Source organism: Xenopus laevis, chromosome 2L (genome assembly GCF_017654675.1).
Source record: "Xenopus laevis strain J_2021 chromosome 2L, Xenopus_laevis_v10.1, whole genome shotgun sequence".
NCBI classification, from domain to species: Eukaryota; Metazoa; Chordata; class Amphibia; order Anura; family Pipidae; genus Xenopus; species Xenopus laevis.
The window spans coordinates 152,841,952-152,977,711 of NC_054373.1; the positions used below are offsets into that span (position 1 = coordinate 152,841,952).

Here is a 135,760-nt window from a genome sequence, read left to right on the forward strand (position 1 = left end):
CTAAGGAGAAAAAGCAGGATTTCCATTTTTTCTTTGTCATAGGTACACTGAGCACAAGTATTCATTTCCACATTATGCATCTGTTCAAATCAGAAAAGGCCTTGGCATTTCAGATTTCAAAGCTGTTATCATGTTGGGATTAACCAATATCATGCCAGGACAATCCAACACTACGGAGACTCATCCATACATCATATCACTGTGTCTGGTGGGGGAATAACCCAGATGAGTTAAAGGAGTCGCAAGAAGATAAATGCTTTCCCCAGTGGAGAATTTAGGTTGAACTCTGCTTGTGAGAGACCGGGGAATCAATTGAAACTGAAGGAATAGTTTATCTTGCAAAACACTTTTAAGAGATTTAACTGTTGGATATTTTGCACTTGCTTTTTGGCTACATGCTCAAATACATTTTATTGTGGGTACTTCTAAAAACTGTGCGTGTGTGCAGAGATGGGTGGGTCAGAATGAGCACAAAATTATGTGTAGATGTCATTTACGACCACAAGTGCCGTTTTAGTCTCGATAATTTGGCTGCAGTTGTTGTGTGAAAAAATTCCATTCAGTGGGTACTTTTGTCAAAGGTCTCTCCTTGCACTTACACTAGGTTGCACTGTACTGTCCATTCTGTCTTCTGTTCTGAACATAGCGCAGTGTGCCTACTGATGCAGGTGACCCCTGGAGCTCTAAGGGCTCTTAAACACGTCCGTTTTCTCCTGCGCTCCCTTGAGTTGTGCTTTCTTCCGTTCAGCCGCAGGGGATCACAAGAGTAGACACACTCAATTATTGTGAAGGGGGCTGTACTCAAGTCCGACCCAAGTCCAATTGGTGTAACTTATGCCGCTCTCCGTCAAAATTATGTGTGCGCACAATGCTTTAGGCACAGTTGAGCTGCACTTATTAATGCAGGCCGCTGAGTAGACACACTCAATTATTGTGAAGGGGGCTGTACTCACACAGACGCATGTATGCGCCGAACACAGGTGAAATGCAACATGCTGCGTCCCAGCCTGCGTTTGCCACTTACTTGCATCTGTGTAAGTACAACTCTTGCGCTCCCCTGCGGCTGAACGGAAGAAAGCGCAACTCAGGGGAGCGGAGGAGAAAACAGCTGTGTGTAAGAACCCTAAAGGTGGAGGTAGCTTTATTTCAGCGGCCTGCATCAAAATGTGCAGCTCAACTATGCCTAAAGCATTGTGCGCACACATAATTTTGATGGAGAACGGCATAAGTGACACCAATCGGACTTGGGTCGTCAAAGAACCCTTTTATGAACAATTAAATTTGTTGTGTGCACAGGACTCAAAATTTGTATGTGCGTGCATAGTTTAGAGGGAACATTGCTCACTGTCATAGGATGGGAAGTATATGGCTTAAAAACTCCTGTTCACTGTTTTTATTATAGCCTGAAATAAAGCTTTGACTTTTTAAACTACAGCTGGCAGGACATCCTCCCTAAACTTTTTCACTGTCATTCACCCTTGTATATATTTAACTTTCTAGCCATGTAAGACTGGAATTCTGGGGGAAAATACTCTTTTGTGGGAAAAAATGGTGATTTGCATCCAAAATATGGCAATTTGCAAAAAGGACACTGTTGTGATAGATATATATATATATATATATATATATATATATATATATATATATGTGAGTCAATAGGTGTACTAGGTGTACTTATTAGAACAGGATGGATACGTTGTGTGCTCAGCACAATTATACAAACGGTTGTGACTACAAATAACTATGATAAATATTATCAATATGCACACAACCTTGTATTTGCTATAGCCCACCTACACAGATCTTTCTGTAAAAAAGATAAAGCCAAATAGGGTTGTTTTGATTCCAATAAGGAATAATGATATGTTAGTTGGGATGATTACAAGGTACTGTTTTATCATTAAGAGAAAAAGGAAATTAAAATTTTGAATTATTTGATTAAAATGGAGTTCATGGGAGAAGACATTCCAGTAATGCATGCTTCCTGGTTAATGGATCCTATACCTTTGGAAAGTTTAAATCACTTTCCAAATATGATGTTTGGACTGCTCTATTGTCCCAGTTAGTGCAGTATAGACCTGCCTACCTGCATTGCTTATTTGGTGTCACCTTCCTGTTATGAATACGGACACCTTTTTTGCTTGAATATATATAAACATGCAACACATTTTTGGGCTATACAGACCAATGGGGTTAATCATCAGCTACTATACTAGAGCATGGGTTACACTGGACTCTTACACTTAAGGCAGGGACTTCGCAAAAGGGAAGTATTGAAGGTGCAGTGTAGTGCAGCTACAACTCCCACAGGCTACTGTGCTTTAAACAATAAAGAAATGGGTGCCAGGAGGTTCTTGCAGTTAAACAGAACAAATTTTTATTTTTTATACTACATGCTATTCTTGCCTGATGGGAGAGCTACCTCCTTGTTATCCCTCCTAGTTAGAGCCAAGCTGCTCTTGCTACTTAACCTACCTATCTTACTCTCCTAGAGAGTACTATTACAGGTAGTATCCTATCTCTAGCTGGCCTCATTCACGGGGTACCTGCTCCCCAACTTTACTCTGTAGAGCAGGGGTCCCCAAACTTTTTTTTTACCCGTGAGCCACATTCAAATGTAAAAAGAGTTGGGGAGCAACACAAGCATGAAAAAGTCCATAAGGGTGCCAAATAAGGGCTGTGATTGGCTATTTGGTAGCCCCTATGTGGACTGGCAGCCTACAGGAGGTGCTACTTGGCACTATACTTAGTTTTTATGCAAGTAAATCTCACTTCCAAGACTGGAATTCAAAAATAAGCACCTGCTTTGAAGACACTGAGAGCAACGTCCAAGGGGATGGAGAGCAAAATGTTGCTCACGAGCTACTGGTTGGGGATCACTGCTCTAGAGGTATTGGTCCCTCTAGGTCACGTGGCTTAACTGGGCCTTGTTCTACCCAGGCTCCCTGGCAACATCCAGCTGGATCAGCAACCAGAAGCCAAAGAGAAAGCTCCACCCCTTCTCACTCACTATACCAAAGTGTGACTGAAAGTGGTCACAACCCTTCTTGGCCAATAATACAACTATGCAAATTACTACTAGCTACATGGTCATCCGCCTAGCAACTAGGGAGATCAGGAAGTGTAGGGATTTAAAGCCATTTGGGCACATTAACCCTATGGGTCCCTACATATATATATTGCTTTCATTTACATCTTCTTCTGTGATTCAAACCACATACCCTTGAAACTGCTATTCTGATTCCCAAAATGCTCTGCTCTATTTGTGCAACTGTCTAACATGCATTGCTCTGTTACCTGCTTCTTGTGCTCACAGCATTTGTGCTACAAACCATGTAGCAAGTAACCAAAAAAGATGAAGGAAGCCTTAAAGCAGAACTTTGCTGCATTTAAATGTATTAAGTTGTGCCACTACATGTTTCAGGGCCACAAGCCCTTTCTCAAGTGTAGCCCGAAAAACATGTAGTGGCACAACTTAATAAAGTTAATAAAGCCTAAGATTGATCAGCCAAAATTGGAACACTGGATATTTCTGATTTCTGCTACAAACCATGAAGTTTTTTTGCATCAAAGTTTTGTTATTATGTTCCCTTTCTGTCAGAACACCTAAAAATGACATCTCTTTCCATTGTTTCTGTCACTTTCATCAGCTTGTGCCTGGGAAGGTATTACATTGGGAATTCAATGAACAGCACAGCAAGCATATAAATGCCATAAATAATGTGATAGGAAAAAGATTTCTTTATATTTTCAGGCTCTGGAATAAAATAATTCGGATGTTTTTTCAGACTATACGAAGACAAGCTCGGTGCTGAGAGGTATCTCATTTTAAGTCAAGTTATTGCTGTATATTTATTTAAAGGGATACTGTCATGGAAAAACATGTTTTTTCCAAAACACATCAGTTAATAGTGCTGCTCCAGCAGAATTCTGCACTGAAATCCATTTCTAAAAAGAGCAAACAGGTTTTTTTTATATTCATTTTTAAAATCTGACATGGGACTAGACATTTTGTCAATTTCCCAGCTGCCTCAAGTCATGTGACTTGTGTCTGCACTTTAGGATGGAATTACGTTCTGGCAGTCTGTTATTTCTCCTACTTAATGTAACTGAATGTGTCTCAGTGGGACTTGGCTTTTACTATTGAGTGCTGTTCTTAGATCTTCCAGGGAGCTGTTATCTTGTCTTAGGGAGCTGCTATCTTGTTACCTTACTATTGTTCTGTTGTTTGGCTGCTGGTGGGGGAGAAAGGGAGGGGGCAATATTACTCCAACTTGCAGTACAGCAGTAAAGAGTGATTGAAGTTTATCAGAGCACAAGTCACATGACTGGAGGCAGCTGGGAAATTGACAATATGTCTAGCCCCATGTCAGATTTCAAAATTGAATATAACAAAATCTGTTTGCTCTTTTAAAAAATGGATTCAGTGCCGAATTCTGCTGGAGCAGCACTATTAACTGATGCGTTTTCAAAAAAACATGTTTTCCCATGACAGTATCCCTTTAAAGTTCACCTGCCTTGGATTGGTAGGTAAGCACATTTCTGGGTTGATCTTTGATCTATGCCATCTACATTTATTGTCTGGCAACTGCAGTCACCCACAGATATAATAGACACAGACAAACTACATTACATAGTCTGAATGTTTGTTATTAGTACATGTGTGTGTATAAAGATTACCAGGGGATTTGATTACACAGGTATGGGACCTGTTATGCATAATGCTTAGGCCAAGGGATTTTCCAGATAAGGGATCATTCTGTAATTTGGATCTCTTTAGAAAAGAATCATTTAAACAATAAATAAATCCAATTGAATAGATTTGCCTCCATAAAGGATTAACTATGTCTTTATTGGGACAAAGTAGAAAGCACTATAACAGAGAAAAAGGAAATTGTTTTTAAAATCCTGAATAATTTGATTAAAATGGAGTCTGCTGGAGATGGCCTTCCTGTAATTCAGAGTTTTCTGGATAATGGGTTTCCAAATGTTAGATCCCATACCTCTACTGCATATGAGAGCAGTTTGTTTGAAAATTAATAATATTCATATTAAAAGGGTAAGTATTACTGTTACTTTACAAGGTATCGTCCCAGATCAGGAGATGATTTGCACTGAATGCAGCAGAATAGTAAATGATAGAACAGCAATTGTCAAATGGTGGTGCCTTCCCTCTGGGCATTCCTGGCAGTAGATAGGCCCAGACAGAAGGTGGATATAGGTTATGTACTGCTTTATTATGCTAGATAAAGAGTGATTGAAGTTTATCAGAGCACAAGTCACATGACTTGGGGAAGCTGGGAAATTGACAATATGTCTAGCCCCATGTCAGATTTCAAAATTGAATATAAAAAAATATGTTTGCTCTTTTGAGAAATGGATTTCAGTGCAGAATTCTGCTGGAGCAGCACTATTAACTGATTCATTTTGAAAACATTTTTTTTCCCATGACAGTATCCCTTTAACTATAATAAGTGTTACACAGACCAATAGTATTAACTCAGTATTGACTATAGTTCTACTGTGACAGTGCTACAACCCTCACAGTTAATAGAATTCAAGTCTGCATATCTGGATTGGCCGCACAGTGCAAGACGAAAGTTGACCCAGTACAGTAGTTTTGAAGATCAGCCATAATACTGTTGTTTGATTTATCTGTTGTGTTCTGTTAGAAGGTAAATACACACAGGCATGGCCCAAAGTTCCAGGTTGGTATATCAAGCTTGGGCCTTAGGGTTTTCTGGATAAGGGATCATATTAAGATGGGGTCTTATGGTTTTCTGGATAAGAGTTAATAATAATGTGATGGCATCTTCATCTGCAACAATATTTCTGTACTTTTTGAGTTTACTTAAATAAATCAATACTTGTGTCTTGGGGAATAAGGAAACTTTGCATACCTACCACTCAAAAACAAATTTAGGTTATATGCTTGGTGTGCATTAAAAAGTCTTGAGTGCCATTCATACACCATCCTACTACATAATCTTAGCAGTCTTTCTTTGAACAGGATCTACTTTGAGAATAGCAGCCGTGTGCTTACTCTTTCAAGTCTCTGGGGGGCCGATTCACTAACTTCGAGTGAAGGATTCGAAGTAAAAATCGTACGGCTATTCGACCATTCGATAGTCGAAGTACTGTCTCTTTAAAAAAAACTTCGACCCCCTAGTTCGCCATCTAAAAGCTACCGAACTCAATGTTAGCCTATGGGGAAGGTCCCCATAGGCTTGGCTAACTTTTTTTGATCGAAGGATATTCCTTCGATCGTTGTATTTAAATCCTTCGAATCGTTCGATTCGAAGGATTTAATCGTTTGATCGAAGGAATTATCCTTTATCCTTTGTTCGATCTAACTATCTGCGCTAAATCCTTCGACTTCGATATTCGAAGTCAAAGGATTTTAATTCCTAGTCGAATATCGAGGGTTAATTAACCCTCGATATTCGACCCTTAGTGAATCGGCCCCTAAGTTATATTTAACAAAGTTATAAAAAAAATAGTTCTCCATAAAATTCCTCCAGCAAACAAAAAATCACTGACCTTGTTTTTTGAGCAGAGCACAAACATCAGATAGCAGAGCCAGGAGTCAGGAATGGCCCCCATTGGATGATCTTCCTACAACAATCTGGAAATCAGGGAACTAAAGCTGTTTTGTTGTAGAGCTATAACTTTTAGCTATCTAACAGTATTTTCTACAAAATTGTATTCCTAACTTTCATAAATATTCCCTTTTAAGAGTTAATATCCAGTTTCTGATCTTTTAAATGTCTTCCTGAAGCAACAGTTCTATGACGACTTATTAATATTCAGCTGAAGTGGAAATCAGACATCCAGGCTAAAAAGAAAATGCTAAAATACAATTATGTTTTCAGTATTTTAATAACTTGTAGAGTACAGTTCATTAATTTTATCTTTAGGAAAACATAATTAGCCACAAATACCAGTGATTTGATATATATCTGTGTTTGACAGATCATCATTACGCATTAGGATACAGTAGTTTATTAGTAATTGCAAAAATGTATATTTTTTTTATAGTAGTAAATAAGTAAGAAGAACATTTTCTATCAAAGCGCAGAATTGCACCAGGGTAGTTGACAATAGCAAAGAAAAACTATAGAAAACAACAGTTCAGTCCAACTACCGGCATCATGATTGACCTGAGTGCAGGTAGTTGGACTGAACTTTTCTTTAGTTTTAGTTTGAGTAACTACTGTAATATCCAATGGAGCACCATCTCATGTTTTATTTATACTAGGATGGGGTAAGAGTAATTTTTGATTAGAGGTGCACAGGGTCTGACTGGCGGGCCCCGGGCTGCTGATTTGGGGGGCCCCTGCCACAACCCCCCTCGGGCCTCCCACACATACTTTTTTTCTGCTTGCGGCTGCAACCAGGGGCCACGGAGGGAGGTTGGGGCCACAGCAATGGTGGGTCTGGGCCAGGGGGGCCCACCAGGTTTTTTCCTGGTGTCCTGCCAGCCCAGTCCGACCCTGGAGGTGTTGTCCCTGTCTATTGAAAATACAGTTGCCAATTGCAACCAATCAGCAGTTAACTTTGTTCTATCAATTGCAAAATTAGAAAACAAAAGAAAGACCTGATTTAGTACATACGTTTTTTAAACCAAAAACTTCTACTCATTAAGGGGCAGTCGAAATGCAAAGTGTCAGAATTATGCAAATTGTCTGGAGCAGCCATTTGAACTGTTTAAATGTAATCATTATCTTTATATTATTTAGTGGAATCAATAGAAAAAAAACATTTTCAAATAGTGGCTTTCTCAGGCTGAAGTAAGAGTAGGAAATGCTCTGTGGACTTCATGGTAGGCATTGCGAAGCAGAACATAAGGAAAGCAGGACTCCAGCATGTCCACTGTCAGGAATGAAGACTCCTCTACAATCTGAAAGGAAAAGAATTAAAAAGTGATGTAACAACATGAACCAGAGCAGGCTTTCTAGCTTTAGGAAGAGACCGTCATGATATCAGAGTTTATAGATTTTAGAAATAACCTAGCAATGTACTGTGTTACCTTTCAGGAATCCATATTCGAAAAATTCATATAATGTTAGTCCTTATTCAGCACATTCATATTACATTTATATTCATATATTTATTACGTATAAAGCCTGAATCAAGGCTTGGTCAGCTCTTTTTGCAAGATTCCATTAAATATTAACTGTTCAGCAAAACCAAATCCAAACCCTTTTAGGCCCATTTATTAAAGGTAACATTTTAATGGTATTTAGAGCTTTTTGAAACCACAATTAAACTCCATTTTTCTAAAACCACAAATGCCATGAAAGATATTAAAAGATGCTCATATTTAAAGTACTAACTGAAAAAAAACACTGAATGATGTGCTAAAAATAGAAATATCTCTAAAACCTTTAACATTTTTTTGTTGTTCAGATAATTACTAAAAAATTACTAAATTAATTAAAAAACTGAATGATTAAAAAAAAGGTCCAATATGATCAGTGCAGCCCCATTGACTTCTATGGAACCTTGACTGTTCTTCTAATAGAGATAAATTTAAAGCAACTGGACTATTTTTTCCACTCATCTGAGTGGCCTCTTTGGTTCATTTAGGCAGTTGGGAATTCCCCTGAATTTTAAACCCTTAAAGGAAAACTATACCCCCAAAATGAATACTTAAGCAACAGATAGTGTATATCAAATTGAATGACATATTAAAGAATCTTACCAAACTGGAATATATATTTACATAAATATTGCCCTTTTACATCTCTTGCCTTGAACCACCATTCGTGACTCTATCTGTGCTGCCTCAGAGATCACCTGACCAGAAATACTACAACACTAAGGGGCCGATTCATCAAGGGTCGAATATCAAGGGTTAATTAACCCTCGATATTCGACTAGGAACTAAAATACTTCGACTTTGAATATCGAAGTCGAAGGATTTAGCGCAAATGCTGCGATCGAACGATCGAAGGATTATTCCTTCGATCGAACGATTAAATCCTTCGAATCGAACGATTCGAAGGATTTTAATCCAACGATCGAAGGAATATCCTTCGATCAAAAAAACTTAGGCAAGCCTATGGGGACCTTCCCCATAGGCTAACATTGACTTCGGTAGCTTTTAGCTGCCGAAGTAGGGGGTCGAAGGTTTTTTTAAAGAGGCAGTACTTCGACTATCGAATGGTCGAATAGTCAAACGATTTTTAGTTCGAATCCTTCGATTCGTAGTCGTAGTCGAAGGTCGAAGTAGCCCATTCGATGGTCAAAGTAGCCCAAAAAACACTTCGAAATTCGAAGTTTTTTTACTTCGAATCCTTCACTCGAGCTTGATGAATCGGCCCCCAACTGTAACAGGAAGAAGTGAGGAAGCAAAAGGCAGAACTCTGTCTGTTAATTGGCTCATGTGACCTTACATGTGGTTTGTATGTGTGCACAGTGAATCTTACAATCTCAGGGGGCGGCCCTTATTTTTTAAAATGGCAATTTTCTATTTATGATTGCCCAATGGCACATACTACTAAAAAAGTAATATTATTATGATAATGGTTCATTCACATGAAGTTTTACACATGAGCTGTTTTACTCAGTATCTTTTAATAGAGACCTACATTGTTTGGGGGGTATAGTTTTCCTTTAAGGGTAATACAATACGTAAGGGTAATCCATCTGAAACTCACAGAGATGTGAAAGTCTGATCCAGTCTCAATTATTCTCATTGAGGTTTGTGTTAATTTTGCAATGTACATACATAGAAGTGTGAAACCACCAGGGTAAGGATGCCAAAGGGGCATTGTTCATGGGTGACAAAATGTGTCCCTCTGCTCAGGGATGGTGGTTCCAGTTTGGCATAAATGGCTTCTTCACTCCTCTTTTAAACCATATGTCTTCTTAATCCAAAATATGCAGCTTGCTGTGCTTAAAGGAGTGTCCATTTTCCTTTAGGTGTAGCAAGACTGGTGAGTCTTGAAGAATTAGTCCTTCAAGTCCACTTGATTACTCAGTGTTTTTTATTCTCCCCAATGTATAGATCTGTTCATGATTCACTTCACTGGACAGCATAAATCAAATTACTTTTATTGTGTTGAGTCTTTTAGGTATACCAAATGCTGTCTCAGGGTGACGCTTTGTTTGAAAACATAGGAATGCAATGTTTATTAATACTAATATTAGTTATATAATTGAACACTTGGCAACATTGTACAGCATGACAGCAATCAAATATTTGCTATATCTTCACAAATTGGCTATCGATGACTGCCCAATTGCAAAGTTACTCAGTATCCATAAACGACCCGGACTGTTTTCAACACAGATTTATTTATATAAATATTAATAATAATGTAAATAATTTAACTGTAGGCAGGGGATAGAGTGTTAGCTTTGGACACCAGAATAAAAAAAGATTAAGGGGCCGATTCACTAACTTCGAGTGAAGGATTCGAAGTAAAAAAACTTCGAATTTTTGTGCTCCTCGATTATCGAATTGGCGTAAATTCGCCTGAGTAGAATGATTCGAATAGATCGAGCGCAAAAACGCTGCGACTATTCGCCATTCGATAGTCGAAGTACTGGATCAAGCGCAAAAACGCTGCAACTATTCGCCCATTTGATAGTCGAAGTACTGTCTCTTTTAAAAATACTTAGACTGCCTACTTCGCCACCTAAAACCTACCGAATTGCTTTAAAAGCCTATGGGAAAGTCCCATAGGCTTGTTTTCCAAGTTTTTGATCGAATAAAAAGGCATTCGAGCGAATATTCGATCGAGCGCCTATTCGCCTGGCAAATATTCGCCTATTCGCCCGAATTGCCTATTCGATTCTATTCGATTCTATTCCCCAGTCAAATTTCGAGGGATTTAACCCCTCGAAATTCGACCCTTGATGAATTTGCCCCTAAGTATATAGTAGGTAAAGTATTGCTCTAGTTACCAGCTATGTTGTATTACTGCAGTTTCTTATAAGATGGCTCAAATATACATATGTGAATAATAAGTAATAAGGCATAGCCTATTAGCCTGCTGTTGCAGCAGAAGACAAAGATAAGAAGGAATCATTTACACTGCATCGAGAAAAACAAACTGTATAGCAAAGGACCCTCAATGGCTTACAGAACTCTTGGGGATTGTGTGTCAATGATAATCTATTGAACAAGAAGGTTCATCAAGCATTGGTTGAAACATATTGATCAACTCAATAGAAGAGCCAAAAAAAAACGAGCGTTGTCCCTATTTAATATACAATTACAGCACATGGAACATCGAAAGCTTTAATCTTCAGCTTCATGTGCAGCAATTTCTTTGTGTGCTGTTACCAGAACAAGCTCCGTGCCTTGAATGCTGATTATGTCTTAAGCTTTAAAGGTTCATAGCGCTGCTGTAAAAAAAGATCACACTTTGCATGCCATATCTGCCCTGTACTCCATTAATGCAAGGGACCTCACATTGAAATCTCCCCTTTATCTGCGGCTGATTGGAAAAAGCTGAATATCAGGTAGTGGCATCAGAAACAGATGGGACACCAGGGCTTATAGATGTATACTACATTTGTGTTTGTAGAATACTGTAAATGAGAATATTTTGAACACCTGCAGCAATGTACAGGCTACAGCCGATGCCCAAACCCTGCTGCCTGCCATCTTGAAGCATCTCTGTATGTTGATTACTCATTGCTAAAAGGGAAAAACGCTTCTAATGGGTTTTAGACAAATGAAGCCAGGTTTGGTAAATATCTTTATTGATGTCGACAGCTTTGGTCATTCTCATTCCCACTGTGATAAATACTGAGCGACTCATAACGAGGCCCAAACTTCATTACCTCTTTCACAGACAGTGCACAGCGACGTGCAGGGTGGAATGAGAAAACCCTCACAGAATTAGCATTAATTGAGGTCCCTCAGCAAATCTAATCAAGCAGTTAGAAAAAAAATGTACTTATTTCATTTCACATCAAGGTTTTCATAGTGGCTTATAATAACAAAGATTGTTTGGTGCATTTATTGTTTTACTGCTTCTCCAAACAGGTCTTGCAAGAAACGTTATCTGTGCATGAGAGCCAGATATTTTCTACAGTTAAACTATACAGTTAGAATGAGCCAAATAATCAAGGCAAATTTAGTATAAAGAGACCATGACTGGACAAAGCTCCTGAGTCCATGGAGTGGAGACTGGGGGGCCCATAATTCTACCTCCATGGACATTAAATCCAGGAGCTTAACAAGAGTGTAACCCCCCACCACCAGAAACATTTTCGGAAGGCCCGGTGAACGCTTCTCTGCAACCCCCCTCTGCGGCAGGGAGGGGGATTTGAACACTATAGAGAAAACAAACCCTGCTTAAAAGGTATCAGTTCTGAGATCAACTGGCCCCTGTATTGTTTACCCCTAAAATTCAGACAGTAAAGTTCATGTATGTAATTCCCCTGCCTTGTTCACACCTGTAACACCTCTATTGCTCACACCCCTAAAGACCTGTACTGTTCACTTCTCAGGCTAGGATCGCCAGCTTTTTGCCCGGTGAAATCTGGGCAGGGGCGAGGCTGTGACGCAGTACGAGTCGGTGCCATCAAGCAGCGGGACCATGTCAATCATAGGAAATCCTGCTTGGTTTTTCTAATTTGGAAAACTGGGCAGGTAGTTTTGACCCTTCAAAGAAACAGGCAGTCCGGGTCAAAACTGGGCAGGTGGCAACCCTACCTCAGGCTCAGACTGAAAGTGCCCACATTAGTAGTTTACCTGTTCACACTATCATACAAACTACTGGAGTGGCACCAGCATTGTGTCACTGTATGTAGCACAGCACCTTGTGGGTAATTGAGCAATAACCTTAGGCCATTATGGCACATGGGGGTGATTATGAATGCTGCTCTGTTCATTTGAATGGGGTCACATGAAAGTATCCAATTCAATTTCAGGCAATTATTGCTTGAATGCTTTAAAATGCCAGGGAATTCCCAGATTCCCAGAAGTTGAACTGAAGAAGCCACTCAGATGAGAGGTGAAGCAACTTTTAACTGGGGTCTTAACATATTAGTTATTTAAAAAGTTGTTTGTGACCATCAACAAATTGATTTGTATGAATTCCTCTGAAAACATGCACTAACATAAATTAAAGGATAACTTTTGCATTAAAGGACCAGTAACACAAACATTTTTTATTAAAAAAATCAATTCTACCCACACTAATAATAGAACTAACTTGAATAATGTTTATTAATATTAATGCTTTATTAAAAAAATACTGTTTGAAAACACTGCTTCCTGTCTACTGAAAAACGGCAATGGGGCGACTCACTCTGTAGATCTGCGCTCCACATCTTCCCCCTAACCCGCCTTCTGCCAAAACCGGAAGTGATGCGACTTTGGCAGCGGCAGGAATGTGTCAGTGATGTCTGCTATCAAACAACGTGTCGCTGTGAAGCTGCTGCTGAAACCTATTACCCCGTTGTAATCACTCCTTGTGCAGCTTGTCACCTGCCAAACTCCAAGTCTCAGCCAAGTATCAGACAGACATTATGTTTTTCTGGGCAGTATTTGAGATATATGAATTAAATAAAATGGGGAGAGTTGGCCATAACAAACAGTCATGGCAAACAGCTGTCCAATAAATACTACCCATGATTTGTTGCTATAGGTTACTAGATCTTTAGAAAACTTTGCAACTATGATTATATTACCCCTTTAATGGTGTATTTGTGACTGTCCTCAACTTACCCATGCTGTATGCACCCTCAAAAAATTAATGTAAAAAAACTGCTCTTTTAAGAACTTTTTCAAATTATATTATTTTTTCTCATTTTCAAGATATTATCTTAATTAATTATATTAATTCATATTTCCTGTATACTTTCCTAGTGTGACTGTTTCCAACATGTATCAGCAATTTGGCATGCCATGACTGAATTGTTAGCAATAGGAAAATAAAGTTTGGTTGGAGTGAAAGGACACAATAATCTCTAAATAAAGCTTTTATCCTACAAATATTCAGCTTTCACTAGTGTTTCTGTGAGTGCTTCTTACCTGCAGGATTTTGCAAGCTTTCCTAATTATAGTGTGATACTCAGGTTTTAATAAAATGTGCGTGATTTCTTTCTCTGTACAGTACATTCTCTCTGCTGTCTCCTAGCAGCGCCTTAGATACACAAAAAAAAGGAAAGAAATGTTCCATATATTTGATTTAGTTCAGCGCTCAATTAATTTGTTAACCTTATCTTTGTGTGGGTAGAAACTCCTTACTGCAATAGGAATCTCTAGGCCACATGCAGTACGTATGTTAATCTGGTTATTCTCAGGTTTACTAAAGTGTGAAGAGAAAGAAGACATTGCAATGTGTAAGAAAAGATGCACAAATGTCTGCAAGTGAGTGTTATTGAGCAGTGGGTAACTTTTTGGGGATTGTTGGAGAAGGGGTAGTTGAAATGTGTGGATTATCAACACACAATATTGTTAATGTAGGGGTGGATGAACTTCTGTGATCACCTCAGTCTGATCCACCCCTGGTCCGACCACCGCTGCTACATAACCTAGAAACCATGGGCCCTGACTATGACTATTGGGATGCAGTGAGAATCCTGAAAAGTTGAGAGGAAAGGTCATTTGTACGCTTGGCCGTGTTCATAGTTGTAAATCAACAAGCATTTACAAAGTAGCATTAGAACTATGGGTGGGACCAATATTCTGTGTTTTATGGTCTAGCAGTTGCACACAAGAGAATCTTGACTAAAGTGGCATAAAAGTTGTTGCCACTGGAGAGGCCTGCCTACATGAGTATTTGTATTTGTAGCGTTTAGTAGAAAAAGAATAATGGTCTAGGCAGTTTTTCATTATTTGGGTTTGGGCTCTGTTTTCATTGCAAGCAAATCTTAAGGCTAAATTGTACAATGACATTCGTGACTTTGTGTGCTATGAAGTGATGAGAGGAGGAGAGAAAAAAGTTGGGAAAGGCAATATATTGAAACGCTTGCAAGGAGTACATTGCAGTAGTTAAGGCAGGAAATAATAACAGAAAAGTGTTTTAGTTGGGTCTAAGTTAAAGTAAAGTTGTATAGGGTAATGTTGTGAAGATGACAGCAACAGTAGATAGTTACATAGTTAAATTGGGTTGAAAAAAGACAAAGTCCATCAAGTTCAACCCCTCCAAATGAAAACCCAGCATCCATACACACACCCCTCCCTACTTTTAATTAAACTTCTATATACCCATACCTATACTAACTATAGAGTTTAGTATCACAATAGCCTTTGATATTATGTCTGTCCAAAAAACCATCCAAGCCATTCTTAAAGGCATTAACTGAATCAGCCATCACAACATCACCCGGCAGTGCATTCCACAACCTCACTGTCCTGACTGTGAAGAACCCCCTACGTTGCTTCAAATGAAAGTTCTTTTCTTCTAGTCTAAAGGGGTGGCCTCTGGTACGGTGATCCACTTTATGGGTAAAAAGGTCCCCTGCCATTTGTCTATAATGTCCTCTAATGTACTTGTAAAGTGTAATCATGTCCCCTCGCAAGTGCCTTTTTTCCAGAGAGAAAACAACCCCAACCTTGACAGTCTCTCCTCATAATTTAAGTCTTCCGTCCCTCTAACCAATTTAGTTGCACTTAGTCTCTGCACTCTCTCCAGCTCATTTATATCCCTCTTAAGGACTGGAGTCCAAAACTGCACTGCATACTCCAGATGAGGCCTTACCAGGGACCTATAAAGAGGCATAATTATGTTTTCATCCCTTGAGTTAATGCCCTTTTTATGCAAGACAGAACTTTATTTGCTTTAGTAGTCACAGAATGACACTGTTGTCATTTGAATGTGCGATGTAAAAGATAAATGTAAAAGATAAATGTGGCCATACACTATAAGATACGCTCGTTTAGGAACCTAAACGAGTGGATCTTAACCCGATATGCCCACCAAACGCAGGGGGTTAATCCGTAGGGTGAAACTATCAAACTACAATGAAGGAAATGGGCGCTGACGGGATGAGGACCGCATCAACTAGCCGATGCGGTCCTCGATCGCCATGAAAAATCAAACCTGCCCAATAGATATCTGTCCAATTGTTGGCCTGTTATCGATCAGGCAGACCTGTCAGAATGCCACATACACGGGCAGATAAGCTGCCAAATTAGTCTAAAGGACTGATATCGGCAGCTTTAATCAGAGTGCCTGTGTGGTTGATTTAAAGCTGATGTTGTTCAAGATATGCCAGCAATAAATGTATGAATAGTTATGGCTGCTCTATAACAGACTTAAATAAACCTCAGGGGGCATGTTCAGTAGGGGCTACAGCACAGGTGCTAATCGCAGGGTCCCAACGTGAGTACAAGTTGTATACCATTGCCTGTTAAGTCCTTTTGCACATTGTGTTTAAACAGAGTGTTTTGGGGTGACCTCCACTAGCATACATTTACCACTTATCCGTACCACCAGCCCACTACCCCAAGTTAATCCGTCTCCCCGGTCCTAACCATGTTTTAATCATCACTGGACTTTTCTATCCTATTTATCAGTAATAAAAGTTACGTTTTGATGGTGTATAAATACGAGTTTGTGGACATGCTTTGATTGGAGGGTGCAAATACATGGGTCAGTTCTTTCTCTTTCTTGTTCTCTTTTGAATTACCACTTGACCCTACACACCATCTTCTTTTTTTCTCATTTTATGGGAGGTGCTCCCCAACTTCTTTTTTACACCATATGCTGCATGTTATATCTATATGTATTTCCTCTGTATACGTCAGGGCCTGTTTATTAATGCAGGTCAGAAAATACACAAATGCAGTCTAACCTGCAGAAGGCTGAATAAAAGCTTGTTGGTTTCTATTGGTTATGGCGCTTGTATGCAGGCAGGATGGAAAGTGACTAGATAATAAATTGGTACCTCCTAGTGGGCTTAAAATGATCCTTTAAGAATACCCTAAATTAATGTATGAATTATTTGCATATGAAATATGTTGCTTTGGTAACATTATTTATAAATAGATTCAGTGTTTCATTTACATTCTTACACGTATGCACAACTGAGAGTATACCTGTCTAAGATACAGAAAATAAAGCATGATTTTATTTATAACTAGGTTATGATATTATAATCAGTGACAATGGAATGGTACCATTTGTATCAACAGCAGCGTTAACATTGCTTTATTTGCTAATGTCATCCCACTACTTTTATGAATAAACTGCTAAAATACGGGATTATGGATAACCGGTCCCTTTGGCAGAAAACAGGTTAATATTTTCCATCACACTGCATCTGATAAGCATGTGCGCTAATCCACATACATTTATTAGGTATATGGCATACTCTTCATCAAACCCTTTTCATAATAATGGAATGTATTGATGGCCCATTGCTCTGGAATATGTTTAAGCCCTCTGGCAGCGAAGATTAAGGACCTTTTTGCCTGGTACAAATCTCCAAAGCATGACTGTGGGGGCTGACACATTAGTTCCTAACTTGTACACCCTCCTTCTGTATCAACGCTGTCCACTCTCATTAGAAGCTCCGGCCCTCTGGAAATATTTGCATTTAAATTGCTTTTGCCGGTAAATCTGGGTCTATTTCCCGAATATAAATCTGGCTTGTGTAGATGGGAGAAAAAAGCATGAAAGATGGTGAGATGGCCTTAGGGACAAAAGGATGGGGTGGGGAGGGGAGTAAAAGGGCCAGAAAATAGCAAAGAAGTCAATTAAGGAATAGCAAAAGTCTGCATTCTCCAAGTCGTGCACAGAAACAAATGCAAACAGGGAAAAAGTTCACTCTGATGGGATAATATACTGTAATTTTCTAAAGGAGCCACAGATGGAACAGACCACAGTGAAGCATCTGGCGCACATTACTATAGTCATTGTTTCACGGAAAATATGTATGCCTTGTCTGCTCAGTTAATAATAAGGGTAGGTAATACTGTACAAATGAATTTTAGAAACTGTGGGATCTGTTATGCAGAAACCTATTATCCGGAAAGCTCCAAATTACAGGAGGGCCGTCTCCCATTGACTCTATTTTAATCAAATAATGAAAATGTTTAAAATATATTACCATTTTCTCTGTAATAATAAAACTGTACCTTCTACTTGACCCCAACTAAGATATAATTATTGGACGAAAAACAGCCAAATTGGGTAAGGTTTAAATTATTTTTTAGTAAAGTATGGAGATCCAAATTATGGAAAAGTCCATGCAGCATGGGTCATTTTTGTGCTGCAAAACATACATTGCTTCCTACCTATCTCGTGAGATGAGATATTAGCTATGTCAGCTTTACTAGGCTTATACATTATCCCTCTGTGAATGAAAACTGATGACTCTAGTAGAAGGGAGTAACAATGTCATTCTTCTTTAAGTCAAGAGAATGTATGTATGATATTTATAATATCTGAGACGTCCCCTGTATGGATTACTGCATAGACCTTTAGTTGGTCTGAAATGACAATTCTTTTGGCCGTTTTTAAATGTTCTTCGTCAGTAGAATTACACTTTACTCCCATATGTACAGTATATGAAGTATATTTCCTGTACAATAAGTCTATAAAGCACATAACACCATGGTGGATGCTACTCTGTGGGGGTTATTTATCAAGGTCAAGTTTTTTTATACCTCAAATGAACTCGGATGAACTTACAACTCAAATGGTTCCTAATTTAATAAAAAACATGTATCAGTGAGTTTGGGGTTAACAACCCAAAAACTGATCTAGTTTTCGGCAGGAAAAATTCCAAATTGATTCAGTTTTTGGGCAAAACCCTCCGAAAAAAAATGTAAACATCATGAAGGCTATTAACATCTTCAAATGCTTCAAGGGACCTCTGCCATTGACTCCTACATGGTTTTAGAAACATGTATCAGTGAGTTTGGGGTTAACAACCCAAAAACTGATCTAGTTTTCGGCAGGAAAAATTCCAAATTGATACAGTTTTTGGGCAAAACCCTCCGAAAAAAAATGTAAACATCATGAAGGCTATTAACATCTTCAAATGCTTCAAGGGACCTCTGCCATTGACTCCTACATGGTTTTAGATGGTGTATTTTTGGATTCAAGTTATTTCCAGGATCGGGGTATAATAAATCTGGAAACAGTTTCGTTTTTTTTAACCCGAAAAATCGATTTTTGACTCCAAAATAACCTTGAAAACTCAAACCTTAATAAATCTGCCCCTGAGTTCTGTACAACGGCTATTAGTCTGTATCATTCTTTTACATTTTAATGGTGGTTGGATTGAGATTTTTGTAAGAGTTTGTTTATATTACAATGTGGACTGCTAAAGAAGGAAAAAACATAGCTGGGAACTAAAAAATGAAAATTAATGAAAAAAAATAAGAATTAATTTAATCTTGTGGACATAAGGAACTGTCTAAATATAATTGATTAAAAACTCCTTGGAACTGCTTCTTCGCATTCTAAATTGTTGGTCACCTCTCTTTGTACTTGGGTAATACTAGGGAAATTTTTCCAATTTCTAACAATCAAAAGTCTACAAGCGTTTAGTATTTGGAAAGTCAGAAATTCAAAATTTTTGTTTGGAAGTTTTCCGTATAGATTCAGGACTAAAGCAGGTGTTTAATTAGTGATTTTCTTTGCCATCTGCATTATCAAATAAGAGATTTTTACAACATTTTTATTATCTTTACAGCAGCACATGGATCTCTTTGTGTTGACCTAAAGGTTTGAATAACGAAGAGCATTTTGTCCCCCAGCATACCTTATGAATAATTATAATGAATAATTCTATGCAAACTAGTCTTCTGCCCCATATGACATGATATACCAATTTATATTCAGGGGAACAAATTTAAGCCTGCAATTGAATATTTTGAAAACAAGATAAAACATTAAAATGTCTTTACAGAGCTTCAAACGTGAAGAATAAATTACTACCCAGAGCTGTTCCTTTTTTGGACTCAAATAAAAGTCTGTATGTTAAAGGCTTGCCCCATAAAATGCTTAGATGTTTGTAGACAACATAATGCATTCCATCATAATCATGACAATCATCTATAATTGATTTTATGATGTGAAACAGTGTGTGGCTTTCATATTTATTTTGAAATTTGTCTTAAAGCCCTTCCTCCTAGCCATAACTCTGTTTGCTTCCACTGAAGAAAAACACTTCGTATGAATAAAGCTGATCATTGGAACCAGTGGCATAAATTTGGGTGCCCAGGTCCTTCCGTAAAGTTTTTTTTAATGCCCACCACCCCCAGCAAAATCATGGGTCACTGACGATTCAGTAAAAAATCTTGAGACCCACAATTTTTTTGTGTCATGGGTGGTCTGGGATTTCTTTTCACTTTGCAGGAGGCCAAAACATTTTTCTGCCCCCCATTGGTGTCTGCTTCTCCTGTTGTTACGCCACTGAATGGGACACAATCTAAACAGCACATGACCCATTTTTAGGTCTTGACCCAAATGATAAGATTCCTGAAACAGGCCCTAGGAACGTATCCAACAAGGGGCCAGATGCAATATAATTAAAGGAGAAATAAAAATTCTCCTAATTCAGTTTTTTCCTTTAGATTTCAAGGGATAACCATGAGATAAGTTTTTACTTAAATCACATCACAAATTGAATCTCATCCACGACTTTTCACGTGATAAACCTTTTTCTAACTGAATTGAATCTGGCTGTCAAAACACTAGCAGCAGTGTCATCAAGCCACACCATAGGCCAATCATCATTGCGGAAATATGAAGCAGAAAAGAACAGCTACATCGCAATTCCCTGTGATGCAATGTCATGCAACCACTGAGATAATATGTGAATATAGTTCATAAATGTTCCTTTAAAGTAGTGATTTAAATAAAAAAGGATGCCAAGAATACAGTGGTTATTATAAACATATTACAGCAATATTTAAAAATGGAATAGGTCAGTGCTTATCTCCATATTCTCCATACATAACACAATGTGCTAATTAAAGCCAAGGGTGCTTGCTTAACAATTGTGGTACTTTCCAATGCTTAGGTCTAAAGTTCCATCTCTATTGTAGCTTTTCATTTATAGAAGCATCATGACACTTTCATGAATAAGCACATTAAAGTTAATTTGTTTTATCAGCCCATACTGCAGAGATTCAAATGTTTATTCAACGGGACAGTAGAAGAATAACCAGCAACAGGCTGAAAGCCTGGAAACTGTGTTTTATCCAAGAAACGGTGTTTTAAACTATTTAGACCTTACTTTCTAAGCATCTCAAAAATTTTTAATTTTCATCAGCCCGATAGTCAATGGTGTGGTGTGTTGTTTAAAAATAAGGAAATTACCTATATCTGGAGCAATTTAGAACATAAGAACTGTTCAAGGCTACTGTTACTTTTTCTGTCATATTTCCATATTCGGTGTCTGAGGCTTGGTAGGCAGTTGTCTATTCAACTTCAAATCATTTGGATAGGCTCTAACAACTCAATTGAGTAACAGAAAAATATGACACAAGTATACTTATAAAAGGCAGCAGATGATAATTTGCATAGAGTGCTCCAAGAGTTACTCCAAAGTCTTATGCATTGGCAACTGCTTTGAAGAATTTCATCATAATGTTTTCTTCTGCCTCTGATAAATCTGGGATGTTCAAATTAAAACTGAACACCAACTAAGCCTTATATACTCACGTGATAATAATACAATTACAGCATAACCTAAAATTTACATCAACCATTATTACCTTGTCATTTGTATCTAGAATTTTCCCATACACTTGAACTGTAATCTCTACAGAAGGGAACTGCTGTTAGGGACTGGTTCTGAACGCAAACCGGTGGATTCGATAGCAGAGATCGAACAATGAAGGAGGTGGCTAGTGAAGTGATGCTAACCCCCAACTGACTTAAATGCACTTAATCTGGAGAACCGGCCTGGTGGTTTAGCAGGAGGCAATTAAAGGTCCCCATAGACGCGACGATTCTTCTTGCCGAACGACCGATTTTAGGGAAGCCCGACCAATCCTTCGAAATTATCGTGCGGTTAGTGGTATTCGAACGATCGTAAATCTTACGATTTTTCGGCCGACGTCTGTCGGGAAATTGATCGGCCAGGTCAAAAAATCTTTGTCGGTCCCAGTGCAATCTCTCTATGTTTGCAGGGCCAAGCAGGCAGCTCCCCTTTGTTTTCCTGCCAAATTGGTCTTTTTAGTTGATGGTAGATTCGTACGATCGTTCTGAGAAGATCGTGGTCTCACGATCAGGATCTGATCTTTTAAAAATCTCAACATCTATGGCCAGCTTAAGAGTCTCTGAAATGTGTCCATGCAACTGGGACCTCTTAGCAAATGATAGCAAGTAACCAGTCTCTTTTCCGCCTACACACTGTTTCGTCAACAAAGTAACTAAATGCTTATTAGCCTCAGGCAACAAATATCAAAGTAACAACATCATGAAGCACAGATATCAGCAACTTGCTGAAACCCTTAAGCTCTCTAAGAATGTGACCAACAATAAATAAGCCCAATAGGCTGGTTTTGCTTCTAATAACATTGATCTTGGTTAGGATTAAGTACAAGGTACTGTTTTACTATTACTGAGAAAAAGGAAATAATTTCCTGTAATTAGGAGCTTTGCAGATAACAGATCCCATACCTGTATTATATATCACTGTATCTTACCTGGCTCTTCTCTTCTACCTAAATGCCACATTCAGTTTGATGTAGTACAGTGCCACCACATGTTACTACTACCAACATCGTCTATTTAGCAATATCAGTATGGAGAAGCATTAAGGTAGATATGCACAACACAGTCAAATATCACTGCTACTTCTTGGGATATATTGATGCCAAGTAGCATTATCAATTCCTTGCATATGTCAGCCTCTAAGAGTCATTTCCTAATGCAGGAGAAGGCATTGGTTGCTTTAATGCAATAGATTATTTCCCACATGTTACTGAGTTTCACAGCCTGTCCCTGGTGCCCTCCTAATCTAGGCAAACGTCAATGATAAAATAATTATGAGTAGAGAGGACCCTGGGACTTAATTATTATTAGACTTTACAGGGAAATCTTTACTATCAAAATAGCTAGCAATGCACCGCATTAGTATTCATCTAGAATTTCAATGGTTTAAATCAAAGGGTTCTATTTAAACACCAGTTTAGTCTTTAACATTAAATAGACCTTTACCATTTAATAATAAATATTTTTAAATGTTTCTCATCCTAATTCATATTTGTTTTATATATCTGTTAATAGATTTAAGGGGCAGGTTAACCAAGGATCAATTATTGTTTTTCGAGTACTACCAGCGTAGACATTTTCATTTGTACTCATTTTCTCCAGCATTATTAAAGAGACATTTTTTTACTTTCGTAAATGCCTTATGAGATATTTCACAAAAAGTTTTTTTTCCCCACAACTCGGTTACTTGATAGAATTTTGAATTCAGGTAGTAATATTATTAAAATTTAAAATCTTTATAGCATTTTTTAGCCACAACAAGTAGCTGCTACTAGCAGCTCTAAAGCTGTTGGTAGCAGCTACTTGTTGTGGCTACACTGCCATAGACAATACTGAGAATTGCCTTTGTTAAGACACATGTAGTGTAAAGCCAATTATCCCTATTGTCTATGTTGTAGCCATAATAATAGCTGCTACTAGTAGCTCTGTGTGTCTTCACCCTTAGGCCTTCTGGCTCACCCAAGGCAGAACACATTTCAGGGTCTGGCCACACGGGCAGATTCGGGGAGATTAGTTGCCAGGCGACAAATCTCTTCTTCTTCGCGGTGACTAATCTCCCCGATCTGCCTTCCGCCAGCTATAATGTAAATAGCCTGGGGGCAGGCACACGGAGCACTTCGTTTTTCGAAAGTCACCCGAAGTTTCCTCGTAAGGCAATTATGTGCGACTTCGGAAAACGAAACGATCCGTGTGCCTGCCCCCAGGCGATATACATTTTAGCCGGCAGAAGGCAGATCAGGGAAGACAGATCTCAAGAGCTATGGGTATAAAGTTCTGCTTTTTGGATAAACATTGTACAGGTACCTTGTTTTCAGTGCTGCTGTTTCTATGGAGGATGTAATGTATTTTATTATTCTCTCATATCACTGTTTTATATTGGAGGGAACTGGCATATTTAACCATGGTAAGCAGCCAAAGACACTGAAATGAAGCACGGCAATGGCTTAGAACACATCATTCATTTGTATCAGCTTGTGAAGCAGCTCTCAGGGGCACTAACAGCCTCATAAATATGCACGTGGACTCAAAAAGTACATGCTGTAGGACATTTATTATGTTGTCAGCTTTAGAAATTTACCAGTGTTATCTGCTGTGCTGTAATATACACACCGTAAAAGTTAACTTTAGTGAATGCAGAAGTATAAAACTGCTAAATGTAACTCAGTTTTTTTAAAACGGGAAATGATAACCTATTTGCCAAGCTATTTACACACAAGTGGCTGTTTACCTCTCATGCTGTATTCACCTGCCATTGTATCTCCAGAGCAAATGAACTATTGAAATGTTTTGTTGTTCCCCTTGTTTTACTTGATGCACAAGAACAATTCACAAGTGCTAGCCAAAACGGTGAACGCAAGAAAATAGGTCAAGTCAAAATATAGGACACGGCAAAAAATAAAATAAAACGCTCATTCGGACACAGCTTAAATGAATGCTCCATCCACTGAATTTCAATAAAGCAGAAAAGTCTGATGCGTGGTTTCCTATTATGTTAGATGTTGATGGTATATAAATATCAGTGGTTATAGTATTGCTGTCTTGCAGCTCTCGGGTCCTGAGTTTGGTTCAAAAGTGGACATTGTCTGCAAAGAGTTTTCTCCATGTTTGTATTGGTTTCCTTCAGGTACTCAGGTTCCCCCCCCCCAGCAACATGTAGAAAGATTAACTGGCTGCTGATAAAACTAAAAGTGGTAGGGTCCATAGAATATAAGCTCCAAGGGTGCATGTACTGATATTAGTTCAGTCAGTAAATTAATTGAAATAGAAAATATCGGCATAATAAAATGACTTATTAAGTAAGATAACTGCTATGGGCAAGAGAGAAAAGAACTGACCCATATAACTGCACCTACCCATCATAAATACAAAACTCCAGTGTATTTATGATGGGTAGGTGCAGTTATATGGGTCAGTTCTTTTCTCTCTTTTCCATTATAATTATTATTTGACCCTGCACACCATCCCCTGTGTTTGATGGGCGGTGCTCCCCAACTACTTACTTTCTAACTGCTATGGGCAGTGAAGATGTGTAGACTGTCTCATGCCTTGTTGATAGCATTGGTAATGTCATATGAAGCCATATTACAGTTTCTGGCCTCCATCTTTTATTGGGGGATGTGAAATTGGCATGTGCTTAGTGGTTGTACCCCATATGCAAGAATGCTTGTTAGAGAAACATTCCATTTAAAGCAACCTGGGATACCCCAAGATATGAACATAGGCACAAAATAAGGCAATTAAACTACAGTAAATACTGAAGAAGCAGCGTGGCTGAGAGATTAATGGACTACTGGATAAGTAACATCACTGGCCAAGCCCTCGTGGCTTTGTCACCTACCTGTAGGAGGATGGTTTTTTTGAAGTTCCCTAAGATGATGGAATGCTCCTATAAAATATTGTAACCTTGGAAAACAGCTTGGACATAGTGCTAAACGTTGTACTAAATTTAACAGACCATATCATTTCATTTTGGGGTAGCATGTAAGCACTTAAACAATGGTTGAAGAAGGGCATTTCATAAGTGATTTGTACAGCAGATTGTAGTTTCGTATAAACTTGAGAAATGGCACTGCAAGAGAAATAAGCACTGAGCAGGAGATGGTAAACAGAACCAAAAGGTATCTAATAACTAGTATCTATGAGGGCTTGGTAGGTAGGTCTTAGTAGTTCTATCACCATACAGAAGGTAGTCTGTGTAATCATCCAATGTTTTTGGATGACATCATTTTTAATAAAACATTGTTTTAATAGTGCAGCAAAATTCTTCTGCTGTGGCGCTGGAGAAAACATCTAGAAAATGTAGACATTTATGTAATATTTCTTTGTAAAAAGAAAGAAAAAAGGTTGTAGCTTTGAAACTTACAAGATTCAGCAGAATCAGTATTGACTCTCGATTCCTGGCTTTTAATTTGTCTGTTTCCTCCCCAAGTTGTAGCAGGCTCCCTGATGCCATCTGGGAAAATAATTTTAAAGTGGATTGTTGGTAGAGGATAAAGAATCTAATATCGACTGTGGGAGAATTTAGTCATTTTACCTGAACTAGTAGCACATAGCAAACAAACAACAGTTAGATAGTTAGCTTTTTGAATTCCTCTACAGGTATGGGATCCGTTATCCGGAGACTCGTTATCCAGGAAGTTCAGAACTAAGGAAAGGCCGTCTCCCATAGACTCCATTATAATCAAATAATCCAAATTTTTAAAAATGATTTCTTTTTTCTGTGTAATAATAAAACAGTAGCTTGTACTTGATCCCAACTAAGATATAATGAATCCTTATTGGAGGCAAACCCAGCCTATTGGGTTTATTTCATGTTTATATGATTTTCTAGTAGACTGAAGGTATGAAGATCCAAATTATGGAAAGCCCTGTTATCCGGAAAGCCCCAGGTCCCAAGCATTCTGGATAATAGGTCCCATAGCCTTTTTTTGTACAGAACTCAGCAGACTTGTTTTATCACAAATAAAAAGGAATTATAGGTATGTTTTCTTAAGGTGCATGGGGGACAAGTGGTTGAATGGTGGACACCACCACAAATGAATTTACTCTCTTGTGCCAGAACAATGAAGCAATGTTGCTGCTGTAGCTTCTGTGCCTTCTGGTTGATATATTACAAACAATTTATTTTTTCGTTCCCATCATGAGATTTGGGAAGCAGGACTGGATCAATCAGTGCAACCAAAAATTGCCCTTCAATCATGTTGATGGATGATGTACATTTTTGTGTTTAAAATTTTACAGCAGGCATATATATAAAATATTATTTCCCATTGTCTCTTCATTGATATACCTTTTACTAGGACTAGGACCTTTTAGGTCATTCGTGTGATTATAAATCGCATTTGATTTCAAGGCTGGAATTAGTGATGTGCTTTTGGTGGGGGGCACTAGGGTATTAGACACAACTTCTTGCTGCCTTCTCCAACACCAGTCTTTTAAATATTGCACACACTGTATGAAGCAGGGAAGGTAAACAGGCAGGAGATTCGATTGTGGGGTTTGGTGCGAATGAGAAGGCCGGCTAATGGGGTGGGGGAACTTTGCCTTGGGCACCTGTATCGTTTGGCCTAACTAATTGTTATTTGTGTTGTCTTGTAGAACAGTTGACAAGGATTAATCTTGATGGCCAATATTTTGCAAATTAATTTTGCGAATTGAATAGTAAATTGATGCAAGATGGAGTTGAATGGGTGTGTTGTGTTCTGTTTCAAGCCAACCAATCAACAGTCATAACTAAACAAAACAACTGTTAAACATGCTCGTCTTTAAAGGGATACTGTCATGGGAAAAAAAACATTTTCAAAACACATCAGTTAATAGTGCTGCTCCAGCAGAATTCTGCACTAAAATCCATTTCTCAAAAGAGCAAACAGATTTTTTATATTCAATTTTGAAATCTCACATGGGGCTAGACATTTTGTCAATTTCCCAGCTGCCCCTGGTCATGTGACTTGTGCCTGCACTTTAGGATAGAAATGCTTTTTGGCAGGCTGCTGTTTTTCCTACTCAATGTAACTGAATGTGTCTCTGTGGGACATGGGTTTTTACTATTGAGTGTTGTTCTTAGATCTACCAGGCAGCTGTTATCTTGTGTTAGGGAGCTGTTATCTGGTTACCTTCCCATTGTTCTTTTGTTTGGCTGCTGGGGGAAAAAGGGAGGGTGCTAAACACAAGTCACATGACTTGGGGCAGCTGGGAAATTGACAATATGTCTAGCCCCATGTCAGATTTCAAAATTGAATATGAAAAAATCTGTTTGCTCTTTTGAGAAATGTATTTCAGTGCAGAATTCTGCTGGAGCAGCACTATTAACTGATTCAATTTTAAAAAAATTTTTTTCCCATGACAGTATCCCTTTAAGTTATATAGAGTGTAATATTAGATATAAAATAAAAGCATATTGGAAATTATCAAGAAGTTCCATTACAACCTCAGGCTGGGTACTATTATACAGGTCATGGAACTCCACTTCTGATATCTCCTCCAATTTTAAAGTTTGAGGTACATGGCAGTTTTATAAACAAGTTTTGATGAACCGAGTGATATACACTTTATCACCTAGAAGCAGAGTTATTTATTTTCGGGTTCATGAAAAAAAATCATGCTTAAATTTAATTACCTTTTTTACATGCTTGCTAGCTTATTTTAAGAAAAGGCTTGAATGGGTTAATCGCGATATTTTTGACATCTATAGAAACTCTGCAGCCTTTTCTTGCTGAAGTTTTTAACTAGGATGTTTGGGATTTTTTCACTTAATTTAAAAACATATTAACAACACTTAATATTCTAAATGTCATTTTTGTAATTTTGTAATTAATTTTCTCGAATTGTGGGAAAACCTTGATTTCAAATGGTAATACATTTCCACCTAAGTGTTGATTAAAACTGATTACATTACTAATCTCCATTTAGATCGGTTATCCGTGCCTCTTGTTTATTATAAACACTGCAAAAGATTGCACACTTGACTCAAGCTCATTTGTTACGCCTGCTGCATTCACTTCTCTTTTGCTTTTCTTGAGGTGAAATGCGGAAATTAATGCAGTTTTGGTTTTAAATCACTTTTTATGGAATAAAATATTATCCATTCCTGCGTGGTACGCATAGCATAGTTACCAGTACAAGTTTTCTTTCCTCTAATAAATAATTTATAACATGTTCCATATTTATTATACACTGAACATACCTTTTTTTTACAAAATCTAATTGGTTCTGCTCTAATGGAATTTATTGGCATGAAATAAAAGCAAATTATTTGTACTAATAATATGTAGGGTCCCTCAAAGAAGTATATCTCTTTCTACTACTTTGCTATGTAGCCTACCAATTTTTCTTCTGATTATCTGACATCTGCTATGTCCCATGATGCTGTGTGTTTAAATAAATCTACAACTCAGAGAATTCACGTCAGCAGTATGAAAGGTGCAGTTTACACATATATCCCTACTATTAGTTTAATATAAACATATATGTATTTTCCTATTTTTTTTCAATTATAACACACTAATGGAAAATTGTTTTGTTTTACCATGAATGTACAGTATCTCTCTGTTTAATTCATTATTACATTATTATTACATAGAGATAATGAGTTCTGTAGAAACAACCCCCTCCCTTCCCTACGCTGCTGCCTTTATTAGGCTTTCTTATGCATATCTGTGTGCTAGTGCAAGAAATAATATTAAATAAAAAGTCCTATTTATTGTGTTGATGTTGAAAACTGAAAAGGGAGTATTACGGTCTCTTTAAGCTAGTGGCGGAAGTTGCGTATCTTGGCCTGCTGATTAATGTAGGCTGAGAATCAAAATTCTCCACTGCTGCTCTATGTGCCTTCACCTAAATCCATTGCCTCGACACTGTACATTTAGGTGGAGGAGCAGATTAGAGTTTCTCTGCAGGCCAATATCTGCAACATCTGGCACTGGCCTTAAGATTCTCTCTGACACCAGGTGCTCAGGTGGCTCTCTCCCCAGGTCTGGCTGTGCTCTGCTGTATGAAAAATTGAGGGCGCAAGCCATCCCTGTCCTTGTAGCCTGCCATAGGGAAAAACAGAGGAATTAAGCCAGCAACTCAAATCTGACCCTGAAGCTCAGTTTCTATGGTGTACATTTAATTGCATTACTGGCTTCTTTTGATGAGCTAAACTGCACCTTTTTGATTGTCCAAAACATATCCGAAACTGTTGACAAATTAGCAGAATGGTGAAATATTGCTAAAATTTAGCATTACAGTCAAAGGGCATTTTTTCATGGCGGTGCATCGCCAAATGCTTTATAGTCAATTTCTGTTTTTCTGTGCAAAATGCGTTGGATACAATGTGCATGTTTTCTCGTGGTTTTTTTTCCTCTGGCGAAAAAATTACGTGCAATTTTGGAGTCGATTCGTGAAAATGTACTGCCATTTGTGAAAAAAGCAAACCTGTAGCAGTTGAAAATATGTGCTCATCCCTACTGGATTCCATTTTATATTTTTTACATTTTGGTATTCTTAATATTTCTTAAAATTGTTTGGAAAGGCCAAAGTGGAGTGGAGTGGAGGAATGTAGCTTTAGCATTGTGTAACAGGGTTTGTGTAACTAGGTTCAATTTTTGGCCTTTCCAAACTATTTTAAGAAATATTAAGAATACCAAAATGTAAAAAATATAAAATGGAATCCAGTAGGGATGAGCACATATTTTATAAAATATAAAATGGAATACCTGAGGGAAAAGGGGTTTTGTATTTTTATTGACAGTGTAGAGATACCAATAGTATCTAATAATAATAATAAACTTCCAAACCTCACTATATTGAAGTTTCAAAATCTAAGGGGCCTGTTGGGAATCATGTGCTGCATCATCCTTTATTCAGTACCTCTAATTTATTTTTTTACTAACTAAGTTTAGACTCCAACATCACTGACCAATCTAAGAACTCTCCTTGTTTTTAACTTAATATGCTTTTTTTCCAGGGGTTTTCTAAACACAGTCAACGGTTTGTTTCTTACCAACAGAAATTCCTTTAGGTGGATCTCAATGTTCTTATTGTAGAGAGTGAAGAGGGCAGCAGACACCTGGATGATTGCTTTAGCCAAGCAGTGAATATTATTATTGTAACCTGCAGAAAGAGGCATGACATGAGATACAACTTTTAAATGATTAATTCCAACTTTGAGATTGTAAGCTCTTTTGGCCAGGGCTCTCTTTACCTCTTGTATTGCTCGTTGTAGGTTTTTTTTGTGTTTTTCTGTATGTTTAATGTATACACCCACTTATTGTACATCACTGCTGAATATGTTGGCTTTTATAAATATATGCTAATAATAATAATAACTCTGCAAAAACTTACAGTATAACAATTAGGAAGTCAATGCAAAAGTAAGTCCTTGATTTCTGTAAATATTTTCCTTAGAACAACCCAAATGCAATCTGCAGGTGCAATCAATGAACCTAGCTACACAAACCCTGTTACACAATGCTAAAGCTACATTCCTCCACTCCATATGTATTTTACTTTATTGTGACAGTAGTATAATACATAGCAGTTATATCAGAATTTGTTATGTGAAAAAGTGGTTGAAGAAATATGGGGAAAAGGAGCTTCCAATGGCACTTGGGACACGGTCTGCCACTAAAGGAAAGCAGAAGGAGCAATTAATCTGAAATGAAGGTAAGTTTCCCCATAAGGTACGCGTTATCCTTAGACCAGTGGAATATATGGTGGTTCCCAAAATACATGCTTATATTTTTAATGGCAATGCACTAGAGGTCTAGTTTAGTAGTCTAAAATTCACCAGTAACCAGAAGGCAGGAGATATTTGTCAAGTAGAAGCAAAGTCTAAATCACAGGGTGTACCAAATGTTAGGCACCCGCCAGTCATTGTAATCACTTACCTGATACCCTGGGCCGGTGCTCCTGTTATCAGAAAGCTGCACCAACTCAGGTGCAGGTAAGTTAATACACTGAGGGGTGCCTAAAATGTCCATCCCCTTCCCTTCCCCGGTGATTTACACTTTCCTTCTCCTTTAAGATCTATGATCTTCGTGTTATGTATGCTAAAAAGGACACCCCTGTGACCAGATATACTGTACTGACTTGAACATGTACATTGTAGATCATACAAGTTACCCTTTTAGGGTAATGACCCAAAGTGAGATTTGTCAAAGCGTTTACATTTGCGCTACCACTGGGGACAAATCTCCCTGAAATGCTTTCCTATCAACAATAAATAAAATTGCCGAAGGGAAAACATACACCACTCTTGTTTTTTCAAAGCAACGTCATGCAACTTTGGAAAACGAAGCACCACATACAGTATGTTTCCCCTGCAATTTGCATTACTGCCAATGGGAAAGCATTTCAGGGATACTGAGAGAGTCCTACAATGTATGTATGTGAGGAAGTGTCCACTTAGTTCATGACTGTAATTCACAATTTTGTTAAATGATTGAGGTGAAGGTTGTTGAGCATCTATGCTTCAGTGTGGCTGGAATACATGAAATAATAGAATTAATTTCCAGTAATCAATCTTACCATCATTTTCAATGCTGTAAAATGACATTGGATCTGAGGCCAACAGAGGAAGAGAGACAGCTAAAAAGACCTGCAGCAGGCAGGCTACCTTGTACTCTTCCTCTAGAGAAGAACTGTCTGCAAGAAAAATTAAGATTTTCATCAAGCAAAACCGGCTTGGGACAATTAGAAGATATTTTTGAATCTTTTGGCATCTGCCCCATGGAAGAAAAAATGGTTAAATAGTATTGCGTTGTGTTGGTAGAGGTCTCCAACATTGTCACAAGATTTCACAATGCATGAACTATTATTTAACACTATGGGGCACATTTACTATTGGTCAAATATCGAGGGTTAATAAACCCTCGATATTCGACCGTCGAAGGATTTACCGCAATTCGTTCGTTCGAACGATCATAGGAAAAATCGTTCGATCGATTTCAATTCATCGATCGAACGATTTTCCTTTGATAAGAAAATACTTCGAAAGCCTATGGGGACCTTCCCCATAGGCTAACATTGATGCTCGGTAGGTTTTAGGTGGCGAAGTAGGTGGTCAAAGTTTTTTGTAAAGAGACAGTACTTCAACAATCGAATGGTCAAATAGTTGAACGATTTTTAGTTTGAATCGTTTGATTCAAAGTCGTAGTCGAAGGTCGAAGCAGCCAATTCGATGGTCAAAGTAGCCAAAAAAATACTTCGAAATTCGAAGTATTTTTTATTCTAAAACTTCACTCGAGCTAAGTAAATGTGCCCCTCTGTATTGTAATTCTCTCTGTATGTAAAACTCAAATAAAGCTTTCTGATTAAAGGGGGTTGTTCACCTTTAAATTAACTTTTAGGGGGTTATTTATTAAAGGTCAAATTTTACAGTTTTTTATACCTCAAATGAACTCACAACTTGAATGGTTTCTATTTTAAGAAAAAACGTAAACCAGCGAGTTCAGGGTTAACGACCCGAAAACCCGAATTCATAGAGTTTTCAGGTGGATAAAACTTGAATCGAATTAATCAAGTTTTCAGGTAAAACCATCCAAAAAGAAATTGAACATGATGAAGGCTATTAATATCATCAAATGGTTCAAGGGACCTCTGGCATTGACTAATATATGACCTTGGCAGGTTTTCGATGGTGTATTTTTTTTAATTTATTTATTTTTAATTATGTATAGAGTAATATTCTGAGACAATTTGCAATTGGTTTTCATTTTTTATTATTTGTGTTTATTTGTGTTTTTTGAGGAAAACAGAAAGACGAGTAATACAAAGTAGCAATAACAATACATTTGTAGCCTATTTGAAAGCTGGAAAGAGTAAGAAGAAAGAAAAAAAAAGAAAAAATTAAGGCCATTTGAAAAGTTTCTTAGAATTAGCCATTCTATAACTTACTAAAGGTTAACTTAAAGGTGAACTACCCCTTTAATATCCCAAAGTGAATGTGAATAGTTCTGGTCAAACCAAGGGGAACGTCAGGGCTAGACTCAATCTGAGTAATTTAAAAGTTCTTTAATCCAAGAATGACTTACTCACTGTGGGTGAGAATCATATTTGCCTAGTACAGGATTATACAGAAATAAGAATATATAAACCAGAAAATAGACTGTGCACGTTTCAGTTTATAGGGTGATAGGACAGCAGTATATCTGTAATAGATAGTTTAGAATTAATAAAATAAGAGTTAACCTCTCACTGTTCATTGCTAGTGTTCTTAGCACCTCTCATTCCTAGCCTTTCTGCCAGTGGGTCCAAATAAAATGCTTAATAATCCAAATTAAATGCTTAATAAAATGAAATGCTGAAAAGGTCTCTGGATTTTATGAATGTGGGAGTAGGATACTGCCAGTAGCTGGTGCAGAGGGTATGAAACATATTGCCCTGTATGCTTCAATAAATGTAATGGATCTCATTTGCATGTTATTACTGTGGCAATGGAAACAACATTAGTTGAATTGGATTTCATCTGCAGCAGTTAGACAACAGTCTGTGCGACAACATGCAAGGACAGAGATACATTCTCACATCATCAGGTTTAAATGTGACCTAAATGTGCGCTATACATTCATTATCTGATATTTGAAAAACACAGAGCGTGTGGTGTATATCGGCTACCCAAAACATAACAGAGCCTATGTTTGCTTAGTGCACGTCATGGATTAACTCCCGATAAACAGGAGTCTTTTGCATGCTCTTGCTCGAGAGCATTTTAAAGCACAAACCAGTGAGTTGCTACACAAAATATATATATATATATAACAAACAAGGGGAATGAGCAATGAGGCTGTGACCACAAAATACATATAGACAAATACAAGAGTCCTCTGCACTCAACCCATTATCAATATATTTAAGACAGAGACATCTTGTGCATACTGCTACTAAAAAATGCCTTACCCTTTAAACAAAACAGGGATTGTTTGTCCATATATTGCAATATATTTAAGCTGGCCAACTACGTCAAAGTCATCCCATATCTGGCCAGTCCTATGCTTAATTTTCATCAGTCTGGCCCATATCTGGCCAGTCCCAGCTATAGTTAGGTGATCCCACTGGTGTCTAATAAAAGGGCAGCCAAGTTTGGGAGTTTTACTTTGAAAGCAGCAAGTAAGTTGCAGGTAAAACTAAGTCCCTTTGTAAAATGTATTATGAAGCAATAGAATTCTTAATGAATCAGATGAAAATTGAGCATAGGACTCACAGCTCTAGCGCAAGTCCCTGCAGGCCTGTTAGACTGCAAAGGTGGGGAGGCTGCAGCAGGAGGAAATAGGAAAATTGTGCAAATAGGAAAAAAAAAAGTTGAGGTATTGTTTTCGTTATCCGGAAACCAATTATCCAGAGAGTTCTAAAATACGGGAAGGCCATCTCCAACAAAGTAAATTTTAAAAAAATAATTTACATTTTTAACATGAATTTCCTTTTTCTCTATAATAATAAAAAAAAGTACCTTGTATTTCATCCCAACTAAGATATAATTAATCCTTATTAGGGAGGCAAACCAATCATATTGGGTTTATTTAATGTTTAAATGATTTTTTTTAGATTTAAAGTATGGTAATCCAAATTATGTAAAGACCCATTATCCGGAAAACCCCATGCCATATTCTGGATAACAGCTCCTATACCTGTATTCTGAAATTCTCTGAACAAAACAGATGGATATGTATTGAAGACAATGTGATATTGTTTCTAATTACTATTTGTACATCAGAATACAGTCAATAAGTGTATAAGGATAGTAGTTTATATAGAAACACGAGTTCCACTTATAAAATGATCCTGGATAAACCACCTTGTCACCCAGTACCTAATATCTCAGTCAGATTCATGCCTACCTGTTTTAATGTTTGAGAGAGCGGCAACCAGGCTTGGGTCTACATCACAGGGTACACCCGCTGCAGTTGCCAGTTCAAAAATGCTCAGAGTCACCTAGAAAAAAAAGGAGTATTTAGTGTTTGTGATGCAACATTTCTTAGGAAGGTTTTACCTCCCATCCAGTGCTTGACCTTTCAAAAGTCACTTGGGATTTTTGAAGCTGAGGAAGTGCCATCCCATGGGGCTCTGAAATACGGTAATCACTTAATGGTTAATTCCCACAGTATGCAAACAATGGAAACTTCATACAGTGCTGTTGTTCTTGTTGTGACATGTAATGGCCTGGAATCACTTCAAGTTGGCCTTAATGTGCTGCGCCATGCATTTTTTTTCCTCCTGCTTAGTGGAAAATGTGTTTATTATTATGAACAACTCGCACACATCTAATTGCCTATTAATTCCTTAAGGCTGTTCATTAGTCAGCTGCCTCCATAAAGAGAAAATAGCTTTCTAAATCTGCGTAGGTCAACACAGTGAGTGGAACATTGTGTAGACCAGGGCCTGTAGGTTGCGTATATCTCTTAGACCCTACACTAAAGTTATTACGTTATTATATCCTAATTAACTTTATTTTTGTTTGCTGACACAAAACTACAGCTGTACGGCACTAGAACTAAAGTACAAGTGCCTAGGGAAAAAACTTGAGCTTGTTAGTGTTTTCCAGAATGGAGTCCCAATGGTAAAACAGAGAAAGAAAACCAGAAAAGAATTGGGCTACATTACAATTATATGGAAATAGAGATCAAAAGAGCCAATGTTTACCCTTAAAGGGGTGGTACACCTTTAAGTTAACATTTAGTATGTTGTAGGATGGCTAATTCTAAGCAACCCAGAATTGGCCTTCATTTTATTATACTTTTTAAATTATTTGCCTTCTTCTTCTGGCTCTTTTCTTCCGACCCCATCTAAAAGCAAATGTTCTGTAAGGCTACAAACGTATTTTTATTGCTATTATTTATTACACATCTTTTTATTCAGACCATCCCAGTCTCTTATTCAAATTTCCCTACATCATACTAAAGGTTAATTAAAGATGAACAACCTCTTTAAAGCGTTTCTTTGTCTACGGACTGTGATCAATAACAAAGAATCATGGAATATATGCGGCAAATACAAAATGGGAAATCAGTGGTCCTCATATCTTCTGAGACATAAACAGGATCTTTGGCTTCCTGGAACAAGGAGATGCCTGGTGAACTTCATACATAAGCATGTATGCAGGCATATAGACCCCCCTAGCTCCCTATCTGGCTTTTTTTCATGACAAACGCTTCTGATTAATTGCTAATTGCTTTATTTATGCAAAACTGCATTTTATTTTAGGGTCATTAACACTGCTAACTGAAACTCTTGCAATTACAGGTAGTTGTTACCATCTACAACTCCCCCATGGCCATCAGTCAAGGATAAATTACATCATGCTTAATTTTCTATTACAGGAAAGGCTTTCGGATATTTGGGTTCTCATTTTCCTTCCAATACCATCTAATCAAACCCTTTGTAGCTTACAGGTGCAGACACATTAATATATTTTTTTTTTACAGTGAAGATTTATAGAAATAACCAGCACAGCAAAAAGACATCCACCCCTGAATCTAAAGCTGATTGGTATTCAGAGTGTATGGCTGAACATAAGCTACAGGACCCTAGGGTACCAGCACTTCATTTAGTAACATCTTATTTTAAGCACTTAATAACTTAATGGTATCCAGGCATTCTTATTATAGCAATATATATATATATATATATATATATATATAATACATTATTTATATTATTTATATATATTAAATATATATTATATTTATATATAATAAAAGTCCTTGTAAAATTAAACATGAAACCGATATTATTTTTTTATTAAAACATCCATAAATGTTATAAACTGGTTTAATACTCTCAGCTGTCAATCATTTATGGCCTGCCCCTACTCTATGCCTTATAGATGTCACTGCACTCCTTGAATTCTCCCTCCAGACCTTCTATTTGCGAAGACGGAAAAGGATCGCTCCACGGTGCTCAGTGGCAGAACCCCGGGCCGGTGCAGTTTTCTGCTGATAGTAGCACCGACCCAGGGTTTCAGGTAAGTAACTGCAATCACTTGGGGGTGCCTAACATTTGTCACCCCCATCTGCAAGACGACTTTTCTTCTCCTTTAAAAACAATGACCACAACATGGCTCCTGTCTGCTTGCTGTGTTTGTCAATTCCAAGATTGAAATAAAACAAGAATGAAATAATTTATATAGCGTAAGCAAGGTTTATTTTTGCATCATAAAATAGGATTTGGAATTATTTCTTAGGGTGACAGGTCCCCTTTAAAGCTTTGATACACACATACAAAAGGTTGTAGCTCATGGCTACTACACCAACGTGTGGAAAAGATGACTTTCATGTCCTTTGTTATTCTGAATTGACAGGTAATGCAGTTATTCTGGACCCATGAGAAGCTACACTTTACATTTCGTGCCCATGAAACAGTATGTCATGTATGAAAAGTAGTAACCACCTCAGAAAAATAACAGATTTTTATTCTCGCTGACAAACATGACTGCCTGTTACACCTCTACTTACAACTCAGCTGACTTCCTACAGTTCTAGAGTTTAACGTAGGAAGTACTTTGTCACAAATGACTCGTCTAAGACATCACTCCTCTTTGGCTGATCGAGGAAAAATGTCAACACCTTCATCGTGCACCTCTGAAAAAGCTGCCAGTGCACATCTCCTCCGTATACATAAGACAGGGTTCTGTTTAGTATTCCATGGAACTCCAGCCCCTGACAATCCATGTCTGATATCTTTTAGTCACGTCAAGTTCCTTCTGTATGTAACGCATCACCAGGCAGCTCACAGCATGCTGCCGCTACTACAGGGAACAAGTGCCACACTACCTATGATTTTACTGTCAGAAGTCTGGGGTCCAGGACACTCCAGTGTAATGCCGAGCTTAGAACAACCTTGAGCAAAGTTATTTCCAGGCACCATTAGACACCAAATGAGCCTCTAAGTTAATTGAATGGTGAATCTGAGTGTACACATCTATAAACTGTGCTTTCTGCAACATGGTTTCACCATCAGTTTGTAAAAAATAAAACTTTTTCCCCTTAATTGCATTTTATTAAAGTCTTAGAAGCCCCATAGAGAGTTTACTCTCTATGGGGGTTATTTACTAAGCTCCAAATACCCGAAATTCCCAGAAATCCGAAAAATTTGTGATTTTTGTGTTATAATAGGCTTAAAAAAAATCAAATTTTTCGTAATTTACTAAACCCCGAGGGCTAAAAAGCCAGAATATGAAAAAACACGGCATCTCAAACGTGTCGAGATTGCATAAAAGTCAATGGGAACAGTCCCATTGATTTTTGGTTGTGTCGGGGGTTTCGGGCAATTTCACAATGTTTTCGGAGCTTTCAGATGAAAACTTCCAAAAAATTCGGAATTTTCGGGGAAAATTCACAAAAAAACTGTGAAAATCTGAGCTTTTCCCGCAAAGGTCATTTTCGGGAAAATGTAATGATAAATAAGCGTTAAAAACCCGAGCGGGCTAGATCGCAGTTTGTAGCAGCTGATATTGAGATAAATTCAGACCTTGATAAATAACCCCCTCAGTGTCTTTGTTTATGATCATGTTGTAAGTAAAATCGCATCGCTTTTTTTAGCTTGTCCTGATTATAAATGTAACAAGGGGCAATTTTATCCAAATATATTTTCACCTATGCCAGAAATGATACTTTTAGGGCTGTTGGTGTTCACTAAAAGACTGAACAGCGAATCACATTTAAATACTGTAAGGAGTCCAATGGGTTGTGTTTATCACCTTAAAGATGGAGATTAATATTATGTTTAATGGACTATTTTGGTCCTGACTGATTTCTTTTAGACCCTGGATGATATTCAGTGGCATAACTATAATACAGAAGATATGCTGAAGTGAAATCCCCCTGCACACTGTTTGTAGCTGCCAAGATCACCGGCTTCCGTGGAGCCAAGGCTTTCCGACAGGGCTGGAGGGGAGGAGAGGTTGGCATGCGTGCCCAAGCTTTCCAATGGGGGCTGGAAGGGAGGAGAGGTTGGTGTGCGTGTGTGAGGCTAAACTGGGACCCCTAAATATTTTTTTTGTAGGGGAGCCCGGTTAGCTGTGGTTATGGCACTGATGATATTTAAATTATGGGTGCTACAAATCCAGATTTGGTTTGTGATTCAGTAGATTTTCAGAACTTTTTACAGGATATATGTTTGTCCAAACATTTACATTAAACAGAGTAGTGCTGTGATGTTGGTGGCCGTCACTCTGGACCTAGCTTTAACTGCACATTCTCAGGGGATCACTTCTAATAGTAGATTAAGTGGTGTAAGGTGGTGTCCATCAACCCTGCTGCACTATCCTGTATTTTAGGAATAAGTAGGGCAAACGGCTGTATGGGGTGAAGTGCAGTATTGCAGCTCGAGTGGGAGAAGGGGAACACTAAAGGGCCTATATACTAACATTCAGTTTTCTTTTTTTTCATGAATCATTTTTTTTCTCTAAAATTTCGGGGTTTTTTTCTCTAAAACTCAAAATCTTGAGATTTATTTAGTATAAAAACCACAAAAAAATCTCATAGAAGACATTGGGCGCTGTGCTGATCTTATGGGACCTTTTAATGACTTTTATGGCATTCATGGTTTTAGAGTTTAATCTTGGTTTTAAAAAGCTGTAATATCACTAAAATTCATATAATAAAGGTCCTAACATAGTTACATAACTTTCGTACTAGAAACTACAGACAGAAAAACGTATTTCAGAAGTTGGCATACGTATTTCATAAATAGACCCCTAAATGTACATAGCATTTAGGTACATAGTGGCATAGGCAGTTCTGTTATTTTCCCTACAATAAAGTTAAGGTCACTCAGTGCAAAAGTCTTTACTCATGTATAACTGTCACCAATAATAAAGTAATTATGGCATAAAGCACTTTTTAAATTGGTGATCATTATCTACTGCATAAGTATGTACTGTTGTTGACAGCAAATCTAAAGGGAACAGGTATACACGTAGAACCATTAACAGATATTCTGAAATATAACATAGTTGCTGTTGCACAATTTTTAAATTTCCTTATGTAACTGGACAGCAGAAACAATCAGAATGGATTCCTCTGGGATCCTGCAGAAGCAGCTTGAGGCGAGTGGGTTGGTATAAATATATATGTTACATCAGTTGTTACTGCACTCATTTTCTATAACACTGTCTATCACAGTGCATGTTCCAGACTGACAAAATAATTCTAATGGCTGAGCCTAGGACCTTTCAGACCGACAAAGAAAGAATCAAAGCTGCCGTGCGTCTGGTATGGCTCATAATAATAAGCAAGTGCAGGCTGGGTTATAAACATTATACAGTATGAACCCCTGCAGGGCTTGTACATTGATATTAAAAATAACTAATTAGCACCTTGCTTGTTAGCAGTTAATGCGAATGTTCTACTCTTTTATCTGGAAAACCCCAGGTCCCAAGCATGATATGGATAACAGGTCCCATACATGTATAGGAGGTGCATCTACTGTAGAATATTTAGAATATATAGGTAAATAGACATCCAAATTTCACCCAGTTTGACTTTCAAGCTGGGTGTTAAGCAGTATCTGGAACAGCAAACAGGAATTATTAAAATCTGAAGGCCACCCTAAAGGTGTCCATACACGGGCTGAGAAACTTTGTCTGTCGGCAGTATATGGGGCCCTCCGATGGGCTTCTGTGATTGATATCTGTCCAAAAATTGTCCAGATGTTGATTGGGAGGCTTAAAACACCCATATGAACAAGGAATCGTAAACGTTCGTTGTTGTGGTCCTCTATCCCACCGCCTGTATTCCTGTCTTTGGTGGGCATATCGGTGCAAGATCTGCTTGTTTGGTAATCTCTCCAAACAAGCAGATCTGCCCATGTATGGATATAGCTGTCCTCAGGCGGATAAAATTTCTGTTTTGGAACCACTGCTTTAGGACAATGGCACACGCAGCAGTTTGGTCTCCCCAAACTGAGAACTGATGCAGGTCTCCTACCACTGACAAACATTGGGGGCACCCAAGCTGTTCTGTGTGCATGCATTTTGGGTGGTAAGCATTTTGAGATGATTCTTGCCCTTCACGTCATCTTTACTGAATATTGCAGGACATCCTAGAGATTCAGTATGAAATATTGGTCATTTCTCAGTCAAAGTTGAAGACAGTAAAATGAATTGCTTGTAACCTTATTAAACACATAATCATTTTCTATATAATAATTGAACCATAACGTTCTAATGGAATGCAAATAGTTGACAAGCTGAGGATTAGCAGGTGGTAAATTCACTCACGTGAAGGCTCACTTAACAACATAAGGCACTCAGTTTAACATAATGCTAATCTCAATTATTTCCCATTAATCATATTACAGAATTCCCAAAAGCAAATAGCTATTGCAGCCCATAATGTAAAACAGAGTCAAGGGTAATGAAGCTCATCTATTTCATGTGAATGTGACAGACTGGACCACAGTTTCTCCTTGTCCTTACACACCGGGACTGGAAACACCATTTACTGTATTAACAGTGACCTGACACAATGATAGATATTGTTTCACCACACATTTCTCTCACTGACGGTGCAAAGCCTATTTAATTATCATAATTACTTTAGTTGTTTGTATACATGAGTAATATGATAAAATAAAACAAATGGAACATTTTTTCTCTTTATTGTGCCTGTGGTCTTAATTGCATTTAACCATTCTGGGCCCCAACAGGGTAGAGAGGTTCTGAACAATGAAACTAAAAATATTTAGGAGAAGAGCACCCTCAAGTGGCAAAACAAAATGTTTCATTTTTTACACCTGATAATACATGTATGTGACCTCTTATCCAGAATCTGCAGGACCTGGGGTTCTCTGGAAAATGGATCTTTCCATAATTTGGATCTTCATACCTAAGCCTACTATAGAATCATGTAAACCTTAAATAAACCCAATAGGCTGGCTTTGCTTCCCATAAGGATTAATTACATCTTATTTGGGATCAAGTACAAGCTACTGTTTTATTATTACAGAGAAACAGGAAATCATTGGGACAGCATAGCAGTGCATACAAAACTGATTGTGCTTATTAGCTAAGGGGCCTATATAGCAGGTGTCAAATTATAATATAAAGAAATAGAAGGCAATGGAAAGGAGGAAGGGCTTCTGACTTATTATTCAAGAGAATTCAAATTCAAATTAAGTTTTAGTATGTTACAGAGTACCCTATTCTAAGCATCATTTTAAGGGGCAGATTTATCAAAAGTCAAAGTGAAAATTCAAATTTCGAATTTCAAATTTAATTTAATTTTTTATTTTAGTGTAATTCAACTAGGGAATAGTTCAAATTCCATTTGAGTTTTTAAAAAAAGTTGAATTTCAAAATTTATCGTGTACGAATTTGACACTTTACACCTTGTGTTTTAGCCTATTGGGGACGTCCTGAAATCAATTTGGAGCTGTTTGATGGCATCCTGAAAATCTAGTTTTTTTCGGAAAAAAACTCGAATTGAATCGAATTTGTTCACTAAAATTGAAAAAAGAAATTTGATTGGTTGTTTTTAACTCAAAAATCTAGTTTATGGGAGTTTTTTTAAACTCCCATAAACTCTTATAAAGTTGAAAAATAATTGAAAAAACTTTGAAATTCAAATTCAAAAAGACCAACCGAAATTAAGTTTTACGTTTTTTTAGGTCGAATTGGTCAGTTTTTAATCGAATAGGTTCGTATTCGGCCGAATTCGAATCGAAGGAATATCGCATTCGATCGAATTCGTTTCAACATTTTTCCCCCGAAAAAACTTTGATTTTTCAAAGTCCACCAATTGACTCCAAATAGGCTAAAACAGCAATTCGGCAGGTTTTAGATGGCGAATGGTCGAAGTCAAAGAGACAGTACATGATAAATTTTGATATTCGAATTTTCTAAATTTTTTCCAAATTTAAAACGAATTTGGACTATTCCCTAGTCGAAGTACACAAAAAATAGCTTGAAGTTCGAATTTTTTTCATTCGAAAATTCACCTCGACCTTTGATAAATCTGGCCCTTAGTGATTTAAGTGAGTATTTCCAGTCTTCAGCTGAGAAATCAAACTGGTTGCTAGGGCAGTTCTGCTCCGAAAACTGCAAGGGGAGAGTCTATAGGAACTTTGGAGCCTATTTATTAAACCTCAAATTTTTATGGACCAGTTTTTAAAGGGAAAACTCGCATAATTTTTAGAGATTTATTATACCCTAAAGCTGTTGAAAAATCCAAAAATACTCCATCTCAAACCTGTCAAGGTCATGTAGAAGTCAATGGCAGATGTCCCTAAGATGTTTCTTGACATCATGATCCATGCTGGTTTAGGTCTGATAATCCGATAAATAACAGTTTTAGTAGCGACAATTCAATAGTCTTTGGAGTTTTTGGAGGGTCAGTTGTTGACGCTCGATTTTGTATGGACGTTTTAAAGAAGAATTATTGATAAATTAGTTCAATTTGTGGATGGGAGTTAGGTCTACTTTGTTTTAAAGGAGGATTCAACCCTAAAGTTAAAAAAACCCTACCCCCCATACCCTACATAGACCCCCTCCCTCCTCCCCCCAGCCTAAGTGTTACCCACGGGCCCGTGAACTCCGATGCCTGATTCTGCACAGAGATGTAAGAAAAACGTTAGGGGCATTTGCCCAGGGTAACACTTAGGCTGGGGGAAGGATGGAGGGGGGTCTTTGTAGGGTAGGGGACAGGGTTTTTTTTAACTTTACGGTTGAATTCTCCTTATAAGTAAAAAAAAAAAAAGAGATAAACTCGAGTTTTAGTAAATAACCTCCTAGAAGTTAATATGGCTAAAAGGAATAGTTCCCTTTATGTCATGTTTTCTTATTATCAAGACATGGGGAACACCTAGGGGGACAGATTTATCAAAATGTGAGTGTAGAGCTTAATAAATAAAAGCTCACCAATGTTCTATTCATTCCTATGGGATTTTTAGAACCGTATTTATCAAATATTGAGTTCTAACTTTGACCCATTGATAAATACAATTCTAAAAATCCCATAGGTGACTTTTTATTAAGCACTAAGCCCCTGTCTTGACCAATCAGGTTTCTTGAGATCCAGGGGCCTGGAAATTCTGAATAAAGTCAAAGGAGAGTGTGAGCAAAGGCCCAAATTCATCACAGTTACCTTAATTGGCTGGCACTTGACAGATCTGCAGTGCTGCTTTGAAACAATTATAAAAACATAATTAGCGCAACAAGGGAATGAAGAAATCTTAATTCCTGAGGCTTATTTATATATTTGATAGCAGAAGCACATTCCTTGAATTAGTCCCTGTAATTGAATTCAGAATAGCATGAGAAGTAATCTCATTGTGACTTGTTTAGGCCATGGAGAGCTTTTTTTGTCTATTCACTCGGAAAAAAAAATAATTTCTTGCTCTTCTGTTTTTAAAGAGCCTAAAATGAATGGATTCATTTTCAATATTTTAAAATGGCCTAACCTTAACCCACCTTTTTTTGACCAGATCCGGCCCACCATTAAATAAATACCCATTCATGATCATCCCCTTTCTGTTATCACTGTAGGGGGAAGGCAAGAATATATAAATAAGCTGTGGCCAAGGTAAGGAATAATCAAAACTCCAATGGGGCAGCCCACACCACACTATAAAGGAGGGGGCACATGGCTCTTCCTCGTAGCTCTTCCATGGCTCTTCATCATAGGTCTTCTATGGTTCTTTATCATAGCTCTTGTATGGCTCTTAATAATAGCTCTTCTGTGGCCCTTCATCATAGCTCTTCTGTGGCTCTTCGTCATAGCTCTTCCATGGCTGTTGCTCTTTAGACTCCAGCTGGTGCCGGAGGTGGGTGTGCAGGGGGGAGCCTGGAGCATAAGGGCCAATTAACTTAGTGTCGTAAGGGAAATGAAAGCCCTTAGTGAAGTCTGAGAATAGGCCCCTGGAATGAGGTATATACAATGAATAGCATATACTGTAATAGCACCTTCTTAGGAGTGGTGAGATAGACAGGTGAACTAGACAAAGCAGTCTGTCCTCCACCGAGGAGTGCAGGGTAGTTCCCCAGTTGGTACAAAGTGTGGATTTGTGGAATTCTCTGTGTAATCTCTTGGAGCACCCTTGAGACACTCTGAAACACTGGGAGACATTCCTAAAAAGGTTTATTTCTCAGATAAACCTCCATGCAAATGTTTATCTGAGAGAGAAGGCCATACATCTAAAGGCACTACAGCCACGACAGGGTTACAATTCTATATCTTCATATTGGAATTCTCACTGTGTCAGAATATTGGGCTACAGAAACACACAGCATATTCCATGATGAAAAGAACATGTTTATACAAAATGAAAACAAAGATGTACATGATGGACCCAAAAGCCTTTGGAAATAAGGAAGGAAAGACCACCTGCCACTTTTGTGTTCCCTTATTTCATTGCCTGTGATTGGTATCAATAAATGTAATATATACAACTAAAGACAACATTCCTGTGTTTGTGATTCTCTGTTTATCTTGCAGTAATAGACGGCACCAATCATTGATTTGTTGTCTTAAAATGCCTTTATTGGGACATAGGCTCTGACCCCAAACACCCGGCAACGTTTCAGACCTGTTCACGGTCTTTTCTCAAAGGTGGCTTGAGAAAAGACCGTGAACAGGTCTGAAACGTTGCCGGGTGTTTGGGGTCAGAGCCTATGTCCCAATAAAGGCATTTTAAGACAACAAATCAATGATTGGTGCCGTCTATTACTGCAATTTGAATTGATGAACGGATCGAGGCTGGGAACCGTTGGACGTGCATCATACTAAAGGTCTTTGGAGGTGAGGGTGCTGACTGTGTAAATTGTGATTCTCTGTTTATCTGCCAGTTAGTTACTTTATACTACCTATTAATAGACCAGATAGTGAAGTACTACATGGTATTCCTGAACCCACTTTATCTACAACCACAAATGAACAACAACAGAATGACATTGATTGACTGATTTTGAGCATCAATGTACCATATTTTATTATATAATAACAGATTCCTAAGTTTAACATAAAGCTACATATACATTAAGAGAAAGCTGTTGCTCCCATATCTTCCTGAAAGACACACACCCCTGCTATAGCTTGTCACTTTTCCCCCTAAAATGTGGGAATATCCATTACTGCTAATGGAACATCGAATTAAAGAAGAAGATGGGGCATATAACTGATAATTAATATATATCCAAATAGGGATGCATGAACCCACTATTTGGGATTCGGCCGAATCCCTGACTCCTTCATGAAAGATTCTGAACCGAATCCTAATTTACATATGCAAATTAGGGGCGGAAAAGAGAAAAAGTGGAAAAAACATTTTTTACTTCCTTGTTTTGTGACAAAAAATTACATGATTTCCCTTCCCGCCCCTAATTTGCATGTGCAAATTTGGATTCAGCCAGACATGTGGATTCAGCCAAATCCGAATCCTGCTTAAAAAGGCCGAAACCTTCACGAATCCCAAACCGAATCCTGGATTACAAATTGCATAAACCTGTATCAAAATGGAATACAAAGTCCCTATTTAGTGTAGCTAGCTCCAGAGAGCTTTGTATGCAGCCTGACAGTATTCAGCTGCTAGCTGATGGTCCCAATAGATAACTGGAACCATCAGAAATTATTGGTGAGTGTCTTTGGTTGTGCTTTAATTTAAATTACATATAGGAAAGAAATGGCATTATATCTAAGACGATGACAGTAGGTTTTGAATAAATATTTAAAGGATCATGTCATACAGCCACATACTCCCTTGGCTCACCAAACTTTGTTACTGTTATAATATAGGCACATCCTTCCACAGCATCAACTATCTCTCTTCTGTCTAATAGCCCCATTAGTATCAGTAGCACATTTTCACTTTTCAAGATTTGCTAATAGTACTGGAGAGGTGTGAAAGCCTATGAAGAAGAGGGGGAAGGAGCTGCTATAGCTGTCTGCTACTCCAGTTGGCACAGAATTATCACACTGCTCAGCAACCTAAGGCACCTGTAGTATCAACATTTCCTTTGCCTTTTACACAACCCACTGCCAGATCTATGACACTGGTTCAATGAATGGTCAGCAGAAGTACCTGTGACATTATCAAACTCTACAGGCAAATGGGCATCATACAAAGTGAATGGTTTTTTTTTTATGGTATATCTGCAATAGCGTGTGCCAGTGTTTTAGCCTTTTCCTAGGTGTCCAAGATTAAGTCTAGAAATTAGAATGTCTTAAATATAATTATGCCCTCATTTAAATTTCTACTGTTTATTGTAGCAGGACATTTCCCTATATTAAAGGGGATTATGAAGACCCAAATTAAAATCATTGGAAGGCAATAGTGGGTCCTTACCCATAGGTTATGAATCTGTGGTTTGTGCAATGTTATCAACAATATATTATGAACATGTATGATATGTTATCATCTGGTTTTCAAGGCCTTTTATCTTGGAATTTGCAACAATAATGCCATATTACATGTAGTAGCATTGCATACTCGCTATGACATGAGCTCCCCTACATCTGATTGTCTGGATCAGTGTGTCCTTACACTATGTTCTTTGGTATTTCTGGCTTGTCTGACTATCCAAGCAAAACCATAGACCTGCCAATCATTTCATCAGCAGGCTTCTCCATTTGCATGAGAAAAGAATTAACCATGATGAACTACATATGGCATAACAAACTCATGGCAGACCCCTAGTAAATGTTTTTAACTTAATGGATTTATGTCTTATTCAGTCTGCCTTAATATGCAACTACTGTATGCAGCTTTAACTGGAGAAAAGGGTTACAAACAGGTGTGTATATCATTTGGAGCAGCCGTTTATTGATAATTTGAGGAAGATGAGGGAACCGTGAGAAAGAATATGAATGACAAACAAATGTAGAAAAACAACGATAAAAACAACCTTCTTGCTGCTGGGGTCAGTACAAAATAAATTGCAGATAGGCAGAACTAAACCACAAATTTTAACAATGAGGATTAGTGTAGACTATCTCCTAATTTCAATATCTACACAACAAACTAAAATGTAATCCTAAATTGATTCATGTTTATTAGGTCATCTCCACAAAAAGGGAACTCAAGTCTAAAAGCTTTCGTGGTGATTATATTGCATAACTGTCTAAAAATTGGCAACCAAAATGTATACATGTCTATATTCATGCTATTAAATCTACTGTTCATTTACTTCTTACAAAAATAAATGGCTAAAAAATTTAAACCTTTACCTGAATATCAATATCAGGGGTCACCAGGTCCTTCAGGGATTCAATGGGACTCATTATAAATGGACAATGGTTAGCAAAAACCTGTAGGAATGGAAAAGAAAACCAGTGTTTACAATTGAATTACGCTGTGCAAGGATAATTCATGGCCTACCATCCTGCGGACCTTTCATGATGTCTTTGGAGACAATGGAATGAAATGGAAATGGCAGATTTGGCTGCTATACATATTTCTGTTTGCCAAAAAGGTTTAGGACAATGACTGAAATGTGCACCCACCTCTCTAAGACCTTCCTGTGCCAAAGCCCGGAAAGATAAGATAACACCAATTATCGTCATTCTCTTCAGCAAATTATCAGGAGCTATACCAGAAAAAAAACAGCAATGAAGTCATTAAAAACCTGGCATCAAAATGATTATAGGCTCTTAAAGGAGAAGGAAAGGCTTGGTGCACTTGGTGCCAAATGTTAGGCACCCCTAAGTGATTGTAGTTACTTACCTGAAACCCTGTGCTGTGCTCCTATCAGCAGAAAACTGCACCGGCCCGGGGTTATACCAGTGAGCACCATGGAACGATCCTCTTCCAGCGTCTTCTTTCTTCAAATTTCCCGGGGCAAACGCATGCACAGTTGAACGAAAAAACCCACTTTTTAGTTAAAGTTCTGCTTTTTGTTCTACTGTGCATACACAGCCGCACTAAGGAAAGAGTAAGCTGGAAGAGAAGCACTGGCCCGGGGATTCAGGTAAGTAACTACAATCACTTGGGGGTGCCTAACATTTGGCACCCTCAAGTGCACCAAGCCTTTCCTTCTCTTTTAACTATAGGTCAATATACTATTCTTTAACAGGGCACCTGGAAATAGTATTCCTTTCTCTAAGGCAGTTCTGACAAACCTTTCAACCATCCCGAAATGATTGTGATTTGCCCAATTCCAACTGTGATCAAGCAAAGGGCGTGTTTAAAGTATAACAGGGTGTGCTAAAGCATTTGATACAGTGCCACACAAAAGGTTACTGGTTAAATTAAGGAATGTTGGCCTGGAACATAGTATTTGTACCTGGATAGAGAACTGGCTAAAAGATAGACTACAAAGAGTGGTGGTAAATGGAACATTTTCTAATTGGACCAGTGTTGTTAGTGGAGTACCGTAGGGCTCTGTACTAGGTCCCTTGCTTTTCAACTTGTTTATTAATGACCTGGAGGTGGGCTTTGAAAGTACTGTTTCTATTTTTGCAGATGATACTAAATTGTGCAGAACTATAGGTTCCATGCAGGATGCTGCCACTTTGCAGAGTGATTTGTCTAAGTTGGGAAACTGGGCAGCAAACTGGAAAATGAGGTTCAATGTTGAGAAATGCAAAGTTATGCACTTTGGCAAAAATAATATAAATGCAAGTTATACACTAAATGGCAGTGTGTTGGGAGTTTCCTCAAATGAGAAGGATCTAGGGGTTTTTGTAGATAACAAGTTGTCTAATTCTGGGCAGTGTCATTCTGTGGCTACTAAAGCAAATAAAGTTCTGTCTTGCATGAAAAAGGGCATTAACTCAAGGGATGAAAACATTATTATGCCTCTTTATAGGTCCCTGGTGCTGACATTGCCTTTGAAATAACTTTTAGAATGACATATACATTGATATTATAAGAAATTTGCAACTGGTCTTTTCTTTCTTTTTTTTTTTATAACTTGTTTTAGCTTTTTATTCAGCAGCAATCTGGTAACTAGGGTTTAATTTATCTTAACAACCAAGAAGTGGGTTGAGCGAGAAATTGGAATATGAATAGGAGTGGAATTTCATAGAAAGGTAAGTAAGAAAAACTCAAATATAATCGATAAACTTGATAAAACTGAGTGAAAACCCAAATCACTTAAATTTTTCTGTCTTTTTCCCAAATTGCTTGACTTTTTCGAGTTTTTGCCGAAAAAGTCGGATTTACGGACTACACCCAGCGCAGACCATGAAACGTTCAAATTGAGACAGGTGCCTCTCCCATTGACTTATACAGGACCTCGACAGGTCTAAAGCTGGCCATAGACGCAAAGATCTGATCGTACGAATCATGGATTCGTACGATTTTCGGACCGCGTGTGGAGAGTGCCGACATTTTTCGTCCGCGGAGATCGGTCGATCGGACAGGTTAAAAGATTTCTGAAGGCTGCTGATAATTTCTCTGCATGTATTGCCGATCGAATGATTTTCAGTGGGAGACTGCCACTAGCTTTTGTCGGACATAATTTTCGTACGATTGCTGTCAGGGGCAGAACATCGGCTGATCTGTTCTTTTGTACTTTATTTGATCGGAATGGTTCGTGTCAGGTCGGGAGATGGGGAAGTCCGATCATGCGATGATTCGTGCAATCGGATCTTTGCATCTATGGCCAGCTTTAGATGGTGGATTTTTGGATTAAAGTTTTTTGGTTCATTGGGATATAAAGCTTGAAAAATTTGAGGGTTTTTTCCCTCTAAAAATTTGAGTTTTCTAGTGAAAAAAACGTGATTATTTCGAGATTTTAACATTCTAATTTTAATAAACAACCCTCCAAAAGCCTCATAGAACAATTTTTTGGGGGGCTTCCAGGGGCAGTGACCCCCATTTAAAAGCTTAAGAGACAAAAATATTGAAAAAAAAAATTAGTATTTCAGTGCCTGCCAATATGCAAATGAGCATGTAAGAGAGAAGGTAATGATGTGCAATACTGATCGAAACCAGCATTTCCCTGATGATAAAATGGAGAATGTATTTTGGAACATGCAACAATTAGTGCCAGCAGAATGAAAGAATATCTATACGGTATTTAGACCTACAGTTGAGCTTGGCTAGAAGGGATGGCATAAGTTCTGAATTGCTGAAGTTTGAGCGGATTTGCACCAGCACGTCCATGTTCTCCATAACCAGTTTCTGAAAAGGAAATATAAAAAAATAAACACCTTTGCTTAGAAATCTCAAGTGTGCAATATTCTTTTATTTATGCCTCTGATATTCTATTGCTTTATGATTAGTGACTACATTTTAGCCTGTTGCATAAGAAGGAACTACATATGTTCTGCCTGAAATTGCTGGGAACTTCCTAAAGGGCAATGTTCTGTGCCTTTTCATGGTGTATTTATTGAGAGCGCTACAGGAAAAGTCAGATCATTATAAAATTGACATCTCTCGCTAAGTAGACCATCTACAATCTAAACGGCCTGCCACATTCACAAACAGTAGTAAATGTATTGTTAGAAATGTTCTACATTAAAGCAATTATAACTAGCTTCAAACTTGCAACCGAACATGGATTTAAATACAAATATAAATGTGCGGTAATCTTTTGTTAATATATATATCATTGACAATATTATATACTTACTATATTATTCATCTGCTTGTATTGTAAAATGTAAAGTACCTTAAGTTCAACAATTTGGGAGGTTACATGCCACATTAGATTTTCGCTCATAAACTTCATCCCATAAGGACCGATCAATTCTGCCAAAGCTTTCATTTCTAGAAAGGGACAAAGGAAAATCAATCAAACAAGTTGAAAGTTCAAAATATAATGGATGATTGAAGATATTGCTTTGTAACCTATGTTTAGGGGCAGATTTATCAAAGGTCGAGGTGAATTTTCGAATGAAAAAAATACACGCACCGAATATCGTATGAAAATTAGTCCCCACACCTTGGGGCAGATTCATCAAAGGTCTTTGAAAAAATCTTTGATTCGAAATCGGTCTAATGCGTTATTGCTTCAATTTCTACTAATTGAATTCGGCCAAATACAGACCTATTCGATCGAAAATGGACCTATTTGGCCAAAAAAAAAACTTTGACTTAATTTTGGTTGGTCTTTTTGAATTTGAATTTTGAAGTTTTTCAAATTCAAAATTCGACCCTTGATAAATATGCCCCTACATCAAAATTCGACCGATTGCTTCTCTGCCTGCGGATAAACTCAGGCTGAGAATGCGCTCCTCTGCTGCTGCCCTTCTGCCTGATGTTCCTGCACCTGGAAACATTACCTCCTCTCGGGTGCAGGCAGACTTTATTCTATATTCTTAAATGCAGCTTCTGTCACCACTGACTTACTTACTAAACCACAAATTTATCTGGTCGGGATTTTTGGAGATTTGGGGATTTTTTTTCCGAGATTTAATATTCCCTGATGCTGTATAAAGCCTGAATCTGAAAATCCGCCATCTCAGGCCTGTTGAGGTTCTGTATAAGTCAATGGGAGATGTCTCTATCCCAATTTGAAGATATCGTGGTTTGTGCTGGGTTTAGTCCGATAATCCAAAAAATTCTGGAAAATTTGGGTTTTCACTCGATTTTATCAGGTTTTTTTCCCTATCTGATTAATTTGAATTGTTTTTATTATTAAAAAGGTCAAATCGGGCATGGAAGTTTGGTTGTGTTTTTTTTAATAAAATAATGAGATAAATTCGGAGTTTAGTAAATAACCCCCTGAGTGTATAACCCTTTATAGCCACATCCATCCACATCATGTGCATCTGTGGTGGCATTTCCATTTTCAATGTATATATGATAATATGTTGACATTTTATAAATATGTGTTAATAATATTTCCCAAGGCAGATTATGCCATTAAAAAAGATACATAACATCCATAGTGCTAGTAGTTGTCCATAATTGATAAGGACAATAGCTCAATCTAATTATCTAATAGGTACAACTTCCAAGGCCCCAATTACATAATCATCCTGACCCACAATAAGCATTTCGGCATTTGCAAGCTTAACAAATTTTCTGAAAGAGACCATAAAGCCAGAATTGCTCATCATTGCAGCATCTTTTTAGAGTCAAAAAGCAATGCGGAAAGAGAGACATAATGGGTTTTGAACAGCACAGAAAAAAACTTTTTTATGCTAATGAACATTTAATTGGTAATTCGTAGTATTAATTTTTAAGCTTTGTAACATAATAACCAAAAGTATGGTGCATCCACTATAATATTAAAGAGGCTAATAACAGTTGACAAGAATTAAAACTGAGTAAAGATGGGAGCCGGAGCCATTTCCATGGCAACATGCTTGGAAGGATGCGCTCTGTGCACACCACCCCAGCAGCAGAAGGATCTGTTTGCTAACTGATAATCAGAAATGGGAGCAGGGATTATCTTCTAACTTCAGTTGATCTATTAGAACATTGTGTCCCTTAACCCAAGAAAAGATTCAAATATTTTCTTGAAAAAAACAGAAATTATTTACAAATAAGATGTAATAAGCAAAAAAAAAAAAGTGCAAGGAAGGGGAATGAGCAGCAATAAACAGCACATGCATTGTGAATATTCAAATCATTTTGAGGGGTATTGGTGGGAGGAAAGAAGATCTATTTTTGGTGCCATATACCAAGGTCCCAGGTTTATATCATAAAGCAGCAACGATTTGCTTGTAGTATGGATATTAGTGATCTGCGGTCCAGCCCCATACCCACAGGCGTGTACGCCCCTTTTTTGATGTCATCAGCGGGGCGGAGTGGGTCTATAAGCGGAAGGCAAATGTGGGGGGCAGGCAGGCGCGGATCAGGGGCACGCGGGTTAGGGTTGGTTGTCGGTCGTATTTTTCTCAACCCACACATCACTAACGGATATGTTACATTGCATAATATCAGGCGCATCTGAATTCAGTGCCTAGTGTCTAAATCCTGCCTAATGTCTAGTACAACATGCGTGTATGTGTTGAATGTCGTTTTAGTAATAAAATGAGATCAAAGGAAAAACAACTTAATTCTGCTGCAGATTAGACCCTGTTTAGATAAATGTAAGGTTATAAATTTGGTTCAACATATACAGGACATATATTCCCCCTGCAACCAGGGCTGTATTATGGTCCGGCATCCCCATAGACACTGGACCTCAGCCTCTCCCCTTCACCGATAAGCCGGTCAGCTGTACTGTGCTAGCAACAATCATAGAGGACAAAGGTACCCCCATCAAGTATCTGGTGGAGGGCTAGGGAGGGTTTTTTCTCGCAAACTTTAGTTACCATATAGGCACTTAAAGTGATACTGACACTAAAAAACTACTTTTTAAAATATTCATATACATTAAAAGTTACCTATAGGTAACTGGCCCGCCCCCAGTGTCGGACTGGGATGCCAGGGGCCCACCAGAAAACCTTAGGCTGAAGGCCCACTTTCTAAACTATTATACTTCTTCTCCTCACTCAACCTCTTTATTCTCCAAGTCTTTTTTTCTCTACATACTATACTCTATTCTTCCATTATTAAACCTCTTTGTTCCCATATTGAAATAGGAAATGACCATGAAATAGGCCAAATGGTTAGAAGCAAGAGGCCCACTGACACCTGGGTCCACCGGGAGTTTTCCTGGTATCCCAGTGGGCCAGTCCGACACTGCCCGCCCCTAAAGCTGCCACCCTAGGCATAGGCCTATGGGTGCCTATATGGTAAATACAGCTCTGCTTACATCCATGCTAGGTGGATAGCTAGGGATACTTATAGATGAAAAGGCAATAGTGAGGACCAGTAAGCACTTAGAAACTCGCAGGAGAAAAGTATTTTTCTGACCCTTTATAAATAATATATAATGCCCCTTTTTTTGGTGTTCTCTAGCTTCATATTGTCTTTTTTTGCAAGAACAAGAGAACAGAGCCTACTGGTCAAGATGGGTTTGTCAATGGCATTGTTATTTGAAACTGAGTTTAAATATATAAGGTGCATATACAATAAACTTTCCTGTAACTCATTACATCTCTATAGAGCACACAAGGCTAATTCTTCCATTTAAACACGTGGAGAGGGTTATTTACAGTTAAAACGGTGAAGTTCTAGAATTATCTCCCTGAGGTATTAGTACTGGCAGATACATTAGACATTCGTTTTGAGATTCAGTTTCTGGAGCAGCAATAAGCCTGAGGCAAATTAATAGTTTTGGGATATGCTGCAAGAATAAATATCCGGCATTCTTCTTCCTTTGTAACTAAGCAACAAGATGGATGAGTTGTCCATAAATTCACATTTCCTATTAACATGTTACTGCCTTAATCAGCAACATATGTATAGAGAAGAAAATGCTAGGGACAGACCTTAAAATAACATTTAGCTTCACACAAATTAATGTCATACCTGACACATCAGAGTATTCCTCTGCATTAAGGCCTTGCTCTCCAATGATCTCAGTTGGTAGGTCCATGAAGGTTTTCCTTGCTGGCGAATATATAATAAACCCTGAGCTGGCTTGGCGAAGAAGACACTCCAGGTACCTAAACACAATCCCAAAATTATTTTCCCAATCATGTATATACATAGCTTATTCCCAGAGTCAATAGACATATCTCAGCGATTAACAGCCAAACTAATTTACACTCTCTTATTACATCAAATTATAGCATGATGTCATGTGTAAATGTATGTGCACTGAACTTGGTAATTTTGTGTGACTATACATTTATCAAATGAGAGGAAGCCTTCTTTTCCAGTGGCCTTGTGAGATAAAAATAAGAGCAATTTGATGCTGGATTTATTCTGCAGGCTTATATAGCAGGTTACATGTAGCCTGTGGACAGAAAGGGTCCATTGTGCCAAGCTGGTTGGATCAGCCCAAATAGTATATAGTGTTAATAAATGTTATTTCCAAATAGAATGGGGTGTAAACCTTTCTCCTTTCTAGAGCAGCATCTAGAGGCACTGTGAAACACACCTGGATAGATTCAGAATTAAGTACTAACACCGATCTGAATCACATACAAAGAGAAAGAATTTAGAACAGTATTTATAAAATAGGAAATTATCTGTATGTTTCTAACCCTGGCATTAATATTATACCAACCACTGATAACAGTATCCCATACTCTGATGACCTTTATAGTTTGTTTTACCATTTCCCTCATTTTAATTGTATTTGTGCATTCACACACAATCTGTGTTCCTAACTGGTTCCTAAATTCTTCCTTGCCTGGTTCCTGGGTCCCAATCTATTCCCGTGCTCCAGTCCCAATCCTTTTTGAATGTTTCTGTGGATCTCCTGGTTCTGACCTCCTGCATTTTACTGGACTCTAATGTCTTCTGCTTGCCCTGACCTCAAGTCTGTTTATTGAACTTAGCTTGGTTGCCACCTTCTCAGACCTTGGCTTGCCAATTAAACACTGCTTGTCTTCTGCCTGCCTCAATTTGTCCCATTAATGGACTATTCCTTTGACTAATAAGTAATGTGTGATGTTTACACCTTGCCAAGTGAGCTGACTGTCTACTGGTGTTACCCAGTACTCATGTCTACGTGAAGCCTGTTTTTCCTGACGCATTTCTAGCTCTACTCTAGGCTCTTTCCTGCTTTGTTCACTTGACCTTGTGAAAACACATTCCAGTTGCATTTGTGTCATACATATACATAGGAGGATGTTTGCTAGCTGACATACCAGTTAGTATACAAAGCTGTAATGGTTGGCTCCCCATTGGCATCAGTTGGCTGAGTCTGCTGTAGCAAAGTGCTTCGTATAGTACGCGTCACATCTATGTTTACCAAATGACCGATGGACTTAAGAGTGGACAGGAAAGCCCTCATGCCTTGTAAGACCTCAGATGGGCGCTGAATTTCTCGAGTTGCCTGTTTGAAATTCACCATATTAACTAAAGCCCTGCATAGAGAAAAGTTTGTTAGGTGTGAAGTTTGTTAAAAGTCCAATCACCTACGGCAATCTATGAGCAGGTAGCAGTTACTTGTCACCTTATCAAAAGCAAACATCGTATTATTTGCTATGGGTTACTGCTCCAGGGCAAATTGTGTGCCAACAAAAAAAAGGGATTTATTAAGAAATCAAGGCAAGCCCTCAGCAGTTACTACATTGTACAGAAAAATTCATTGACCAGTGTTTAATATATTCTTCTGAAGTTGCAAACCTTCCAAATCGGTTCTCCAGCTGGGAACTCAGGTATTCCGCCGGGGTGACCACATGTTCGAACACACGAATACTCCGCATGTGGTTCAATGCCATGGATAGTTCACTTAGAGTCAGATGCAGTTTATCTAAGCTACAGTAGAGAAATATATGTAAGTATAACAGAATATTAAGAAAAATAGGGCTGCCAACCCTTGGCCTCAAGGCATTAGGTATTCTCATGAATAATGACCAAGTAAATGTCTTCATGAATAACAATCTTACTTATAATATTTAAATTCATATCCTGTATGTATTGTAAAACAGGACTCATTTACCAACTATATTGCAATGGTGGACTCTCACATACGGATAAAATGATACGAAACTAATATTCTGATATCAATGTAATAGGGATATCAGTTGGTTTGGGGATCGGGTATATTTAAAATGTTACTATGATGTACTATATCTGCCAGTGCCAGATATCAGTTTTTTGGTCTGTCTGTCCAAACAATTAGAACAGTTTTTGAATTTAAAATCTATGAGTAAGGGGTCTTGGCACAAAATGCAAAATGTTGCTGATATAATAAAATATATTTTTTTATTGCTTCCTTATGCTGAGGGGCTGGGGTTGGCACACATGGACCACAGTTATAATCTATTGAGTTTCTCCCAAACATCTGAGTGACCTATCAATTTTGTATTGCACCATGGGAAGATTGCCATACATAGTGTGGCATTTTGTACAGTAGAGGTATGGAATCCATTATCCAGAAAGCTCAGAATTAGGGGAAGGCCGTCTTCCATAATCAAATAATTAATGTTTTTAAAAATGATTTCCTATTTCTTTGTAATAATAAAACAGTACCCTGAGCCTAACTAAGATATAATTAATCCTTAATGGAAGAAAAACAATCCTATTGGGTTTATTTAATGTTTAAATGATTTCGGTAAGATCCCTTATCTGGAAAACCCCAAGTACCAAGCATTCTGGATAACAGGTCCCATACCTGTATCTGTCTGCTTGGCCCATGTATCATTCAGGTCAGATACTTTACAAGGTCGAGCTGTATATGGCCACCCTAATTGCAACTACTTTGCTTAATACGATACAATGTGCAAAGTACAGTTCTCATTGGTACAAGGGTACTCTGCAATTAACACCTGCCTTGAGCCCTGTATCAATTGGGAGCACTCTTCATTTTCGCACAGAGACCTGCAACAATTCAGAAAAGTGCAAGGAAAGGCAGAAGTGTTCAAAAATAATGCAGTTTGCACCCTGCACTCTGTAAATGACCTCCCACCCAGTATCCGTCCTTCTAAGCTGACATTTTATCAGTTTATGCCACCAGTCCAAGGAGACATATTTAAAATTATTATGATTTTGTGTGAGGTTTGCATTGAACTGGATTTCCTTTGTTGAAATATTACAAAAGTCTTCAATATAATCTAAGGTTCAAAATAATTAATTCTCACTTTGTGGTAACACTGCGGTCACGCCTTTGGCTTTCTGCACCTGGCTTTTCCCTTTCTGGCTCCGCTTTCTTCGGTGGAGGTTTTTTTAGCCTCTTTTTCCTGGCTTTGCTGATAGTGGCAGCACAGTGCTTTGGAAGCAGCTGAAAACATACACAAAAATATATTAAATACTCCCAAATATGAGTAGTTAAAGATCCTTGGTGGGATTTTTTGTTCTCGTGAGTCTAAGCTATCCTGCATTACCCAACTTTATAACTCTAGTCCTGGGTACTTGCTGACCTTCATTTATTTCCTGCACTATTTAAAGAGTTACAATCCTCATTTAATAATTGGCTGCATGTTATAGAAAATTTAGAAAGTTAGTAGTCTTTTTTTGTCCCTCAAATGTGCTACATTTACCATTAAAGGAGAAGAAATGCTTCAACTGTATTTATTTAACTGATACACAGCCTAGTGCTCCTGTTAGAAGAAAGCTGCACTGGTCTGGGTATTTTCAGTGAGCACCATTTAGTCATTCTCTTCTCTTTCTTCTTTCTTCAGTGCCCATGCCCCAGACCAACACATGTGCAGTAGAGTGAAAAAGCCATCTTTTTTTGTTAAAGTTCTGCTTTTCAATCTACAGTGCACGAGAACCTGCACTAAGAAAGAAGAAGCGGAAGAAGAGTATGGGTCTGTGGTGCTCGCTAAAATACACCAAACATGAGCCCAGGATATAAGATAAGTGATTACAATCACTGGGGACACATATGAATCCCCCCCCCCCAGTCACTGAGACTTTCCTGTTGCTCCTACAAAGTGTAGCATGTTGCCAATTTGTGTCTTATCTTATCTGTACAAAGTAAATATAAATAATATGTTTAAATAAAGGGTGATATGTTCCAATGGCCTCACTATTGCAAATAAAACCAGTAAGGATACCTTTTCACTAAGGTTGCACTGCTCTGCACAGATGTCCATTGCACAGTTACTGGCTTGCTTGCTGATCTCATCCAAGAAGTTGTTGCAGAATCCTAGGCTGCAATTCTTAAGATGTGGGTACTACAAATACAATGAACAGGTTAGTGATGCCACTACAAGTTAGAAATACAGGTATGGGACCTATTATCCAGAATGTTCAGGCCCTGGGGTTTTTTGGATAGCGTATATTTCCGTAATTTGGAGCTTTATTCCTTAAGTCTACTAGAAAATCATGTAAACATCAAATAAACCCAATAGGTTGGTTTTGCTTCCAATATGGATTTATTATATCTTAGTTTGAATCAAGTACAAGGTACTGTTTTATTATTACAGAAGAAAAGTAAATGGAAAAAAATTGGATTATTTGGATAAAATGGAGTCTATGGGAGATGGCCTTTCTGTAATTTGGATCTTTCTGGATAACAGGTTTCTGGACAAAGGATCCCATACCTGTAGTTCCATAAAGGACATATACCTTTGTCTTAAAGCCTATAAACCCAAAATGCAATGTCATTGCTGACCAAAGAAATCAAAATTTTCAAAAGGCAAAGACTTCATAGTATCTTAAGTATTTCTTCGAACTTGGTGTTAACGCTAATAAGCACTATCAATAACATCTGCCACTCCAGTGATAGGTTTTCACTATATATATGGTGGAAGGCTGGGTACCTGGTAAGCTTTCCTCTTAGTAGAATCCCATAATACACCTATGGGTGCCTCCACTAAGAAATAAATACTTATACACTAGATAAAAGTTTTATTCAATAAAAACATAAATAAAAAGTGACTCACACATAAAACACTCCCTCCCATTGTGGCAGCATTAAAGCGGCCATACAAGGGCTGATAAAAGTTGCCGACTCAGTCCAGAAGGCCCATGTTTGAGCCCAGCTGACGGACTGACTGATATCTGGCTGAAAATCAGGCAGGCAGGTTTGATATATAAGAATATTCAAAAAAGTATTTTTTTCACAGAGCTATGAAATTGTAGAATTTTGTCCTTTTAGTTACTGTAGTGGTTGGATACATTAGACAGTTTCAAGAAGGATTTGGATTGCTTTAAAGTGAGAAAATACAGAATTACTGAAATTAGATCTTAGTACGAAGTTGATCCAGGGACTGGTCCAATTGCCATTTTGGGGGTCAGGATTTTTTTTTCCTTTCTGAGGAAAAACTTTTGACTGGGGTTTTTGCCTTCCACTGGATCAGATAGTAGTTAGGCAGGTTTCATTTAGACAAAAAAAGGTTGAACTCTATGGACACCTGCCTTGTTTCAACGTAAATTAGTTACTATGTATGTTAAATTATTGGTCCTTTGTTGTCTCTCACCTCCTCTGGGCACATCTCATGGATGGAACTGGAGAAGTGGGAGCAGATCATAGGAAATGCAATTGAATAACGCAAAGCAGTAGGCTCTTCCATTGTCATCAAGAACATCTTCTCAAATGTGCGAACATGAAAGCTAAAGCAGAGCGATAACAACAAAATTCGTATTGCTCTTCTAAAAGTATTGAAATGAACATTATATAACAATATAAACAGAGTGTCAGTCCAAACTGAGGAATGAAAAGGTGGTGTGGCTTCATGAATGGGCTGAGTTTGGATAAGTTGTGGTTGTGTGTGGGTGTTAGTGGACATTTCCTTATAGGGAGCATCGTCAAACATGAGAATTGTTTTCTAGATTAGGGTTCCACTCTATTAGTTGACAGGGTTGAACGTTTAGGAGTACCAGTCAATCAGTCATAATTAATATCTCAGTCCTCCTGGGGGGGGCTTGCCACTTAAGGAGTATGTCCCCCAGACTCCACTGCCCTGCAGTATTTAGCATTGCTGACTTATGGTGCTGGTGCCCTGAGATCACTTCTGACTGACTATCCTACACTCAGACATATAGGCAGGTTAACCAACTCATGATAGGGGCATGCAAGCTCCACTGGACAAGGGCCAATAAACAACCTATGTAAAGCTCTGGGAAACATATTGGTGCTATATAATGTACAGTATAGGATAACATAATAAAATCAATATGTCATAGTGTTGCTGTAAAAGCCCACAAGCACAGAAGTTATGACCCTGATACCTCACAAAACCTCTTACGCTTCTTGTGTGGATTAAGCTCAGATAATGCTATGTACCTTTTATATAGCATTGGTAGACTAGCTGACCTTAGTTTTCTTAGTTTGAATTACAAAAATGTCAAACCCAGGCAAGACACATTCAGTTGCAAGGGATTTTTCAGTAGGCTAAAAGAAAATGGTTTCAAAAACAGGAAAATGCCCTACTTACCCAGAATTCTGGATATAATTAATTCTTAAAATATATATATAGGTATGGGACCTGTTTTCTAGAATTCTCTGGACCTGGGGTTTTCCGGGTTAACAAATCTTTCTGTAATTTATGTCTACTAGAAAAGCATTTAAACATTAAATAAACTCAATAGGCTGGTTTTGCATCCAATAAGAATTGTAACAATATCTTAATCTTGTTAACGTTTCCCCTCCAATTTGTGTCTGTATGTTATTCTCCCACTTAGACTGTAAATTCTACAAGGTAGGGACCTTCTTCCTACTGTCTCTGCTACCACATGGCACTTAAGCAGTTTGTACACATATACTGTCATATGAAAAAGTTTGGGAACCCCTTTCATCCTGCATAATAATTTACTCTACTTTCAACAAAAAAGATAACTGGTATGTCTTTCAATTTCCAGGAACATCTGAGTACTGGGGTGTTTTCTGAACAAAGATTTTTAGTGAAGCAGTATTCAGTTGTATGGTATGAAATCAAATGTGAAAAACTGGCTGTGCAAAAATTTGGGTACCCTAGTAATTTTGCACATAACTGCTCAATACTGATTATTGGCAACACCAAATTGGTTAGATTGTTAAGCCTTGAACTTCATAGGCAGGTGTGTCCTATCATGAGAAAAGGTATTTAAGGTGGTCAGTTGGAAGTTGTGCTGCTGTTTGACTCTCCTCTGAAGAGTGACAGCATGGGATCCTCAAAGCAACTCTCAAAATATCTGAAAACAAAGATTGTTCAGTGTCATGGTTTATGGGAAGGCTACAAAAAGCTATCTCAGAGGTTTAAAACTGTCAGTTTCAACTGTAAGGGATATGATCAGGAAATGGAAGGCCACAGGCACATTTGTTGTAAAACCCAGGTCTGGCAGGCCAAGAAAAATACAGGATTGGCATATGTGGAGGATTGTGAGAATGGTTACAGACAACCCAAAGATCACCTCCAAAGACCTGCAAGAACATCGTGCTGCAGATGGTGTATCTGTACATCGTTCTACAATTCACCGCAATTTGCACAAAGAACATCCGTATGGCAGGGTGATGAGAAAGAAGCCCTTTCTGCACTAATGCCACAAACAGAGTCGCTTGTTGTATGCAAAAGCTCATTTAGACAAGCCACAGTCATTTTGGAACAAAGTGCTTTGGACTGATGAGACAAAAATTTAGTTTTTTGGTCATAAAAAAAAGCACTTTGCATGGTGGAAGAAGAACACTGCATTTCAAGAAAAACACCTGCTACCTATCATGGAAAATCGATGGCATGATTTGAAGCAGGCTGTCCATGCTCGGCAGCCATCAAATCTAATTAAACTGGAGAGATTTTATATGGACGAATGGTCAAAAATACAGCCATCCAGAATCAAGACAATCGTCAAAGGCTATAGGAGGCGTCTAGAGGCTGTTACATTTGCAAAAGGAGCCTCAACAAAGTATTGATGTAATACTGTATCTCTGTTGGGGTGCCCAAATTTATGCACCTGTCTAATTATGATATGATCCATATTGCATATTTTCTGTTAATCCAATAAACTTATGTCACTGCTGAAATATTACTGTTCTCATAAGGCATGTTATATATTAAAAGGGATGTTGCTACTTTGAAAGCTCAGCCAATGATAAACAAAACTCCTTTTGTATTTTGTATTTATTATGTTACTTGTCCACCCTGTGTGTACTTTTATATATAGTACATCTTTGTGTGTCCTTAAAGTGATTTATAAATAAAGTTATACATACAAATGACAAGCAAACTACCTACCAAAAGAGTGAGAGGTCAGATGTCTCCACAAGAAGCTCCTCCACTGAGTCAAGCATCCAGCTGTGAAACATGATTAGATTCATCACTTTTCCCAAATCTGGGTTATCCCGCAGGGAAAGCGGGGCCTTTGCTATGCTTGTATAAGCCTAGGGATAGAAATGTAATAACTGTCAGTTTGTGTGGTTTTTATGACACCTAGTGACCATTAGGGAAATCACATGTACTAAAATAAGCTGCCTCGATTTAGGACAGGGAAAAGGTCCCCCTTTACATCTTATAAGTTTATACTTTGAGATTGTAAGCTCTTTTGGGTATGGCCTTCTTTAACTGATATATTAGTTATCAATTGTTTCTGTATGTTCTATTTATATAGTCATTGTGCAGTGGTGCAGAATATGTTGGTGCTTTAGAAATATGTGTTTATAATGATAATAATAATTTATAATTTTAATGATGAAAAAATCCAATGTGCACTATATCACTTCAAAAACCAAAACCAAAATATGTTGTGTGTGCTTGGGATTTGACTGAACCCAGAATCCTTTGTGAAAGATTCGGCTGAATGCTAATTTACACAACAATGTTAATTTTGACCTGGAAGGGATAAAGAGAACCGTGCATGGCTAAACGTTTTTGTATGTGAAAAGTCAAGGATTTAGATTTGGTTTGGCCAGGCACATGGATTCAGCCAAATCCAAATCCTGTGGAAAAAGGCCTAATTCTGGCTGAATCCCTAACTGAATCCTGGATTTGGTGCATCCCAAATTTATACCCATTAAATGGATTTTGCAAGGATATAATAGTTGTGTTTCAATTGATACATACACATTGCTGTGATGCAGGAGACTGGATCAAGGAAAGGGTTCCCCGTCTGGTATTATTGGTCATTTAAAATGGTTTCATATTATTATTATTATTATTATTATTATTAACAACGTGTATTTTTAGAGCACCAACATATTCTGCAGCGCTGTACAATAAATGGGTTTATGCAAAGAACATACAGAATTACAGAGCGACCAGTAACCGATGCAAAAGGTGAAGAGTTTACATAATGTGAAAGGCAGGAGCAATTGTACTTTAAGGGGCACATTTACAAAGCTCGAGTGAAGGATTCGAATTAAAAAAACTTCGAATTTCGAAGTGTTTTTTGGGCTACTTCGACCATCAAATGGGCTACTTCGACCTTCGACTACGACTACGAATCGAACGATTCGAACTAAAAATCGTTCGACTATTCGACCGTTCGATAATCGAAGTACTGTCTCTTTAAGAAAAACTTCGACCCCCTACTTCGGCAGCTAAAAGCTACCGAAGTCAATGTTAGCCTATGGGGTCCCCATAGGCTTGCCTGAGATTTTTTGAGATTTTTTGATCGAAGGATATTCCTTCGATCGTTGTATTAAAATCCTTCGAATCGTTCGATTCGAAGGATTTGCGCTAAATCGTTCGACTTCGATATTCGAAGTCGAACGATTTTAGTTCCTAGTCGAATATCGATATTCGACTCTTGATGAATCGGCCCCTAAGAGTTAACCCTTTAAGTCTTCAGGAAAAAGTAATTTCAAATATACACACACTATGTGCTGTCGCCAGGGCCCTTAATTCTAAGAGGTTCTAGAATTAGGGCTTGGGGACAGGCGGAGAGCAAGGGCAGAACTGAGGCTTATTGGGGGTGGTATGAGGTACTCCCAAAAGATAAATAAAGCTGCTCCTGCCCAGAGAGTTTACTAACATACATTCTAAATTGTACCGTTAGCCAGAATCAGATCTTTTCTAAAAGAAACATACAAACAAATATGTCGATTAAAAAGTTGATACTTGAATTCAGGGGCGCTCCGCCAATGAGGCAAGTTGAGGAACTCGCCTCAGATGACAGTGCCATCCTCCCCTGGTTGCCAGGGGTGCCAAAAAAACAGCTCCTGGTACAGTAACTTTAAGAGCCGAATTTCTGTTTTTCAACCTGGAAATTCGGCACTAGCGACGTGGACCCCCTCTGGCACTGAAAAGATGAGTGCCGTGAGGAGGGGGAGCAGCAGAACGAAGGCCACTTTAAACGGTAAAATGGCCAGGATCGCCCCTGCTTGAATTTTTCTCATAAAATTCATATTGTACAGCTTGTAAAAACTACAGCTTTTTCTTTTTTGTTTAATAGTACCACAATTTATCCTTTCAGTACTTGACTGACGCTTTTGCTTCCAAAGTTATAGCTAAACAACTGTTCAAACAGAATACATTTCTCCCCAGGATTAAAGGTTTATAGTTTTGCACACACCTTTACTAAGGACCAGTCGTAATATATCTTCTTTACGCTATGCTTCAACATGTTATTCCCTCTGCTCAGTTTAATTTATGAAGTAATTTCTCTGTTTGTCAGAAAAATATTGAACCTTGTGCTCCTACATAATTTTCTTTATAATGTGGAAATGTGGAAAGTGTTCTGTCTCACCTGCAGCCTGAACCAGTCAAGTCTCAGTGACCGGAAATCAAATGTTTCTTTGTTTTCAACTATAATAGAGAATAAGGTATAATTCCATTCAGTTTGCATGTATATGAAAAGTAATAGAAATAAAATACCTTTACAACTAAATATACAATACATATATGTTTTTTTTTAGGAAAATGGATCATTGTAGAGCACTATACTTTAAAGGGGTTAACTTTTAGAATGTTATAGAATGGTTCATTCTAATTAACTTTTCAATTAGCCTTCATTTTTGACAGTTTTGAAATGGTTTGCCTTCTTCTTCTGACCCTTTTCAGATTTCAAATAGGGGTCAATAAAAAAAAATAAAATGCTCTGTAAGGCTACAAATGTATTGTTATTGCTACTTATTATTACTTTTTATTTAGGACCTTCTCACTCTCTACATTGCACTAAAAGTTAATTTAAAGATGAGGCTACTAAAGCAAACAAGATTATTTTGTGATCAACATGGATTTTTGCTGCTTATTTATCACCATGGTTCAACGTCCTGTTTTAATACAGAGAATAAGCAAGTTAGTCAGAGGTCAAGATCTCCTGGATAACTGTTTTTTGGATAATGGCTCCCTTACCTGTATATGAATTTGCAGGGTTGGCTAAGACCCACCCAATGATAAGTCAATGCAAAAAATAACTGATTGTCTAAAACAGGTGCTAGATTATTCACTCATTTAACTGCCCATAGTAACCAATCAGGTCTTTGCTTTCATCTTCTAGCTTGTTGTGGACTGATCAAAACCAATTGCTGGATTGTTGCTGAAGGCAATTGCACTGGTTTAGGTTTAGCATCTATACTGGTTAAACCTCAGAAGGATTAGGAGAGAAGGATTAGGGGTATACTCACCTTGTTTTACACTGAGTGCCGACAGGGAGCTCACAAATGATGACATGATCACAGATTCTTCTTCTGGACAGACAGTCAGATTCTGTAAAGTATATCAATATAGAGAAATGTACATTCTGTGACATTCTGTTCCACCTATACTTCTGCTATTTTTAAACTTCCTTATTCAGAGAAAATTCCCCAGCTCTTTACCTGAATGACATCACTCAGAACCAAAGCATCAAATCGGGCAAGATACTGAATGTGGTATTTCTGTATGACAGACAGATGCTTCTTTACTGCTGCCCGAATCGCCTCCATGTGAAAGATGAGTTCAGCAATGTGTCTAATATGAAAGCAAAACACAAACAAATAGAAAAAGCTTGATTTTTATTAAACAGCTTGTACAGGTATGGGACCTGTTATCCAGAATGCTCGGGACCTGGGGTTTCCAGATAATGGATCTTTCTGTTGGTTCTTCATGCCTTAAAGGAGAATTTAAACCTAACGCTAAAAAAACACTATCCCCCTACCCTGCATAGACCCCCTCCCCCCGGCCTAAGTGTTACCCCAGGAAAATGCCCCTAACATTTTACTAACCCCTCGGTGCAGATTTAGGCACTAGAGTTCACAGGCGCCATCTTCTTCTCTTTGGAAACCTTCGGAATGGGACCAGCATGGCAACGCATGCACAGTTGGAAAAATTTTCTCTTTAGCAAAAACTATTGCATATTTTTAATGACCACACGTGCCATTGATGTTAGAACTACTTGGAAGTATAATTAACGAAGCGCCAGTCTCATTCCGAAGATTACCGAAGCGGCTGAAGATGGCGTCCGATGCCTGAATCTGCACTGAGGGATAAGTAAAACGTTAGGGCCATTTGCCGAGGGTAACACTTAGGCCGGGGGGAGGAGGGAGGGTGGTCTTTGTAGGATAGGGGGTAAGGGATTTTTTAATGTTAGGGTTGAATTCTCCTCTAAGTCTACTAGAAAATCATTTAAAAAATTAAAAATTTATAAAATGGAGTCTGTGGGAGTTGGTCTTCCTGTAATTCGGAGCTTTCTGGATAACGGCTTTCCGGATAACGGATCCCATACCTGTAGTAAAGTCTAGATTTGGATTTGAATCTACAGTAAAATATTCAGCGTGTGAACAACAAGCCAGTTCTCTTCTAAATGGTGGAATTAAAGGAGACATTTTTTAGCAAAGTGAGTGTTGTAAACAGGAGTATAAGGCAAACATGCATATTTCTTGGTAAAATCACTTCCCATTATTGTTAAAGGAACAGTAACACCAAAAGTTTATCAAAGTAATTAAAATATAATATACTGTTGCTATGCACTGATAAAAGCTGTTTTTGCTTCAGTTTATATAAGCAAGATGCTGTGTAGTCATGGGGCAGCCATTCAAGCTGGAATATAAGAAGAAAATGCACAGGTCACCTAGCAGATAACAACACATAAAACACCATTGTATTGGACAGGGCTTATCTGTTATGTGCTATGTACCCTGTGCCTTTTTTTCCTTTTTTCCAGCTTGAATGGCTGCCACCATGGCTACACAGCAGCATATTGATATAAAATATAGTTGTCTTTCTGAAGCAAACACACCACTTTTACCAGTGCACGTTAACAGTATATTAAACCGCTTTAATTTTTTGATGTTACTGTTCCTTTAACAGGAATCTTGCTGCTTATGGCGAAGAGAAGCCCAAGAGGCAGAAATTACTCACATGTGTCATAAACAACAATATTGCCTTTGAGGATAATGTAATATATTAACATTAGCATGTATTTATATAGCGCCAACATATTGCGATGCGCTGTACAAGGTACAATAATTGGGGTGCTTTATATCAGTCATCATGGCTTATACGTTGCATATTTTTAATGACCACATGTGCCATTGATGTAACTACTTGGTCACTAGGGTTACTAAATACAATTCTATACAAAGGTTTATATATGTATATGTTTGCTTACACATCCACGTAATCTTCTGGTGTCTTTGTTTTGGTGATGTTCTCAGCATGACGTATCAGCCAATTGATCTCATCCCGGCAGAAGGACAGAGCCATAAATGCAAAAAGTGCCTACAGAAAGTATTTTATTAACGAGCCGCATACTTCCCAAAATAAAAACTGTTCTGTGTTTGTACTTATGGCCCAAGTGTTAAAATCTCAAGTGTCAATCACGCACCTTATACATTGTTGTATAATATAAAATACATTACAACCCTTAAAGGTTAGAGTCCCTGAACAAATGTTTAAACTGTTTGATGCACAGTTTTGCTGTACCATGTCCAATGTACAGCAGCCTTACACAACTTACTACAGGTATGGGACCTGTTATCCAGAATGCTCGGGACCTGGGGTTTTCCGGTTAACGGATCTTTCCGTAATTTGGGTCTTCATGCCTTTAGTCTACTAGAAATTTATTTAAACATTAAATAAACCCAATAGGCTGGTTTTGCTTCCAATAAGGATTAATTATATCTTAGTTGGGATCAAGTACAAGATACTGTTTTATTATTACAGAGAAAAAGGAAATAGTTTTTAAAAAATTGGATTATTTGGATAAAATGGAGTCTATGGGAGACAGCCATTCCGTAATTCTGAGCTTTCTGGATATCGGGTTTCTGGATAAGGGATCCTATACCTGTACAACCCCATCTGAAAACAAATGCTCTGTAAGGCTACACATTTATTGTTATTGCTAATTTTTTAGTATTCATCTTTTTTATTCAGGCCTCTCCTATTCATATTCCAGTCTCTTATTCAAATCAGTGCATGGTTACTAGGGTAATTTGGACCCTAGAAACAAGACTGAAACTGCAAACTGGAGAGCTGCTGAGTAAAAAGTCAGATAACTCAAAAACCACACATAATAAAAAATTAAAACATGTGCAAATAGTCTCAGAATATCACTCTCTACATCATACTAAGGGGCCCATTTACTTAAGTGAAGGAATAGAGGAAACAAACTTCGAATTTTGAATGTTTTTTTTGGCTACTTCGACCATCGAATGAGCTACTTCGACCTTCGACTATGACTTTGAATCGAACAATTCTGATTAAAAATCGTTCAACTATTCGACAGTCAAAGTACTGTCTCTTTAAAAAAAAACTTCGACCCCCTAGTTCGCCACCTAAAACCTACCGAAGTCAATGTTAGCCTATGGGGAAGGTCCCCATAGGCTTTGCTATCTTTTTTTGGTCGAAGAAAAATCGTTTGATCGATGGATTAAAATCCTTTGAATCGAACGTTTCGAAGGATTTAATCGTTTTTTCGTACGATCGAACGAATTTTCGGTAAATCCTTCGACTTCGATATTCGAAAAAATTTTTATTTGAATTTTCAAAATTTGTACACAATACATACATATATATTTTTTTAAAAATAGAAAAAGGATAGGATTTACCTTAGGTCCCAAAAGCCCAGGTTCATCGGACAAAATGGCTTCCAACTCCTTGACTGCACTTCTTAGAAAGAAGCGTCTTGCGCGGTGAAACTGCCCACTGTGAAAACATACATTGGATCTTATATAAACAGTAACATTCATATTTTTTTTAATTGTGCGTTAAGACTTGAAAAATATATCATATCAAAATTGGTTTCATTACCACAATATTTTGGCTTTTTAAATTGCAGTTTCTTTTTTTCCGAAAAGAGATTACTATTATACAGTCAATAATATTTGTTAAAAGCCTTTAGAATGATCTTATGATTTAACAGTGGATCAGTTAATATCGATTTTGCAACAAGTAATATTCTTAAAATAATCTTCACTAGGTATTATAATTTTGATTGTTTGTGGTTTATGGCTTTATAATCTACAATCTGGTCATTTCCCTATGGGACCAGACTGTAAATTATATCCTTATAAACATCGCGTTCTGACGCGGTTTATAACAGGGGCCCCAGGCCTCTGAATTTGACGCATCACGTTCGAATTTGACGTTGCGTGTCTCCGAATTTGACGCCGACAACCAGTATTTGACGCCTGCGACCAGAATTTCGACTCCGACCCCCCCACAAAATGTAGATTATAATGCATAATGTACCCCTTACTAGAAATTTATAAAGGTATCAGAAGTCACCTCGGAGTTATGTGACCTGTATATGGTCACATAACTCCTCGCTGACTTATAATATCTTTATAAATTACAGTAGGGGGTACATTATCCACTATATAACCTTCATCTGAACTTCTCACTGACCCTAACAACTATGGCAAATGCAACACTTTAAGAGGCTGTTACTAGGTTTTCCTTGCATGTTGAGCTTACAACATGTACAGTAAAGTAGTAATTCTGCACATATTGATACATGAGAAACTATGGTATTTGCGCACACAAAGCACTACTAACCTTTGTGTCATAAAGTGTTCTTTGCACTCTTTCACATCTGCCACACGTTTCCCATACCTGTTAAAAGGAAAGATAAGTAACTGAAAAATGATTAGTCCCTTTTAAAATGATGCATGTATTCATATCAATATCAAAGTCCATGCTACTTCCAAGTGTAAATTTGCTACTCTGATGAAGTCGTAAAGCGACAAAACGCGTAAGGCTAAGGCAGTTGACATCATCCCCAAGTGCCCCGGAAATGTTACAGTATGTGAAGGCAATGCGGGTCTGAGCCAATCCGCAATACCAAATTTTCACTTGGAAGTAGCACGGACTCTCGAGGAAGAGAGGAGATTTGATGTGCCTTTTTTAAAACTACACAAATGTGAGTGTAATCGGTGAAATTTTATATATATGAAATAAAAGGTTTTACACTATATATCTGCACTCTACGTCTCTAATAGTATGAAGCAACCTCTGACAGTCCCATCTTAGTCTTTTTGATGAGTGCGTTTTAAATTTAAACGTTTGTGAGTACACACCTTATAGAACACACGTGGTGAATGTAAGGAGTAACCTGACACCCTATAGTAAGATTGGGAAGTTGTGGAACTACAACAATTGATAATCTACTACACTTGGATTTCCCTTTATGCTGCATTCTTGTTTCCCCAAGCTTTTTTAGCGCTGACTCATACAGACTTTGATATTGTGAATTTCCAACCGAGGAGAAACAGGAATACTGAGTCAGAATAAAAGGGGAACCCCAGAGACGGTGGTTATGTTATACCTGTGGTGTTTATACAAATGGCCTGTAGATGTCACTGTGCTCAAGACTTATACTGTGCATACTTTCTATACAGCTTGTGGTGTTAGAGTTGCTTACTGTTGTGTAATGGCTGCATGAGCCTGCTAATAAAGCACTGTTATACTCTACTCATCCTCAGCTACCAAAACATAACAATACCCAAACAAATGTATTCATATCTGTCATAGTATATAAATCTTTGTACAGGAAACTAGCAAGGGAGCATGGCCAATGTCATTGGGTGCAGGGGCAGGCAACACCGTATTGATAAGAAACATTTAGGTCTTTGAGATTCAATCTGAAATGCAAAGACTTGTGCCAATAGGTGAACATGGTGATGGAGATGCAAAGTTTTACAAACATGGCACTTTGCACCTGCAGTAGATTCACCAGACAAACTTTAAAGTTTATTTTATAGTTGATTTAAGAAGCTATACAAAATTATAAAACAATAGCTAATCAATAAAACCATTACAGCTTGTATCTCACCCTTTTATGCTGCCAAAGAAGTCCTCTGTAACACGATGTATGAAGAAAGCCTCATCCCGAATGAGTGTGATGCAATGGGAACCTTGAAGAGCCAATTTCCAAAGCTCTACACTGACTGGGACTGTGTTCAGCAAGCCATGAGACAGCAAGAATCCAACTGGGAATGGGCAGATAATCATGTCACTGGGCTGAAAGGTATATAGTAGCCCTTGTATACTAAAACCTCAAATATACTCTGCATGTCTGATATCAATAGTTAAACAAACGCATTCATTACTTCTGTGACAGTTATAAACATAGCTTGAATCAACTAGGTAAAATGAAAATAACAATGGGGTGAGTATTGCATAACATAGTTATTACCTGCAATTTTAAAATAGTGTTACATGTCCTGGGTCCTGAGTTACAAGGCAACGGTTTCCCTAGTGCAGGGTTAATATGGCACATAAATCAATAACGTGTGGCTCCAGTGGAATCAGAATTGGAATATTAACAGTGGTGAATACAAATGTACTTACTCACAATCCATCTTTCCATTGTCTCAACAGAGAGATATTCACATGGCATCTGGATATGATACAAAAAAACACTAAATTAAGTGTGTAATATCATATAACCAGCTCAGTGTTGGCACACACAAAAATGGCTTGTTAATAGGGACATGTCATATCAGCTATAGATAGTCGCCTATATGTTAAACAGATAACTGTCTGATTGCAAGCAGGACATTCATTTTCTGTGTATTTTTTACATAAAATGCCATGATAAAAAGAAGTGGTCCATGAAAAATGCTGTGTGAATACCATGATAATACATTTATGCAGCTTTGTATTCAGTCAATGCAATTGAATGAATTGCATGAAAAGTCTTTAACTATAGAATGCAATGTACTCAAAATAGAGTGGAGAGTGATAGCAAGAACAAAATATATTACAAGGCAATTATTTTGACCATCATTATTACGGCGGTAAAAATATACGTCAAAGCTGAAAATATTTGGTGATTTTATTAAAAATATCTATATAATATAGTTAATAATATAGTAAACATATTAATTATAAAATGTGAAATATACATTATAAATGTGTTTGCAGAAATGCTGCTATTTGTTTTATTATACACATACATCTAATTTGCTTCCTAGATTCATATATGAAAACAATATTGACCCCAAATTCCCCATACCCCATTTTTACTTACTGTGTCAGAACCAGATGGGTCAATCATAGAAGCTGGATTGCTAAGAAGGCTTAAGAGCTGTGCCCCTCTCCACTGTTCTGCAGGTTGTGTCCTCCGGCAGAAGAGAAAGTACAGTGACATCAAAGCCTCAGTCACTGTCTAAAGAGACTTTTAATCAGTTTCTTACTACCAAAAGTTCAAGTACTGTATATATAAATGGCCCTGGTGCACCCACATGGGACTTAAATGGTAAATATATATATATATATATATATATATATATTTAGCTGATATTTTGGTCCCTTGTAGGAACCTCGTTCATGACAAAGATTTTCTTAAGGAAGATTCCCCTGAAATATGAAACCGCTTTTATATTTTTTCACCATTTATTATGTTATGAAAAATCGTTGTTTTTGGAACTTTGACAAGATCTATTTGTAATCATCTATTTGTCATTTTTACAGCTTTACAAATACAGGTATAGGATCCATTATATGGAAACCTATAATCCAGAATGTTCCAAATTATTGGACAATAAATACAAGAGGTCCTCTGCACTCAACCTGTGTTTTGTTTAAAGGGTAAGGCATTTTTTAGCAACTTAAGGCACAAAATATCTCAATGTCCTTAATAATAATGGGTTGAGTGCAGAGGACCTCTTTATATTTGTCCACATGAATTTTGTGGTCACAGACTCATTGGACATCCACTTAATGGTTTAAAAACTAGTAATGAGCATAGCTTTCACTTTTTGGTTGTAGTGCCCAGCTCCATGTTGTAGCTCCCATCCTTTCCAGCTATAGTCAAGTGATCCAAGTGGTGGCAAATAAATGGGCAACCATGTTTGGGATTTTTTGAAGGCTTTTTGTTTTGAAGGTTTTGAAGGCAGCACATAATTTGCAGGTAAAACTTAGTCCCTGTGTAAAATGTATAATGAAGCAGTAAAATTACTGCTGAAAGTTGAGTTTAGGACTGGCCAGAACTGGGATGACTTCGATGTAGTTGGCCATCTAAAATACATTGCAATATCTGGACAAACAATCCCTGTTTTGTTTAGAGGAAAATGCATTTTTTATTAGCTTAAGGCACAAAATGTCTCAATGTCCTTAATATATTGGTAATGGGTTGAGTGTAGAGGACCTCTTGTATTTGTCAATATGAATTTTGTGGTCACAGCCTCATTGCACCCCTGTTTAATAAAATTAGTAGTTGACACAACTTTCCCTTTTTTCCCAAATTATTGGAAGGTCATCTTCATTAGACTTTATTTTAAGCAAATACTGTAATTCACATTATTAAATATGATTTTCATTTTTTTCTTTAATAATAAGACAGTACCTTGCACTTAACTCAAATAGGTTTATTTAATGTTTAAATTATATTTTAGTAGACTTAAGGTATGGAGATTAAAATAACAGAAGGGTCCGTTATCCAGAAAACCCCAGGTCCTGAGCATTCTGGATAACAAATCCCTTACCTGTACTGTATACTTGTGAAAAGTGCTTGTTGTTTAAATCAGCTGTACTCATCCTGAGTGATGTAGAGCTGAATTTATCTGCAAAGCAGCCATGTATGTACAAAGAAGGATTTCTTTTGATTTTATTCTAGAATTATATCACAATCTATAAAAATAATCTGATGCTAGTATTGTAAATCTACTCCTACATTACCCACCTTTGTATGAGGACCAAATTCCTCACTTAGCTTTTTCAGGGGGTTGTCATATTCCAGTACCATTTGGGCCAGTCTGGCATAGGTTGGGTCACTATAAATAAAACAGTGCAGAGTTATCTCATAGTGAAACACACTTATTCTTGTATATCATGATTTCCTAAGCAATGGGTCAGGGCCCTAAAGTCACCTTTAAAACAATTACATTTCTTCCTGAAATAGAAAATATAAGAACTGTGTAACTGATCCAAATCGATCTAAATCATTTCTTGGGTCACAAAGCTGTTATTACTAATTAATCTAATGAAAATTTGCTGTATTTGGTTCTATATAATGTATATCCATAAATACATAAAAGAATAACACCTTATAGTCCTATGTATTGAGCCCACGTGATATAATGTTTTGTAACATTCATATATATATATTTAAAAAGCAAAAGTTTTCATGTAAGTCATGTTTGACATGACATATTTGTTAGGAGATTTGTTGTCTTAGTCTGAGACAGATCCTGCATACTACCGTGGAACTGTAACTTTCTCACGTGGTTCCAGGTCCAGGAAGCCATGCCTTAATAAACTCAGTCCAAATCATGACTTTATGAACTTTCACCTGCCAGTCCACACTGACCTCAGAATTATTGTTAATAAATATTGCCTTGAAATAATACTAGTTCGCTAAAATGTTTTTCTATATATATATATACTGTATATATATATATATATTTGTTCCCAGTTGAAATTTAGAGCCAAAATAGTAATGTCAGCAGCTATTGGTTCTGAAGACCTAAAATTAGCAGTACAGAAATATCATAGACAATCTATTATTTTTGGAATACATGTGCTTCTAAAGCTGTAAAGCAGTTTTCAGCAGGATCTCAGGCTGGGCCCATAGATAACCTATCAGATTGGTCAGCCTAACAAATTGTCATATACTTTAATTAAAATATATGACCAATCTGTTGTGGAAAGCATTTCTTTGAGACTTATAGAAAAGGCTATGAAATTCTTACCTGTGCCCTTGCAGCATTTCAGATGCACAATTAAAAAGAGCTATTAATGATTTTCTGTCTTCAATGCGGGACATCAACACAATGACAGAGAAGTATGTCACTATCAAATCCAGGTAACTTTTGGTAAAGCTGTAGTTAATGTTCTATTTTGAAGAAAAACACAAATAGTTTAACTAAAGAGAGAAGTGGTCCCATAGTTAGGTCCCTTTAAAGGCTGTCTGAAAGTAGTTCCAATGTGAAGTGCTGGCTCTTTCTGAAAGCACATGACCAGGCAAAATGACTTGACATGGCTGCCTACACACCAATATTGCTACTAAATAAAAATAAATTTATTGGTTCAAGAATGCAATTTTAAATGAATTACATGCAATGTACACAGTGTAATTTAGTAATAAAAATGATACCATAAAAATCAGCACAGAATACAGGTATTGTATATTGGGTTCAGTTTTTTTTAGTAAAACAAGCATAAACTCAATTTACTTGTCAATTACTCGTGTTAATTTTGTTCTGTGCATATTAGCTACCACTTTTGCTTACTTTTGTTTTCACATTTTGTTTCTTATCATGTTTCTTTAGTGATTATTATAATTAATGATACTTACTATGTCAAAGTAGCACTGACAGGCATCAATGGTATTGAGCAGTTCATAGACATGATCCTAAAGAATAAAAATATGATTGCAAGGCCTTGTAATTTCCTTTGTAGTTCAGTTAGTCTAAATATCTGTACTTATTTACAGCCTTTCACATTATCATTGTAATGCTTTATCACAGCAAAACACACAGAATTTTCCAAGGGTCATCGCAGTGCAGTTACTGAATTACCACTACATACTGACAAAGGACTAATTTTTAGCTTTGTAACAAGGCCTCTAGATACTGTATATGCATGGTGGAGTCTAGGAGGTTATCTCCACAACTGAGAGAGGTAAAGGCAGTTATTCACTCCAAAGAGGCTTATACCATTTCCAAAAGTTGTATAAATGGAAGCAACGCAATAATTTTAATTTAATGAATTGACCCTATTAAAAATAAAAGTAGCATATAGCAGAATATAATACACAAAAGCCATGAATATCCTGTAAATTATATCCTTATAAATGGTGAGTAGTGATGTCATTTCTGTCACATGACTCGTGTTTTTATATGGTCATTAAACTCCTCGGTAACTAATAATATCCTTATATTTTACAAGAGGGGGTACTTTATTCACTATATATCTGCTTCTAGGATATGAAATGTATCAACAATTACATTTCTGTTTATGTTTTACAGGTTTCACTTCAAGATACTGTAAATAAGACCCTGGTGAAATATCACATTCTAATTAGCATCACTACAAACATCATTATCCTGCAACCTACAAGAGAAATTGGAATGAATTACTTTCTGCAGGGTACATTAGTTAAATATCCCCCTCTCTTTAACAAAGAACAATTAATGCCACAATCTAGACATTACTATTGGACCATGGTAGAGAAATCTCCTGTCCAGAGAAAGTTAAACACATTGTTTCACATGTATGGGATCAAGTATGGGTTCAAATTTTGGGCCAGATTCAATTCAGTGACAAAAAAGTTTATCACGTTATTGTAATTTAATACAGAAAATCGTATCTTATGGTTTATCACGTGAAAACTCTATTGAAGTATATGGGGAAAAACTGGAACTGAATTTGGAGAAACGTTTTTTCTCCTTGAATATGTTTTTTAGCAGTTTTGGGATATAATAAATCTCTAAAAACATCATTCCTTCTATTAATTAGAGTTTTCCCCTTTAAAAACTTGACCAGAGAAAATTAAGCTTTAATAAATAGGCCCCTATATATTTGACCCCTATGCTTAGACATAATATTTATATATACTTACCCGAAATTCCATGACATCCACAAATGACATATAGTAACTTGATAAACATTTCACAATCTCTGACTTATCTTTGTGAACTGGGCCAAGGTGTTGCTGTAATTAAAACAGAATAAAAAATTACTATTCTCCTTAAATGGAGAACTAACTAAAAGTGATATAAATGTTATCAAGTAATAAAATATATATATATTTATATATATATATATATTGATAAGGCTTGATGAGGCCTGGTGGGTGTATAGTAGCCTGTCCATAAGCACTGCTAAATCTCTCTTATCAAAATTCTCTTGCCATGCACTATGACTTGCAAGGGAAATGGAGGAGATTTATTGCCCACAAGAAATCTGTACTGCACAAGGGCAACAAATATTTCAGTAAAATAGCAGTAAAACCTATGAATTACTTACTTGTTGGAAAATGCAAAAGAAGGCAATTCATGTTTTACCCACTCAGGGGACTAAGGACAAACAATGAGATCATCTTGTAACAAAATCGGCTAAAGATTGGCTTGTTTATAGACCATGCCAAAGGAGCAGATCTAACAGTGTCTGCCCAGCTTTATAATGTATCTAGAAGAGTGTTATATGGCTGGTAGAACTTGTTTCTTTTTTGCCTAGAGCCCTTGAAGCAATGCCATTCTCCATTAACTGTTTACTACATTTCGCTGTTTATAATTTTCACAGCATTCTCCACCTAATGGAAGTAGAATTTATAAATAAATTATAATTAATGGTTTAGGTTTATTACATTTCAATAATAAGAATAATGGAAAGTGCAAAAGTAAAGTAATAGTGTCCCTTTAAACTGATACTGCTTTTTTAAAAAGTAAAATATAAAGGCAGAATTTACTGATTTTATACATGGTGAGAGGGGGCGATAACTGCTGGTTTGTTAGATACATCAAATTAATTCTTTCAATACTTCAATAGAACAAACTTCATTGTACTTTACCACACTTTTCCAAGTCTTTAACAATGCAACGATTGAGATTTTATTACTATTATTATTACTAACATGTATTTATAAAGTGCCAATATATTCTGCAGTTTAGTTATTAAGAAAAATCCAAAAATGTGTATTTCTTATAGTTTTCTTGAGCTCTTTTCAAGTGTAAAGATATTGGATATATTCCTGGTCTAGGAGTGATCTTAAAGAAATGTGTTTTCATAACAGCTCTACAAGAGGAAACTCGTTCTTACCGTGCTGCTTCTCACGTCGATATTGGGGAATTTCTTGTTAATATATTTAATAGATGATTCCATAGACTTCTCACTGAAGAATGGTGGCTTTGTCTTTGTATCTGAACATGTCTGTAAAGAAGCAGGATAACAATATACATTGGGAATGGTAACACTTTTATAAAATAACAATCTGTTAGTATTTGAGAATGAGAGGCAAATGTTCACTATTTAATAATAAAGCTATGTTCAAAGCTATGGACCTGATGTCTAGCAGAGAACAATTTTTTGAGAATAAAAATACTTCTCTTCTAGGAGAAAAATCTGCTTAGTTACTTACTCGGCAGCATTATATTGTCCCTGAAGTTGGCCTGTATCCTAACAACCACCTCTGCCAGGATTGTAACATTGATCAGCTGTATCATCAAGATAATAATCACAAACCTTAAAAAACATGACCATTTTAAGAAACTGGGACATGCCAGTGCTCCAAGAGGTAGTCTTTGAGTTTAGTTTTGATGATACTGAGGGAAGATTCTCTCCAGAGGAATTCAGGCATGGAATTCCCAATGTAAGGAGCAGAAAAAGGGGAAGGTTTAAGGAAATATCAGTGTTGTTGGTGGATGCTAGGTGGTGGTTCTTAGAGGAATGGAGACATTGGTCAGGAATGTATGAGACACAAAAGGAGTGCAGAGTGAGGTGCAGAGAAATGAAGGGTTTTGAAAGTCACGAAGAAGGCAGTGGCATAACAATTGAGGAAGCAGGTCATATAGAGTCTGGACAGGAAGTGGGCGGGATCGGATCGGAGTGCGCTGGGCCCCTCTGAAGATTTCTTTGCAGGGGGGCCGTCGCACTCTAGTTACGCCACTGGAAGAAGGAGTTTATAAGTTATTCTTTGAGAACAAATGATAAGTATATGAGGAGAAGATGAGGATTCTGAATTAAATGTAGAGAGTTTAGTGGGGAGAAATGGAAATTTGGGAAACCAGTTAGTAGCAGGTTGCAGTAGTCTATATGAGATAAAATGAGAGTCTGGGTAAGTCTTAACTGTTAGCTGGAGTTTGGCAAATTATTGCAAGCCAGTTTTTGCGACATGAGTTTTTCGTAAATATGCTAGAGGTTATGGAGAAATAGAAAGCAGTTTTAATCCTGATTTGAAAATTGATAAATCGCAAAAAGATAAATATAAATAATAAGATAAAGATAAATGTAAAAAGATAAATTGCAATTGTTTTTACACATGGATAGTAGAATTACTATGAACAATTACATCATTTATATTCTGTGCCTCTTACAGAATTCCTATTGTCATTTTTATATCTTTGTTCAGTTGAACATGGGCATTTAACTCAGGGATTCTCTTGCCACAGTCCCGAATTTTAATCAACCACATAAGCTCATGTCAATCTCTCTTTGCAAAATATGAATTTTTATTTATATGCTTATTACAAGAGATAACTAAAATCTATTAATTCTGTTTGAAAATGTTGCCTTGGCTTGGCTTAGTCCTTGGCTTATTCCCACAAACATGTACAGTGCATCCCTGTCCACATTTCTATTGTTTACTAACATTTAGAAAACAAATACTATTAGCAACAAATGTTTTGTGAGACTTTGCATGGACTGCAATCATTTGGAACCCAGGGTATGTAAAAAGGGGCAAAGCTTGCTATAGCTATAATGAACTATAGCAACCAATTAGTAGGTAGAATTTACTGCTCACCTATTTAAAAGCAAACATCTTATGTGTTACTGCACCTGGGCATATTTTGTGCTATTTACTACATACAGGTTACATATTAGTAAGGTCTAGCAAGATAAATCAGGTTGCACCGAAGAAACTAAGCAGGGGCAGGCGCAAGTGGGAAAAGAAGCAGAAAGTACTTCTGCATTACTTGTACAGATATAGTAAGGAACCAAAACAAACATGGATAGCAAGAGTCGATGTGAGACAATTTTGTAAACAGATACAGTGAGAAACCGAAAACGATACGGATAGCAAGAGTCGATGAGAGACAATTTGGTAGACAGACAATGCTCAGATGATGCTTGATCTCGGCCTGCGTCTTTTCGCAGGTGAAGAATCTGCTGCTCCCCTAGTCTTTCTGACTGCAGGTTGATTTAAGAGCGAAATGCAAAATGTTGAGTTTCAGTGCCGAAATCCCCCACATCTGCCTGAGTCTGTACCCGAGAGGAAACAATGGTTGCAGGTGCAGGCAAAGGAGAAACGGAAGAGCAGAGGGCCAGCAGATTCTCGGCCTCCATTTCTCTGACATTGTCTTGCCCCAGTCTTAATTGTGCCAGCACACATCCAATATATGACTTACTTTAGTTTTCAAAGATTTGTTTACCATTGGCTTGTACCCTTTGTTTTTTTTTATCACTTACTTTTTATATAAAATTACGGTTAATGTGAATAGGGCTATAGAAAAGAAAAAAATGTTTAAAATAGCCATCTAAATAAAAAAAAAAGCACAGTTCTATTGCTAATGTAAATACATTTGGAAAAAAACAACAGATTTATAGTGAGGACAAAAAAAGAAAATATTTATCATAAAAATTAATATCATTAGAAATCATATTATTAGGAATATTATTATTAAGAGATCTAAACTTAAAATAAGGGATGCACCGAATCCAGGATTCAGTTCGGGATTCAGCCAGGATTCAGCCTTTTTCAGCAGGATTCGGATTCTAATGCAAATGAATTCGAACCCTAATGCAAATTGGGGGCGGGGAGGGAAATCAAATGACTTTTTGTCACAAAACAAGTATGTAAAAAATGTTTCCCCTTCCACCCCTAATTTGCATATGCAAATTAGGATTCGGATTCAGTTCGATATTTGGCCGAATCTTTTGCGAAGGATTCCAGGGTTCGGCCGAATCCAAAGTAGTGTATTGGGTGCATCACTACTTAACATATCTAGGTTCTCATATTAGGCAGTGAGCTAAATAACTGAGGTCATTTGAAAATTATAGTAGCAAATATCCTGCCTGGTTAAATAGATAGACTTCTCTAATTAGACTCAGCAAAATAAACAGGCTTAGATAAAAAGGCCATCAGCTTTTAAGAAAGATTTAGAGGGGAGAAGCACTGTGCAATTGCTAATATAAAACTGAAAAGGTGGTAGCGGTTGCCTTGCAATATTCAAAAGGATCATTCGTTTTTTGGGACATGTTCATTTTAGTTGGTATGTTGTTGTAGAAAGGACCATAAATTACTTTCTGATGGGTACAGTGCTTTGTAGCTTTTTTTAGTTTTCAAATTGATATTTATTACAAATGTCACTATATATATATATATATATATATATATATATATATATATATATATATATATATATATATATATATATATATATATATATAATGTACATTGCAACAAATATGATAATCAAAGAGGAAAGAACCAAAATTCAGGAATGATGGTTATAAAGGGAACAATAAGGTCTATGTTGTACATGACTGGAGACATGACTAGAATTGCTGAGCCATACAGACATTTCTTTGGTTTCTCTACTTTTATACTACTTATTACAACCTTAACAACCTTCCTAACACTTTTTTCAGTTCAATTTATTTTCAGATTGTTAACCAGGAATAAGGAGTTTTTTCAGTTACTTTCCATCTTTTATGTTTTACAGTTTTTCCAAAATCTAAGTTTAAAGTTTAATGTCCCTGTATCTGGCCTTTCAGTCTGACAGCTCAATAATTCAGATGCAGACTCTAATGTAACATTTAGTTGATCTCTGTAGTATTAGTAAATATTGTAACTGCAGGTAAAGTTGCTGTACCGTGTTAGTCAGGAAAAATGTTATAGGGAAACCCTTTTTAAATAAAAAATAACAAAAGTGGTATAAAGGTGATACCTTTATTGGCTAACTAATATAATCATAGCAAGCTTTCAGAACATTTTAGTTCCCTTTTCAAGCTGATTACAATGAAGCTGTGGTGTTCTCTGGTATATATACAATATTCAGCTCAAAGGTCAAATGACCAACAAAAAGGTCAAATGACCAACAAAAAGGAATATCAATCTATGTGGGAGGTGCCAATAAAGGCATCACCTTTATACCACTTTTGTTATTTTTTTATTTCAAAAGGGTTTCCCTATAACAACTATTGTATCAATTCTAACAGCTGCCTGTAATGAAACTCAAGGATTCTGCTCAGCAGGGACAGTCGGCGACCCTCCCTCTCTGAGCTGCTTTAGAAGGTGAAAAATGAAACTTTACACTTCGATATTTTTAAAAAAAGTTAGACATAGAAAATAGAAAGTAATTAGAAAAAGTCTTTATTTCTGGTAAAAAATCTGAGTGTTGGAAGGTGAACAACCCCTTTAAAATAGTGGAATACAGAAATTGTAGGCATTTAAGACATTGGGAATTTACCCTCCATTGAGTACATGGTAGTTATCTGAACCCTGCCTGTGCACTTGCAGCTTATATAAACATCAGTTGGAATGTGAATATTTTAAATACAGATAAGGGGAAATACCATGTGCATCTGTATTATATGCTTGGTGCTCAGTATCTTTTTTTCTAGGTGTTTCAAATGCATCATAAATAAATCATTAACACAGATGTGATAATGAAGACTCTGGCCAGCTAGCCCGAGAAAATAACATCTTACAACTAGAGGAGGTAAGGACAGGGCTTGCCTGAGATCAGACACTTCATTCTGCAACTCACACTGGAGTTCTTATCCGGCATTAGGTGCAGATTGCAGCCTTTTCCCAAAGCAGAAGTACTCTGTGCATGAGCACTAAGGAGCATAGTAAATTTCCAACCTTGGAATCTCGAATCACTAATAAGGTGAATGTCTACGGTTTAGGTAAAAAATATATTTATGTCTGCTTTCTGTTGGTAAGCTTTTATTGGGATCATTCTGTAGAACCACTCTGAAAGGCTGAGCTTGATTAACAACTTTTTTTTCTCAATATTACTATGTAACTGTAAAAAAATACATTATATACCATTCTCACCACCAGGAATCTCTACTAATTGACAAGGGGAATATCTAATTCATGTTTAAGATTTAGGTCAAAAATATATTTATGTCTGCTTTTTTGTTGGTAAGCCTTTATCAGGACCATTTTGTAGAAACAACTCTGAAAGACTGAACTTGATTAACTGCTTTTTTTTCTCAGTATTACTATGTAACTGTAAGATTTCCTTTAGGTGTGTTGAGAAGGAAAACAAAATAGATGATATTGACCATTCACCTCTAAAAATATTTTTTTTTTTTTTTTAAGCTTCCAGCTTAAAAATGTATTGAATTTGCTAACTTAATTCAAATATGACTATATATGCCCATAAGCTAGCAAATACAACATTTGGAAAGGGTTTTCAAAGCCTTTCGCTCCCTTGAGCCTGCCATTAGTCACCTGTATCTGACACCTTTGTAATGAAACCAATGCAGGAGTGAGTGTGACTGATGCTCTAGACTCCAAAAGAATAACACTAGTATGGTTCTGGCAGGGACATTGAATACCAATCATCTTTTGTTAACTAAAAAACAAGCAACAACTTGCTCCCCTTCACAGAAATACAGGCACTGGGGCACTTCACAGTGGAGGCCGATATGCCAGTGGCACCAAATAGAGAGAGTTTTAGGAAGTGTCTTATAAAAATCAACTTCAAGACAGAACTAATATCAACTCACAGTCCTCTCTATATTACTATAATAATGATATACAGGTATGGGATCCGTTATCCAGAAAGCTCTGAATTACTGAATGCCCATCTTCATTTTATCCAAATAATCCAAATTTTTAAAAATGATTTCCTTTTTCTCTGTAATAATAAAACAGTGCATTGTACTTGATCCAAACTAAGATATAATTAATCCTAATTGGAAGCAAAGCCAGGCTATTGAGTTTATTAAGGGGCAGATTTATCAAGGGTCGAATTTCGAAGTGGAAAATACTTCGAAATTCGACCATTGAATAGAATCTTCCGACATTCGAATTTGAAGGATTTTATTCATCGTACGATCGTATTCCGATCGTAGTACGATCGTACTTCGAATCGTACAATTCGAACGATTTTATCATACGATCATACGATTTTCCTTTGAATATAAAAAACTTCGAAAAATGCTCTGGAAGGTCCCCATAGGCTAACATAGCACTTCCGTTTAAGTTGGTGAAGTATTGAAGTCGAAGTTTTTTTTAAAGAGACAGTACTTCGATTATCGAATGATCGAATAGTCGAACGATTTTTACTTCGAATCGAAGTCGAAGTAAATTCAAAGTCGTAGTATCCTATTCGATGGTCAAATTATTCAAAAAATTACTTTGAATTTCGAATTTTTTAACTTTGAAAATTCCCTCGAATTCACTTCGACCCTTGATAAATCTTCCCCATGTTTACATGATTTTCTAGTAGACTTAAAGAGATACTGACATCAGAAAATAACGTTTTTTATTGAGAAAAGGCCATAGGGCCTGAAAAGTCGCTGTACCCAGATCGTTGCCAAATGTGCTTAATAAAGGCTTTTTATTCTTAAACATAAACCAGTGCTGTGCTTCAAGTCTTCTATAACGTTTTTTATTATCTATCATAATGTTGTCTTTAAATGCTATTTATAATTTTGCCATAAAATTATTTGCCTGATGCTTTTACATTACCTTTCTTACTACCCTGTTCCTCTATGAGGAGGCTGACATATTTGTGCAGCAGTAGTCTGTTAGCATTAGAAACTCTAACTGACCTATAACTATAAAACTATACCCCCCAAACAATGTAGGTCTCTATAAAAAAATATTGCATAAAACAGCTCATATGTAAAACCCTGCTTTATGTAAATAAACCATTTTCATAATAATATACTTTTTTAGTAGTATGTGCCATTGGGTAATTATAAATAGAAAATTGCCATTTTAAAAAATAAGGGCCAGCCCCTGGGATCGTATGATTTACAGTGCACACAAACAAACCATACATGTTAGGTCACATGAGCCAATTAACAGACAGAGTTCTGTCTTTTGTTTCCACACCTCTTCCTGTTACAGTTAGGGTAAGGCCAGACGAGGAGATTCGGGGAGATTTTGTCGCCTGGCGACTTATCGCAACTTTGGGCGACTATTGAAAACGCATTGCCGCGTGTGCATTAGCGCAGGCGATTTTGTGCTGTAGCCTATGGGGAAAAACGCTGAGGCAGTTCAGGGAGATAGTTGCGCAAAAGACGTGGTGATAAGTCACCAGGCGACAAAATCTCCCCGAATCTCCTCGTCTGGCCTTACCCTTAGAGTTGTAGTATTTCTGGTCAGGTGATCTCTGAGGCAGCACACAGACCATCACAAAATGGGGGTTCAAGACAAGAGATGTTAAAGGACAATATTTACTTAAATATATACATCAGTTTGGTAAGATTCTTTAATATGCCAACCAATTTAATATAAAAATTATTGTTGCTTAAATATTCATTTTGGGGGTATAGTTTTCCGAAGGGACAGTCAGGTTGGCAAAACAGTCAGTTTTAGGAACTTCAAGTGATAATTACTTTCAAAAGCAGAGTTATCAGCGAAAAGCGATCAACATGACCTATAGGCAGGGTTGCCATCTGGCCGGTATTTTACCGGCCTGGTTGGTAAAAATGATGGTTGATCCCAATGTTATTAATATTGAAAAAAGATAAATATATAGGGCCGGTATTTTTTTTTTTCAGAAAAGTTGCCAACCCTACCTATAGGTAACTTTTTTTTTAATATTCTTTATTTTTATTTTCCATTTTTCAAAAAAAATTTTTTTTTTACAACATACATAAGTGTCGCAACATTTCCATTGCGAAAAGAAGGGTAAGAACATGTAGCCATCCCACTGCATCTTTGATCTTTTGATCTTCTTACTGTATCGATTGCATTTAGGCCCATTTTGTTTATTTCTACTTATTCTGTCTAGCTTCTATTGCCATGACTTTTTTTTATAATCTGTTGTTTCCTTATACTTTACCAATGTTGTCCATGTAGAAATGTATTTCTCCTGCATGCCATTGGCATGGGAGATTAGTTCCTCCATTTTCCTCATTGCTTCTATTTCCTGTATCCATTCTTCTACTGACGGGGGTTGCTTCGATTTCCATCTCCTAGGTATTATTACTCTTGCTGCTTGTAGTGCAAATTTTATAAAACTTTTTTTTAACCTTCTTTATAGATCCTGGTATCATGGACAGCAGCCACACCTCAGGTAGTCTTATTTTAGGGCATACACACCAGATGTGTAATAGCGTGCCTGCTTCCATGTTACATCTCCAGCATTGGTCTGTAGTTGCTGGATAGATTTTCTTTAATTTCGTTGGGTTTAAGTACCACCTTGTAAGAATTTTAAAGTTGGTTTCTTGCACTTTTGCTGCTATACTCATTTTGTGTGTTAGAGCATACGCTTTCTGCCAATCGCTGTCTGTAAAAACGCGTCCAATTTCTTTTTCCCAGTTTGTAGTATACCCTACCAATAGGTAACTTTTAATGTAGATTAATATTTTGAAAAGAAAATGTTTACTGTCAGTATCACTTTAAGGTATGAAGATCCAAATTACTGAAAGATCCATTATCCAGAAATCCCCAGGTTACAAGCATTCTGGATAACAGGTCCCATACCTGTATTTATTTTTTTACTGCCTTCTTAAGTTGTGTCAATGCCTAAATATTATTATATTACATGGTATGTACAAAGGGGAACAGATTAGCCCATTGCCCTGTATGTTGAAGGTACTACTGAGATTCAATCAACAATGATTAACTTTAGGGCCCGTGCACAGAGTGCCTTATCCTGTACTCATGGAAGATACAGGCTGAATCTTCCTGCCTGTTAAACTCTGGAACAAAACGTCAGCAGCTTATAGACTTCTTACAGAAACTTTGTTAAATGTATACGCACACAGAAGCAATCTATCTCAAGCAAGCCATAGCTCCTTGCTTCCTCTTTCACATCACAACTCAACCAACAGGAAACAGAACTGTCTGCACCAAGGAAACACCCATTAAATAGTTTTAAAAAAAAAGCAATCTCTCAGAAAACTACTTGAAGTGAAACAAGTTGTGAAACAAATGTCTTTGCTGCATAGACCATTTCATTAAAGAATTTAGCAGATAACAAGCCCACCATGATATCAGTACCCATTTTTCTGTGCAGCTCAGAAACCATCACAATTAGCATCAGAATTTATTAATCAGCTTTGTAGCATCAGCTTAATGATAGTCAAACCTCTGCTTGATGATTTGTGACAGCCCCTTAGCTAAGCTTCTCTACAGCTGGTCAGAGCACACTGAGCATATGCATGTCACAGACACCCCTAACAAAATCAAAGATGGGAAACTTTGAAGGTCTGGATCATTTCTACTATAGAGAGGTTGAACTTTTAGGCTTGTTTAAAAGATTGCTTAGATTTAGCCATTCTATAACATATGGTAAAGTAAAGGTGAACCATCCCTTTAACTTACAATTTATATCTCCAGATAAGCCACCATTATGTCAATTTTGTCTAGGCAGGCAGTGTGATTGGCTGGTTGTTGGTTGAATTGTAGGAATGAAGATACTCTTTTGAATCTGCCAGCTGCATACTGAATGTGCAATAACTGGCATTTAACTGGAATTGATATATGTCTGTGGGGTGAGATATACAACTATTGGGAATTTATTGCTATCATTTTCCCACACTAATTCCCATAATGTTTGGTCTGGCAAACACTAAAGTGCTGCTGCAAACTGCATCTGTACATTACGTTTGGGCTTGCTTGTGTAGAGCAACCTCAGGGGCATTGCCTATTTGAATAACAATCTTCACATGAGGAAGTGTCCCTGATGTATACTAAATCAATGAGGTCCTCAACAGCCCATGAGGGTGCTGTGCTTTTCAAAAGGTGGCGCTGGGCACAGAAAAGTTGACTGACACTAGTCTTGTTTCTCAATTTAAAGGTACAATGATTTAAAATGAAGGGAATTCAGTTACAAACCAAACTGGAAAGTATTCTTTAACCTCTTTTTTTGCTGATTTGTACATTACACAGAACCCCATGTGATTTTAAGTGCTTAAAAAACATTAGTGATTAGGCCCTACTGATCTTTAAAAAGCTTACCGTACCTTTTTGATGTTGTAAATACGGATCAGGACCCCCTTGCCTCTGTCATTCAGTATCATAAGCTTCTCTGCCAGTTTGTGTTGGTATACAGACCCCAGAGACATCTTGTCACTCTCAACTAAAAGGCTGGCACCCACGAAATGAAATGACAAGTGCGATCAGCCCACAACATATGCTGGCCTGTACTAGCCCGTTAGTATCCAAATATTTAGTGGTAAAACGTTTTTAGTCTGTTCTAACTTCTGCTTCCTCTCTTCCTCACAAAGGGAGACGCCTATAGAGTCAGATTCATAGCGGTAGAGCAGCACTAAATGCACAAAAGCATATTGGTACATGCAGATATTCTGACACAAACCACTTCCTCTTCCTACTTTGCATCTCATACGGTATTTGTCATCTCTCAAAGCTTTAAATGAGAAAGAAATATCCCACTAACATGGGTTATAGTTTGGTCCATCAAGGAGAAATCACACATAGGTTTCCTTGGTGAGAAAGAGATAAGCAGGGTGGACCCTTGTTCCCACACATTTCAGGCCCATATTCAGCAGCAGAAACAGTCAAACCACACATTTATGCCTTCAATAGGAAGACAACAAAATTCAGTGCCATAAAAAAGTATTCAGACCCTTGATCAGTTCTCAAACCAGTGTCGGACTGGCCCACCGGGATACCAGGAAAACTCCCGGTGGGCCCCGGGGTCAGTGGGCCTCGTTTGGCCTATTATACAGTAATTTCCTATTTCTTTATGATATCAAAGAGGCTTAATAATGGAAGAATATAGTATAGTATGTAGAGAAAAGATACTAGGAGAATAAAGAGGTTGAGTAAGGAGAGGAGGTATAGTAGTTTGGAAAGTGGGCCCTAAGCCTAAGGTATTCTGGTGGGCCCCTGGCTTCCCAGTCCGACACTGTCTCCAACACTGATATTTTGTTCTCTGTTCTCAGTTTTCTTTTTGTTTTACAGCACTGAAGCTCAATATTATTTTTTAATGTGACATTGTTTTATGAAATAAAATGAGAAACTGAATACATATTTACCCCAAAATACAGCTTTAAGTATTTGCACCATTTTTTCTGGTCCCCTGAAAAAAGGTAAAATGGGGGTTTTAGTGTAACTTGCTTTTTTTCTGTAAGTATAAAATCAGTACCTTGTACTTGTTTCTAAAACAAATGCCAGATGGGCAGCTGTAAGATGCCATAGGCAGTGGCTATTTATTGGGTCTGTGGGGAGCAGTTTAGGCTTCTCTGTACTTGAAATGCCAGGGCCTCTTTTAAATCACAGTCCGGACCTGGTGATATTGATATGATACAGCTGTAATGTGATAAGACAGCGATCTGCCAGTGCCATGGATATCTTGTTTTCTTTTTGTGTAAGGAGAACTGAATCCAAAAATGTCTACTATAAGTCTGTTATAATTATGCTTTGGGGTCCCGGGAACAGACAGGGAGCACACTACATTGTTAGGACATGAATAAACACAGAGTGAAATATTACTTTTGGTCAATTGCACACATTCTCATATATTAGCCCTGTTGTGAAAAATCTGGCCCTCATTTGCACAAAATTCGATGGGACCCTTTGTTGCAACTACGGTTGCCACATGGCCGTTATTTTACTGCCCTGGCCGGTAAAATGATGGTTGATTCCAATGTTATTAAAGGAGAAACAACCCCTTAATAAAAAAAACCCCTCCCCTAGAGTCCTGCAGCGGGTTACCTGCAAAAACCTGCGGTACCCTGCGGGTTTCAAATAGAGGTTCCGAGTGCGGGTACAGACGCGGGTCAGCGGTTCTGCGGGTTTGCAGGTCGCGGGTCGGGCTGTGGGTCTTCTTAATAGTGATTTTTACTAATTTTTTGAATCACGGCTACTTCCGACGATGTCACTTCCGGTTTACAATGACAGGATTTCCTGTTTTACTCCTTTTTTTCTGATCACACCTACTTCCGATGATGTCACTTCTGGTTTACAACGACAGCACTTCCTGATTCTTGGTGGTCAGCGGGTCGCAGGTCCGGGATAAGGTACTTACGGGTCGGGTAGCAGGTCCAAGCGGGTAAGAATGCAGGTTGAAGGTCCAAGTTGCGGATTGCAGTTTGCGGGTACAGGTTCCAAAAAATGGACTCTACACTCCCCCCTACCCTACATAGACACCCTCCCTCCTCCCCCCCCAGCCTAGCTGCTACCCCTAACTCTTTACTTACTCTTCCTTGCAAATTCTGTCCAGCAGAGTTCATGGGCGCCATCTTCTTCTCTTCGGTAATCTTTGGAATGAGACTGGCATGGCGGCTAATGCATAGTTGGAGCAATTTTCTGCTTTGCAACAACTGCGCATGTGCCTTAACTCACAAAAATTGCAGAATCTGCATTCCGAAGATTTCCGAAGCAGCTCTAGGTGGCGCCAGTAAACGTCAATGCCTAAATCTGCATGGAGGGGTAAGTATAGACTTAGGGGCATTTGCCCGGGGGCAGCTAGGCTAGGGAGGGGAGTCTATGTAGGGTAGGGTTTTTTTTTAATAAGGGTTTATTTCTCCTTTAATAGGGAAAACAGATAAAAATATAGGAGGGCCGGTATTTTTTTCCTGAAAAGGTGACAACCCTAGTAGCAACCAGTGTCGGCCTGGGACACCAGGGGCCCACTCTTAAGCATTATTTTCTAATTCTTCTCCTCACTCAACCTCTATTCTCCTCTTCTCTTTTCTTTACATACTATAACCTAATCCATCTATTTATCTTTATTCTCATAGAAATAGGCAATGACCATGAAATAGGCCAAATGTTTAGAAGCAGGAGGGCCCACTGAGACCAGAGCTCACCGGGAGTTTTCCTGGTATCTCACTGGGCCAGTCCGACACTGGTAGCAACCATTAAAAAAAAGACCCTAATAATTTTTGGTCAACTTCACCTGTCTTTCTCCTCAATGATCCCTTCTTTTCTGTCCATAATTTGTGAAACATAAAGCCCCATCTTTCAGATTAAAACACTGGGAACGCTCATGATTACTTTTAGTCAATTTAACCCACAGGCTTCATCTAAAATTAGCCATTGTTTTGTTAACTAAAAAAATATGCTCCTTGTTTACATAAAAACTCTTTTCTGTTTGTAGTCTAACTGGGACAAGAGCCTCACGGTAGCAGCTATTTATTGTCACTGGACAGGTTACAGTTGAAAATGAATTGCACTTTATTTAAATATTGGGAACTCTGGTAACCATCAGCGAAATAAATGTTTTTTAGTCATCGGCGGGTGCATCCAACACAAAAAAACAAGTTCACGCTCCAGTTAACGCTGCTTTCCCACTGATATCCTTGTAGGGCGCTGTAGTAGTCTCGCGAGATGAGATTTGCACGGGATTCACTGGTAGGCTGGAGTCTAGATGTTGGCTATTTAAACGGCGTCGCGGGACTTGCTCACAGCGATCCTACCTTGGGGCTGTGTTAAGAAAACCGGGACGTTTGGGCTGTATGTTGTTTCCGTATACTTGTGGCTAATGGCTCTGGTGTGGCAGACACAGCTTTTTTTCCGCAGTTTGTAACATATCAGGGGGTGGGTTGTTGTTGGAAACTAAGGAATCACGTGGTGTAACAAACATTTGGTGGGCAAGATCCTCTCGTTTCATATAATATGTTTGCTGTGCTGTGTTTTTCGCAATACCTTCAGTTGATTCTAATGTGTGTGGTTATGTGGGGTGCACTGCCTCTTCTAGGGACCTGTTATTCCCGAATGCTCGGGACCTGGGTGTTCCTGGTTAAGGAGGCTTTACTGAATTTGGATCTCCTGACTTTGTCTGCTAAAAAAAAAAAAACTATCTAAACCCAATCGGATTGATTTGCTTCCAATAAGGATTAATTAGATCCCCGTTTGGATCAAGTACAATGTACTGTTTTATAATTACAGAGAAAACCATTATTTTTTGTTCAATTCTCTTTCCCATTGTTCACCAAAAATAGACTTTTTCCAATTGCTTTATTTTTTAACTTTTTTTTTTTTTTTTCCAAAATCTGAATTTAAAAGACATAGGATAAATGAGAAAACCCTCATTTTGTAGGCAATTCTAAGTAATATATGGTGTTGCTTTTACATGGTGCTAAAAATTATCTTTAAAAATAGCTCCTTTTATTAGCTCTCTAGATGTTCTCTGGTCCCAAATGAGGGGTGGGCGTGTCCTAATGTTCCCGGCCATAAGCACGGTAGGAGGGGGACAGCCAATCACAGCCCTGTACTTTCATAAGCACAGACAGGCTTTAGTTCCCTATCAGGTCCTGCTAGCTGCTGATTGGTTCCTGTCCTACAGTACAGTGAGCTTAGAGCCGCTGGCTCCCCTGCTCAGCCTGGTAATTCAAGGCGCAGCAAGTGGAAGAGAAAGGAGGGATTATTAGGGTTTTTCAAACGTATTCAATAGGTCAGCCTGAAACATTACTATTTTAAGTCCAATTCTTCTAATGAAATGAGTAACTCATTGTTACGTTTTTTTTTTTTTTTTTTTTTTTTTTTTATGCAAAATGTCTCCTTTGAAATTTAATGTCTCTGGTGTTTGTTTGGCAGCTCAGTAATTCAGGTGCAGACTATATAAAACTTTAAAGATTTGCTGATGCATTTCTCAGCAGCATCTCTGGAGTATTCGCAACTATTGTGTCAGTTCTAACAGCTGCCTTTATTGAAACTCGGGGATTCAGCTCAGCGGGGACAAAGATAAGAAATGTATCAATTTAGAACAGTTTACATGGTGGGGACCCCGGGTGTCTCCCAGAGCTGCTTTAGAAGGTGACAGATTTCACTATACACTTCAATATTTGAAAAACAACCACATAGATAATGGAAAGTAATTAGAAAAGGTCTTTATTTCTGGTGAACAATGTGAAACCAACTGAACTAAAGTGTTGGAAGGTGAAAAACCCCTATAAAAATGTGAATTATTTTATTAATATGGAGACCCCATTGGAGACAGCTTTCCTGTAATTCAGAGCTTTCTGTATAACGGGTTTCCAGATAACGACTCTCGTACTTGTATATTCTAATGTTTTGGGGTCGACGGTACTGGGTCAGCCACTTTGCATCGTATATTATGTGTTTGGTGTGCCAGGACCCACTGCCTCTTGAGCTATGTAATATATTTTAGGCTCCCTGTATACAATATATTTTGGGGTGCTTGGACCCACTGCCTCTTTCAGTATATAATGTACTACAGCTGCCAGTATCCGCTGGTCTCATTGCAATGCCAGGGGTGTGGTTCTTAAAGATTAGTGTTGCTTGAGGGCAAAAGTTTGCAGCATGGCCCCTGACTTTACTTTGATCTCCGCTATTGGTCATGGCTACAAAATAGACCATAGTGATACTAGGCTTTACCGAGACACTACAGAGCAGATTTATCAAGGGTCAAATAGAAAATTAGAATTTTTCTAAATTTCTTTTATTTTATTTTTTTTTATGGTCAAAATTCAACTAGGGAGTTATTCTATTTGATTTTTTTTTTTTAATTTGTATTTGATTTTTGAGATATATCATACTTTGGCCCTTTAAGAACATGGATTAGACTAAAAAAAAACTGCCGAATTGCTATTTTAAGTAAATAGGAGAAGTCCAGAGATCAATTCGGAGTTGTTTGCAGCCTTCCTGACATTCAAGTTTTTTAAACTCGAATTGAATTCAATTAGAGTTTTTGGGTCGATTCAATCAGAGTTTTTTTAAAAATTTGATTTTATTAATTAGATTGGTCGAATTTATGGGAGTGTTTAAAAACTCGCATGTATTAGAAATTCGACCTTTGATAAATGTGCTTCCCCATGTGTTTATGGCCACAAAGAGTAGCTGCTATTAGTAGCTGTGGAGCTACCCTTAGTGAGTGCTACAGGAGGAGGACAAAGTCTGTTACATGCACATTACCATATCCCCCCCCCCCTTCCTAGGTTAGAATAGAAGGTTGTGTCACTGGGTAGGACCCCTTTTTAAAAGGGTTGTTCACCTTTTAAGTTACATTTTAGTATGATGTACAGCAGTGCTGTTCTGTGGTACCTAGGGCCGAAGTTTTTCCAGCCTAGTGAAGGGCTGACAATGGAAGCCAGTGTTGACCACTCCTTTCTTAAACCACACCCATCCACATTAACGGTGTTCCAAACTGGACATTGCTGCGCCTATTGATGCAGGATGTCCTAAATATAGGGTTGTTTCCATTCTCATGGGTTAGCAAGAAGGAGGTGGGGGGGGGGGGGGGTCATACTGCATCCATTTGCATTTTACATAGACAACTGTATAGAGTTGCAGGCTGGAGGATACCCTAGGTAACGTAAGAAGCATGGTATGTCTTAACATATTCCATTATCCAAAGAAAGATTTTCTTGTGGCCACTATTAAGTTGCCCATATACATTGGTCTCTACTAAAATACCATCTTTACAGAACCCTGTTTATCCACTGCCACCCTCCACCACACTATACCTTCACGATAGTTCCCTATTAACTGAACAGTTTTTTTTATTGTAGCCACCGTAGGGCATTCGCAAATTGCATAGGTCAGTGGGTGTGACTAGGGCATTATCAGATATACAGTGAAACCTCAATTTTACACCCCCTGATTTTTCCAGCATTTTATGTCCTTTTATTTGTGGTCCCACCAATGTATAATGCATTTATATTTTTTTCCATGATTTTTACATCACATTTTTCCACATCAACACAATTGTGTCCTCTGTCGCTGTTATTATTGGGGAAATTAATAGGTTTAAAATAATTAAGCATATGCATATTTTGCCAAATTTCAGAGGTCTTGCACAAGCCCGCATAGTATAACATTAATGCTGCAATGCTTAACCCTTGCCATTAACACTGTAAATATTGTATTTCAAATAAAAACAGACTGGTGCTTATATCCTTTTTTAAGTACCTGAAAAAATCTGTTTCTTTAACACATTTTCCTGATTTTATACTTTCCCGGATTTTACTAATTTTTTCCTGGTCCCCTAGAAAACTTAAAATAGGGGTGCTACTGTAAATTGGCTCCTGTTTATAACTGTTCTCCCAGGTCCTACATCATAACTGAGTGTGCTTAGATACAAGATTATGGCTTCCAGTTGTGCACTCCTCTATACCAATGCCTCCAGAACAGCTCCTATGATACTTTTTCAAACCCTATCCACCTTCGCAGTTGTCTACCTGTCACCCTTGACTTGACAACCAGTGGGCAGTTTGCACCTCCATCTAACCCTCTGCCAAATATTCATGCAAACTGAAACTGTGAACGTGATTTAAAGGACAAAAAGTTGAAATATCCATTTTTTTTCTTTTCCTCAGGCAATATGGAATTTGATGAACTGATGCAGTGCCCATATGACAAAAATCATATGATTCGGCCCAGCCGGTTTCCCTACCACCTTGTTAAATGCAGAGAGGTGAGAATGGTGTCCTACTGTGTTTTTTTGAAAGCCAAGTAACCACTTTAGGAGATATGTTTAAAACATTATATCTAATCATTTGTTTGCCAAACTTTATGGGCTTTGGGCTATCTAGCATTTTCACTGCTGCTTAGTAATAATTTAAATTATGTGTGATAGCCATAGCCCCAAGGGAATTGGCAAATGCAAGCATTTTGTCCCTGCAGCGATTTGTAACACGATTGAAAAAAAAAAAAAAATGATTGTTGTTGTCGCTTCCATTCACTTGTATTGTAATTGCCTAGAAGTGTGTACTGCTTGTCACCCAGGAACATAGCAGGATTTCTGGGTCATTTGCCTGACAAGCAATCGCAGATGAGTTGCAGGGAAGTTTTCTACAGGTGAATTGTAGATTATTTGGAATGTTTTGTCCAGAATACTTTGGGATGCTTATCTATAGGTGTGGGATCCATTATTCAAAAAGCTCGGAATTATGGAAAGGCCATCTCCCATAGATTTTATTTTATTCAAATAATCCAAATTTTTAAATGCCCTTTTTCTCTGTAATAAAGTACCTTGTACTTGATCCAAACTTAGATATAATTAATTCTTATTGGAAGCAAAACCAGCTTATTAGGTTTATTTCAACTTTGGCATGATTCTAGTAAATTTAAAGTAATGAAGATCCAAATTACGAAAAGATAAGTTATCTGCAAAACCTCAGGTCCTGAGCATTCTGGATAACCATTCCCATACCTGTAATAACGGAACTCTTTACTTAAAGGAACCATAACACCAAAACCTGAAAGTGCTTTAATTTCCTGTTGCCATGCACTGGTAAGGACTACTGTAGTTTATATTGCAAAAAGGTGCTGTGTAGCCACAGTGGCAGCCATTCACGCTGAAAATGGAGAAAAGTCAACCATATATAATAATTTAATACATTTTACATTTTTTAGCGTAATTGTAATGTAGCAATAGCACCAATTCACCCTGGCAAAATAAACCAGTGTTGCTGACCCAAGTAAAGAGCCAGTCAGACTTCTGACTGAAAATTATTACTTGTTCGGATACAATTTTATAAAACTAGAAAAGTATGCAAGGAGCTTAGTAAGTGTCAGGGGCAGGCAGGATAAAGCAGAGAAAAGTGTGCTAGAAATATTTTATTGCAATGTGGATCCAAAGTACTGGTCAATGGAAGGTAGCATCAATGGCCCAGTGTGGCTATTGTATATTCCTGTAAAAAACAATTAGTCACTGTGTTTTGAGTAAAGGTTGAGCTGTTTTCCAAGAACAAAGCAGTGCAGATTAACAACTTCACATAATCTTTTTAGCAAGGTTTTTGATGCAAGGCTTTTAGTGTTTCCCTCCCTCATTTGGTTGTTTTTTTAGTTTGATTAAATGTGCACATTATACATTTATTAAACTTTATTTATTTTTTTATTCCAGAATAATCGTGCAGCAGCTAAAATTCTAGCAACTTGCCCATATAATGCCCGCCACAGAGTCCCTAAACAGGAGCTTGATCTGCACATGGCCAGCTGTGAATACAGGGTGACCATGGAGCCCATTTCTGGTAAAGTCTTGTCTTTTGAAACAATATTTGGTCCATAGATTAATGATTTCATTGGATTGAATTCCTCCCATATTTTGATACTGACTAGATTTCTCAAGTTGCCTCACAAGGAAAATTCGAAGTGACACGTATGCCATCTCGCCGGTGATTCATATTCTTGCCAGTGGGAAGGCATTTCGGGAACATTAGTCGCCCGCAGTAGTGAAGATTTCTCGCATACGACTAATCTCCCTGTGTGCCACCACCCTAAATAACCCTGCACAATGCTTCCCTGCTTTTCAAAAGTGTGATTGGTTCCCTGCAGTGTTGCCATCTGCAGCAGTCAGAGCAACTAAGGTGAAGGGGGCATACAATCCAGTTTTTATAAAAACAGTGCAATTTTTTTTTTAAATTCTATATATTTGAGATGCGTTTCCTTTTCAGTAAGAGAGCCCCTTCAAGAATAAGACCATGTTAATTTGCGGAGTCTAATATGTTCTCCTCTATGGTTGTTAGAAATGTGTGTGTTTTTTTTATTAATGTGTTTCTATTACATTGCAAAGCTGCATTTTCACATCAGAAGGTGGAGACCTCAACATGGCAAAGCCCTCCTTGTGAAGAGGTCTGGGAAACTGGTAAGATCTTATTTCTTCTAATACTTGAACTTAGCACTTTGGATGTATGCTATTTTAGCACAACAAATCCATAATATACTCCCTTCAAACATTAGTACAAAAATCACCTCCGTAAATTCTAAGTGTGCATATCAACATGTGTATCGCAAAAGGCAGTGTCTTCCCTCTGTCTGCTTACCTCATGTCAGCCACTCCCTCCTGATGCATTTTGCGCCATTGGACACTTTATCAGAGCAGGACCCATCAAATATTCTCTCCCTGTCTGCAATTGATGCCCTATTTCAAGTTCAGCTCCATCTTGGATAGTTTAGTGAACTTTATTTAAAGCAGTGGTAGTAAAAAGGTCTAATGAAATGGCTTATTATGCACATATAAAAAAATCACGCTATTATACATATATGGGGTAATGTAATTAAAGGCACGAAGTTTGCTGAGATGCAGTAACCAATAGCATCCAATCAGTAGGTATCATTTACTGGTTACCTGTTTAAAAGCAAGTATCTTATTGGTTGCTTTAGGTTACTGGTCCTGTGCAACTTTTGTGCCTTTTTATTACATATAGGGGATAGCGTGGAAGGGAGTATATTGATGCCCAAAATGCCTAATTTACCAACTATGTGGCATATAGAGACCCCAAAATGAAAAATAACACATGTAAATTTTCACGACTGACACTCTGGCTGCTACAATATAAGCACCCGATGTGAATATTTCCCCATATAAGTAAAAACTCTTTTTAGACGGAGCTCAGAATCCTGTATAATGAGGAATTTTTAAGTAACCTTAAAATATTCAATCAAGGCTTTGACAGAGTATCCCTGTTAACTAAGGTGCCCTCTGTCTCGCCTGGCAATTATTCACATGTGGCAAAAATCATAGCTTAAAGAGATACTGACACCTGAAATTAAACTTTTTTTTCCATCTATTATAATATTGCCTTTGAAAGCTACTTCTAACTTTGCCATAAAGTATTTGCATGAAGCTTTTACATTACCTGTCTGATCCCCCATGTTCCTGTATGAGGGGGCTGCCATATTTGTGCAGCAGGAGTCCATTAGCATTAAAAACTGTAACTAACAGGCTGAGATGGGACAGTCAGGTTGGCAAAGTCAGAGTGTCAGAGAGTCAGGCTTAGGAACTTCAACTAACAATTATATACAAAAACAAACCTCTCAGCAAAAAATTATCAACATGACCTATAGGTAACATTTAATGTACATTCATATGCTAAAATTAATTTTTTAGTGTCAGTATCACTTTAAGACACTTAACGGAACAGTAACAACAAGAGATGAAACTATAGGGGGTTATTTCTCAAAGATCAAGTTTGTTTTCCTATTTTAGAGAAGCAAACCCTACCCCTACATAGACTCCCCCCCCCCCCCCAGCCTAGCTGCTACCCCAGGCAAATGTCCCCAAGTCTTTACTTACCTCTCCTTGCAGATTCTGTCCAGCGGAGTTCACGGCGCTATCTTCAGCCGCTTCGGTAATCTTCGTAATGAGACCAGCGCTTCAACAATTTTCGTGAGTTTTGACGCATGCGCAGTTGTCGATACGCCAAGCTCATTCCTAAGATTACCGAAGAGAAGAAGATGGCTGCCGTGAACTCCACTGGACGTAATCTGCACTGAGGGATAAGTAAAGACTTGGGGGGGATTTGCCCGGGGTAGTGGCTAGGCTGGGGGGAGGGGGGGTCTATGTAGTGTAGGAAATTTTTAACTTGGGTTGAATTCTCCTTTAAGAAACTCAAATCCATGAATTCGGGGTGAAAAACACAAACTCAAATTGATAGTTTTCACTGACCGGTTTTAAATGGTGTCGTTTTGGATTATAATATCTCAAAGATCAACTTGAATTTTTTTTTTTGTTAACTACAACTCTACCTTTAGTAAATCTACCCCATAATGTCCTTCTTGCTCTGTGCTGGTAAAACTGGTGTTTGCTTCAGCAACAGTACTTTATATAAACAAGCTGCTGTGTAGCCATGGGGCAGTCATTTAAAGCTGAAAAGAAGAAAAGGGAGAGGATACTCGACAGATACCAGAAAAGCTCTGTAGTATAGACTGGAATTCTTCAGAACTTACCGGTTATCTACTGTGTATCCTGTGCTTGAATGGCTGCCCCCATGGATACACAGCAGCTTGTTTATATAAATTGTAGTATTCTTTCTGAAGCAAATCCACCTGTTTCACCAGTGCAGGGCAACAGTACATTACATTGTCATTTCTTTAAAAAATAAAACTCATTTTTGTTACTGTTCCTTTAAATCACATGGAGACAAACCCATTGACCTGGCTGTGTACATGAAGTTAATTGTAAATCTGATTCTATGCAGTAAACTGAAATGGCTAAATACACTGCCTGCACTAAACTTCTCTATAGAAAATAATAGTTGTTCATGCATACATTTTTAAACTATTTTGCTGCACTGAATGTTCTTATATTCCAATAAGGTATTTGATAATTTAGATCATTAAAAGATCAACCCATAAACCTTATCCGTTTTTTGGTATTTGTTTTGCAGACGAAGATCCCGTGTCAAGGCCAAAGCCCTTTATTTTAAATGATTTTACTCCTTCTCAGCCTTTTAATATGTCAGAAGGTGATGGGTAGGTACCTGTTAATGAGACAACCTGTGGGTGCTGTCCCCCCTATACGCTAGCACTGGGGGTAATATAGGAAAAGAGGCCAGGTGTGCCTGTGAATTTGTTTCAATAGGTACCTGTTAAAGGGATTGTTCAGGTGCAAACAGAAGAACTGTATCAACTAAATGTATCAATTTAGAACAGTTTACAGGGTCGGCGACCCTTCCCCCCCCCTTTTCCAGAGCTGCTTTAGAAGGTGAAAAATGACACTTTACACTTTAATATTTGTAAAACAGTCACACATAAAAAATAGAAAGTAATTGGAAAAAGTCTTTATTTCTGGTGAACTATCTGAAACCAACTGAACTGGAAAAACTGTTGGAAGGTGAACAACCCCTTTAAAGCAGAGGTCCTTGACGGTATTTATTTATTTTTAAAAACTTTTCTAAACCCAAGAATACATTGGCATAAATGCCGGGTGTTTCTCTGAGCACATTTTTTAAATTTTTAGCTGTTTCTAAGATATTTGAATTTTTTTTAACTGTTCATACCAGGAAATTTTGGCTCAACTGAGAGTTGTCAACCCAAGGGTTAATAGAACAAGTGCATAGACTGGGTCACTAACACTCTGGGTATTCTTAAAGCTAGCCAAAAAACAAAATTGATATACGTTTCAAAAGAGGGGTATTTTAGTGTACTGTATCTACGATAGATGATTATTTGCCTGTTTAGGAAACCATTTACAAGGGTTATGTACAAATGCAGGAATGTTACTGGCAGATAGATGTTAGCCATCCATGGCCTTATAGTTGCCCTGCGCTCACAGAATTCTGCTTCATGCCAAACACTGGAGCAGAGCAAGTGTCCCACAAGGCACAACTGGAGGAGCCTATTACACATTCTTAAAAGGCTGATTTTATAATTTTATTGTAATACAGGTCTGGGACCTGTTATCCAGAATGCTTAGGACCTGGGGTTTTCCAAATAACTGATCTTTCAGTAATTTGGATCTTCATACCTGAGGTCTACTAGAAAATCGTGTAAACATTAAGTAAACACAATAGGCTTCCAATAAGGATTAATTTTCTTTTCTTTGGGATCAAGTACAAGGCACTTTTATTACTAATTTAATTTTTTAATTAATTGGCTAAAATGGAGTCTATGGGTGACATCCTTTCCTTAATTTGGAGCTTTCTGTATAACAAGCAAGGAAAACATAACTAAAACCTGTAATGCTGTGAAATTAGCAACATGGGGCCCAGGCCAGAGGGTAAATTAGGCATTGTTGCCTAATCTCAATCTCATCTAATTTGTATGTCCTATATAAACCTGAAACCTAGTGTGTTAATTTAAAGAAAATATAGGACAACAATGTCTGAGTGACTTGACATACCACTGCTTAAATATAATAGCACAACACTAATTAAATTGTAAAATTGAATTGGGACAATGTAACTGTACTAGGCCAAAAAAAGCGTATTATTGGTTGACATGGGTTATTGGACCAAAATATACTTCCTGGTTCTTATTTTTTTTAACTTTGTTCTGTTTAGAAATATGCCGTATACTGGAATAAGCAGCAACTACAGACCTGAAGTCCAACCTATGAATTCAGTCATGCAAGTAAAGCAAAATCAACCTGGTAAGGAGAGAGGTTTTGCATTTTTGAAGACCGGTTACCTGTGTATCTGTATTTACTTAGTTCAGTTAACATCTTAAATGTCAAACCTATAATTCATATGTGCAGTTAAAATATTATATAATTTATGCATATCTATTTAGGTGTAGTTATACAGTAATTTCTGTATGTACTTCTTGCCCTCTCCAGAACCTGAGCCTTTTACGACCAGTGAGCGAAACTATGATCCACGGTAAGCAATTTGCTTGTGGCTAGATACTTTGATGATGAGGCTATGGGGCAAATTCACTAAAGCGTGAAGCGGCTATCGCAAATTCGCCAGCGTGAATTCGTTACTTTGCCGATTTACTAACGGGTGCTGGCGTAAATTCGCTAGTGCAAGTGGACCTATTCTAGCACTACTTCGCACCCTTACGCCAGGCGAAGTTACGCTATGGCGTAGGGTTGTAACTACGCTAATTCACTAACTTACTTATTTTACTTAACGTTATCTCTTGCGCCAGACTTGCCTTCGCCACCTCAGACTGGGCAAAGTGCAATAGAGTAGATAGGGCTTGCGAATTAATGCTAGCGCAACTTCGCTACCTTTCGCCTCCCTATGTCTTTATATTTTGTATTTTTAAAAATCTCTCGCGGCAATTTTAAGAGTTTATCTAAACTATATAGTGAAATTATTGTATTTCTCTAACAGTTGTTTGTTAAAGCTACAGATGTAGGTTGAGAGAGATTGTGGATGGCATATATTTAATGGCTTGGTTGTAATGAAGTACTATATTCTATTTTCAAGAGTTTTTTTTTTCTTTTTTTGTTATTGGTATGTATTTTGGAGTTACTGTATATGTGTTATGAAACAATAAATGTGGCTGTTATAGGTAATCTTACAATGCATCTTTTTAATATAGGTATAGGAAGCTATGTTTGGGGACAAAAGGTTCCTTACTTACGAACATAGAAAATTGAAACCGACGAACATAGGCAGTACTTTTGTCTGCAATCACCCTTTATTGGTGATAATCACAATGCACCAATAAAGGGTGATTGCAGACAAAAGTACTGCTTAAGTTCCAGTTGTTTCAATTTTCTATGTTCGTGAATGCTGATACACAGTGGATTGTGTGTATATGAAACAGAAGGAAAAATAAATTATCCCACTCTGAAGAATAAGTTTCTTTAACAAGGTTCCTTCCTTAATCTGATGTGTAAATAATATATTTGAAGGGAAGTATAGTGACTGTCTCTCTCCATTTGTATACATTATGGGGAGACAGAATATTCTGTGTACTTGCAAAAATATTAGGGAAAATACACTGGGGCTCATTTATTAACGCAGCGCAGCGCTAAAAAGAGCGCAGTGGCCAGACATTTGCCCAGCGCATGCGAGTATTTAATAATGTAGCGCACGATACCTTAACAGTGCGATTTGTGCGCTAATGTAGACACAAGACAGGTGCGACGTGTGAAACTGCGTATCAGCTGTCGCAGTGCTTATAATAAATTGTGCGCACAGGAAGATACCGCAAAGGTAAGGATTAGTTGTGCTCATGTATGAATGCGCTGCTTTAATTAGTTGCGTCACATATTGCGCATATTGCGTTCACTTAGACGCATCTGCATTTGTTTCTGTGCTAATATTTGTTTGGTTGCAAAGGTGTTTAGCCTACCTGATACCCTTAAAGGAACCTTGGTCAATATAAACATGTTGGGTGGAAGGCGTGGTTAATATGCACTTTACAAGGGTTGTTCATCTTGAATATACTAGCGCAGCTGGGCAGGAATGCGCATTTTGAAGAGCGTTACTATTACGCCACGAAGAGGCAGGCGTAAAAATTGTGGTGCTGTTGCCCGGGTGCAGTTTTGCACATATACAGACGCAAATCTGCGACGGCCGCAGTGCAAGCACATTGTAGCCACGCCCACAGCCACGCCCCTAACAACCACGGCATCGTTTGCGACATAAATGCCCAATCTTTTGCGCAATGCGCATAAACAAAACCATCGCAAAAGCTCTGTTATGCGCAATATCACGCAAATATATTAGCGATCACGCTTGTGATGGCGCAGACAACCTTTTGCGTCCACTTATGCGCTGCGCTGCTTTAATAAATGAGCCCCACTATCTTCTAAGCAACTTGTATTCCTCTCTATTTGCTGTAATGTAACTTTTTTTTTTTTTTTTTATTTTTTTTTTTTTAAATCTTTCAGATCCAAGGAACCACCCAATCCAAAGCAACCTGCAGTGAATGGCTACAAACCTGCAACTACAAATACAAACCCATGGTGCAGGCAAACGGGTAATGCAGAAATATATATGGTGTAGGCAGGTGTTCTTGAACACTCTGGTCTTGACTAAAAGTATGCAGTGTAATCTTTACTTTTATAAACTCACAGAATTAAATATGGATGATAAGCCCTCATTTGCCAGGTATAGATCTCTAAATGATTTGGAAATATTCATTTTGAAGTTTTTTTTTTTTTTTAGTGCTATATTAATGTTTCTTATGAATAATTTTATTGTACAAATTACATTTTTATTTTCACTGATCTGTTTAATTTGTATCTCCCTTTCGTATATATGACACGGATATTTTTTTCCTGCTGTGTGCAATTTGCACACATGCCACTTGGTGGCTCATGGATGTATATTGAGCAGTACAGACTCCATTTGCCCTGTAAAATTAAAACTTGTACTAAATCAAGACTTCAGTTAACCTGCTCTTTGGAAGGGTAATGAGGTGGCAGGGCCCATTACCTCTTAACTGTAGGTGTGGCTTTCACTTGAAAGTTTTTACCATGATGGGCAGCCTTTCCCAATCCATATGCATGTGTCACAGCTTTGTTTAGCTGGCAGCAGACAAAACACCTTCTGAATGGGAAGCAGCTTTTCCACCTGCTAAAATACAGGAGCTTCTCTAATGCATGCTATTCCGAAACAAATTGGGGGTAGCAGTATAGAAACCTAAAACTCCTATCCTTCTTTTTTTTTTTTTTTTTTTTTGTATAAATGTAATTGCTGTTTATGGAATATGGATTTCAGTACAGAATTATCTGAATGGTACTAGTAACTGATGCATTTTGAGAGCATATATAAACTAATAAGCAGTAATGTGACAGAACATTTTTTTTGGCAGGAGGATCGAGGGGAGCTGCTCCTCCAAAGTTGGGGGCTAAATCCTCAGATGAGGGGCCAAGGTATGACTAAATTATATTACAGCCATTGTAAATATATGTAAATCACAGATGTTGCATGTTAAAGGTAACATATTTTGTGCCAATGCATTGTCCTTTTTAAATATGAAAGGAATCTGCTTAAAGGAACAGTAACTATAAAAAATGAGTGCATAAAAGTAATGAATATATAATATACTGATTGCGCTGCACTCTTACTGGTATGTTTTTTGCAGAAACTAAAATAGTTTATATTAACAAGCTGCTGTGTAGCCATGGGGGCAAACATTCTAAGTTGAAAAAGAGGCACAGGATACTCAACAGATAACAGATGAGCTCTGTAGTATGCAGTGGATTCTTCAGATCTCATATATGATTGAGTACCCTGTGCTCGAATAGCAGCTTAAATTGTAATACTTTTTTTTTTTTGAAGCAAACACACCAGTTTTACCAGTGCAGAGCAACAGTACATTATGTTGTCATTGTTTTAAAACTCATTTTTTTTTCGTGTTACTGTTTAAAGGAGAATTCAACTTTTTTTTTCTTTTTTTTCCTGGAAAACTGTTTAATTCTCCTTTAAAGTGTTTCTGGCTGGTTTATTCAAACTTTTTCCTAAAACCCAACTAGTCCTACCCATATTTCACTTCCTAATTGCACCTTTCCCCAGCTGTGCAGTGGAGCCTGTGGCACACTACACTGTAGACTAAAGGACCAGGAACACTAAAATTCTGTATGCAAAAGATCATTCTGTCCCCACTCCAATAACACTTAAAGGAACAGTAACAAAAGTTTTGTAAAAAAAAATCCATTAGACATCCCTCTAATAACACATCTATCCTGGACAAAGTTAACTAATGCTTTATGCATAAATACCTAGATAAAATACCTCCTCTGTGTGTGCTGCATTTAAAAAAAGGTGATGGGACAACATACATTCTAACGAAGTTAGTTGCTTTAACTTCAGAGGATTTTCAGCCATTCTGTATCTTTCATCAGAATGGCTTATTTCTGTACAAGCTGCAAGAAGTAAAGGCAACATACAGGTCAGGCCTAAATCATCCAAGGAAGAAAGGAAACCCAGACAGCGTGCGCTTTCCTTTTCTGTCTATAGCTCTTTTAGAAACAAATCACTGAGAATAATGCTGTCACACACCCTATCCCCCCTAACCTAAATGTGGTGATAAACGAGAGAAACAATTTTGGCTGAAAAATATCAGTGATGCTGGAACTACTATCTTTCGGTTAAAAAAAAAAAAAAAAAAAAAAAGTGGCGGGAGCATGCACATAAAAGCTTTAGAATGCATGTCACCCCATCAACATTTTAATACTAATAATCAGAAGATTGATTTTATCTAGGTATGTATAAACCATAATTAACATAACACTAACTGGTACTGTAGCACGTCTTTAGGGGGCCCCAATAAAGGGGCTATTTTTAAACGATACTGTAGTAAAATTTGTAGCCCCAAGTGAAACCAGTAGCATATAGCATTCATTATTACCTACAAAATTGGTGGGGGTGTCATTTAAAGGAGAAGAAAAGGTTAAAACTAAGTAAGCCTTATCAGAAAGGACCACCTAAATATACCAGTAAAGCTGCTCTGAGTCTGTCAAAAGAAACCTTGCATTTCTTTTCTTCTATTATGTACACATGGGCTTCTGTATCAGACTTTCTGCCTTCAGCTTAAACCTCCTTGCCCTGGGCATGAGCATGCTCCGTTTGCTCCTCCCCCCCTTCTCTGCTGTAATCTGAGCCCAGAGCTATAAGTGAGCAGGAAGTGGTCACACCAAGCTAATACTGCAGCTGCTATCCTAAACAGAGAGCTTCTAGAGCTTTTTTACTAGAGTATGCAGGGCTGCCATCAGAAATCACGGGGCCCCGTACAGCAAAATTTTCTGGGCCCACCGCAGATCCCGCCCACACCACAGTAAAATGTCCACAAAGACACAACCGCTTAAAATGGTAAACCCCCCACTCACAAAAAAAAGCCATTGGTGGTCAGGGCCCCCTTATAATTTAAAAAACAAAAAAATTGGCGTCAGGGGTCCCACATAAAAGTTTTTAAAAAAAACATTAGTGGTCAGGGCCCCCCATAAGTTAAAAAAAAAACTACTGGCACCAGGGGCCCCATAAATGTTTTTTAAAAAAGCATTGGTGGTCAGGCCCCCCTATAAGTTAAAAAAAAACTATTGGCACCAGGGGCCCCATAAATGTTTTTTAAAAAAGCATTGGTGGTCAGGACCCCCCCATAAGTTAAAAAAAAACTATCAGTGCCAGGGGCCCCCTACAAAAAAAATCATTGTATAAGTGGGCAGTGCACACACTGTATATAACAGGATCCAGGTTTCTACTGATATCAGCACTAGGCAAACTCTGTACACAGGCTCTGTGGTAGGTAAATATATCACACTACAAAGAGTCATAGTTAGGCAAATACTAAGTACAACATACACAGCACTGCTTTGTCTCTCTCATGTTCTGCTTCTCTGTAAGCTCCAGGATGCTGCCACTCACTCAGCTCTCTCTGTGCCATAAAGAAAAGAGCCCAAAGAGGAACCGTGTGCTTACAGGGGCGGGACATAAGGAAGGGAGACGCTGTCATTGGCTGAAAAGCACTGGGGCAAGGCGAGATTGCAGAGTTAGGGATCGTCTGCAAATTTCATACTGCTGATGAAAACTTCAGTTGTGCATTGTGTCACAGCTTGAAATTGAGTTTACTGATAGTGGAACTTGCAGATAATCCCTAACTTTGCTCTTCTCCTCCACATACAATTTTCAGCGCGACTTCGGGTCTTCAGCACAGCCGGGCCCCCCTTTAGCCCCGGGCCCGGTACAGGTGTACCCCCTGATGGCGGCCCTGAGAGTATGGCAAAACATTCTACAGAATAAATATAGCATTCTAGCTTGCACTATTGCAGCTAATCTATTGGTAATAAAATGCCTCCGTAACTTTCCTTCTAAGCTGTTTCCTTTCTTTGAAGTATTTCTTTAAAAAGCAACTTGTAGTAACTCCACAAATGCAAATAACCTTCCCCCCCTAATCTTTCAGAAATAAGGAATTTCCCACTCCAAAGGCGAACTTGATGAATGAGTACGTACCTGTAGCAGCAAATGCAAATCCATGGTGCAGGCAACCAGGTAACACAACAATAACCAAGGACCAATGTTTAGTCAATTGAAGTAGTGATTGAAAAACCTGATTTATTGGTGATCAAGCTCACCTGAAAATCTGTCTGGTCTGAAATTCTAGCACTATTAAATGGCATATCCAACATTATGTAACCTGATTAAAAAAGAGAATTACTGTACAGTTATGGGATCTGTTATCCAGAAAGCTACTAATTACAGGAAGGCCATCTCCCACAGACTCCATTTTATCCATATCCTTTATTTTTTTTTCTCTGTAATAATAAAACAGTACCTTGTACTTGTTCCAGACTAAGATATATAATCCGTATTGGAAGCAAAACCAACTTATTGGGTTTATTTAATGTTTAAATTATTTTCTAGTAGATTTCAGGTATGAAGATCCAAATTAGAGACTCATTATTTGAAGAAGAAAATCCCAGGTTCTGAGCGTTCTGGATAACATGTCCCATACATGTATTTGATATGAATTGTATCTCTCTGCTTTTTCTTTAGCTCTGCCATCATATGCTATAGAGTTGTAAGGAGTACGGTGAAGACAAAGATTTGTAATGTACCTCCCTATTGTGCGCTACTGTCCTGCTAATTATTTATTTTGTGGCAGGAGGGTCCAGTGCTGCTTCAGAACCTTTGGGTGTTGACTCCTTCGATGAGTGGCCATGGTAGCGTTAAGTATATTTTAAGAATATCTGAATCTGTTGGATGTGTAATGTCAAGCTGCATCTGTCTCAGACTTTACAGCTTGTTTTTTTTGTTTTTTTTTTTCTCAGACCATTAGGCTTCTCTGTAATATAAGGGGGTCCATGTTTGCTCCATTGTGGTTAACGGGAGAAACACAAGATTTTAGCCTGGGGTAGGAGATCATTTCTGACATCCCAGCAGGCTATATGTTATTAGCTGGCCTAAGGGCCTGACTGATAGTTCTAAATAGGATATGCCTGTAATTTAGTGAAATAAGGGCCCCAAACAATTATTTCCATGGAGATTAATGCAGGTTTATCTTAACAATCCATAAACCATTTGATATATTATGTATCCATGTTTTAAATATTACATATTCCCACGGCTATACATTTTCCATTAGTATTGATGTAGGGCAGGGATCCCCAACCTTTTGAACCCGTGAGCAACATTCAGAAGTGAAAGGTGTTGGGGAGCAACACTTGCATGAAAAATGTTCCTAAGGTGCCAAATAAGTGCTGTGATTGGCCATTTGGTAGCCCCTATGTGGATTGTCAACCAACATTGAGGCTCTGTTTAGCAGTGCACCTGGTTTATATGCAGCCAAAACGTGCCTCCAAGCCTGTAATTCAAAAATAAGCTCCTGCTTTGAGGCCACTGAGAGCAACATCCAAGGGGTTGGAGAGCAACATGTTGCTCACGAGCTACTGGTTGGGGATCCCTGATGTAGGGCATTGGTGATTGTTTCATAAATCAGTTGAATGTGTTTTTTCTTGGTTTTTTGTTTTTTTTTCTTTTTAGTTTCTTTGTTAAAGAATTTAAAATATTTTAAAGGTTTACTTTTTCCTTTAAAGATTAGTGACTGTTCAGGGTTTACAGCTAAGAATAGCAGACCCCCAAAAGTATGAACACATCTATGACAGGAGCACACATTTTGACTAAGTATTGAAGCTAAAATAATGGCAGGAAAAATGGGTCATTGCTACTGTTGTAAATGAATTAAGGTCTTATGGCATGTTCAAAGTCCAGTACTTCCCATTCACTGGAAGGCAAAACAATTATCAATAATTCCAAGCATTTTAATTTAGTTAATTTCTTGTTCAAAGTAATTTTGAAATATTTAATGTGGTACTTCCACATATGTGCTGTAGTCTCTATATAAGTATAATTGTAACCATGTATGTCTGCCTTTGCAGCCTTGGACGCCAGCCATGGGTTAGAAAGTAAATCTTCACTTTAAAAACAGGTGAGGAGATATGGGGTTGGAATACAGGTTTAGAATATGTATTTAATATTGTATAGATAAGGTCAAATCTGCTCCAGAATCATACTGAAACCCCTTTTTATTATGTTCATATACATTGTACACTAATGTATATACAGTACATTTGTATATTGCATATACTAATGTTCCTTGTTGGGAAGGTGTGACACAGGTCAAATCTGTACCAAGCATTTAAGGCATATAGGGTTAATAACCCTTTCTGCTGTCCAAACAATATTAAATGTTCATTTCTATGGTTAACAGTCCTTAAAGTAATTGTTCAGTATAAAAACTGGGTACAAAGGCCGTGCAAAATAAAAAATATATTCAATATAGTTATCCAACAATGCAATGTATAAAGGCTGAAGTGACTGGATGTCTAACATAATAGCCAGAACACTACTTCCTGCTTTGCAGCTCTTTTCACTTATTAGTGCCTGGTAACCAATCGGTGACTTGTTGGAGGGGCCACATGGGTCATAACTGTTTGCCTTTGAGTCTGAGCTGCATGCTAATGATCAAATGCAAACTGAACAGTTATGTCCCTTGTGCCCCCCCCCTTAAAGTTGCTGACTAACTCGGAGTTGAAAAGCAGGAAATTGTAGTTGGCCATCCGGTTACTCCAGCCTTTATACATTACATTTTTGGTCAACTTTATTAGAAACATTTTATATTTTTCACAGCCTAAAAAGACTTCAGTAAGTGCAAAAATCTAAAGGTTTTATTTATACACAAAGTATCTGTCCACTAGTGTAGTTGGGACAACAAGGACCCATCTCCAAAACTCTCCAATGGGCATTGATGGCTAAAAATAAATCGCCTTCCAAATTCTACCATGAATTGTCCACAAACTCCAGCATCTCTAACAAAGATCCTTAATAGAATAAAGTATGAAAAGGCACAGCTATCATGTTTTCTGGTCAAGTGATCTCTCTCTTTAAAGTGGACCCGTCACCCTGACGTAAAAATCTATATAATAAAAGTCCTTCTTAAATTAAATCTGAAATCCAATTTCTTTTTTTTATTAAAGCATTCATAGCTGTTGTAAACTCATTTAAAAATATCAGCTGTCAATCAAGTATTGCCTACCCCGCCTCTATGCCTAGGCATAGAGGCGGGGCAAGCAATTACTTTCACTTTCCATTCAGCACTTCCTAGATGTCACTGCTCTCCCTACATTCCCCCAGCTCTCTTAACAATTTAATTGTGTAACCAGGGCATGGGGATAGACATTGGGTCCCTGTCCCCTGGTGCACAAACAAGATTCTGAGATGATACAAGGCTTGCCTTAATAACAGTGTCCATAAAATGGCTCCTTCCTGCTTGCTATAATTATGAGTTCCCAGACTGATGGAAACAATATTCAAATAATTTATACAGTGTAATTAGTTAATTTTGCTTGACTAACATGATAAAATAGGATTTGGATAATTTTTTTTGGGTGATGGGTCCCCTTTAAATCATGGATATTTACCACCATATGTCTCATGTGCCAACAAGAAAGAAAAGTTTAATACTGTTTTGTATTTGCTACTATTATTCACATTTCTTTGACTGCTAGTGACAAGCTAAAAACTGATTTATTTTAGGGATTTTGTGGAAGCCTTTACCAGTTACAGGCACATGTTGCTCATTTAGTAGCTTCTGCTACCCATGTACTGCAGCTCTATATCACTAAGATTGCAACTTTGTAAAAAAACTTCTACCAAGCACTGTGGGTTATGTTGTGTACCCATTTCTCCTTCTGAATACTTTGTATGCTAAAAATGTACTCCTCTTAAGTAAAAATAGAATACGGTATATAAAGTCTCTATGGACTGAGAAATATATTCACTTCCCTTCTTAGTTCTTCCTCCATATTTCTTATTCTAGTGTGTCTGACCAGCACCAAGGGATTGATAGTATCCCTGCTTCTAAATGAATGTAATGAGAAGTTACTGTACTATCTGTTATGGTCGGTAGGGTTGCCACCTTTGTTGAAGATAAAAAAAAAAACAGCCTTCCTGTATATTTATATTTTTTTCTCTATTAAAGGAGAAGGAAAGGTTAAAACTAAGCAAGCCTTATCCCCCCCCTCTGCTGTAATCTGAGCCCAGAGCTATAAGTGAGCAGGGAGAGACTCAGGCAGGAAATTGTCACACCAAGCTGATACTACAGCTGCTATCCTAAACAAACAGAGTGCTTTTTACTCAGGTATGGCAAAACATTCTACATAATAAATATAGCATTCTAGCTAACACTATTGCAGCTAATCTATTGGCAATAAAATGCCTCCGTAGCTTTCATTCTACTTTAACATTGGGGTCAAGTATCCTTTTTACCGGTCAGGCCAGTAAAACACCGGCCAGGTGGCAACCCTAATTTGGTCGGTCTCTCCCAAACACACTATTTATAGCCCAGCTGTTAGCATAAGCATTGATCAATGAGCAGTAATGAGAAATCAAGATCTTAATTGTTTTTTTATATTTTTTTAGGACTTTCATCTGAACCTGTTCCTGACTTGTCCGACTCCTGGATTTTTAAAATTTGTTGTGAAGTTGCCATTTAGTATTTTTGTACAAAATTTTAACAGCCTTCATTTTTACATATTAAGCTTTTTATCACAAATATAATACTAATTTACTTGAATGTTATTTGTTAACCAATAAATATAATCGATTCAATATATATTAGTGGTGTGGCCTGGAGTTGTTTGTTCTGCCCTATACTAGTAATTTTTAGTGAGTAAATAGAGGAAGCTGACCCGGGGTCCCTCAAGCCCTCCTGCAAGTCGCTTCCTCTATAGGTACCATTTCACACAAGTTGAAAATTTTGGGTAGCAAAGACCATGGGCCTCAAGTGTGACAGTTGGATAAAACTGTGCTGCTACTACTGATTTTGATAAAGATCTAACTGGCAAGACTCTTGGGTTTTAATTCCCTGAAAGCATGACCAAACCGTAAAAACATATACAGGTATGGAACCTGTTATCCAGAATGCTCTCGACCTGGGGATTTCCAGATAACTGATCTTTCTGTAATTTGGGTCTTCATGCCTTAAAACTACTAGAAATTAATTTAAACATTAAATAAACTCAATAGGCTGGTTTTGCTTTAAATAAGGATTAATTATATCTTGGTTGGGATCACGTACAATATACTGTTTGTTATTACAGAGAAAAAGGAACTAATTTTTTAGAAATCTGGATTATTTGAATAAAATGCGAGTCTATGGAAGACAGCCATTCCGTAATTACGAGCTTTCTGGATATCGGGTTTCCGGATAAGAGATCATATACCTGTATATCTTAGGGCAGGATGAGATCACATGCATGTATATAATCAAACACTTGACATGTCTACTTCCTGTGATTGTGAATTCCAGTAGTAGTAGTAGTAGTAGTAGTAGTAGTAGTGGTGGTGGTGGTGGTGGTGGTGGTGGTAGTAGTTCTGTACTTTATCTTCACTGTCCCTCTCTCTGCATCTGTTTCTCTTCATTCTGTCCATCAAAGAGTTGGGTGTCAGATATTTATTGACAGATAAACTTGATTATTTCAGAAAGGATGCAGAATGTTTAACTTACTATATTTAGAAAATTTCTTATTTCAGTGATGCTTTTTACTAAATTTTCATAATTGTCACAATATAAGGCTGGTTAGTTAATACAGATAATTACTACATGACCGCACAGAAACCAGTGAAATTAGTATCAGAATTTAATAATCGGCCCTGTAGCATCAGCTTATATTACAGGCCAACCTTATTTTCTGCTTGATAATTTGTAACCACCCCTAAACTTAGCTTCTCATTAGCTGCTCAGAGCCCACTGAGCATGTGAGTCGCAGACACTTTCCAAGATGGCGACCCCTGTGACAAGGTTGAAGTCCTGGATCATTGCTGCTATTGAGAGGAAACTTTAGGCTGGTGCAACAAGTTCATTATATAAAATATGGCATTTTTAGCCATATTAATTTTTAGGGTTTAGTTCTCCTTTAAAGGTGATCCACCCCTTTAATTTAGGGTGTCCATATTGCATTAGAGCTCCTACAAATTGGTGTCTCTTAAAATGCATGTTGATTGGGGTTTTTTTTATGCAAGTGTATCTTTTTTTTTTTTTTTATTCAAAATCTACAATCAAATGCTAGTGTGTGTGCTCTTGGAGCATAACTGCTAAAATCCAGATTTTAAGAAATTATTTTGATTTGAAAGAAATTAATGGGATCACTTTTGCATCAAAAAAGGTTTATCACGCTAAAGTAAATTTAAAGAATTACCCCTTTAACTGACGCTAGTGTCCTCTTTGCCAATTAAGACTGTATTTTATAAGAATATTGGTGGGAATATGTACTGGTATAGGATCCCTTATCCGAAAACCCGATATCCAGAAAGCTCAGAATTACGGAATGGCTGTCTCCCATAGACTCCATTTTATCCAAATAACCCAAATTTTTAAAAATGATTTCCTTTTTCTCTAATAATAAAACAGTAGCTAATACTTGATCCCAACTAAGATATAATTAATCCTTATTGGAAGCAAAACCAGCCAATAGGGTTTATTTAATGTTTAAATGAATTTCTAGTAGACTTAAGGCATGAAGACCCAAATTACGGAAAGATCCGTTATCCGGAAAACCCCAGGTCCCGAGCATTCTGGATAGCAGGTCCCATACCTGTACAAGTTTGTGAGCGTAAATACCCCTCTGCATAGCTGTGTGTGTACTTTACCAATGAGGTGGTGAAAATACAGGCCTAAAACACCTGTTGCCTATAAAACATAAGTACCCTGTGAATTCTAAGTGTAAGCAAATCCCCCTCCTATTTAACCCATATATGGATAATAATGGGCCGGTTACTATTGTGGTTCTGTAGGGGAATACCACACACTAAACATGGTGTCTGCAGCTCGTTGCCACCCTTTCTGGAAAAAAAAATACCAGCCTAACTATATATTTGTTTTTTCCCTATTAAAGGAGAAGGAAAGGCAAAAGCTATGAACTACCTCACTCAAAAGTTCTCATCTAGATGTCTTAAATCGCATTAGTTTTAGCTTACTTATGTGTATAAAAAAACTAGTAAGTCATGCATCATGTTCAGCTCTCATTCAGTAAAACGCCACCGCCATCTTGGTAAAGTATAACAGGCTTCCTTTTCTTCTTGTTTGCTAATGCCGTTGCGCCAAACAAACACTCCCCCTTACCCCAGGTGCGTGTCGTAGATGAGAGGAAAGCTGCACCTCTGAAGCATGCGCAATAGAAGCGAATTTGGCCCAATGCGACTCAAGGCTGCCTCGGGCAGCCTAGAAGAAGCTAGAGGAAAATTCAGTGACCTCACTGGAGTCCTGCAGACACATTATCATTACAGCATGTTTACTACAGCTAGACACCAGGGAGATAGGAATGACTACGCTATGTAAGTAATTACTCTACAAGAATTGCCATAGAGCTTTACTTATGTTTTGCCTTTCCTTCTCCTTTAACCCTTTAAGTGCCAGCAGAATTTCCCATTTTGGTTACGCGAAATGCCAGCCGTTTTTAAGCATTTTGTACTTGTTCAGTTTAACAAGGTTTTATTGTAGAAAAACCTCCATGAAACTAGGAAAATTATATATTGTTTTTTTCGTTTTAAAATGGGCTTTGACGTGCAAGCGGAATTTTGCTACTTTTCTGGGGATTTAATGTGAATTTTGGGTGAAATATGTAAAAAAAAAATAAAATTGTTAAAAAATTATGTATATCTTGAGTTTTTTTTCCACAGAAAAGTTAATTTTACATGAATTTTTTTTGTGTTTGTAAAAGCCCTAATCCTGCCAAGTCCAACGATACCCAATATGTATCAGTAACCCACTTTTTTTGTCCAGGAGTAACCCCCAAACTAAAACAGCATTTTGTAGAATTTTACACCAGAACAAATTGGATAAGCACACGTGACAGTTGATGCAGCATAACTTATATGTAAATCTAAATTATCCCTTCAAGTTTGGTATTTTTAGAAACTACAGACCTTCAGGTTTCTAGGGGTGCTGTAGTTTTCACTCAAAATTCAAATACATTTTACCAGTGCGTTGTGATATTTAGAGCTTTTTTGTTGCATTTTTAGTTTTTTTCTAAAATGCTAACTTAGACGCAGGAATAAATGTAAATCTGACAAAATAACACCGTTATAAATGCTATAATTACAGACAATTTGAAAGACAAACTTCTCCTGAACAAAATGATACCCCATATGTATGGATACACATAGAGACGCAGCCACCAAACACCCCAAAACAGGAGCAACGCATAAGGCCAATTGCAGTTGAAAATCTGGGGGCTGCGCTCTATGTGTACTACTTGCAGTTTTTCAGTCTAAACACCCCCCAAACTGTGAAATAACCCCCACAAACCTTATATGTCCGAAAAGTACACTTCTTCAGGTATTCAAAGATGCCATTCTGGCTTTTCTACACGGAGAATTGTGGCCGCAGTCATTCTTAGAAGTCAGCGATTTGGTCTGAAATAAAGGAAAAAAAGAGTTCCAAAGTTAGATTTCTCCCAAAGTTTCCATGGCAACTAACAAAAACCTGCTCAACAACAATCTGCAAGTTCCCCTGAATAGAACAATACCCCATATGTATGGATACACATAGAGACGCAGCCACCAAACACCCCAAAACAGGAGCAACGCATAAGGCCAATTGCAGTTGAAAATCTGGGGGCTGCGCTCTATGTGTCCTACTTGCAGTTTTTCAGTCTAAACACCCCCCAAACTGTGAAATAACCCCCACAAACCTTATATGCCCGAAAAGTACACTTCTTCAGGTATTCAAAGATGCCATTCTTGCTTTTCTACACGGAGAATTGTGGCCGCAGTCATTCTTAGAAGTCAGCAATTTGGTCTGAAATAAAGGAAAAAAGAGTTCCAAAGTTAGATTTCTCCCAAAGTTTCCATGGCAACTAACAAAAACCTGCTCAACAACAATCTGCAAGTTCCCCTGAATAGAACAATACCCCATATGTATGGATACACATAGAGACGCAGCCACCAAACACCCCAAAACAGGAGCAACGCATAAGGGCAATTGCAGTTGAAAATCTGGGGGCTGCGCTCTATGTGTACTACTTGCAGTTTTTCAGTCTAAACACCCCCCAAACTGTGAAATAACCCCCACAAACCTTATATGCCCGAAAAGTACACTTCTTCAGCTATTCAAAGATGCCATTCTTGCTTTTCTACACGGAGAATTGTGGCCGCAGTCATTCTTAGAAGTCAGCAATTTGGTCTAAAACAAAGGAAAAAAGAGTTCCAAAGTTAGATTTCTCCCAAAGTTTCCATGGCAACTAACAAAAACCTGCTCAACAACAATCTGCAAGTTCCCCTGAATAGAACAATACCCCATATGTATGGATACACATAGAGACGCAGCCACCAAACACCCCAAAACAGGAGCAACGCATAAGGGCAATTGCAGTTGAAAATCTGGGGGCTGCGCTCTATGTGTACTACTTGCAGTTTTTCAGTCTAAACACCCCCCAAACTGTGAAATAACCCCCACAAACCTTATATGCCCGAAAAGTACACTTCTTCAGCTATTCAAAGATGCCATTCTTGCTTTTCTACACGGAGAATTGTGGCCGCAGTCATTCTTAGAAGTCAGCGATTTGGTCTAAAACAAAGGAAAAAAGAGTTCCAAAGTTAGATTTCTCCCAAAGTTTCCATGACAACTAACAAAACCTGCTCAACAACAATCTGCAAGTTCCCCTGAATAGAACAATACCCCATATGTATGGATACACATAGAGACGCAGCCACCAAACACCCCAAAACAGGAGCAACGCATAAGGGCAATTGCAGTTGAAAATCTGGGGGCTGCACTCTATGTGTACTACTTGCAGTTTTTCAGTCTAAACACCCCCCAAACTGTGAAATAACCCCCACAAACCTTATATGCCCGAAAAGTACACTTCTTCAGCTATTCAAAGGTGCCATTCTTGCTTTTCTACACGGAGAATTGTGGCCGCAGTCATTCTTAGAAGTCAGCAATTTGGTCTAAAACAAAGGAAAAAAGAGTTCCAAAGTTAGATTTCTCCCAAAGTTTCCATGGCAACTAACAAAAACCTGCTCAACAACAATCTGCAAGTTCCCCTGAATAGAACAATACCCCATATGTATGGATACACATAGAGACGCAGACACCAAACACCCCAAAACAGGAGCAACGCATAAGGGCAATTGCAGTTGAAAATCTGGGGGCTGCGCTCTATGTGTACTACTTGCAGTATTTCAGTCTAAACACCCCCCAAACTGTGAAATAACCCCCACAAACCTTATATGCCCGAAAAGTACACTTCTTCAGCTATTCAAAGATGCCATTCTTGCTTTTCTACACGGAGAATTGTGGCCGCAGTCATTCTTAGAAGTCAGCGATTTGGTCTAAAACAAAGGAAAAAAGAGTTCCAAAGTTAGATTTCTCCCAAAGTTTCCATGACAACTAACAAAAACCTGCTCAACAACAATCTGCAAGTTCCCCTGAATAGAACAATACCCCATATGTATGGATACACATAGAGACGCAGCCACCAAACACCCCAAAACAGGAGCAACGCATAAGGGCAATTGCAGTTGAAAATCTGGGGGCTGCGCTCTATGTGTACTACTTGCAGTTTTTCAGTCTAAACACCCCCCAAACTGTGAAATAACCCCCACAAACCTTATATATCCGAAAAGTACCCTTCTTCAGCTATTCAAAGATGCCATTCTTGCTTTTCTACACGGAGAATTGTGGCCGCAGTCATTCTTAGAAGTCAGCGATTTGGTCTGAAATAAAGGAAAAAAGAGTTCCAAAGTTAGATTTCTCCCAAAGTTTCCATGGCAACTAACAAAAACCTGCTCAACAACAATCTGCAAGTTCCCCTGAATAGAACAATACCCCATATGTATGGATACACATAGAGACACAGCCCCCAAACACCCCAAAACAGGCACAATGCGTAATATTGGGGCTGCAAATTTATGTACAGTTCTCAAGTTTTTTCATCATAAACTGCCCCTTACCTGTAAAATAACCCCCATAAACCATATATATCCGAAAAGTACACTTCTTCAGCTATTCAAAGATGCCATTCTCGCTTTTCTACACAGAGAATTGTGGCTGCAATCATTCATAGAAGTCAGCAATTTGGTCTGAAATAAAGGAAAAAAGATATAAAAAGTTATATTTTTCTCTAAGTTTCCATGGCAACTGAGAAAAACCTGCTCAATAACAATCTGCACGTTCCCCTGAATAAAATGATACCCCATATGTATAAATAGACATAGATACGCAGCCACCAAACACCCCAAAACAGGCACAATGTCTAATATTGGTTCTGTGAATTTATGTGCAAGTATCCATATTTCATCCTAAACTGTCCCTTACCAATGAAATAACCCCCAAAAACTATAGATTTCTTGAAAATAAACACCTTCAACTATTCAGAGATGCCATTCTTGCTTTACTATGTGGAGAATTGTGGTTGCATTCCATTGTAAAACTCTGTGCTTTGGTCTGAAATAAAGGAAAATACAATGTACAAAGTTAGATTTATCCCCAAGAATTCTCCTAGAGAATTTTGGGGCTACTCTGTGGATCTGTATATGGTTGCTACTACCCCATATTAACCCCAAAACATATTTCACTCACCATTTTGGATTCAGTGGAGCGTCTTTGAGTTTCATCTGTCCTGTGGTGTTACAATACCAATTTGTTTGCTTCTTCCTACACTATTTCAGCAATGACAAAATCTGTACCACATTTGCAGATATATTTACCAACAAAATCCATAGTAAATTTGGCCCATAAATTATGCAAGTGTCCTAAGAAGTTTAGGAATTTAGGTGGCAACAATAAGGATTGGGGCATTAGCAGCGGAGATAAAATTATGCCCAGCAGCAGAAGTTTGTAGAAAGCTGGTGCCCCACTGGTAACAGGTATGGCAAAGTGCTATTAGGGCTGGGACACACTGGGCGATTTGGGGAGATTTAGTCGCCTGGCGACTAATCGCCGCGACTTTTCTCCCCGAATGCCTCCCTTCGCTATGCGCCTGTCTAAAATGAAAAATCGCCTGCGCTAATCACACGCGGCGATTCATTTTCCGAAGTCGCCCGAAGTTGCCTCAGGAAACTTCGGGCGACTTCGGAAAACGAATCGCCACGTGTGATTAGCGCAGGCGATTTTTCATTTTAGCCAGGCGCAGAGCGAGGGGAGGCATTCGGGGAGAAAAGTCGCGGAGATTAGTCGCCAGGCGACTAAATCTCCCCAAATCGCCCAGTGTGTCCCAGCCCTTAGTATTCAGAGAGCACTGCAACTTAGTCTAACCTAAACACTGCTTATATATTCACTTTGTGCTATAAGTACAAAAAAAATGGATTATTCCAACCACAACTTATCAGGAAAAATATGCTGAATGCATACACTAAGAACAAATCTAAACGATAGACCATAGTGTTTCGGTCACCCTGTGCTCAAAAACCTTTGCTATTCAAGAAAACTGAAGACATACTACCCACAAATCCAGAGATGCCTAAATCTACAAAAACAAATGCAAATGTTGCCCAGAAATACAGACAAAACTATAGATAACTGCGCTGATAGATGAGCTTTTGAGGTGCCAGTAAAAAAAAAGACTTGTGGCATCAGCATTAGAGATGCACATCATCCCACGTATTCATCACGCACCACAAGTTCTATCGTGCGCCCTCTCGACCAACCAGCACCTCAGTTCGCTATGGCACCAGCGCAATACAAATGCTATCCATAACACTACAACTGGCCTAAAGCACCGTAGCTCAACACAAAAGCTGAATGCATAGACTAATAACAAACCTATATACACACACAACTGTTTTTACTGCTACACAGCACAAAAAAATTGCACACCCTGTGCCAAATCCTACACCATAAATCAAAGATCATTACTATACAGAAAAAAAACTGCCAACTTTTATTTTGTCAAACTTTTTTTTTCATTACCAATATCTATAACCTATTTATAAATGAAGAAGGGACCTGCCAAAATGATCTCAATTGGGGGCTTGAATCTAAAAAACCACTGCACAAAAAACGCTTCACTTTGACAGCACAAAAAAAGCTTCACTTTGACAGCACACCTAACCAATTACTGCTAGTGTGTGCACAAAAACCTAGAGCGTGAAATGTTAGATCTCAATGGGGGGCTTGAATCTGAAAAAAACACTGCACAAAACACAAAAAAAAACAGTGCATGAATCTGAAAAACCACTGCACAAAACACAAAAAAAAAGTGCATGAATCTGAAAAACCACTGCACAAAACACAAAAAAAAGTGCATGAATCTGAAAAACCACTGCACAAAACACAAAAAAGTGCATGAATCTGAAAAACCACTGCACAAAACACAAAAAAAGTGCATGAATCTGAAAAACCACTGCACAAAACACAAAAAAAAGTGCATGAATCTGAAAAACCACTGCACAAAACACAAAAAAAAAGTGCATCACTTTGCCAGCACACCTAACCACCTAAACAGAGAATGCCAAGCTTACTATACAGATTTACTAAATCCTTTTACCACCAACAAACCCAGAGAGCCCTAACCTACAAACACAACACAGAATTCAAGCCCTCTCGTAGTGTACCACAGTGTGGTACACCTCAAAACAGGGTTCGAAACACAAAGCAGGCTTGCTAGGACACTTGGGACAAAAATACCGCACATCTTTTCTAACACCCCTGGAACGACAAACCTTACAAGCTCTCTGGGCATATCTTTTATTAGGTGTTGGTGGAATTTGGGCAATGAAATGCTTACCCACCATTCGGGCAACATTGTCATTGCCAGGCACATCTGGAACCTCCTGTACATCTCCAAACAAAAGGGCAGGGAGCAGTTGCAGCAGAAAATTGTAATAAGACAATTTGGGGCCTGGTACTGCCGCCTTGTAAACGACATAAGAATTATAGAGGGCCATTTGAATCATGTAAATTGCTGCTTTTTTGTACCAGGCCCTGGTTTTTCTGGTGGCGTCATAGTAAGTTTGAATTTGGTCTGTTTTATCGACGCCACCCATATGCTTACTATAATCTTTACAACAGAGTGGCTTTGATTTTGCGGGCCTGCCACGTCTGTGTTGGACAACTACACTCTCATTGTGGATAGTAGTAAGCATAAAAACATTTTTTGTGTCTGCAAATTTTAGGGCCAGGAGCTCATCGGTTCTTAGAGCATGTACTTCTCCACGTTTCAATTTCTTGTCCACCAGTTCCTTAGGCAGTCCTTTGCGGTTTTGCCTAACGGTGCCACAGGCAAGGGTGTCCAAGCAATAAAGGGTCCTAAATAAGAGGATGCTCGTGTAAAAGTTATCCACGTATAAGTGGTAACCTCGGCCCAACAGTGGAGTTATGAGCTCCCAGACAATTTTACCACTGGCAGTCAAATCAAGGGGACAACCGGGGGGGTCCAAATTAGAGTCCTTTCCTTCATAGAACATGAAAAAACTAGTATAGCCCGTGCTGCTTTCGCAGAGTTTGTAAAATTTCATCCCATAGCGAGCCCGCTTACTAGGGATGTATTGGCGAAATCTAAGGCGCCCTTTGAAGAGCAAAAGGGACTCGTCCACACAAATATTTTGGGAGGGGGTGTAGACCTCTGCGAAGCGCTGAGACAGGCTATCTATAAGGGGCCTCAATTTGTAAAGCCTGTCGTGACCGGGCTCATTAGGGGGAACAGCCGCTGCGTTGTCGTTAAAGTGAAGAAACCGCAGTAAAATTTGGTAACGGTTTCTTGGCATAACGGCTGAAAAAAGAGGGATGGAAAGGACTGTAGTGGTATCCCAGTATGAGGCTAAGGTGTTACGTTCTACGAGTCCCATTGCCAATGTGAGTGCCAGGAATCTTTTGATTTCACCGACATTAGTGGGATACCACGCATGGGCTCTTGAATACCCTGGTAAAGGGTGGCTGGCAAGATACTGCTCAGCGTATAAATTTGTAAAATGGACCATGTCCTGTAGGATGGCCTCTGTAATAAATTGATTGAAGAAATCTATGATTTGAAAGTTAGTGGTGTCCACCTTGACGCCCGCGACTGCAGTGAATGGGGGAATTTCTGGGGCATAATTACAGGGAGGCCACCACACAGGCGCTCCAACTGCTGCATCACCACTACCCTCACCCTCTTCAACCTCCATGGGTGCATCTGGCACACTGCCACCAGCCTCTGACTCGTCAGCAGTAAGTGTGCCGCCACTACTAGCCTCTGCGCTAATAGTGCTGCTATCACCTACCTCTGATTCCTCAGTAGAGGCATCAGATGGGACATACTCAGAATCTGAATCGCTGAATTCCTCTGAGCTGGAGTCCATGCAAAACCTAGCCGCTTCCTCAGCGGTATAAAACCGTTTGGCCATTGTGCCAGAAATATACAGACAATTGCAAAACTATGAATCAATAGGCAGTCAAACAAATGAGAAAGCAAGACAGCTCCTACTTGAAATATGAGAATAATAAAAAGCCAGCAAAATATGACCAAGCACTGCTAATACAAACAAACAGAACAAAAAAAAAAAAAAAACACAAGCTAGCAAGATGACCAAAGTTAACCCCTCCCAATATAAACAACCAGAACAAAAAAAAAAAAAACCAAGCCAGCAAGATGACCAAGAATTAACCCCTGCTAATATAAACAACCAGAATAAAAAAAAACCAAGCCAGCAAGATGACCAAGAATTAACCCCTGCTAATATAAACAACCAGAATAAAAAAAAAAAACCAAGCCAGCAAGATGACCAAGAATTAACCCCTGCTAATATAAACCACCAGAACAAAACAAAAAAACACAAGCCAGCAAATTTCTGGGACAATCAGCTGAATCAAGCAGAATAAGACCACTAAAACTAAGTCACAGCAAAGGGAACGTTTTTTAGGGGCACTAAACAAGCAATAAAGAACAGTGCAAAGAAAACTCTTGAATACAATCACTAAAATGCAATAACACTACCCAAAGCAATAAAACAACAACGATTGCACTGAAATCAGTGGTCAAGGGTCCTAGATGCACTAGTGTCCCTGCAAAGAAAACCTTTTTTGGGGAGCTAAGCAAGTAGTAAAAAATGCAAGGGAAAAACTGAATATAATCAACAAGATGCAGCAAAATTACTGTTATTGGAGTGAAACTGGTGGTCAGAACTATAGATCCACCAGCGTCACTGCAAAGGGAAACTTTTCTAGGGAACTAAATCAGCAGTAAAGGACAATGCAAAGAATAAACTAAAAAAATCACCAAAAGCAATGAAAATTGCTGTTATTGGAGTGAAATCAGTGGTCTGGACTATAGATCCACCAGCGTCACTGCAAAGGGAAACTTTTCTAGGGAACTAAATCAGCAGTAAAGGACAATGCAAAGGGGAAACCAGCAGTAAAGACCAATGCAAAGAATAAACTAAAAAAATCACCAAAAGCAATGAAAATGAACAGTTATTGGAGTGAAATCAGTGGTCTGGACTATAGATCCACCAGCGTCACTGCAAAGGGAAACTTTTCTAGGGAACTAAATCAGCAGTAAAGGACAATGCAAAGGGGAAACCAGTAGTAAAGACCAATGCAAAGAATAAACTAAAAAAATCACCAAAAGCAATGAAAATGAACAGTTATTGGAGTGAAATCAGTGGTCTGGACTATAGATCCACCAGCGTCACTGCAAAGGGAAACTTTTCTAGGGAACTAAATCAGCAGTAAAGGACAATGCAAAGGGGAAACCAGCAGTAAAGAACAATGCAAAGAATAAACTAATAAAATCACCAAAAGCAATAAAAATTAAGTTTTTGGGGTGAAATCGGTAGTCTGAACTATAGATCCACCAGTATTACGGCAAAGGGAAACCAGTAGTAAAGAACAATGCAAAGGGGAACTAAACCAGCAGTAAAGAACAATGCAAAGGGGAAATAAACCAATAAGAGCAATAAAAAACACAAACCAATGATAAAATGGCAAAAAACAGTAAAAAGCAATCAAATAATTGTAATACAAGATCAGAAATATAGTTTGAACAACAAATAAAGAAAAACTACTAAAGAAAGCAAAGAAAAAAAAGTAAAGAAAAAAAGTATAGAGAAAAAAGTAAGAGTAAGTGTGAGTGTGAGTGTGAGTGTGTGCTTGGCAAAGTTGCCTGTAAGTGTGTTTTAGTGCAAAAGTGTACTAAGGCCAAAGAGAGAAGAAAAAAAAAAAAAAAGAAAAAAAATTTTTTTTAGACAGTTATAAACAGAAATAAACAGAAATAAAGGGTGTAGAGAGGTGTAGTTGAGCTCACTCAGTCGAATCCAGGCAATCAAAGCGACCAACTCGGCAGGAAACCAGCAGAATGGCAGCAGGGGGGCTCCAACTGTAGCAGATGCGCAGCAGGAGTGGAAGGGGCGGCGCTTTCCGGGTGTAATTTATGGGGGGAGCAGTGGAGACGTCATCACTGTGCTCCTTGCGTCTCCACTGCTCCTATTGGCTGCCCAAAACCGATCGCTTACCGGATCGGTAAGTATAACCTTATTTGCTCGTTGCCTAGGGGGTTCTGAACGTAACAGAAGCGGTGCGCAGCTTTTAAATGCGCACCGCTTTCTGCAGGGAGGGAAATGCTGCAGAACGTAGAATCTACGTTCTGTGGCATTTCAAGTACCTTTGCCACAGAACGTAGATTCTACGATCTGTGGCATTTAAAAGGTTAATAACATTGGGATCAGCCATCATTTTTACCGGCTAGGCTGATAAAATATCGGTCAGATGGCAACCCTATCTGCAGCGCAAACTCGTAACCTAACATTTTACTGGGATCAGTTTGAGACTATAAATAAAGCGTTTTCAACCTGTGGCGACTGATCTAGACCTTTTGCTAAACTTAAACTCCCAGCAGCATTGTAACATCATATACAGGCCTAGACTGGCAATCTGTGGGTTCCGGCAAATGCCAGAGGGGCTGCTGTAAGATGCCACAGAAAGTGACTATTAAGTGGATTGGTGGGGGCTGTTTGGACCTCTGTACTAGGAATGCCAGAGCCTATTAGGAATCCCAGTCCAGTCTTAGGGTTTCCCCCTTTTCTGGGAAAAATATCGGCCTTCCTCTATATTTATCTTTTTTTTACCTATTAATGCCATCATTTTTACCAGCCAGGCCGGGAAAATACCGGCCTGGTGGCAACCCTATTGAGTCCTGATCATATACTATACTAACAACAAGCCCCAGAGAGTAGCAGTTGACCAAGAGTTGGCGAAAGGCAGGCTTCAGGCCCGGTCTGGCAATCTGTGGGTTCTGGCAAATGCCAGATGGGCTGCTGTAAGATGATGTAGAGAGTGACTATTAAATGGGCTGAAGGGGGCTGTTTGGGCCTACTTGGAATGCCAGGGCCTATTTTGAATCCCAGTCCAGACCTGTTTGATCTCCATACTGTATACACTTAAATATATGAGGTGGTAGTCCCATTTCTGACGCCCATATTAATAATGGTTACTACAAATTCATACCTCCTTGGCGGCAAGAAATTGCCCACACAGAATATTTTAATACTCAGTCAGAAACACGTATTCTTTATCAATGAACACAATGTCTCGAGATGAAAAATCTCGCGCTGACAATAAAGTCGCATGCCGCGTTACAAGTGAAGGGTTAACATGCCTACGTGCCAACCCTTGTAGGCCTCTGTACTTGTTTTTCTGTACGACCCTGTGCTGTCTCTTCTTAGACAACCTTGCATAAGTATCATCATGTACTATAAACAATATTATCAGCTCGCCAAAATATCTTAGCTAATACGCATGCACACATTTGTCTGTTATTTCTCTTTTTCCCATCCTGAATGCTGAACCTATTACAGACATATACTATGCTAATAACTATGCTGATACGTCACTATATTGGGACGTCTTTACTTATAACCTATATAAGCCTATGTTTGACCTTCAATAAACTGAACTTGTTTGCAACACACAAACGTATTGTGTCCTTCTTGCAAGTTCCCTGATCAGCGCGCCTGGAAGGAACGATATCAGATGGTCTGCCGGTACACAGGAATAAATCGAGTCGACTCGTAGCTGCAGGGACAGTGCAAGGAAAGCACAGTCAAGGTTTTTTCCCTAACAGTTTCTGGTGTTAGAAGTGGGATTCGTTGGAAATCCAAGGGTAAGTAGGATCGCTGTCTGAACTGACGGTTTTTTTCTTACCCTTGGCTCTTTCCGTTATACCGATCCCTTTGGTATATTTCAAGGGAAAGGTTAAGCAGCTGAAATAGTCTCAAGGTAGAGACAGGTTTATATAAGTCTTGTGGTCAAGACAGGTTGTAGAGATTCCCAAGGTAGTTAGTTAAGATATAGGGAATTCTCAGGTTGTGTACGGAGATCATTTCTTACTGACTGATTCGTCCTTCCATGTGTTTTATGTGTTCATGTTTATTGCATATGATTGTTGTTAATGACTAACTCGATTATTGTGATATTTCCATGACTCTCCTCTACTTTTCTGTTTCTGCCAACTTTTAAATCGACTTGCCCCCTTATACCCATAAAAGATTCATAAGCTCTGACATTTCAGAGACAGGCTATCTCTTTTTATCACATTGTGAAGCTTCATGAGCCCGGAACAGAAAGTGAGTGTGTAGAAATAACACACAAGCAGATTTCATGAGGAAGTCTGTAAATCACGTTATCATTACACTCTATCTATAATATAGTTAGGTGTATTACCTTCTCCTATCTTTTACTAATACTGTGGGAGGTAAAACTTCTAATAGTCTACCACCTCCTGAACCTGATGAAACATGTAAACAATATGTATATCAAATTAGTCCCACAGGGGGATTTTATGTAGACCCATAGGTAGATAAAATAGCAGAATGGGGAGAAGCCTTTTCTATACTGAACATCTTGTGTCAGTGTGGTTCTTCTGGTGTACACCCATAATCTAATTAGGATGGGAATAGATATTCTCAGGACTGTTTGTGTCCTTATCAATTTTAATGCCCAAAGTGAGGCTGCAGGTTCTGACTGCTCATCAGCCGATACAAGGGACACAGGTTGACCAATAGAGGACGGGACGGAGACTGATCACCTCCGGGACACGGGAAGACCTATTTTTATAGTTTCTTACTCGTGTCAAACCTGCTATTATTGTTCATACCTGTTTTCTAAATTGACTCCTGGCAGCCAGCAATAACAGGTATTTTCTTGCCTGCAGCTCTTTATTGAACCTGTATAGAGCTATCTATTACCCGGTTTGTGTTTTGTGTTTTGTGATACTCTTTTTCCGAGAAAGTAGAATTAGATGATTAATGTGTGTGGTATCCGGACGTCGATAGGACACTGATACAAGTCTGTCTCTGTACATCATAATGATACGGGTTTTGTAGAGACCGCTGAAGCATGGTTCAAAGTTGCTAAATGTTTACACAAAGAATTTTGGTCTGAACAAAGAATAATTAAATTAAATGGGAATGTTAAAGTGATGTATTAGAAGCTCTAGTCCCACAAGAGTTGAGTGGTTGTACCTCATATGGCATACATAGAACCATCAACTCCCTATGCTAGGAATGTTTCCCGTAATAAGAGCAAAGGAGAGCAAGAATCAGTAAGTGACATAGAAGAAGGTTAGGTAAGTGACATAGAAGGTCAGGAAAGTGACATAGAATCAGAGGAAACTAGAAAGCAAAGAGAGGAACAAGAAAAGCTGCTAGTAGAAGGGTTAAGTTAGAAAATAGAGAATAGTGAGAAGAGACAATTCATCTTACAATGCTGAAAACAGCAGCGCTGATACAGGCAGTTCTCAGCCCGCAGCCAAGCTCTACCCCACCCGTCGAGAAAAAGGGGGGTGGCGGGCGTCCCTGCAGCACGTCTCATTAACACAAGACAGATAGCACATTCCATGGACAGCACCAAATCTTAGAAGGATTTTTCAAGACGTTCCACAGCCCTGTACTAATCCACACAAATTTGGACAGGAACTCTTGTTTATCCATAGTGCCCATAACCCTAATTGGAATGATATGTTAGTTACAATCATACATGTGTCTGGTCCAGCGGATTACCAACATCTGCTAGCTAAAATGAATTGGGACACTAACCCTGTTAACCCAGCCCAAGTAGGGGTCCCGTATCTACACAAGCTGCCTTTCTTATCAGTGCCCCCATCCCTGACAGTTTCATAGGTAGGGACATCCTTTGTAAACTAGGGTGCACCATATACTGCATTCTGGATTGTTTCTGTCCCACCTCAGTAAGTGTCTGAGATGACTAATACCCCACATAAAGTAAATCTTTTGTCACTCAAAGAAATGTCTAAGGAGGAACCTTCCGTACCTCCCAAATTACAATGTGTCATAAGTGATTTGTGGACTTTATCACCGATGGATATCTAGTTGATGTCATCCATCCCACCTGTGTCCAAACAAGTAGACCCACGGCCCCCCCTGCCCAAAATCCCATAGCACCCACTGTCCAGTCATTCAAGGGTTACTTGACAGGGGAGTGTTAATTCACAAGATCAACCCATCTTGCCAATTAAACAGCCCGGCAAGAATGAGTGGCGTTTTGTTCAGGATCTCACAGCAGTTAAAATTGTTATTGCATCCCAATCTGCCTAATCTGACTACCAAAGAAGGTTGCAAAACTCCAGAAGGTGATGTTTTTTGCGCTTAGGCGATTGGCCTATTGCACCCCGTGCTCTGTTAGCATATTTGGTTGCTGCCTCTCACCCACATTTAAAAAAGGGGGAGGTGTGATGCAGTATCAAGAGTATGGTTTGCCCCGGGTTCTTATCTATCACAGCCAAATATGTACAATCAATGTACCCATTTCAGATATTGCAGATAGATTCAACAAATCTGTAAAGACATTGGGATATACCAAATGCTTCACACACCCTGACAAAATGAGGTACATGGGTTTGATAATGTAAAAGATGAACTTTTGTTAAATCCTTATTGTGAATTGTTTTTTGATGGTTCTCGCTACTGTACTGAGGATGCTAAATATCATATTCTGTTGTAACATTTGTTTGATGTTTTAGTTAAGCAGAATCTACCTCCACATATGTCAGCTCAAGAAGCTGAGCTACAAGCACTCATCACAGCATGCACACTAGCGGAAGGTCAAAGGGCGAACATCTTTTCTGATAGCAGGTACTGTATTGGTATTTGTCTTGACTATCTTCTGATTTGGAGGGCCAGAAATTTTGTGACATCATCAGGTAATCCAAATAAGAATACAAATACAAATTTAGTAAAACAGCTATTGTTAGCATTACAGCTTCCAACTGAGGTAGCCATTCTTAAAGTACAAGCGCACACAAAGCTTCAAACTCCAGAACCTACAAGGAAATGCAAAAGCTGATGAGAGAGCCAAGTCAGCTGCCCTCTTGCCTATAATGAAGTTGCACCCAAAAAGACCACAAAGGGCCGTTGCACATGGATATCCTGGCTACAATACAGGACTAGGCCCCTGAGATGAAAAACGGAAAGTGGTCGAAGCTGGGAGCATCCAAGGATGACATGGATCTATGGAGAAATGGTGTATTATACTGTCTACCAAAAACAGTGTATGCTATAATGGCACATCTAACTCATGGACTTGCGCACTCAGGTAAGAATGCAATGGCTGCTTCAGTTCAGAAAAGTTGAATAGCACCTGGGTTTCCAGCATTTGTTGCAAAATATGTATTTTCTTGTGTTACCTGTTTACGCCATAATACTGGTCAGATAGTCAAATCTCCGAGACAGCACTTTGCTAAACCAGAATAACCCTTCCAGCGATACAAATAGACTATAGCCAACTGCCTAAAGTAGGTCCATATGAATATGTACAAGTATGTATTGACATGTTCTCAGGATGGCCTGAGGCATGGCCAAGTTGCTAAGGCTACAACAAAAGCAACTACTAAGAAACTTTAAATGAGGTAATGTGTAGGTATTCATTACCAACCTACATTGAAAGTAACAGGGGTACACATTTTACAGGGCAGATAATGTCTTAAATAAAAATAACCCTCAGAGTTTTGGGAAGGTTGAAAGCCTAAATGGTGTTATATAGAATCTAAGTGCAATCAGTAATACCTACTTCAGTACAATTACATAACAAAGATATATAGATACATGTTTCAAATTGTAGTAGAGCAAGTGTACCCGACAAGCATGTAATTGTTGGGTGTGTGGCATTAGGCCAACTGATTCAATGGAACTACCCATGGTAGTTTTCCCAATTTCTGCTCATAAACTAGTTTAACAATAACAATTATTATTTATATACGGCTTGGAAAATAGCACTATTAAAGCATTAAACATGTTTAAATGACACATGGAAAATAATGATTGGTCTAAGTGTGTTTTTACAGGCAACCAAAGATGAAGCTAATGAATTTAGCATCAAGCAGAAGATGGTATTTATAAAACAACTCTTAATTTGACAGATACTAACTTTAAGAAAAGTATAGAGTTTTGGAACCTATTCTATTCTAAAATAAAATTAGCTATTTATGGATTAATAACATAGAAATCTACCTACTACTTTATATGTGGTACATGGGCTTATGTTTGGTTACCAGAGAATAGCTATGGCACCTGTATTATTGCTACTTCAGCTCCTGCCACAGCAATTGTAGATTAGGATAATGTAACAGCAAATTTTTTAATATCACGCCACAATCTTTTTAAGAGAATTGTTTACCATAGTAAAGTTTAATGTTTTCTGTGGAATTGTAAATAAGATTAAAGAGTTACAATTTGAAGCAAGGGCAATTAAGCATAAGGGGTGGAACCTTTTTAAAGGTTTCCAGTTTAGTAATATATTTAGTTTTACTTAAGCAAGATATTGTTTTCTTGTTCATGGTTTTCATTATATTGCTATAATTTTATGCCCTTTATAAACTTACTGTGTTTATAATTTCTGAAAGTACAAAACCTAATGCTAAACATATCTAGCATGTCAGGATTCAAGATCCTGGTTCTGAAATTCTTTATAAAAGTTGTTTCTAACATTATAATTTGTTTACTTTTATAGATAAACAACTGAGCATGTGGAAGATTTTGGCAATCGTTTTTCTTGCTACATGTTTATGATGATGATGATTTCAAATGAACACTCTTTATTGATAATTCAAAATCGGTGATAGATGGGAACCATTCCTATTTCACAGTTAACTTTAATTACGGACATCTTTTCCTTGTCTCTTCCCAAAGCACTATAAAGAAAATGTTTGATGACACCAGTCTCTACAAGAACACGACTATATCATGGAGCTGCAAGTTTACTAAGTTCATCACTTCTAAGAACTATAATTGGGACAATACCTTTGCAGATGCCTTTATTCAAACCATCCTTTCTAAACGGCACTGGAACATGGATAAAGAGACTTATGTTTACTAAACGCAATATTTCAAAATACATGGCATGGAATCATTTGGGTGTTGGTTGAATTAGATATGTAATACTTCATGTTAATTCTTTTAGTTTGTGTAGTTAGGCAAAGATAAACAAGATTGGGATGGATTAGGAACTCTCCAGCATGTAGTTGTATTAATTCTGCTGGTCAAGAATGAGTTCTTGGTTTTGAAGACAGGCCTAGCCCCTCTTCAGAGCATAGTAGTCTCAATAAGGTTATTTGCATTTAGGTGAGTTTATAGTTTAGGTTAATTTTACCTATTGCCAATGATCAACTCCCTGTTTCTCTGTTTCGTTCACTTATTCATCATCATACTGACACTGTTGCTGCATATCACAAACACACTGATAAATTCTATGATACTGTTGTTAAAACTGTTGCTACCAAACACAGATTAATTTCTTTAGGTTCTCAGTTACAAGATGATTTACAACACCATTGGTATGATGTCTTCACTGGTTGGTAACCTACTGGTTCTGCTATCATGCATTCTATTATTTATCCCCTGTTTATTGTTACAGTCATTCTTGTTCTTCTTGTTATTTTCAATTTATATCTTTCCTGCTCTTTTAGGAAGCGTATCCGCTCTATGATACGTACTTCAGAAAATTCTCAGTTGAAGAAAATACACTCATATGTCTTTTTCACATTAGATGATCATGTTATGATCAAAGAGGGGATTGAAGGGTTAACATGCCTACGTGCCAACCCTTGTAGGCCTCTGTACTTGTTTTTCTGTACGACCCTGTGCTGTCTCTTCTTAGACAACCTTGCATAAGTATCATCATGTACTATAAACAATATTATCAGCTCGCCAAAATATCTTAGCTAATACGCATGCACACATTTGTCTGTTATTTCTCTTTTTCCCATCCTGAATGCTGAACCTATTACAGACATATACTATGCTAATAACTATGCTGATACGTCACTATATTGGGACGTCTTTACTTATAACCTATATAAGCCTATGTTTGACCTTCAATAAACTGAACTTGTTTGCAACACACAAACGTATTGTGTCCTTCTTGCAAGTTCCCTGATCAGCGCGCCTGGAAGGAACGATATCAGATGGTCTGCCGGTACACAGGAATAAATCGAGTCGACTCGTAGCTGCAGGGACAGTGCAAGGAAAGCACAGTCAAGGTTTTTTCCCTAACAACAAGGTCATAAGTTGCACCAAAGCACTAATACCACAGGCGAGAACATTAAGGGCAGGGTGATAGGTAACCAAGCATGGGTGTCTGCAGAAAATTTTCCAGGGGGCAAGGAGGCAAATTAC

General features: G+C 38.0%; 2 protein-coding genes across 2 annotated transcripts; one reads left to right on the top strand and one right to left on the bottom strand.

Annotated features, from left to right (window-relative positions):
* Positions 1–6,860: 6,860 nt before the first annotated feature.
* Positions 6,861–90,371, bottom strand: nckap1l.L (NCK-associated protein 1-like L homeolog). The gene is made up of 31 exons (XM_018247538.2): positions 90,071–90,371; positions 80,009–80,119; positions 78,810–78,902; positions 77,544–77,600; positions 76,939–77,081; positions 75,930–76,020; positions 74,277–74,414; positions 73,595–73,643; positions 73,077–73,233; positions 71,801–71,857; positions 70,852–70,948; positions 69,414–69,523; positions 67,642–67,774; positions 67,450–67,531; positions 66,570–66,628; positions 64,121–64,266; positions 61,391–61,523; positions 60,023–60,142; positions 59,105–59,244; positions 57,648–57,779; positions 57,167–57,385; positions 55,878–56,014; positions 52,180–52,277; positions 51,596–51,689; positions 49,067–49,149; positions 48,791–48,871; positions 35,471–35,564; positions 32,163–32,279; positions 30,637–30,746; positions 26,014–26,103; positions 6,861–7,900 (listed from the first exon to the last, which is right to left on the bottom strand). The coding sequence occupies exons 1-31, from the start codon at positions 90,170–90,172 to the stop codon at positions 7,781–7,783; spliced, it is 3,393 nt and encodes a 1,130-aa protein (XP_018103027.1). The 5' UTR covers positions 90,173–90,371; the 3' UTR covers positions 6,861–7,780.
* A 3,118-nt stretch (positions 90,372–93,489) lies between these two features.
* gtsf2.L (gametocyte specific factor 2 L homeolog) lies at positions 93,490–114,770 on the top strand (the record flags this gene model as incomplete). Its single annotated transcript, NM_001088048.1, is given in 13 exon segments — positions 93,490–93,527; positions 97,352–97,449; positions 98,881–99,007; positions 99,550–99,621; positions 102,146–102,230; positions 103,760–103,848; positions 104,035–104,077; positions 106,048–106,136; positions 106,974–107,034; positions 110,061–110,149; positions 110,763–110,820; positions 112,036–112,085; positions 114,578–114,770. Coding segments are annotated over 11 exon segments (837 nt in total). The 3' UTR covers positions 112,067–112,085; positions 114,578–114,770.
* Positions 114,771–135,760: the final 20,990 nt, after the last annotated feature.

Bases quoted from the DNA above. Each gene is read 5' to 3' on its own strand.
- nckap1l.L (XM_018247538.2), bottom strand. From the start codon at position 90,172: ATGTCTCTGGGGTCTGTATACCAACACAAACTGGCAGAGAAGCTTATG. The intron at 52,278-55,877 runs GTATGACATTAA...GTCCCTTTCTAG, and splicing joins GGAATACTCTGATGTGTCAG to AAATGAAAGCTTTGGCAGAA. The intron at 32,280-35,470 runs GTAGGCATGAAT...TTTTTCTTGCAG, and splicing joins TCTCTCAAACATTAAAACAG to ACAGTTCTTCTCTAGAGGAA.